Below are 144179 nucleotides of genomic sequence, written 5' to 3'. Positions count from 1 at the left end.
CACGACCACGTGGAGTCTTCACGTGCCTAGCAAATAAATATGTACTTCTTCTCCATATAATGTGAGCACTTTTTTGAAGTACCCTGTACTTGGGAGAGAAGCACAAGACAACAGAAACACAATGTTTAATGCCATTTGGCCGTTATTAACTATATATAAATGAATATAGAGAAAAGTAATAATATAGAAGTGTAAGTGTATATATATAAACGGCGAATTATCCTTATCCATTGTTTATTTTATATAAAATTTATAATACTTCCTGTTACACAGGAAACCGATCTCGTTTTATCATCGCGTTGACAACGAGACGGTATTTGCTTGATGCAGGGAGTCACACGCGCACATAACGTCCCTGCAAAAGCGTTGGCGTAGCTTCAGACGCTGCGCTTTATCACAAACATGCTGGCAACTATCCTTTCTAGACGTATGACAGCTACACTATTCAACAGGTAAAGCGTTTCACTATGAAGACAACTACGATCGCGCCTCAGCGAACCGAGTGGGTCTCAGAGAAACCTATTAATAATAGTAAGTGTACGAATATTACTGGTGTTAATTATTTTAAGTTAGTTTAATTAACTCTGCTCCATATAAGATTTAACGAAACTTAAAAATTCTATAAAATGGTTTAATTTTCTAAAATATTTTATAGAATAATTTAAAATATTTTCGATTTGAAGCTTATAAAACGTTTAGCACTGGTAAAACGTATTTCAAAAAGTAAATTGAACACACGTGTAAACGTAAAGTTATAATTTATTTACATAAACAGAGATTCACATATACATTTTTTTTTAATTAAATGTAGGAAAAGTTTATTAGTATTCATCAACATTTATGACATGGCATGTAATTAGAACATGAATAATTAATTAATTTATGTGAGTTTGTGCCATAAAATCAGTTTTAACTCAATTAAAAATTAATTAAGTTTATTTATTTAATAATAAATACATTTATTAACAACTTCTTAGTGATTTTATGATGATTTTTTAAAATTTCTCTTATAAAAAAAAAGAACATTTTATAGATAAATTATCTAAAAAATTTAATTAGTAATAGTAAAATTGTAATTTTTTTTTTTTTTTCTGTTTTCAATGGTTGCTATGGAAGTTTTTAGTGCAATATCCTATTCTGAAGAGTAAAGTAAACATGCAGGATGTCAGAGAAATGCATATTATAATATAATAAAAATTTTAATATATTTTTTTATTATTTTATTTATTCTATCTTCAAATATATTATTTTCACTTTCTGATTCATCCTTTCTCCTACTTTTTATCCTTCCCTGGTTCTCTTCCTTTCTTCAGTCTAGACAGTTGAGTAGGCTCCACTCCCTATTAATAATAATAATTATCCATATATTTGCAGATTATTATTAATAATAATTATGGGTTATGGATAAGGATCTCCTAGACTTTTTATATTTATAAAATCCTTAGTATTTTCAGTATACAAGAAAAAGTTCTTGCACTTCTCTTATATAGAGAAGTGCAAGAACTTTATATAATGTGCTTCTCTATCATAAATAATAAATCTTTTAACTCTATATACATACATTTTTGTATAATATAAAGAAATAAAAAATAAATAAATAAAAAGAAATTCTGAATTACTTAATATTTTATATGAAAATTGTAATAATTCATTATAAGAACCTTTTTGCTTATTAAATAAGCATATTCTCATATTTTCTTTGTATTTTTTTAAAATACTGATTTGTGAGAATTTTTAATTATATATTTTTATACAATGAACCATTACAGTAATTGACATCCTTTTCTCATGCATTGTTTGGGTGTTCATTATTTTAAACAATGATGAAGAAGTTATTTACATAATTTTATATACTGTTCTATGTATAACAAAGAATTTTTATATTGTTTTACCATATTATTTGAGCTTTGGAGTACTGATTTATATGATAAACAAGCTGATTCTTATATTGTCTCATAGTATTGAATTTTTATGCACTTTTCTCTATAGTAAACAAGCAAATTTTCCTACTTTTCTTTTTATAGCATTTGAATTCTATATATTTTATATAATAAACACAAAAAGTCTCAGATTTTTTATACACTGAATAAGAAGTTTATACATTTATAAACTTCTTAAGCTTTCATATGTATTGTAAACACTTCATGATGTAGAATCATTCATTACATATAAATGAAGTGTAAGAGCTTTAAGAAATAAATTCACAGTGTATATATATACTTTTCCTGTTATTAAAGTTATTATTTCTTCTATCAGAGAATGGAATGATAAGCACATAAATTTGTGCTGCTTACATTAAAGAAGTAAAAAAATATATTTAAAATTGAATTTCTTCATAACTATTGGAGAAAATACTAGAAAACATATTTATTTACAGAAGAAAAAATTCATTTTAAATTTTAAAATATTTTAATGTAATATTTTCATACATTTTTAAAAGAACTTTATAAACTTATAATCCTTTAATTGGTGTTGGGTCTAGCCTTAGATAATGTAGGTTTTTGTCTTTTTTAGCTCCCTCTTTCTTCCCTAGAGCACTAACAGCATCCTTTTTGCCATTTCCATTGTATGTTCAACTACACCCACAATGGGATGGCTGAACATAGGGATGGGCCCAACATATCCAGGACAAACTGCTCATGAAAAGTTCCTGGGGTTTTTCAACCATCCAAATTTGATCTCTGATCCCCAGAGCAGTAGACTAGTGTCTTAACCATATTGGCCATCCAGCTGTCACTTAGACTTTTGTGTAGGACATCATATTTTTAGAAGAATTAGAAGTGACATTGAGAGGGGAGAGCGGGAAATTTTTCCCCAAGCCTGGAGAAAAATTAGAGGTCCGAAGTATTATTATAAATGCAATGTTAACCACTATTTGTGGTTACCATTACATTTATGCTACTTGTATTATAAACATTTATATAGTTTAATAATGATTAATTTACAATAATTACAATTTTTTATATCTAAATTATTTTTATCATCTGACAGAAAAGTAAAAAAGCTTTTAAAAAAAGTGTCTTTTTTATATAAAAATTAATTGTAAATATTATAAAGGTACAGTATTAAAAAATATTAAAATTAAAAATATTCTTTTACAATAATAATACTCTTAATATTGAAGAAAACTTAATATACTTATATTACATTTCTTTTGCTAGAAATTTCTGTAAATCCTAATTATGTTATGCTTCTAAATAAAAACAAAAACAAAAATAAAGTATCAATTTAAATCGAATTAAATATTGATTGTTATACTTTTATGTAAAAGAAAGAATAAAAGAATGTATTTTTTTTATATTTGTGATGAACACAATAATTGAGTTGGACATGTGTTTAAGGCAGTCTGATTTATGTATTATTAAACGAAAAATTCCTGCATTGAATTTTTTTAAAGGATAATATTTTTTATTTAAAATTCCTTTTATGTAATTCCCTTCGGAAAAAAAATCTTTTCAGAAGTTCTAAAAGCAAAGTTGAAATTTTTTTAAGTAATAAATTATAAAATTCTTTAATATTTAATAATGAATTTTTAGTAATTTTTATTAACTAAATTATTACCAAATTTTTATTTTTCTGATTTTTACCATATGTTCTACTTTAATCTTGCTGTCTTTTTTAAAGATAAGATTTTATTTATTTAATTCTATATTTATAATAATTTTTGACAATTTCATTAAATTTTTGCTTATTAAAAACTGCAAAGTATAAATAATTATACATAAATTTCATTAAATTCAGTAATTTCAAATTAAAAAACACCTGAAGTAAGTATTTCTGTTAGAATAGAAACTATAAAATTCATTATTTACTTATCAGCTGCTGTAAATTAAATAAACCAAATATATTTAATCAAGTGTACAGCGGAATCAATATCAAGGCTACAGGAACAAAAATTCTTGTTAATTTAAAACTTTCACATGGTAGAAAGAAGCTTAAAAAGGTATAAAAATTGTTAATACAGATGCAGAATATTCTCTGTATCCGATAAGATACATATAACGTCATTGCCCTGGTTGATAGTTCATTGATTAAACTAGCCTATCTTCATCTTGAAGGACAACTTCTTAACATACTTTGGTAATAATGGGTATCATGACATATGGTGTAGAAATTTTTCAAGTTTAGATATAAAATATGTAATTAATGCTTATTAAATTTATTCATTATCTATGATGGTTGTATAGAAAGTGATTTTTCTATTTATAATTTATATAATGCTAATTAAAGTCTACATAATATTTATATTTCTGTTATCTGAACTTCATTAAGCATTGATGTAATTCCATATTATCATAACTGTTACTCCATAAAAAGGCATTAATCTTACAAAACAGCCCTAACTCTTAAGCTTTCAGAAATAAAGTTAAATAAAGGAAAACTGTAATTAAATATTTTTATGCTTTTTTTCTAGTTTATTTATGGATAACAATAGGATGTTCGGTTGGTGGGGCTCTCATCTTAGCTCTGTTAATATCATTCTGGTACTATCTGAGAAAAAGACCAAAGATAGAGAAGCCAGTTTCTCCTGTTCCAGAATTAAATTCCAGTTCAGAAATGTATCAGACTAAACTGTAAGTTGGTTTTATTATTTAAAATAAAAAACTTTAAATCAATTAAAATTTATTTAAATTTTTATAAGGAGTTGCTCTTTTCTTAAATACTAATTTGTTAGCTCCTTACGTAATTGATTGGATTACATGAGATAAAAATGTATTAAGAAGATTATGCCTGTCAGAGTGGAAAATTCATTATCAGGAAGAATGGGGAGGGAATGATGATTATAATGAACATATGCCAAAATCACTGACAATATTACAGCTAATCCTTTTATGAGATGTTTAACTCCAGTAGAATGAGAATTGTGTTGAATAATTTATGTAGTTATGTAATTTTCTGAGGCTTATATCTGATTTTACACTAAATTTTCTTCTTTAAAGTCCCAAAGCAATTATATAATTGAAGAATGAGTAAAATTATACAGATAAGACTGTAGAATTTTTATTCTTGATTTACTTGTTTACGCTTGAAAGCTACAATTTAGATTTATAACTTTTCAGTATAATACATGTATAATTTTAAAAATTTGTGTTGTGACTATCTAAATTTTTCTAAGTTAAATCTGATTGTAATCAGTGCACCATACGAAAACATGGCATATATATATATACTTCTGATCTTGTTGAAAATTAAAAGAATTATTCTGCATTAAGATTTTTTTTCATTTGTTATTTTCACTGTATTTTCTAATCATAGAGACTATACAATGAGCACAGTCTAAAATCAAATAGGGTGCAAGGCATCATTCAATTAGTATAGAATGCATCTAACATTGATTTCTATCACAGAAAAAGCATGTAAACAATGTATTATAGGGAACAAAAAAATTGGATTTCAACTTTATTTGTATCACTAAACCAAATTAGATTTCTGTATTTATAAATAAATAAAAGATAACATGTAATTTTTTCACTCCTGTTTTTTCCTTTTTAGTTGTACAAATTTCAAATGTGCATCTAAAAGTTATCAATTAAATTTCTTTTTAATTTAAATTAGTTATTTTTTACAAAATAATTTATTTTACATTGAAAAGAAAATAGTTTTCCTTTATATAAACCATCTTCTTAGATAAAATAATGATTATTTTTTATAAGGGAGGTTTTTTAATCATCTAAAAAAGTTATATTCTCTCTAAAAAATTACTACTAAAATAACTAATTATTAGATAGAATTTTAGCTTATTTTCTTTTTTTTAGATACAAACTTTTTTTATCCAAAAAATCATTATATTTCATCTAAAATCTGGTTTATATTTAATCTAAAAATTTATAAAACTATTTTTAGATGAAACTTAATACTTTTTTACTTAAAAAATAGTTTGTATATCTAAAAATAATTTATTTTAAAATGATTTTTTAAATTTAATCTATAAACAGAATTGTTTGCTTTCTTTACGTTATAAACCAAGTTTTAGGTAGAAGAGAAGTCACTTTTTAGAGATAAAATAAATTCTTTTATCCAAAAATTCTTTTTTCTTCATCTAAAATCTGGTTTACTGAAGGCAAACAATTTTATTTTTCTTTAGATTTTTAAGTGGTTTATTTAGATTTAATCTAAAAAAAAGCTATTCTTGCACTGAAAAAAATTCTATATTTTTTAAAAAAATAGTGTTTATAAATTTATATAATAGACTGCTCAAAGTTAAAATTATCTGTGGTGCTAGTTGCCATGAGTTTTTAATAAAAACTAAATTTTTATAATAATTATTGTAAACAGACAAATCCTTGTTTTTGAGGATAGAGATGACTTATTATTATTATTGTTGTTGTTGTTTAATACTGTAAATGGCAGTAACGAGTAAAATTTTTAAGTTTGACCCCCACTGGAGATATGACCCGTGTATTCGTCACTCCCTTGATCTTTAACCACCAAACTTTAATAGCACCAATGCCCCATGTAAAGAAACAACCCTGCCAAGTTTCAAAATTTTTGGTTCATCTAGTCCTGAGATATAATGCAAAATGCACTCTTGCACAGGCTCGCGCCACATAAAATAAACAAGCAATAGGATGCTCAACTTTCCCGGCAACATTTAAAATTTCGGTGGCGCCATCTGTTATCATATTTTATTTTTAAAAGCTTTTTATATTTTTAACTATTATAAAATAGCAAAAAGCTTAATTTTGAGGGAAGGGATGCGTTTTATAAAAGAAAATTGTAAATAAATTAAAAATTTCAGCTTAAATAATTGCTCGTTTTTTTAAAATTTAAATTCTAATTTTAAAGCTTAATTAAAATGCTTACGTAAATCTGAAGAATTTTTACACTTTAATTATCATTGAAACATTTTTAAAATTAATTTTTGTTAAAAGTCAATATTTAATATAATTTTTTTCATACAGAAAATTGGTTTCGGATTGCAGGGTAAACAGGTTTCCATTTTAGATAAATAAGATTTTAATATATAAATATATATATTTTTTATATGTGATGAAAGTAAATATTCTTTCCACCTTAAAAAAAAAACAAGTTAAGGTCACCTTGTGACAATAAACAGGGAAGAGACGTAGGCGTTGTTATTGTATCGCGTACAACGGTAGTTTGAACTGAGTATCTTCCATCCCCTAATCACATTTTATACGTGTGCGCCTGTGATAAATCCACTCTTTCCTGCTTAATGAATGAGATAATACTCTGATAAAACTAATTAAAATTATGCCATTGAGACTGATTAATTTGCTTTGAATTTTTCGCAGCTCCGTGCAAAACTCTCCACCCACGTTTAGCTCCTCCGGTTCGGAAGATGTTACTGATCCTCTCTTCTTGTATCGTCCACCTTCTAGTAGAAGATCAACACTAGTTCAGTCCGCATCGTTGGATTTACCTTCTCATCCTAGATTGACCTCTGAGTGTGTTCAACCCCGACCTGTACTCTCTAGATGGCACACGATAGGTTCACCTACCTATTTGGGTACCGTTCAACCGGATTTATACAGGTTAATTTTAATTTAATTTATTGTAGAAAATTAGCACGTTTCAAGATGTGTCGCGCTTCACTTCTTAACTTTTTAGTTTTGGCATCGTATCGATTATAATTTTGTTCTCGTCACTTCGAATTTATGACCAAAAGATAAATGTAATTATATACCTTTAATATACTGAGAACGATTGTGAAGTGGCTACTATGACGTGCACCATCGTCACTTGTTGCCTAGGGGATATATATTTTATCCACTTTTTCGGATAATACGAAGCTAATTAAACATACAAAAACAATTGAATAGCCCGAAAGTTAAATATCAAAGCAGATTAAGTTTTTAAATTTTCTTTCCCCCTAGAGTTTCTGATGAAGAAGATACAAATATTCCTCCCTGCATTCATGGAAGGATTTGGTTTACTCTACTCTATAAAGAAGATGAAGAGCAATTAGAAGTCAACATCATTCGAGCTAAATATTTAACAGGTTTGCTTGTATTTTAAATCAATATTTTTCTTATTTTAAAACTTGAAAAAGTAATTTAAAAGTTTTTTTTAAGAAATTAAAGTTTTAGGAGCTTTTAACTTAATGGCATGTTACGATATGCAGAAACACTTATATAATTTTTGGTTCAACATAGTCCTGAGATATAATGCAAAATGCACTCTTGCACAGGCTCGCGCCACATAAAATAAACAAGCAATAGGATGCTCAACTTTCCCGGCAACATTTAAAATTTCGGTGGCGCCATCTGTTATCATATTTTATTTTTAAAAGCTTTTTATATTTTTAACTATTATAAAATAGCAAAAAGCTTAATTTTGAGGGAAGGGATGCGTTTTATAAAAGAAAATTGTAAATAAATTAAAAATTTCAGCTTAAATAATTGCTCAGATATGCTTGGATAAATTTCTGAAATAACGAAGCAGAAATATATTTTAAATGTTTAAATCATCATTATATCTTTAGATACCATTTTAATTTTGTAAGCTACAGCTCATGCTATGAGGAACTTCGATCTAGAGGGTGAGCACGGCGATGTTGCACCCCTTCTGAGTTTTTCCCCCGGGTAAATCCGGGTACCTCGGGTAGTAAAAAATTTCGTAGGGCCTGTTTTTACCTTTCTGTATCTGCTGTCGCATACTAGTGAACTATAGTGAGGCTAATCTGTTAGAGTTTTAAAAGTGTGCTGTATAGTATGGTATAGTATTTCAAGTGCCACCACCGTTCCGAAAATTGGCAATCATCATAGCTAACGTCTCTTTCTGCTCTGAAACTGCAATGATACCATTGTCTTAAGTTGTTCAGCCACGATATTCACCTCTACTTCTACCTTTTATTTTTCCTTAAAATATCACTTGCAATAGATTGTACTTCTTTCCTCTTAGATTTGACCCAGGTACTGAAGTTTTCGTCTTTTCATGCTCAATGTTATTTCTTTATTTTTACCAGTTTGTCTTGTTACCTCCACATTGGTAATTTTATCCGTCCATATTTTCAATATTCTTCTATATATCTATAGTTCAAGAGTCAAGTTTCTTTGAGTTTGCCTTCTTTAATGTCCAGGCTTCTTTTTTTTTCCTATTCCATACTGGAGTATACTGAATACATGGCACCTCACTTAAGTTTAAATCTTTACTGCAAAATACTTTCTTCATTTTGATAAAATTAACTCTTTCTTTTTCTATCCTCACTCTTATTTCTTCTGAGCAATCGTTTGCATTGATCATAGTATCCAAGTAGACATATCTTTGTCCTTTCTCATCTTGTTTATCTTTCAAGTGGTTTTTAACTACAGTTTCATTATTGTTACTGCTGATATCCTTAGTGATTTTCATAAATTTTGTTTTCTTTACATTGAAAGTAAGACCACATTCCTCACTACACTCCACTATTCTGTCCAGCAAGACTAGCAAGATCATTAAGAGATTCTGCCAGCAGGACTGTGTCATCTGCATATCTTACGGTTTTGATGATGTATGGTATAGTATACTAGTAGCTGTTATATGTTGTAAATTAGGACCCACAAATGTATAATCCACTCCTGTTCTTAACTACTCTCGAGCATTCAGTTTGTACTCCGTCTTTACTTCTACACAACCTTCTTAACAATACTTATACCTTCTTTTCAGTTTAAACATAAAAAATACTTTATATTTTTTCGTTTTAACGCTCAACACGAGTTTATTTTTGTGTCCTCCTCTAATCCTCGGCATCCTCCTAATTAGAAACATTACGCCTCGAGCCAACGCCATGTTTTTGCCCATCCTTACCATAAACAGTCTTGAAGTACTGTTTTCTTAGAAGTAGAGAATTTTTATTTTTTAGTATTCTAAGGTCTAAACAACTACTAAAAATTCAAATTTTATTCAGAAACTGTTTACTTCACTTCTCAAAATATAACTTCCATTAAGTGTACTATACGTTTTTCTGTTGAAGATGAAAAATTCATGGAACTGAACATAAATTATTCACTAAAATATAAATATTTTTCGAATAATTTCCATTAATCGATATCATTATATAGTTTATTTATATATTTATAATTTTATATAAAAAAAGAAAACAAAAAATCCACGTGTTTACCACATTTTATTGATTTTGTTTCGTAACTTAAAGCAAATCCTTCAATAATTGAGGATTGTTTCGTGAAGATATTCTTTAAGGGGGAAAAAATTTCGTTAAATATTTAAATTTTTATTTTTAAAATTGTGTTTCTTAGAAAATCTAATTCCCTCGGAAAAAATTTTTTACGTTCGGAATTATCGAACATCTGGTTGTTTGTCCTTTAAAATATGGAATTAATTTTATTTAAACGTAAATTTTATGTATAATTTTGGGTGAAAATGAAGAAAATTATCATTCTGTATGCATGTTTAGGTATGTCTTTGTGTTCTACGCACCTGTGTATTGCATGTGTGTACTTACATTGTGTATGTGTATTATTATTTCGTGATGTTTTCGTGAGTGATGTCATTAATGTGTTCTGTTGTTTTCTTTATATAGTGAACAAGTAAAGTTGAATATCATTTTTAATATTCAACGAGAATATTAATTTATAATTTAGGCCAAATAAGTACTGATTCTCACAAGTCAGTACTGAACGATGCTAAAAATGGGCCGTTGTGGGCAATAGCGGATCCAGAAATTTTCTGAAACACGTGTCTTAATAATAGCGTCTTACATAATTTTTTTATTACTCGAGGTACCAGGATATATTCGAAGAAAACTCTCAGAATGAAGGTTGAAACTGCACCCTACGCACACTCCCTCGATCCGCCCATAATTGTAGATACTGAAAGCAGTAAAAAAAGAAAGGGGGAAAATAAACCATTCTGAATACTAAAAGCTCTCGGAAATAACTGTAAATAACCTGATTTATTGCCAATTCCAGAGGCACTATACAGAGTAGCGCTAAACTGAAGTACAGTACTTAAATGATGAGAATTGTATATAGGCCTAGTTAGGAGGCGTGCACGTACTCTACGTTTGAATTAGTGTCTGAAAGTCATGTGTTTAATGACAAGGTAATTCGCAATGCAAAATCGTAATTCGTTGTTACCGAAGGGTGTGTTGGCACTCTACGAGAATGGTGCTATATCGAGATTTAAATAAAGTATTGATAATTTATATTTAAGTTTTAGATTATTTTATTTGCCGATTTTTTCGTATATAATACGCAAATGTAAATCTTCACATTATAATTGATAGGTAGGGGGTTAAATAATACTCCACGTGATCCTTTCGTAAAACTTTACCTATTACCAGACGAAGAAAATTTCCAGCAGTCCAAAGTGAGGAAACGAACTTTAGCGCCGAAATTTCACGAAATCTTTACATTTCAGGTAAGAAAATTTCATTTCATGTAATATTATTGTAAAAATTAATTGTAAAACATACCTATTATACGAGCATAGATGACCTTTTTCCACGTAGATTCTACTGTTGGCATTGATTCATGTTCTTCATTAATCTTATGTTCCTCTTTCCTCCTGACTTACAGGAGAAAAACAATACCTCTATTGTTGTGTTTGTTAGATACTACTTGAAGGAAATAATTGCTTTAGCGTTACACTGCTGAAGAAATTCATCATATCAGCTATCAAATTCCCAAAATTTGAAGCGGACGAGTTGCGGGGATGACCATAGAATGATTTCTATAGTGGCATGAGATCCTTTCCATCACCATTATTCTGTAATTTTATATTGAGATATTCGAGTTGATTGATTGGTGTCAAGTCCACGATACTCTTTGGCCAAATACTGCTTACAATTCCATGCGTGTCGAATCGGAGAATCGTTCTTCATCCCTTACTCTGTTACTAGACTCGTACGTCAAGTCTACTTGTCGTGGACGAAATTGAGAAGCATCCTTTTGTAATAAAATTCCATATTGAATATGAATGCTCATATTGTACCTTCAGTAAACTATAGAAACGGTTGACTATAATGACATACATGCTTATCATATATATATATACGTATACCCTGGAAGGACTTGGCTGGTGCATATACTCTGGCAGGCCCTGGCATACGCAAGTGCATTGTATGTTCATATGCATTGTATCTTACTAGGACTTAAATTGTGTGGTGTCCTACTAGGGCCTATTAGACTTAAGAAAACCTAATCGGCCATTTTATTTTTTGTGCCTTACTTTTCTTCCTGTTTTTTAACTTATGCACAAGGAGTGGTCAATTTAAAAAGGCCAATAGCAGAACCATTGTTACGAATACAATCAAACGACTGTATAACGAGCTGAGGGGAACGTAAAAAAAAATTGCCGCCGTTTAAACATGGCCGTTATTGGAGGTTCGACTGTAATAAAATATATTACATATTAAATTTTACTGAAATTTCCTAGAATATTCGCTGAATTTATGATTACATGTAGGTGAAAAAAGATGAATTAACCAAAAGAACATTGAGAATTTCCGTGTACGATGTGGATAAACGTAGAGTACGTCACTGCCTCGGTCACGTGATTGTAACTTTATCACGTGTCGACTTGACAACTAACGACGTCTTGTGGAGAGATTTAGAATCTGCATCGCAAGTAAGTTGCAAATTATTTTCAAATTTTGTTTAAATAATTTTTAAGTATTTATTGTATTTTAAATGTTTTTCAGCCTTCTTCTTTAGGTGAAATACAAGTTTCGTTGTCTTGTAACCCATTTAATAGCAGAATAAAAATAACAGTTTGCCGATTGAAAAATATACGAGGAATTGATACTAGCGAAGCAGGTAAATTTTTAGTACTAAAAGAAATTTATTTTAATTATTTAAGTTAATTTTAAAACATATTATAAACATATTATGCGTTTTCTAATTTTAATTTCAATTTTTTCTTTCAAATTTAAAACTCAAAATTACAAGAATTTCTAACAGATGGCGCTGCACGCGAACTACTATATTTTTATATCTAATCTATAAACTATTTGATTTTTTTTTCTTATTAATTTATTTCCTTTGTGTGTCTTAAAATTATTTAAATAAATAAATATATATATATATATATATATATATATCTGCATTTTTCAAATAATTATTAATTATTCTCTTAATAATATGAAGCTGATATCTGTGATAGCAACATTTATCCAATTGTTAGTCTGTAAATCTATGCTTCAAAACTAAACAGAATGCGCCATAAAAATATGCTGTAGGAGCACATAATTGTTAAAAACATGAAAATAAATACTAAAGAATACATTAAGTAGAAATAATTCTTGTTAGACATTTCTGCAACCATTCCATCGGTAATTATGGAGTGGCCACAAATTGCTCTTTCCATTCTCATGCCTGAATTTTTCTTCATATTATTCTGGAATTCATTCATTTTGACAATTTAAAACCATTTAAACACTCCCTAATGAGTGTTTATAGAAGATTAAACTGTTGTCAGGCAGAATTGAGTAATTTCCTCTTTAGTAATGCCTCAAAGCAAATTATCACATTGACTTTGATCATATTGTATTTGCTGAATTTGTCAAGATAATCTTTAATTCAGCGAAATAGAATGTCTCATGCAACAGGATCTAGCACATAGATAATAATTTCATGATTTTGGGAACGTCCACAAACCACATAACCCCTTATTTTATAAATTTTGCCCCTTTTTTCGTCCTGGTGACTCTTTGTAGCCAGGCAAGTCACTCCTACTAAAAAAGTCGGACCCCCCAAATATTCATATATATTTTTAAATTTGAACACCAGGTGGAAGAATAGCGAAAGTTTGCTTACATCTCCCGCTGAACAAACAAAAACGGACGTATAAACATACTAAAAAGACCTCCCTAGGATCAGTTACAAATAACAATTGTAAGAGTTCAAAGTTCGGTGATGTCTGCTACCTCCGGGAACCCTTTGTAGTGGTAGGCATTGACCTACCCCCTACCCTTTCAGTTATGTGGTTTGCGAACGCTCTCCTTGTAAAAATGAGCATAAATCTATTATATAATTAAACTAAAATGTACTTTTTTTTATCATAAAATTGTTCTAAATACTTGTTTATGTATATTTTTTAATTCAGGAATCTACGCTAAAGTTCAACTTCATCACGGGAGGAAAATACTAAAAAGTAAGAAAACGGCACTAAAACACCTGAACTTACCTGGAGGAGAAGTGATTTTTGATGAAACATTCACATTCGCAATCACAGCAAAGTACTTCGATTCATGTCATTTAACTATAACAGTTGTTATAGCCGGTCCAACACCTCTAGTGAAAGATGACCCTCAAGGAAAAGTCGTTCTAGGGCCGTTCCTATACGCTCGAGGAGAACAGTTATTACAATGGCAGGAAATGATTGCAAATCCTCGAAATCCTGTAACAAAGTGGCATAATTTAGAGCCAATCACGTAAGAAAAAACAAATTAAATAGAAGTATTTAGTATTAAAAAAAAAATCGTATAACGATGTCAATCTGTTTGTCTGTACTGTACGTTGTCGTATTCAAGGATGCGATTTACAAAAATTAAATTTTACATAAAAAAAAATAATAATAAATAAAATAAGGAATTTCTAAAATAACTTAAAATATTGGTAACGTGATTCGATACGACGTCACGTGTTTTTCTTTGTAAGTTTCCGGTAACGTGATCTGTCCGTTTCAAAAACCACATGCTACATAAACATTTATGTAAATTACACTAGACACGTGCTGTTATAGCGGAAAGTAGCACGTGACATTCATGCATATTTCGTTGAAATGGATTATATATAAGTTACACAGTGTCATTGTTACGAAATAGACAACTTTATCATGACTCCACGTGTTGTTATTATTATTATTATTGTTGTTGTTTTTTCCACTAAAATGATTATTTAAAATATGTTTATTACCCAATTTTTTAAAATTATTTTAATTTGATAAATAAATACCCTTTAAGAGCTTGAAAATCACTTTATAAAAAGATAAAAAATGTCAAAAAAGTGGAGTTTTTTAAAATATATTTTAACATTTTGAGTAATTAAATACTAAAATATATTTTAAATGTATTGATAGAGCACGTTGAAACGCGCTTATCTAGTTGTATTAATGTCACTTTGCCAGGCAACGCGACCAGATTTCTGTTAGTTACGTGATTCCAGCCGTATTTCGATCACGTGGCCAGCTTTTGCAACGTCAAAAGGGACAAAAAAAATGAACAATTTTTTGTTTGCTTCATTTCAAAATGATAAAACTGATATTAATTTGGATTTGTCATACGATTTATTTATTTAAACAGACCGAAATGTTTTTGATGGTTGTAAATTTGTAAAGTATGTTGCATGAAATGTAAATTAAAAATATTTAAATGCACTTTTTTTAGCTCTCTCCTTATTTTAAATAGCAAATTCGGTTAAAATATTTTTTCTGGCGTATTTAAACATAAATCAAATTATTTTAAACCGGTTTAAATAATTTCTACAATTATAATATATATAAAATACGTTTTTCTTGTGGCGCCATCTATCTGGAAATTTAGAAAATAAATAAATTCTATAATGTATTTATCGATAAAAAAATTATTTATGTAACATTTCCGATAGTAAACGAAGGTCAAACGTGGTAAATTTTTGTCCTAAATACGTATTAATATTATTAAAAGTAATTTATTTTAGAATAAAACATTGAATTTAAGCAAACAGAAAGTTATTTTTTTTTTAATCTGTTATATGTAAACGATGACGTTTTATTCACATGATCGGAGAAGTGTACGCCCCTCGAAACCGTTGTATTTCGCGATTGTTTTAAGTAAAATGTTATCAAATGAGAGGTACGTAATAAATTTAGAAGGAAGAACGGTTATTTTACCAAAATTACTAGGAAAACCCGACGTGTTTACGAAGACACCGTTTCATTTAGAGAAACCAAGGTATAACGCTTGATCCAGGCACCATCGTTTGACCTTTCAACCTAGTAATTTTTTGTTTGTTTTTCCTTTATGAAGATGGATCCCGGACGATGAATCACAGAATTGTCATTTATGTCGCCTAAAATTTAGTCAGTTTAAACGGAAACATCACTGTCGAAATTGTGGACGTGTATTTTGTAATAAATGCTGTTACGAAAAGGTAAGTTGGGGGGATGTTATCTGTGTGATGTCACTCCACTTCACCCCCTCCTTGCGCTTTAATTTTCACTTGCGATTATATGTAACATATGTTGACGTATCCTTCAAAAATTCTTTACAAAAATCAGGATTTTAAAGGGTATTTTGCGAATGAGTTCATAACTATACTACAATTCAGATTATAAATATATCTATTTTTAATGGGGACTCGTAATTATCTTCTAAATTTAAGAGTTGCTGATTATTAAGCTATATTTAGGGGTGGGGCTCGTAATTATATGCCATCTTCCTAAATATAACTTCAGATAATGATGAACCCCTCCTCTATATCCATATTTAGAGGGTGGATTCGTACTATAACTACGTTTAGGGGAGGAGTTTCATCGTCTCTTGGCTATTAATAGTGTTTAAGTGTATATAGAGACTCATAAATTACACTTAGAATTATATTTAAGAAAACTCCACGGAGATGTATGTATATATATATACATACATATATAATTACCTCTAGCTCTAACCTAGTTTTATATTGAATTATATTATTTTTAGGTGTCTCTACCCCAATTTGGGACAGAAGAAATGCAAAAAGTGTGTACAGCATGTCGGCCTATTTCAGAATTAATTGCCAAATCACGCGAACAGCAAGCAGTAAGTTAATAATCTTTTAAATAGTAGTGTATTATTGGATGAATATATCTGAGAGTAGTTATTAAAAATTTATTTATATGAAGAAATGCAAACAAGAAGCTGCAATAGGTTTGGATTCGATGACCAAAAACATCAATAATCTCGTACAAGTGAGTACATTATTTGCGTAGTAAATTACGTTTTAGTATATGGAACGTCATCTTCACAGGTGATAGAATCAGGAGGTGTACAAACGTTAATTTTTCTAGCGGCTCACGACGACGACGTCATCAAGGTATGAAAAATTTGTGTTAATTAATTATAGAAAATACAAGAAATTATTAATTAATCTATCTCAGGAAGCTGTAGCTCAATCACTTAACACGTTAACCCAACAAATGGCTCTGATTCCTCTGTTGAAGATATCGGGTGCAATAAAAGCCTTAAAACAGTAAGAGTTACACACGTACACATAAAAAAATTAATACAAAAATATTAATAATTAATTATTTATTAAGTTTCCTAGCCACATCTCAAGAGAAAGTTAAAATAGTAAACAATTCTCTCAGTGCCTTAGCTTTATTTTGTAAATGTTTTGAAGATAAAGTAACAGGTGTGTTTATTTTATTATATGCACTATCTACAGATACATACTAGGCTGATGATAAATGATGATTACTTTTAGTGCTACAAGAGGGCACCACACAACCGTTGCTAGAATTATTAGAGAATCCTGACACTACGTCTTTATTAGCAGCTAGGATAATATGTTGCCTTGCAGAAAATCCAGATCTTCACCCCATGCTTCTACAGGTATAAATACTTAAAATTTATATATAAAGTAAGCAGCAATACTTTATCATCACTTGTTTTAAATAATAGAATCCGTCTGCATTATACAAGATTTTAAATTCTCTTAAAACCGATGATTTGCAAGTAAGTTATCGTCGTTAGCTTAAGACAAATATATATATATATATATATATATATATATATATATATGATTTATTTATTTAGAAAAAAGAAATTTTAATGAAGATTTTAGCTTATTTATCAACTGGACAAGAGAATTTTCGACTCCGGTTAATTCAAGTAAATTTTTGTTTTAAAACTCACTGTTTGTCAGTTAAAATATCAAATATATGACGTAACAATTAAAATCTAATTTGAATTTTGAAAATTGTGGCGTAACAGTTAAATCTACAAACTGTATTGTCACGTCATAGATATTGCAACAAATTTGAAACAAAAAAAGCATTGTTACGTATGACTTAACAATTAGAGTTATAGATTTAAGTGTTACGTCACAAGGATGTAACAATCTACAAGTTTATTACGCCACGCATGTTACTCTTCAATTTCAGTTTTACGTGTTTTCTTTTTCTTCTTTTCAGGAGGATCAAGTCAATGGTTATCCAATACTCAACGCCTTAAGAGGAGATACAAAAAATACGTCACTTCTCCAAAGTACAGTCTGTTTAATTGGCAATTTAGCAACCATTCTCGGTGATCAGGTATGCTAAAAATCATTTATTTATTTATTTTATGAAAAAACTTAAATTATTTTATTATCTTTGGCAGAATGCTTTACAATCGTATCTAACAGAAGTTGCTAATTTATTAGAAAATTACAGCGAAGGACCTAAAGAACTGGTGTTACAAATAGCAAGAACACTTGCAAACTTTTCTGAATTTCCACCCAGTTCGCTTCTATTAGTGAGTGTTTTCTTACTCCCATTTTTAAATATTTTATCCATGTTTTTTAAAATGTATTATATATACCAGAACAGTCTATAAATCCTGAAAAAGTTGTTCCTTTGATACGTCACTTTTATCAATGATTAACTGACGTAACATAAGGAACAACTCTATTACCTCACACATTTTCTAGAATTTTGCTTTTAAGCCCACGTGTTAATGGTTATTAATACACATTGAAGATTCTAGAAACGAAATTAGACTCTAGAATAATGATTTTTATAAAGTTAAATACATGATTAGAGCTTACTTTGAACAGATAATGTAAATATACTTTTTGTATGAGTGCACGAATTAAAATATGCAGTTTAGTCCATTGTATAACGGGCTAAACTGAATGTAAACAAAGTAGAAATCCCCCATTTAACAGCTTAACGTTTTATTATAGGTACAACGTATACAACCGGTGATTAACATTCTACTACGATCGGAAGTAGAGTCAATTCGAATGCACGCCTGCAGGATAATTGTATCTCTATGGAACACCGAACCTTCCCTGACGTTGAACGAGTTAATGAGGTAAATCGTTTATTTAACATTTAATTTGAAGGAGGAGAGAGTTTGTAACACTTTAAAAAACATCCCTTACAGAAACGGAGTGGATACTTTTCTAGAAGAAATGTTCGCTGTCGATGGAGTTATTAGTGTTTTGATTAATGTTTTTCTCAGGAAAACATCCAGATTATCGTTTCCTCCGTGATGAAAGATCGTTGTTTGTCGAATACGATGCCTCATTAATTCTAGAGAAAATACGTAACTTCGCAGATAATTTTTAAAAAAGACTTTAATGAGGATTGAGAGGAAAAAAATATGCTGCCAACTCGATAATTTCTGTGTTTATAAACACAGAAATTGTCGGTGATAATTATATGAATTTTTAACGCACAGATTAATGTAGATGTTGATGTTTAAGAAAGAAAAATAATTAAAAAAATCATATTTTGAAAGTGTAATTAAGTTGTGTATAGTGATATTTCGATTTAGTGCCACTGTTTATCCCTTTCCATGCGGGCGATCTACAGCAAATAATTGAGTGGAATTCGTCATGCGGCGCATTTTTTGCAGTTTTTGGATGATTTTTAAATCGCGATATTTCGCTTTAAAATCGTGTTATGTTTAATCTGTTTTTTGCGTTTGATTAAGAACATATTACAGTTTACGATTGTATAATTTTTAGTTTTATACATATTTAAAATAATATGAAGTTTACGAACAAATTTGAAGGTTACGAACAAAAAAAAAAAAAATTAATTTACAGAGAATCGCTGAACTTTGTACATCTGTTAGGCCACGAACACACATGCGTAAAATTGTGTGGCAGAAAACTGAATCAGAAATCAGCTTTCGGTTCAGTTTCTGTTTTACGCTTTTATGCCAGAACACACATACGTAAAAATTCTGACCGAATAGGAAACACCACTGCCACCAACAGTGCTAATTTTATTAATTTTTTCTTGTCATATATCTATTCCTTTGTACCTTCCATTTTTTTCCGCTTCCTCTCCTATAATATAGAAAATTTAAATTAATACACTTGTATTCCGAATTCAAATAAAGAACGTGCGTGTAATCTAAATACTAAGCCTATAAATCAATTTTACTAGACCTACCTGTTGTTTGAAATTTTGCACCTATAGCCATCCATAAACGTTGTTTAAATATAGTGGCTTTATACATGACACTGATGTGGTCGAATGGGTTCAATAAACTCCTCTATTTCATTTATTTTTTGTTTTTTCGAGACCGTCACAATTGTAGGGTTAACCCTCATTGCCGCCATTGTTAGAATAAAAAGCACGTGTCTACTTTGACGTCACAGAAAAGACTTCTCTTTATTGGAGGAATTTTGGCGTAAAAATTTTACGCCGTAAAAAGTAGAGACACGCTCTACTCTATTTTCAGTTCTGTTTCAGCCAAAATTTCAGAAAAATTTTTACGCTTTCTGTTTTACGCTAGATTTTACGCCGAATTTTACGCATGTGTGTTCCTGGCCTTAGATAGAAACATCTGTCCTCTATTAAACAAAACAAACCGCAGCTTTCTACCTAGAGCGGGGGAGAAGTTATTGCCATTATTCACACTATGTCTCTAATTACTTAGCTGGGAGAGTAGTCGATTGTTATCGTGAAGATAGTTTTAAAAACATATTTACTCGCCTAAATATTGTCGAATTAGCTAATTTAATGTCTAAGTGCATTAAATTAGTTAATTAGAATTAAAAATCGATTTAAAAAGCGAATTTACAGTGATTGTTTACATTTTACTTCGAAGGTTGGAGGCGGGGCTTTTCGCGGCAATTTTTTCGTTTCATAAGTCTGTGATTAGTTAAAGTAACGTGAACAAAGACAGAAGAGACTCAATAAAACTGTAGAGGAGTTTCCCTTTGATTGTTTTCAGCCAATTGTGTAGTTAACTGCGAAGATTTACTGTAGAATAGTAGGGGATGTATTTACCAAAATATTTATGGCCCAGGGGTGGTAACAAAACGTTTATTGGCTTAAACAAAGTCAATCGACCTACAGAATAGCGAATCAAAGCTAAGATCGCTGGAAAATCGAATATAACGCAAAATAATCGAATTTTTTGATTAATTACGCCGAAAGGCGTATGCCGCATCACGAATTAACGGCAAGTCACGTGACATACGCCTAAAGGCGTATAACCGCATGGAAAGGGTTATACTGAGCGTAGCGCTAAACTGAAATGCCCCCAAACAATATAGGCTAGTAATGAAGTGTACAGTACATGCAGACACCAGTGTAAGCATCACTTAAAAGTGATGCTTGCATTATAAAATACTCAAGATTTGTGAAGAAAATTCGTTCACAAGTATTTATTTAGAAAAGCGCTATATAGAGGTTTCCTATGCTTTATTGTTTTTTAAAAGTTGAAGGATTTTTATTCCTATTTTGTGTGTGTTTGATGTAGTAGAAACAACTGCCGAAGCTTCAAATGAAACAGTATAATGAAGTATCATGAATTTGCTGGAAATTTTCTGCTTTTCTGCAACATTACTAAAGGTTCTCCATAGAAAATTACTCCATAAAACTCCAGCTACTCCTTCAAAACTTCATCTTTTTCTGCTAGAAACTGGATAGAGTTGTCATTTACACATGATTTATTTGCATAAATCTGAATACTTCAATTTTACAATTAATGATCCCCAACTAAAAAGGAAAGATTTTAACTTAAAATATCATTAATGTGGAGAAGAGATAACTTTTAAATCTTAGATTTTTCTAGCTGATTAACGAGGTGATGTTGTTAATGAGTTTAGACGCAATCTCTTCAGCATCAACGGAGGATGAGGAGAGAAAAGAGGGGGGAGGTTTAAGAAATTGTTTTCTCGATATTTTTAGAAACTGAAACCATATTTTATAAACTTCGAAGAAGTTCAACTTGTTTTCAGTTGGAGAAAGAATAAGAAAAAGTACATAGATAAAAGAGAAAATAGCTTTGGAGATGTAGTCTATAGCAAGACAAACTGTAGAATGTATTGGGAAGAATCAATAGAAGATTCTGATGCGTGGATGTGCATCAATTGTATTTGCGATCACGTTAAAAGAATAAGAAAAGCTCTCCGGATAATGTATGGTCATCCACAGGTAATGGCTTTTGTTATTTTTATCTTCTTGTTGATCGAGAAAGCGCTATACACACTATTTTGCACAACTTTACCTTTTACTTCCTCATTCTTCTTGTTCTGTATATTGATGGATTTTACTTTTCTCCTCCATAATGCATTCAAATCTCTTTAAAAACTTCCATAACACAATTTTAAACGCTTTGCTCAACTTGCAAATGCGTATATCCATCAGTCTGATTCGTCATCTGACAGATTTCGGTACATTGATTACAATTTAACCGCTTCTTCTCGAAAAGTGCTTATATTTTCTTAAAGCTGGCTTAAAATCCCTCACGGTTTCTTAGAAAAATTATTAAATTCCATTTACAAATGCAAAAAAAAATTTTTCGTATATCGAGACTTATCGATGATTTATGAATTATGTAATCATCAATATCAATTTCCTATTTGATAACGAGGTATGTATGATGATAACAATTAATTAATAATGGTTAATTCACAAATAATTACGTGAAAGAAGAGAATGTTGCAGATGATTTGAAACCATTTCTATCTTAAAGAGAATTTTGGATTCTATCCAGACCTTCTCTAAACGGATTAAAGAGTCTGGACAGTTTGGCAACATTAGTCAGAGCTAGAAGAAGACAAAGTATTCCCTCAAGACATGCAAGACCATTAGCAGTCATCTTGTTACAAGATTAAATTATCTGACGGCTGTTTGACACCAAAGTAAACTTTATAGCTCCCCAGATACGCTTCGTTTAAGACCTCTATCTAGCACCAGAACATAAATATTGTAACAGGATTTCCTAAGGTTGCTATGACCTTTCGAAAATAAATATGGAATTCTTTTTCTTCGAGGTAATTTATTTTGGGGTTATGGCACGTTTTTTAATGTCCCCCATGTCGTCGTTTCTAATTGTTATTATTGCTCTCGGGTGATGCTCTGCTCTACAGCAATTATCTAAGGTGGAATGATTGAAGCTTTAATTGGTAATAAGGATTCATCAAGTTGTTTGGATCCACTCCAATTTCTTTTTTCTTCTTAACTTTTTAAGAAAGAAGACTTTCCTATAAGTGAAAAGTGAAATTTTCTTAGAAACATGTTGAAAAATCCTCTCCATCTAGAATTTAGGATGGAGAAATCTTTTCAATTCGTCTAGATTTAAAGATGAAGTACTTCAGCATCTTCGAGTAATTCGACTATAAAATTCTAATCTAGCTGCTGAAAGGTAACTTGCCGCTATTTAAATCTTTAAAATTGAACGGATACTCGTCTAAAGAGAAATTTTTTACCTTGTTTACAAAAAACTCTCTCCCAAATAATATATTCTTGAGAATTTTAATAAACTTGAATTTACAAATTAATAAATTAATATGGTTATCTAAATTTTAAATTAATTAAAAACCAAATATAGTAATTTATAATCCATCGACCGCATTGTAGGAGTCTTTGTAACCCGCCGATTGTGAGAAATTATCAACAGAGCTTTCTTGATGTTTCTTTAACTCGTCTCCAAAGGCTAAAAGTCCTAATTGGGCATGTGATGCTTCACTTAATGCTCTAGATCTTAAGCAGGCTCTGTATTGTTCTACGGATAATTTAGGATCACATTCTTTGTCGTGCCAGATGTGAAAGATTCCTGGATCTGTAGACCTAACCACTGTAAGATGGCTACGAACATACTTACGATATAGCATCACGTCTTCTCCTCCCCAGCCGACAATTTCTTCATCAAATCCTTTAATGTTGACGAAATCGCTGCGGTATTGGCAAGTCATTCCGTAGCCGAAATCTCTCCAGAATCCAGTGTCTCTTGAGATCACCAATTGTTCTGTTTCTGAAGGTATCACTTTACCTTGCAAACTATACACGTTCGAAGGATTATATAAGCTGAAGACAATGGGATAATACACTTTCCTACCCGGTGAGGCGTTCATTCGGCACCTTTCTAAGAACTTCGCTGAAAATATGATGTCAACGTCGCACATGAATAGTAGAACATCACCTTTCGTCCAGTGTTGTGCGCCTAATTGAAGGCCTTTCCCGCGAGAAAACGTTTCGTTCAAGGTCAGTAATTTAACATTACGAAAGCGAGTCTCTCTCGACACTTTAGTCAGGATGATGCGAACATCTTGAAGTCCTTTCTGGCCAAAATATACAACAGTCAAAAATACTTTTTTGTCGTGTTTGATGCACACCTTTACGAACTTTTCCATGAAGCTACGAAATGTTTCAATTCTTCCTGAAAGAGGAAGGATTATATTGATGAGTTCTCTCGACGTCTTTACCACTTCGTTAGAAATGGTTTGAACGGTAGAAAAGGGTCTCATCAGCACCACTCTATGATAAGCTTTCGTAAAGTTCTTCTCTTTGAAATAAAGATGATACTGCGTGCCTGTCGTTGGCTCGTTTCTGTACATACCCTCAACAAAATCATCCACTGTATAACGTTGCTTTCCTTTCCTACCTCTGTTAATCACTTCTAAAGCTCTGACAAATACTTCTAGAAGATCCTTCCTCTTGTAACCTATGGGTTTTTCGACAACTCTCTTTCCTAATCCCAAAGAAACTGGATAGACTCTACTGAAAGTAAAATGACTGAAAGGTATCACTTCATACTCATTATTCAGTTGAACACCATGGCGAATTTCTGCTGCATTTATTTGCTTCTTTATATAATCCGTGCACTCGTCGTGATCTTCAATAAATTTACTTTCTAAAGGTATCGGTTTCACGCCTTCTTGAAGCTTCCTCTTCAATTCGTTTATCTGCTCTTGCAATTTTTCGGTATCTCTTCTGTATTCTTCGTCTTTCCTGCGAAGTAATTCGACATAAGATGGCGTATTCTGTTCATCAAGTTCTGTTAGCACCGAAGTCTGTGAGGTTCCTAATTCTTCCAACTTGAATCCGCATCTCCCAATAAAAATCAAAGAAACTAGAGAAAGGGCAAAGAAAAGAAGAAGGATTCTGGTCACCAGTCTCATCATCTACATTACTGCTGTGAGTGCAGACATCCATCTGGAATACAAAAAAAAAAAACATTTTAAATATTTTAAAACAATAATTACAAGAATTTCTTATAATCAACATGTTTGTACGACAATCCCAATAAAACGGTTCAGAAATTCGACACTGTGGGGGATTAGCATTGTGGATTCTGGTACAAGAGCCTTGGTATCGAGTTAGTTATAAAGACAAGTTGAGTTGTGCTAGTGGGAGGAATTCGGGGAGGTTTTCTTGACTTCTGCGAAAGCAAAGAGTTTCTGGAGACAATAGCAACTTTACATATTTCTTCTAAAGATGTTCTATTGTCTAGAAATTCTCGCTAGCGTAGGTTTTGATTTGATCGCATATGCAATGAAACACATGGGCGATCGGTCAAAAGTGTGCATGCCAAGGAATTTCTATGGATAATTTGCCCCTATTCAACCTATGCTACCTCCGACAAGTGATGTTATCCACGTATGATTTTTACAGAAATTCATGAAATAATAATAAAACTTCAGCAACGAGTTGCGCAACTTTCCCGGCAACGTTTAAAACTGCGTGTGCCATCTGTCATAAAAAGTTTAATAAAATATATTTTTATTTTTTTATAAAATGGCAAAAAGCTTACTTTTGAAGGTAGGAATGGATTTTATAAAAAAAAATTGTAAATGTTAACGAATAAAATCGCCATTAAGTCAACCCTATTCGAGATATGACATACGATCTCTTGGACCTTTAACCACCAAAATTTAATAGCATTAATTCCCCTAATAGACAAACTTCCCTGACAGAACTTCAAAAATTTTCGACCTAAAGCACAGGAGTTTTTAAACTTTAAAGAGGGTGAACAAAATCGTGCTTCTCCTACGCACACTAACATAGAAAAATAACCCGAATTTTGCATTCTCGACGTTTCAAGGTCCCGAGTCCAAAATTCTTGGAGGGTCATATTTTTATCAATTTTCTTTCCCATTTCCCATTGTTATATATAAATAGAGTCCATAATAAATACACCCACATGTTAAAGTATACCAAACAGGTACGCCTGTTCAGGCATATCTGTACGTGTGTACCAGGCTTAAAGCACCACACACCTCTTGTGGAACCATTATAGAAAAAAGAGAAAAGCTTTATAGTAACTTAACTCTAGAAGTTCTGAATATATAAAGTAAGAAAATGCGAGTGTAAAACAAATTACCATAAAAATCCGAAAGTGCAAATTTAAAATGTATGAGAGGAGTGAAATGACCAAAAGGCAAACTTTCTGAATCAATTATCATCGTTAATTATTTTTTAAAAAAAACTTAAAATATCCCGCTCGATAATCATTTACAGCACCCTTTTGACTGTATTAAAAGATAAAAACTTTCTTCGAATCACATTTACATCCTCTTCTCTAATGCTACAATATAATTTATATGTTAGCGACCATATCGCATCTTCTCCTTTAAGTTTGGCCCAAGAGGCCCTTTAGCCATAAAACAAAACCGAAATTATCTTTCTTAAAGTATAAAATGTACCATAAAAATCTCTTCTGCTAGACTATAAAATTTGTGGAACTAATTTAGCGACCCGCCATTTTTTTTCTTTTTCAGTATCTCTAAGCTCATGTATGTGTTGGATCTTAATGAAATTAACTATCCTTTTTTTAATTATACAAATTTTAAATCATAATTAACTAAAATTTATTATAATTTGCATCAAATCGCTTAATTTCTTCTTTGTTTTGTAGTTCAAACCGTTAAATTCCACGTCGAACCGTTAAATTTGAATTTGAAAATTTAAATTTAATTTAAAATTTGACCACCAAAGGAGTCCCTTATATTTTGTAACGATTAAAAATAAATATTTCATAGTCCAAATGTAGCACGAAATTCATATTTAGCGTGAAAATTTAAATCGAATTCGAGCTGTTATTAATAAAAATTCGTTATAATTAATTAATTTTAAAGCCCAAATCTAGCAAGAATTTTTAAATTTAAATAGAATTCACGAAATATTTACAATACTTGATATTATAAAGATTCTCGTATATAATAATCTTTTAAATTTCATTCAATTTTATAAAATTTAATAATCTTACAGAGAAGATGAGTTTTGAGGGACTTAACCTTCGACCAGGATAAGTAATTAATGGTTAATGGCTTAAGCAATTATCTAGTATTCACCTATTATCTGTTTTAGAAGATAATAGATAGCGAAAGTTTGCACTTGCTTGATGTTGTTCTCCTTCTAGGCTTTCGGAGGTGATGAGAAAGTTGCGCTATTGTGAGAAGCAATGATTAATGGTACGGGAGATGGCCAAATGGATTGTCGACAGTATGATGAACTTTGACTCTTCCCTCCTTACATCTCTTACAGGCGCTGTATTTTAGGAATGCTTGGAATTCCGCTCACCTTAACAGCATTCATTTTATAGGGATATGAGAGCCGTTATGCCCGATAAAACGGGCTCAAACTTAGTGATAACTTAATTATGATTAATTCAGCTGTACGTGAATTGCTTAAGCATTCATTTTTACGCATCCGTACGGGCATTAATGTATTATTTCCTTTTAGTTCTGCATTTCCTGTTGTGCGATCGCCAATGAAGTCACATGATCTTGCGCTCTCCGTTACAATTCTTTCGCATTTCAATCATGCGGAATCCCCCTTCGCGGCTGGAAATTTTCGAATTTTAGACACGTGATGTAACTTTAAATCTGCCTTTTTCTTCTCCCGCTTCCTATTTCGGTAAGAATTTCGCACGAACTAATTTAAAATTTCCCCTAACTCGGCATTTTCTACTACAGTCACGTGACGCCTTTTGCCGGCCCCCCTCACTTCCATCTCTCGACTTCCCTGAATTTTAGGCTTTTATTTTATTATTATTTTAAATCACTAGAGCTATTATCTAAACCAGAAAGATTTAAGTTAAGTATGCAAACTCGTTAACCGCATAATTTAATTATTCAGAAGCGTTTTGCAATTTTTAATCATGCAACCTTCCTCGTAATCACGATAAGGTCACTCTTAACATCATTACGCAAATGGAAGTCACGTGAACTGCTGTTTCAACTGCTTTAAACTCCCATTTGCCTTACTTCCCATACACAAAACAACAATAGAGAAATTTATCATCATGACGGAGCTACCCTCACTCCATATACACATTAAAAAAACACGTAATAACAATTCTTGCCATTATATATATATTTCTTCAATTTTTTATAGGGGGGACAAAAAATCGATCTAAAATTCGTCACGAAAAATCCAACTTCCACTCCCCGTTAAACGTGTTCAACAATGTTCCTATATTTTTACATAATAAACTATTCAAGAAACGTTGGAAAAAGAGAGATAAAACACGAACATTCCTGATAAAAATCTTAAGAAAAATGATTTAATAAAGGGGTGAAAGTAGGAAAAGTGAATTTGTAATTTGAATGAGGTACTTCCCACGAATAATTGAGTATGTAACACATCCTCATTACGTATAAAACAGGGTTATGGACAAATTCCAACCTTCGCTTTCAAAGATAAAAAATACATAAAAAAAAATAATGGTTCTAATACAGAATGACATCCTGAAACAAAAATCGCTCTCTTCCTTTCGATAATTGAGATTAGAGTCAATAAGTTTCGACTTCTACCCCCACCTTTCACCCCCATTCAGTTCTATTGGTTTTATAATAATACTCGTTGTCCTTGGTTAGTTTCCTAGGAAATCATTTTAAGTAAACACAATGCAAACATGTTTTACCTGCGCTGACTAAATAAATATTGTTTTATATTTTATATTTTAACCGATCCTCTCGTCCTTTCTTGTTTACATTTCTTTAACCTTCTTGAGAATTCTCTGAATTTCCAGATCAATGATGTTCTCTATTATTCAACTTCCCAAAAGGTAGGTCGCGATCGACCAAACGTCTTGTACTATACTCGATAGTTGTAAAAGGTTGGAAAGTTTGGTTTAATCGTTTTATACTGTAGTGTGTACTTGCATAAAATGATAGACTTAAGGTTTTACTCATTTATTTCTGTTTTTTTTTAATAATATGTAGAACGAATATATGATGTAGGAAACAGGAGAGGTTCACATACCTTATAGCGCTTATACAACCTGTACTCCTCTTATCAGACAGACAACTTACTTTAATATGCATGTCCCGGGTGTATACATGAAAAATACTGCTTATGATAAACAACTTGAAAAATTTGTGAAGCTGATACAGTACATTGTACGTTATTCCTCCTATTTCAGACAAAAGAAACTAAGTTAGTTACCTTGCTGTCTTCCCAAATTTCATTTCCTCTAACTTAAAGCTGATTTAACAACCTATCCGTAACAATTAACGTAACAATTGTTAGCAATTCACTCCCTTTTTCCATTATCAGAATCGTCTACAGCACAGTAGGGTCACACAGCATCCATTTAAGCTTATAGGAACCCTAAATTACTCGATGTAATAAGCGTATCTTCAACACAGGTTAGACCATTTCTAAAATTTATTAAACCTTATAGAAATCCCATTAATATGGTAGTGTTCAATACAATCTTACAGAATATCATTCGTTCAACCCTATACAAGATAGCCTTAAGGCTCCTTGTATAGGGTTGAACGAATGAAACTACAAGGTGCTCTTCAATGCTGTGCAGAACCCTTGTAGATACACTATTGTTACGCAGATAACGTTATAATACTACAAAAATTGAGCCGAAACTGAAGAAGTGAGGTAGCATCACCAATTAATTTACACGTAACAAATTAATTGAAAATACCCTCCCGAAAAGTCGTAACACATTGTTAATTATACATCAATTAAACGATCGATACTGAATGCTACTACACTTACCCAACCACTGTCGTCATAGTTACCTTTAAACAGATTTAAACGTAGATCAATAGGAGATTTCGTAAAACGACTTCTTGCGTAACAACAAGCAAATGTGCAACTGTTGGTCGATTGTGAGCGTGTAACGTGAACTACTTCGAGCAGAACAGACTCCCCTTTGTTACTATACTTTCTTATCTTCCCTGTATATATTCCTCCAACGATTTTATTACTCTAGTAGCATTCAATTTGATAGAAATTCTCCCTTCTACTCGAGTAATGGCAGTCAATAAAGTGATAAGATGTTGGCATCCCCATGATAATTGGTAACTTAAGAACGTGCGCCAGTTAAATACGAAGGTAAATTACGCCCTACGTACAAAGTACAGTACAATCGAGGAATTGCTGTATTATTAGAGAAAGAAAACGTTGATTCGCCATTAAAATTTTAATTAAAGTTGAAAAAACCATTATATATTTTTAATTAATCCTTCAACGAAGAAATGCGAGAGTAACCTTTAAAATGGACCCCAGAATCTAGAACTGTTACTACAGAAGTATGAGAAGTGGAGCTTCTTCTCTGATAAATATGCTACACAGGTATTAAAATTATGCAATGATACCGATAATAAAATCATTTTAAAACTAATTTTCTTTATTTGCAAGTTACTATTGATACTGCTATAGTATTATAGAGCCATTATGAAATCGTCAGTAATTATACCTAACAATACTACGAAATATTATGCTATTATAGCATTAAAAGTAAGCTATGATTGCTAATAGCTTCCTTATAAACAGTGTAATGTATATAAGGATACTACTATAAGGTTAAAATTAACTTGATCTTGACAATGCTACTATAGTATTAATTATACAATGATGTTGCTATAACATTAATAATTTTCTTGTAAGTTGATAATGATACATCACCTTAATAAAGAAATTAATATTGTTGTTATAGCAGTAAAATGTTACTACAATAATAAGTAGTAACGACTACTACTGTAGATTACTGCTGCTACAGTAGTCGATAGACTAACGATGCTTCTATAGTAATGAAAGTAACTTGTATACAGACCACTCTAGTAGTAAGAGCTGTGAATAATATAAAACTATTACACTGATAGGAGCTAGATACAACACTACTACAGTAAGACCCAAATTTACTTTGTAATAAAATCACTCTGTTATTGTTGTAGTAGTATTATAAAACTCATTAAAAACTATATGCTGGAATTAATGATACTACTACAGCAGTATTAAAAGTATTAAACAGCAGTATTAAAAGTCTTGTTAACTACAATAATAAAACAAAAATTAGTATAATAGGCCTAATACTACAGTCGAACCTTCCACGATGACCACCTCTAAACGACGGCCATTTTCTTCAGGGACATTTCTTTTTGAAATGCATATAAAAAAAATGGCCGCTGTTTGAAGGTTATGTTCCAGTCAGTGGCCGTTATTCAGAGGTTCGACTGTACTGTATCAGCACAGCGATTATAATAATAATGATAATGAATGTACATTATTATTGTTATTATAAACCCTTTGAGAGCAGTACATTGTTGGTAAACTATTAACAACAATCCACAGTTTGCAATAATTGTCTAATGTTAATTTTGCTCTCATGAATTAAATAATTAAAATTGATCATTTAATGTAAAATTTGCATTCAAGTAATATTAAAGTAACAAAAATCTTCATTTTGTTTCAATCAAATCATCCCCCCCTCTCCATTTTAACCTGATTTTTATGGAAGGTCATTTACATTATAGTTTTTAATGCAACGTACAGACATACAAACGAGACAGCTGAGAATTTACTAAGCAATAAGTTTCTTACCCAAAAAATTTATGGCTTTTTCAGAGGATTTTTTTGGAAGGAGATGATAAAGTTAGTTATCTAAATTGAATTTTTTTAATATTTACATCCATTTTATTATTTTTTTTCATCAAAAAAATTATATAAAAACGTATGATACTTTAACTTTTTATTAATATAGTAGCATCGATATCCTAACTTCAACGTGGGATGAGAAAAAGGAAAGAAGAGGGGAAGGAAGAAGGACCAAAAAAAAAAAAAAAAAAAATCAGAAAAGTGATCCGACTTCACTCAGAAATAAATGGTTCCTTTTTAAGAAGCGAGAACTGATTTCCGGTCACGTGTTTGACCTTGACGCCTTCTCCTCCTCCGTCTCACACCCCTCTACTATTTTTTATGCGTAACCTAAGAGTTACGCAATAGTAAATTTGATTAAAAACCAATATCAGTACAAAAAACCTTCTTTATCGACCACTAGATCTTGTTTAGAAACTCTAATAGAAGAATATACAGCAATCCAGTTAATGCTACTGTAGTAACATGATTAATTTTTAATTAAATTCTCATCCGGATGTGCGAGAAATTAGAAAAAAAAATGGGATAAACATTGAAAGAAAACAGTAGAAGGACACTCAAAACAACAAAAAAGGTGTTGCTTGTGTGGACCTTAAATAAAAAGAAAAAATACTTTTTAAATAAATAAATAATATATTCAGAATTATATTAATGGATAATTTATTAAAAATATTCTATTAACGTTCTTAAAAATAAATAAAAAATTTCCTTACATTTTCCTCAATAATAAATTTATACTAAAGAAAATATGCTACTAAACACAATAAAAATATTCTAGAAACAAACTATTTTTAATATTAAATATTAAAAAAATAATTACCACTATTAAAAAAAACTATAAAATTCTAGAAACATTTTTCTTGTTTTATTTCAATAAAATAAAAAAATAAAAAAACAAAAGAAGTTTTAAAAATCAATTTTGAAAAAGATTTTTATTCCAGAAAACATCTTGTCACTTTCAAGAAATAATTTTCTAGACAGTTCCACAATTTTTTTCCTCGTGTTTCCTGCAAGTTTCAAGAAAAATTGTCGGTTTCAAAATTTTTCATCGATTTCACCACTTTTTTTTTCGCTTGTTTGTTGAAATTGAAATTTTTTCCCCGTTTAATTAATACATTTCAACAATGAATTTTGATCAGTTCTAGAATAATCACGTGAACTTAGAAATTAATTATTTTCTAGAGTAAACTTATTTTCTAGAATAAAAATAAATTTTTTTTAATTATTTTTTTTTTAAGAATTTAAAATTTAATTTACAATAAATCATAAATCAATTTTTTAAAAAATAAATCTGGATGATCCAGATTTATTTTTTTAAATGTTTTCTTAAAATTAAAAATTGCTTAAGAGAATAAAAGAAATTATTTTTATTATAGAATTTTTTTTAATTTTTAGGCGTTATTTTTATATCTTTTTAAATGTTTAAAAATAAATAAAAATCAGACTATTTAAGGGAGAAATACTTTAAAAAAAAACATTTTAAAAATTTAATTATTTGATAATTTTATTCTATAATTTTGTTTAAAGACAATGCAGAAAAAAAATAGAGCAAAATGTTGACTTGATCACTTTATTTTTAAAATCATATTAAAACGAGAAAAAATTATTATTATTTCTAAATGCTTTAAATTAATTTTTTAAATAGTTTCTTAAATAAAATCTTGCTCTTTAGGTGGAGAAAAAGTGAAATTTAATTTTATTTTTATAGTTTTCTCTTCTCTAAAATGGAATTTCTTTAATAAGAAGTTGATTTCTTACAATTTGGAGCAATTTTCCATCGAGATCATGTCAGGAACAAAATCATTACGGTTGACATCTTTATAGACGTTGCCTGCAGAACAAATGGCTGTGGGTCAAGTTGAAAGAATTACAAGGCGAGAAGTCATCGCCTAGTGTAAGGTCCAATTTAGCACATGGCACATGATATGTGCAACCTCTTTTTTAAGGAAAAAAAAGTAACAAGTTAAACGAATTTTCTTCTTATAATAATCTACACATGATAAAGTTCTGCGTGCATTCTAGGGGGGTTTCCCCCCCTTTCTTCGTAATGGTTAATTATTAAGGAGGTTCATCACTTTGTGAAGGGTCCTTCGAGAGTTTTTGGTAATGATAATAATTAAGATCTCTTCTGTCTTAATTATTAAGTTAAGGTTTTTTTTTTTTTTGTTTGCTTCGTAGGATCTTTGTAGATTTTTGTTTTGTGAGTTTGATAGGTTTTTTTAAGAACTGATAGTACGATTTCGTGATGAGTGTGTTGATTTTTTAAATTTTATTAAGATTTTTTAACGTTTTATTCTCGTTTATTGGGTGGAGATATACTCTTATATACTTTGGAAGCCTTGCATAGTGGATTTGAAGATGATTTTGAGAGATTTCTTGAAGAGATTTAAGAAGAGTTTTAAAGATCTTTCGAACAGATTTCCTGGAAGATTTTTTCAGTGTTTTCGGAAATTTTGAGGAAGATTTGGAGAAGGTTCTGAAGACTTTTCCTACTTTTAAGAAATCTTGAAGATTTTAGAGATTTGAGTACGGTTTTCCTACTAAGGATTTTTAAGAATGAATTTATAGAAAATTTATAAAGGAATTTAAGGGTCCAAACAGAATTGCAAGAACCTTAAATGAGATTAAGAATATTTTATAGCTATTTAAGTATAGTTTCCTGAACAAAAACAACAGAAATCACATCTCTACTAAACTTACGATCCAAATGTGAAGTTCCACATCAGTTTATAAATAGAACTCAGGGGGTTTTATCATAAATCTCAAGTACCCGTTTTCATTTCGAGAATTGTTGGAAACATTTTAAAAAGATTGGGTTGATAGTTTCTTGGGTTGCACTCACCTCATTTATATTATGACCATTTCAGTTGTCAATTCCATATTATTGGAAGGAAACACTCACATGGAGACATGCTCGTTGATGGTTTGCAGGAGGAGGAGAACATAACATTCAACGAACACTGACCTCTTTACAAAACCACATTCGATAGCCAGAGGCAGTACTTGGACGAGACAATGACCAGATGAAAAACAAACCCAACCGAGTAATTGCTTTCTGTTTTGATTGTTTCTGAAAGAATTCTTGTTTTTTTCCTTTATATTTCTGAATTTCTCTAGGGTTAATTTTGAAAAAAAAATTATATCATCCCTTCTTTCGATTATTATTATTTTAGATAGATTCAAAAATTCCCTGCTCCACCCAAAGTCGAAGTGTAGTACGTGAAGTGTGTGAAATTTAGTCTTGTTTTGGGCGGAGTATACGATTCAAACTTCGACCCTCGTAACAAAATATTAATAATTCATTAAATGGACGATAATTATCTTCGATGTTTTTATCAACTATTTGGGTGGAACCGTTTGGTTTCTACTTGATACGAAGAGTTTATTGCATGATATATAATGCTCTCAAATTGAACTGTAATGTTTTTTTTGAACGTGTAAAGTTTTTAAAATCAATTTTCAAAAGTTTAGTTTTCATTTAATTTAAACAATACTCCCACTTTTTACACGTTTTTAAACAAAATTCTCTTTTAATTTCTAGTTTTTTTAGCTTCTAAAGTTGTCGTTTCTTCTACAATTTCAGACAATTTTAGGTATTTTTCTCCTGTTACAAATTGTAACTTCCTTTCTACATTTTTACTGTTTTACGTTTCCGTCCTTTTTATTTTTGTATTTTTATAGATTTAACTTGCTTCCATTATCAAATATTTTCAAAATCTTCCCACTCTCCATCTAAAAAAAAATACATTAACTTTCCATCTCTTCCTTATAATTCTCGCATCTATTACACACTCATTCTTACAATGCATATTCTTTGTTAAATTCTCACAAAATATCTAACAAATTTTCATTTAAAATCATTTATAAAAATTGATATCTTTATATATTTTTAAATTATAAATGCTTCAAAGTACAGAAACTTTGTTTTTATTGGCACTAAAAATACTTTTACTGCATAGCATACACGTTAAGAATCGCACACGCCAGATTCTGTTTTGCATTTAGATAACTTCCTCCCCCTCTCTTTATATAATTCGCATTCTGTTCAGCGTGAAGTAATAGAGAGAATTCGTGAGAAGGTATCAGTTCTTTCGTGACAGATTCCTCTCCTCCTATCATTCTCACTTTCCTATTGGGGAGGGATGCGGATGCCGAATCTATTTTTCTGCACGGAATTAATGGAAAATGCGCTACTTTTCAGTTAAAATTTTAACTCGAAATCAAAGAAGATATTCTTAAAAAACTATTTTTTAAACTAAACTTTAAATAATACTTAGAAGAAATTATTATACAAAGGCACTATTATAAAAGTATACTTGCCGCTGCATAATAGTCTTCTATCTAAACTGACTTTTAAGAGGAGTGTTGAAGCAGATTTACTTATCTGGAATTGTTATTCAAGAAAAAAAAATTTCTTAAATAAAACAGTTGCTAACAATTTTTTTTTCTTTTTTTTCTAGATTATTTCCTTGCTTTCTGCTGAATTCTTCTCCCTTCTGATCTTTAAATTGGCTTTGTAACTAAATCCTTCAAATTTTCTTCTTTGTTTTCTTAGAAATTAACTAAAAGAGAAGTGATTTTAAGTGAAATTATTTCATAATTTTTTTAAAAATTTAAATTTTTTTTGGTTGTTTATGCATTTTTATAACTCGAAAAAACGCAAATTGCAGTGGGGACATTCTAAAGTAGAGAAGAAAACACTATTTTGAGGTTATTTTATTGTCTTTTTGCTCAATTTTTTATTGTTTTGTTTTAATTTTTTACAATTTTTAAACTAAATTTACATATTTTTTAACCTCAAATTGTCACGTGGCTTTTAGTTTCCTCATATTTAATTGCATATTTTTATGAATGTTTTGATTTTCTGGCATATATATAATATATATATATATATACTATTTAAGCATAAACTATATATATATATATATATAGTTTAATGCTTAAAATAGTAAATTTGTATTATAGCATTACATAATTTTACCTCCAAAATCGAGTCTTCCTCATGTTAAAAAGATCACGTTAAACTCTTTTCAGATAAAATTCTAAATCCCGCTAAGCAATTTCGAGTTTAAATTTTATTTTTAATTTAAAAAATATATCAGAATTTTCATGATAAAAACTTCAACTATCGATAAAATATTATCCACTTTCCTCATCCTAATCTCTAACATATAATCATTTAAACGATCTATGGATAGATTTCTAAATCATTAAGATAACACTAATGATACTTGTATAAGTGTACTAATCACTGATTAATGGTAAAATTTAGTAAATATTCTTTAATTTTTTTACGAATTTTCAATCTAAACGTCAACTTAATTACAGTAGATTCGAGCTGAAATCATCAACTTCAAGCTAGATTCCAGCTGTCAAAAGGTATATTATCTATTTTGTAACGTTTGGGAATAAAGCTTAACACTTCTAATTGAAGTTTCTGCAATATAAACAGTAAAGTTTCTGCTTGTAGATCGGTTCCTGAAGCGATCAGCTACTGAATGACACGTTAATGAAGTCTATGGTTGCTTTCTAATTAGCGTAACGTTACGTACAAACTGCTGCTCTTGATACAGCATCGTATGTTTTCCGGATATGATCCCTGTTGATGCTGCTAGCTTCGTTTATCTGTATTGTTTTATGAGAAAACTGGCATTGGAACGAGTTTGAACTTCATTAAGTCTAATTAAATTGCTGATTCAGCGTGTTTACTTTTAATGTGCCAAATTAGGCAGTGCATAGTGAAAGGAACTAATTGTATACGAGTATATCACGAAACGAGGTGAAGGTAACACGAAATGAGCAAAATTAAGCTAAATTTCAAATAAATTCATGTATCAAAAGCTGATTTAGGTGCTTTAAAAAAGGTGGAAAATGATTATTTTTTCCAACTATTATCATTGAGAGCATCAGGTGAACACAAAGAGCAATTTATGTAATTTAAAGAGAAATGAGCTTGTTTTGTAGGATTTTAAGAAAATTTTGGGGTTTAAACAATGCGAATTTAATAATTTTAATGACTTTTAAAATGATATTTATCTAGAAAATTAAACTGTATCATGTTATTTTATATAGGTTTTGAGTATAGTCTATCTTGGCAATGAAGGATCTGTCTGTCTTTTAGAAAAGATGGGCAAACCGCAGTTCCTGGAAATGACCGAAATTCGAGACGAATGACTGATGTTCTATTAGCTTAGGAGGTGGGCTAGTTTGTACCTGACCCAGCTGTCACTTCCTCTAAACCCAAGATAGAATTTTCTGAAAGGAACATTTGCCATTCTGTCTTACATCTTCTATCGTTAAAATATTTATTTTTATCCAGAAGATGCGGATTATAAACGAGAGAAAAGTATCTAGAACAAATTAGAAATGATAAAAAAAAACTACAAAGAAAAGAATCTAAGATTAAAGACTTCAATTTTTCTTTATTGAATTCGAGAAATCTCTCTTTTCTCTTCTAAGAATTCCAACTTTAATGGATTGGATTAGAACCAAAAAATACGATTGCAGATGGCAAATTGTTCGATATAGAGTACGAATTTCACGTCTATAAGGTTAAAAACTAATTTTAAAGCTTTAAAAGTAGCTTCATTATCCTTAAGAATTCTAAAACTATAATTGTAGTTGCAAAATTGTCTGGTTTTTCGGTTTTTAAGGCTAATTTTTCAGGCTTAAAAACAAGGCTGGCATAAAAAGCTGTTTTTAGACAGGCTTTATTTAGTTTTAGTCTTTTAAAACTGAAAATTGTTAATAATTAAGAATTTCACTTTAAAATTCAATTTTAACCTTATAAAAAGCTTAAAATAGCCTTAAAACTCCAAAAAATGCTATTGTAAATGTTAAATTCTAGTATTTCAATATAAGAAATTTCCATTTGCAGTTTCATTTTATTTTGGCTTTTTAAGGCTAATAAAGGCTTCTAAGACTATTTTTAAGGCGTTAAGGCTCTTATAAAACTGAAAACTGAATGTGATATTTGGCTTTGAAGGATGTTTTTAAGGTTTGATTTTAGCCTTAATCTTAGATATAGTATACCTTATAAATGAAATTCTTACTTAATATTCATTAAATATCATTCCTATGGGATTAAAACAAATCTTTAAGCCTTAAAACCTTTTAAATAAGGGGTTTAAACCTGAAAAAATATTTAAAAAACACTCATTGATTAGAATATTTCACTAAAATGTCCTGATAATTAGATAAGAATTGGGTTGATAATCAAAGTAGGAGTAGGAAATGTTAGATAAATGGCATTACTTTCGAGATACTTACGATAATGTCCAGAATACTGTTAGAAGATAATAAATGTTTCGATAAATTATGATCGATACTAAGTTGGATTAATAACCCAACACACCGTATGCACATTAAATATTTATAAACATTCTGATTATTATCATGTTTTTGTATTATTCATAAAAGCTTTATCTAATATATTACAAGGACGTAGAAGAAGGGGAAGGAAGATGAAGAAAAATTCTACTCATTTGCAGTTTATACTCCTCCACACCACTACAGAGAAATTACCTGCTGAGAGAACCTTGACCCTGAATCCGTTTAGCTGCTGTGTATGGTTCCTATTTTCGAAATTTCTAGTCCACCACAGGGGGGTGGCGGAAATGATTATGTACACCCCACGACTCTTGCTTTGCTTTCTACAAACTGAGATGTTAAAGGAGTGTAGAGTGGCAATTAAAGTTAAGAATAAAATGGTTCCTGCTGCACCTACTCGAGTAGTTTTAAATTTTTATCGTCATCATCATCTCCTCCCCAACTCTGATGATATTTATACAAGAACTGATTGAATAATTTTATAATCTGAGTTAAAAACATACATATAAACTCGAATAACTGTTAAAAACATCCAAATTTAATATAATTTTCATATTAAATTGCGAAAATATAAACTATTTTCTAAATTATAAAAAAAAAGTTTATTGACAAAAGAAAAACCACACTTCAGCAGCAATTTTCAATAATACTTTCATAAATACCTTTAAAATATTTAAATTTTAATAATAATGGTTAAATGTGCGCTTAATAAAGTCGATTTCAATCACGTGTTGCTGAAAAAGACAATTTTCTGTAACACTAAACTGTGTACTTTTCAATTATAGTTTTAACAAATATATTATTGAAATTTACAAATTTCATTGTCGTTAAAAATGTACATTAACTAATCCATTGTTGAAATGTTTACATATTTTAAAAGCAATTTACGAAATATGTAAATTTTAACAGTGAATTAATGTAATTTTTAAACGACAATAAAACAATAAACATTTTACTGTAGCCAAAAATGTAAATTTCAATAACTTTCATGAATTAATAAAATTTCGTACACAAATTTCAACAAATTTATGCTGATTATTATTAAAATTTGAGTTTTTACTGTCTTTTTTACTAACACGTGGTTGAAATTTACATGGTTTCAGACAGTATTATAGAAATATACTTTTAGTAATAGTAAAGTCTATTTTACTGTAGCTAAAAATTTACATTAATTAACCTACTGTTGAAATTTACATAACACATTTTAAAGAGAATTTATAAAATATGCAAATTTCAACAATGAATTAATGAACATCATTAATGAACATCTTTAGTGACAATAAAATATTTTTTTTATTAACATATTGAAATTTACAGACTTTCATTGGTTGTTTTAAACTATTGTTGAAAGTTCCTGTTACTTCCTCCCCTCCTGTTACTGAAGTAAGAGGGAAGAAAATGTATTTTTATTAACACGTGATTGAAATTCACGTGCTTTTTTAAATATATATTACTGAAATATACATATTTTTAACTGTTAAAAATGTACACATTTCAACAATACGTATAACAATAATAAGCATGTAAATTCCAACCACGTGTTAATAAAAAAACTTCTTGGACACTAAAATGTGTACTTTTCAACAATAGTTCAAAACAATTTGTGTGTAAATTTCAGTAAACCATTATTGAAAAGTACACAAGGAGGGGGAGGAATTTCTTTTTATTAACACGTGTTGAAATTCAATGTGTACTTTGAATTCATGTGTACTTTAATTCAAGTGTACTTTGAAATCACGTGCTTTTTAAAATGTATTATTGAAATGTACTGTACATATTTTTAAATGTCATTAAGATTCATTTCTAATTAACACGTGGTTGAAATTTACACAGTTTTTAAAGCAATTGACGTAAGTATTGTTGAAAAATACACGCAGAAAAATTGAAAATAATCAAAAACATCATTAAAAACGATTATTTACAATATTTACTACATTTTAGAGATAGTAAATGCGATTTTTTAATGTTAAAATATTACTTTAATTTGTTTATATAAATGTCTAGAATTAAAGATCTAAACAAATAATCTGGTTATATAAAGCTTAAAACTGACAAAAAAGACAATAATTTTTGTCAATTTTAAGCTAAAATTAAACCATCTTTAAAGAAAAATAAAAACCTAGAAAGGGGCATTTATCATTATAAAATAAGATTATTAATATATAAGCAATCTATAAGCGAGGAGGAGGAGGAGTTGCAATTCTGTAACTTTAATCTATTAATTTCTACTTTACTTAATATCATAGCTTTTAAAGGTTATTAGATTTAATATATTATATTTTCTAACTAAATCCCATCAGATACATTACTGTAATCGTACAAAGTACATGTAAATAACGTATTATGTTTACGTTATCCTTTAAGATCTTATCGATGTTTTTACGAGAAAAAAATCATTAAAAATATTATCAATAAAAGGAAAATTTGAATCCGATTCACAGCTGGGTGGTTCCTTAAATCAGTTTTGTATCGTTGACAGCTATACACTTTCACTTTTTCTTTAAAAGGTAGAAGAGAAAGAAGCTTTTAAAGAAGATAGCGTGACTATTCATTCGTTACACGAAATGACAGATTTATCTTTCGATCCACTTAAGTTGAATTTGTCAATCTTCTTCTTGAGCAACCCTTTTAAAGTGTTTTCTTTTTCTTCTATTTTATAAAAATTCTCACGATATAGCGTGACGGTAAGTGACGTGAAACATATTTTCTCTCTCTTTTTCCACGATATGCAAATATTTTGTAGGTGGATTTTTATAAAGATAAAAGTTTCCTTATGATAAATAGTATCTAGAGTAAGGGTGGGTGTATCGTATGGTAGTAAAATTTAAGAAAAATTGACTCGTATCTATCTCTGACGTCTTCATTTTGTACACTTTCTAATCTCCTTCCAGCTATTTTTCACGCATATTAACGCAGTATAGGAGTGCAATTTATTTTAAAATTCTTACACATAGTTAATTTAACTATTAATAAAACTAACTAGCATATGGTGCGGAAGTTTATAACCTTTCACCTCTGACCTAAGATAGCAGCCTTAACTAGAAAATTAAAATAAAAAAACAAAAAAATAGAAAGAAGAAGGTAGTAATTTGTAAACTGCACCGACAACAGCTGAGTAAACAAAATCAAATACACGTGAATAAACATCATCCCTCACGAATTACACAATATAAATTGTCTATTCGAATCCTCCTAAGTAATATAATTTACAACTCACGTATTATTTAGAAAACGTAGTAATTTTAATAAATAACTCTCCCCTCATCTAGCGTAAGCATCCCTCCCTCCTTCGACACCTTTACGGTGTTTTAAATGCTTTAAATATATTAATCACTCACCTATTATAAGTCTGTATAGGAGGGTAAGTTGATTTCGATTGCAGGTACCATATAACATACACACGAAGGTTGTAAAGTGTGACTTCCACCCACTAACATACAGCATAACCGAACACCAGCTTCCACGACGAGAAACTGGCGTAGGACGTCAGGACGGTCGCCTCTTCGCTTTACTTATCTCTCCAAACCCGGTTACACACGTACAACACCGAAAAATCGGTAAAGCAGTTACATAACTACCTCCTGGCGCAGTTTGACTATGTTGAAGCCAATGTCACACGTTCTCTACTCCTATACGAAATTTTACCACCCTTAAACGATCAGTTAAAGCGAATTTGGTGTAAATGGGAGTCAGTGAAGGATTTTTGACCATTTTTCTGGTCTGCTACACACCATCGATCGCTGACGGGTGGTGTATTAATGTCGACTTTTATATATATATATATAAAATTTTTTTCGGTTATGTTAGTGAATACACGATTCGGACACCTGTCCTTCCTACTCTACTTGATTTTCTGTTAAATTTGCCGTTGGCAAGAAGAATATTAAAGTTATTTTTACTTTTAAAAAACGTTTTATTAAATATTTATAAGCTTTATAAGCGTTAGAACTTTTCCAACCCCCCTTTTACTGAATTTTAAATGAGTGAGTAAAATTAACGTCCCCCGTCGTTTTATGAATTTATTTGTTAAATTTTTAGAGAGTTAAGGCTATAAATTTGTTTTTTTAAGGAATTTTAAGGTTTATTTTTAAGCTGTAGGGTTTATTTATTTATTTATTGCATTTTTCTTATCGAAAAATCCTGTTTTCGTCCATTAGACTGGTGATGTGTTTTTGTATCTTCGTTTACTGTGATTCTGTTTATCTTAACTGTATAAAATTATCTAATCCACGAGAAAATAAATGTAAAACTGCACTTCTTTAAAAATTTAAAAAATTTTGGGGGGATATGAACTCGGTTTTAGTACCATTTAATCTTTAGTTAAGCCGTATCAAACATTAACCAGGCAAATGGTTCCTGTTGGATATGGCTTAACTCGATAGAGGATTTTAGGGATTATTTTTTGTTTTTTTTAGGGATGTAATTCGCAGATAGAAACATAAAAATGTATTTTTTGCAAAGATTCAATGAATATTTTAAGATAAAAACTCAGATTTTAAGCAATTTAATCGCTGGTTTTTAAGGCGTATCCAACAAGAACAGTTTGCCTGGTTGATGGAGGATTTTAGGGATTTTTTAAGGATCTATTCTACAAATTCAACTAATTTGTTTTATAAAATAGATCCTTAAAATGCGTTTCTTACGAAAATTCAACAAATATTTTAAGGTAAAAACTTATTTTTTGAGCAATTTAATCGTTAGTTAAGGTGAGTCCGACAGTAAAATTTGCCTAATGACATACGATTTTAAGAATTTATCGTAATAATTTAAAATATATATATATATATATATACGTAAAAATGCATTTTTAGTAAAATTCAAAGATGTTTTCTCGAATAAAAACACAGTTTTAGCCAATTTAATCACTAGTGAACGTGTAACAGGGGTCATTTGCATTGTGATATAAGATTCTAACAATGACAAATTCCAGCAATTAAATTTTAAAAAAATTATTTAGATAAATTTTAATTTTTTTTAGATAAATACGAGAGAATAATAAACTTCTATGATGTAATTTTTAATTAAAATGTAACATGGTAACCGCCCTTAATCCAGAAAATGTATTCAATTCAATATATAAAGAAGGGCGAGTGCCTTTGGATGCTTGGGGGATGCTGACAATAAAAATTGCTATTTAAATATTTTATCACTAGAATAATTAAACTAAAGTGGGGATATGTGGTTTGTGAAGTGCAATGCCCTTTACCAACTATTGACTAGCCGCGTCTGAAGGCTCTTTTGTGTAATTTATAAGGCTCTACATCGTTTGTCAACACATTGTTTCGTGGTTTCATACATTTCCACCCTCGTTCTACACTCGAAGGGGAGTGTAAGTTGACTTAAAGTCGAGAAAATGTTAAGGAAACACTTCTGGCTCGTGTGTATGAAAACAATAATGTGGTATACAGGTACGAAGATTGATGACCTTTCAACTTTGACACGGAAATTTAACGTTTTTTTTTGGAGATTTTTTTAAAAGTTTGAAATGTGTTTTTTATGTAAAAAATTGTTAGTAAAATTTATTTCATGCGTTGAAATTGCAATTTTTTTTCTTTAAGATTTAATTATTTGTTCATCGATTGTTGATTAATAAAATGTAGACTTTTAATTCATTGTCAATGGTAGAATATTAGCTATAATTGTTGGAATTTATAATTTTATTGGCAATAATTTGTAATTTACAATCGTTGAAATTATGCTTTATTATTTTCGACTATGTAAGCATATGTTCCGTTCCATTCGTTAGCTACTGTAGAAAGGTTTATTCTACGGTTGTTACTATATAAAGGCTCAGGCTAACGGTTGTGACTATATAAAGGCTCATCACTGGCGTGCCGTCCGTGGTGGCTGTGGAATCGCCGCTTCCCTCGTATTTTCTAAAATATACATACGTATTGTGCGATTATTTTCGAATTTTAACGTACTTTGAATTGCTTAATATTAATATTTTATCATTATATTATTCCAAATTTTTATATATGTGAAAAACAATGATAAGATTGCTATTGTATATTCGAATATAAATTTATGTATGCATATTCCAATGGAAGCAGTATTGTCGAATACGGGACAGCTTCCACGGCGAAAATATTTAAATCGTGTAAAGCAGCCAGATTACAAGCATCCGCACATAGCACCAGTTTAGCTGGTGGATGCTACACATCAAAATGTCGTATAACGCTTCTAACGATTCGGTCCATTAGCCACTGGTAGGGAGTTATTTGACTAAGGGCATTGTTTTAAGATTTAAAAAGTAAAGATTTTGTTATTTTTATGTACGTTTCTTTACAAAGTGTGAGGTCCCGGAAATAGTCCATAATTAAAAAGGAAAGGTATATTTTATTAAATTAAACCATCCAGAAAACAAGTAATACAAGTGTCGAGACGACGACACCGGACTTTGACATCGTCGCTCATAAAGAATAGAGAGAAAACAATATTTAGAATAAAAGAAAATAAAAAGTGGGAATTGTTTAAAACTTAAAACGAAATAAGAAAAAGGAAACAATACGACTGCGGGTGTCATCGATGAATCGCGATCAGAGCCGAGAGGATGGTGTCCGATAAACCATCCCGGGCAGACTTTTCTCGCGATCTAACTTGGTCTCAAATTCTACCTCGAGACAGGTAAGAGACCAATCGGAAAGGAAATTGAGAACGAAAAAGTATTGAATATATAAGCCCAAGTGTCCAAGGATAAGGGTTCGAACTGTTTGTTAGTTCATTCGTTCCATTAGATTCCTCCTGTGCGATCTGCCTGTTTGATCTTCCCGTACGAATTAAGAGATCTTACTCACCAATGAGGAGTCCGACTTACTGCTATTCTTCGTATAAGTACAGACTCCAACCATTTAATCACCGCTGCCCCGGGGCGTGCTCTACCAACTACCTAGAAAAAAGGAACTTCAAGGATTCGAACTTCGATATTTTTGGACAGTCTCGTATATGTAAGCATATATCAACAAAATAAACGGTTTTTTGTAAACACTGAGGCTTGTTCTCTATGTAAAGGCTCAGTCTAACAATTGTGACTACATAAAAGGCTTTTCGTATTATTCGTTATTTGTAGAAAGGCACATGTAAATTTCATACATTTTTTCAAGAAATTTATAAAATTTCATCCAAAAATTTAAAAAAATGAAAAAATAACATAAAATTCGTCATAAACGTGCACAAACGTAACCATAAAATATAACTTTATAACTCCATAAAAAAATTTGAAAAAATTACCAAAAAATTCAATAAATTTCAGATGATTTTGGAGCGTAATTTTTGCAAATTGTTGCATATTTACATGCAACAATTTCATTGCAACAGTCTGGTAAACTTAAGAAATCATTCGATTCATTTAAGTTTACTTTATTGAGTTTATATATATATACTTTATCTATTAAAATAAGGGGTATAGACAGATAAAACTTGCTTTTTTTAAAAGCAAAATATGAGTTTCTACTGTATAAATTTCTCTAAAATGTCATCTACTTCCGTTCTCCTGCTCTGCGGGCGTCTAATGACGTCCCAGAGGATGCAAAGAAGATCCAGGATGTCACGTGACAAAATGCGTTTTTTTGGAAGTATGTATGCGTATTTATGGAAAAATCGCATTTAAAAATCCGTAAAAAATTATTCTTTAAGTTATTTGAAAGTCAAAATCTATTTTTTTTTTGTTTCTTTTTTTGAATTTTATGTAAATAAATATACATTTTTCTGCTGTTTGTTTTTTGTACAGGGAAATTTCAAAATCTAAAGTAAATAATCAATTTTATGTATTTTTAATGTGTTTTTTATTTTGTCTTTTTTAAGGTATTTTCCTCGTTGAATTTTCTGGCAATTTAATGTGATTTTTAAGTGAAAAATCACTTTCTATTCGTAAAATTCCACTTGGTTTTTTTAAATCGAATATTATGTAATTTATAAATTTTATGTAATTTTTTTCTTTGTTTTATGTGAAATTTCGGTAATATTTTGATAAAATATTCTGATATTTATGTGTTTTTGATGTGATTGTGATTTTTTACGCAAAAAAAAAAAATAAATAAATTATACAAAAACAGCTTCGAAACATTACCAAAACTCCTCCAAAGACTAAAATTACCGAAATAAATGCCTTGGATCCATTAAATTTATATTAAACATCCTCAAATTATGCGGCAAATATCCATCAAAATTCACTAAAAATCCTTAAATCATAAAAATAAATCCGTAAAATTCATAAAAATTTCATAAATATTGATTTGTTTTTTATTTTCAAGCAAAAACGACGTTAAATTCACAAAAAAATTCATTCTCATTTCATTGCATTTTCTATGGAAACTTTATCGTGAAATAAATTAAAGTTTATTTGCTTATATATATATAAAGTTAAAAAATATTAAGCTTAAACTTAAAAATTATTCATTTATTTTATAAAAAAGTATTTTTATTTGTTAAATCGATAACGACTTTTAATGCATAATTCCTCAGAATTTTGTATTATGTTTTAAACTTTGTTAAAGCTTAATTTATTATTTTAAGTGGAAAAATACGTAAAAATTACCATAAATTTTGCTTTAGAAGCGTAAAAAATATTCATGATTCTTCTTCAACGTAAAATTAGTTTTTAGGAAAGGTTTATGATGAAATTTATTAAATTTGTCATAATTTTAGAACTCTTTGAATTATATAAAATTGATTTAAAATGTTATAAATTTCTCAATAAAATTGAAATTTTTAAGAAATTTCAGGAAAAAAGTATAAAAATGCACAAAAATCACACCCTTAACGACACATGGCGATCTACTAATGCGAAACTTTATATAAATTTTTAAAAATATTGAATTAAGAAATCTGTCTTAAATAAACTTATTACAACAAACTAAAACTTACTTTTAATAATTATAAAATATTAAGCATTTGTTATTAATAATTTTATTAAAAAATCAATTTAAAATTAGGTCATGTGTGACTAGCTGGCTATTGACTTGAAACGTTAAAATAATTTTTTTTTAAATATTAAATTAAGGTTATTTATCTAAATAAATATTTTAGTATAATCTAAAACGTGTATATTTTTAAATAACAATTAAAAAGAAAGCTCAGTTTTAATAATAATTCTATAAAAAATTAGATAAAATTTGGTCGTGTGCATATAGCTTGCTACTGACTCCAAACTTGAAAATTACTTTAAAAATATTAAATAAATCGTTTTATATTAGAGAAAATTTTTAAAATAATCTAAACATTATGTATTTTTAAACAAAAATTAAGAATAATGAGTTTTTTTTATTAATTATTTTATAAAAAAATTGATTAAATGTAGGTCGAGTATGATAGGGAATGGTTGCTAGTATCAGGTTAAATCCTTAAAATTATATTTTGCGCTTAACATAACATATAATTATTATGCATACAGACTGATTATAAACTTATCCAACCGTAATCACTAACTATTAACCCAAATTAACTGTAGAACCCGTGCAAAATCAGCAATAATTTCGTTAACTCTACACGCATCGATAGAACTAAACTCGTTGCATGCAACCGACTAACTTTATACATTTCAAGAGCAAATATCTCTCATAAAATTAGTGTAAAATGATTGTATACGTTCTAAACTAAATATCTAATCGATAAATTAAGATATAAACCAATAAAAATTGTTTTTACAACTAAGTTTAGCCTGTAAATGTATGAGGAGTGAAACATGTTACTATGTAATACGATGCTGTAACCATGTTTTAGTTACGTTTTGACATATTAATGATACATTTCTAGAAAAAATAAAGAAGAAATAAACATTCTAGTGTCATTTCCTATCAATTAAAATATATAGAAGTAAGTTTTTTTGGAGTTTTATCATGTGTTGAAGATTAATTTACATCTCATTAAATGTGTAATTTTGAGAGGCTTTTTTTGCCTTAAAATCCTTAAAAATTCTACTGAAATTATTTTTATTTGTAAATTTTAAAGCTTAAAATTAAAATATATGTATATATAATTTTTTAATATTTTAAAACATTAATTAAGGTCCTTTTTAAATAAACATTTTGCATATGCTTTTCATATTATATTACTTCATAAACATGTAAATGTTTTTCTTTTCCTCTCTTGCTTGTACTCCAGTTTAATATTTTAAGTAATTTATGTGCCATTAAGTGTGTTTTAACGTAAATTAATATTTAAATTAATTAAATTTTAACGTTAATTATGTTAAGTTTATTTATTTTACTGTACTTAATTTGGTGAGGTTTGTTTTAACTTAATCTGCTTGTTTTTTAGTGAATTTCTATTTAACTTTTAATGAAATTTTGTTAAAAAGCCAAAATAATTGAAATTTATGTTATTGTTTATTAATTACTACAAAAATCTTACGATATTTTTCTCCATTTTAAAGTGTCAAGAAGACTTTTCGTGTGAATTCTACACTTTTGTAACCCCAAAATTACAATATTTTAGCTTTGTAGCCTTTCTAAATGCATTTCTTTCTGATATATAACGTGTAAAAGCCAGTTTTCTTTATTATTTTTTTTGTCTATAAGGATCTGAAAGCAATTTAATCTAATTTACAAGTCCTTAAACTTGCCTATCTTCCTTACCCATTTAGTGTTGAAGCTCCTTGTATTTTTTTCATGTTTTCGAATTAAAATACATATTTAAGCCTCATTTTCCTGTATTTTTAAGTATTCTAGACCATAAAATAGACTTAAACATTGTTTAATTCATCATAAACACATTAAAAATCGTATCAAAATTCAGAATTTTGAACGTCTGTAAGTGTATAGATCGTGTACTTTCAAGCTCTGTTCTTTTTATTACATTGACTCTATTCAAGAAGATAAAGTTATCGTGAGGAATATAGACCCTATTCTTTCCTAAATAATTGTTATACTGTAAGCAGAACACCTTTTTTTAAATTAGAAAGAAAGAGCATCCCTAGCTAGAAAATTCCCTCTCGTCGATGGATTTCCACAAAAGTTTAAAGGTCAAGAACATGTTTAAAGACTAATTAAACACCTTAAAATATCATTAATCAATTTAACTTATGCAAAATATCCATTTAAAACTCACTAATCCCTGTAGAATAACGTCGAGACGAGCTAAAAAGAGAGAGAAAGAGAAACGTAACAAAATTATCTTCTTAAGCAATAAATATAATAAATTATCAGTAAAATAATCAAGAGATAATTGCTTTTTGTAAAAAGTAATTTTCTTCAATTTAAACTTAATCATTTATTATTTGAAAAAAACAAAATAAAAAAATATATTCTATAATTTAATTCAAGTAAATGAATTATCTTTATTATTAAACTTAAAATGGTGAAGAGGATGAAGTGGAGAAGAAGAAGAAGAAGAAGAAAGGGGAGAAAATGTTCGAGTTCTCATCAAGAAATTCGTTCATTTATTTATATTTTTATACGTTTATACTATTTTTATACATTATATAATCATCCAAATCTCTTTATGAATGGAATAAAATCATATTTTTTAGTATTACTTTAATGACAGGCAGTAAAATTGTGTAGTTTGAGTGATTTTTCTCAAGATATTGTAATTTTTATGCCAATTAGTTGTGTTCTTGCAGAAATTATTGCAATTTTTCATTAAAATTAATACGATTTTTCGTAAGATACAGTGATTTTAATGACAATTTGATGTGATTTTTGCATAAATATCGCTCTCGTCTTAGATGTTTTACATATTTCCAATAATTTTATACCTTACAAGAGTATACATTCTTACGTGATTAGGATAAAGAATATTTATTATTTTTATAGTTTTATTAGAGTTTATTGAACGTGGAGGACGTGTTGACAATTGGGATCATGTGCATACCAGCTGGGGTTGTAACTCGTGTCCGGGTTTCTGCCCTTAGAGGTCAATACCATGCTGAGCTTTAACGTCTATATGATGTTCAACATCTGTATTTGCTCATTATTTCAGTTGAAATTTTAATTTTTTCCCCATTTCTCTACGTGTTTATCCTCTCCACAGTTAGATTTTCTGTTGTATCTTTCTCCTTCTCTTTCTTGAATTTTTTCACGAAATTAAGCCAAATTAATGCTAAAAATATATTATTTTAAATTAATATTCCGTCTTAACGACAATAAAAATTTAATAATAGTTATAAATCATGAATAAATTGTTGAAAAATGTGTTTTTAGAATGGTTACATTCGTAGAAAGTCCTCATAGAAGATCCTTCAAAAAACTAAGTTTTTTTAACGTGTTTAATTACTTTTTTTGATGGCTTTAATTAGATTTAAAGTTGTTAAAATATGTAATTAACTTCTAAAATTCTTTAAACTGTATGGCTTTTAGCAAATTAGTTGCTCCTCTCCAGCGGGCTTCTTAATTTAAAGCACTACAATTACCTTCTTGAAATAAAAAAGGGAAATAATCACTTACTTAAGATTTTTAAATGTAATTTTAAGAAGAAAAAATCACAGATCTTTTTATATAATTCTATTTATAAGAATTAACATGTAATTTATCCAATTCACTTCATTAAAACTCCTAGCTTGATACTTATTTTCTTTAAAATTTCTTCAAAACTATACAAAAAAAAATCCCTTTAATATATTACAAATCCCAAATTATTTATCAAAAATGCTAATATATTGTTAGAAATTTTTCTTAAATCACACACATTCACACAAATCACAAATGCATTAGGCTAATTATACATTCGCTCTCATCACAACCAACAACACACACTAATAACATACATTCACACAAATCCTACATACACTAATAATACGTACACAAAATAATCACACACATTCTCTCATTAATTTCTCTCACATATATCACACACTCACTTCGTTCTCATACATAACCCTTCACATACTTCCTTCTGAGCTTAGTGACAACATCTCCTTGTCCAGAAAAACTAGATTTAATGAACCGTATACACGTTTGAAACTACATTTCATACAGTTCCTGTTCATAATACCCTGCACATGAATCTATATTCTACACTATCCTCCAAGTTTTACACGAATTTTCCGTTTCGTCAGCTTCTCCCAATCCTTCATCATTTGACTTCATCTTTCATTCTTCCCTATGTACATCGATTTAGATCATTTTTCACGCTATCCAAATCCCGAAACCGGAAAGAATTTTAAATAGTTTAATTTCTGACACTGTCCACAGGCAGTAGATTACCCCTGTACCGCTCTCCCCCTGTGCACAGATGTAGTAAATTTCACAACAGATATTCCCAAGTGGGGGGAGAGAGTGAGAGAGAGATGCTGAATGTGTGTGGTGTTCGTCTGGACTAATCGATAACTACAAAGTGCATCTACTTCTCCCCTCGTATATGCGTCACATAATTTCTGATGATCCTGTACAGTCGAGATAGGTGTTAATGGCGTAGATAGGAGGCCAAGTTTAAGATACAAGATGCCACTCAAGTGGGATAAAATTGCACTGCGGGGGAGAGGGTTTGAACCGAGCTTTATCATGAAAATTAATGATAAAAGTAGTTTCTTCTGTGTGAAAAAAATGCAAAATATCCCTAGGTATATTTCTCTTATGGGTTATAATTCAGAGAGGGTGTTTATATCCCTTTGTTATATTGGTGTTTGGATTTCTGTAATAGATAAACTTTTTACAAGTTTCTATACTTAAAAAAGGGACCTTAAAATCCTTTAAACACTTAAATATCTTGATAAATTTTACGTATAAAGTCTTGAAAATGTATAGAAGATCCGTTAAAGTTATTTAAAAAATGAATTGGTAAAAATTTCATGTGAAAAGTTTTTTAAAATGCTTCTATAAAATCACATAAATGTATTAAAATCTTCCCTAGAAATCCTTAAATTTTTTGAAGTTCTTTCCTATAATCTTTAGGGATTATCTGAAAAAAATAATAAAATACCCCTAAAAATCAGGTTTCAACTTTAAAAAACTTCAGAATCCGTACAAAAATCTCTAAAATAGTTTAAAATTTTCGAAACGAAAATTTACATAACCCATGAACATTACAAAATTCCCTAAATTCCCCAAATCGATTAAAGTTATAAAAAAATTTTCATAAAATTCCCTAAGTTTCCTTAAAATAACTCCATAAAATCTCTAAAAGCATCCATTAAAGCCTTTTGAATTCATTATTAAGAATGAGAAAAATCTCCAAAATTTTCATCAGTAAGATTAGCAAAAAGGATCCAAAGGAACTTCATAAAATCCACTAAAATTCAGTGGAAAACCTCAAAAAAAAAATTCTGAAAAAATCCCTAAGAAAAAGAAGAATGTTTGGGAAATTCTTGATTGGGCGGAGTTCTTAAACTTAAATATTTATTAGGAGAATTGTTTTTCTGACAATAGCAGAAGCGACCAATCGATAAAATCCCCTGAATAATGACGTCTGTTGGTAACAATCATCTGTAAATACTCAAAAAATGCACTTCAATTCAATTATTATTTGCAAATTTTTTCCCTTTCGTTTCCAAATTCAATTTGATTTTTTTGATTTTTCACTCCAAAAATATCAAAAATTTATCTTTTCTCTTTAATTTCACATAAAAATTTGCCTTAAGTTTTTCGAATATATCCCTAAAATTCACTAAAATCCTATTTTAAAATCCCTAAATTATTCATGCAAAACTTTAAATCTCAAAAAATTCGTAAATTATTCAAGTAAACCTGTAAAATCTACCAAAAAATCCATAAATTATTTACGTGAACCTCTAAAAACCACCCAAAAATGCTTAAATTATTCATTTAAATTTCTAACTTTACTAGAAATCAGCCAAATCTTGCGAATAATCCTATAAATTTTACTGAAAATCCTTAAAATTGTTCGTATAAATCTAAAATTCGTCAAAATTTTTCATATAAACTACAAAATTTTACCGAAATTCACGAAAAAGCTTTTAAAATTGCCAAATAATTCTTTAATTATTTACTTAAATCTCTAAATCTTTCAAAATATCCCTACAAATTTTAAAAAAATCTCCAAACTTGTCCGCGTAAGCTTCTTAAAATTCGTCCAAAAACTCACAAATTAATTTTACAGACTTATAGGGATAATTAAAAATCCTTAAATTATTTAATTATAAGTGTAAAATTCATCAAAAATTTAGTGTAAAACCACTAAAATTTGCCAAAAACACCACTAAGAAACTGTTGCAAATCTCTTAAAATCCTTGGAAAATCTATTAAAACTTAATTATCAAGGATAATTTTTCATTTAATTCTTCATTTTCTTGATTGATTTTACTGTTTTTAGAATGAATAAACTTAATTTTTGATGCAAAAAAAAATCCATTTTTTTCTTCTCTTATTTGACTAATTAACATCTTTTTCTGGATTTTCTCTTGGACTTTTGCTCATCTTCCGCATCTCTAATTAAACTTTCTATCATTTTTTCTTGCTTTAACTCCTGTTAAAAGATGTTTTTCTCCTTATTTTCTTACGATTAAGCTTTTGTTTCGTCTCGAAATTTCGCATACAAATCTCCTAAAATTTAATGAAATAAATGTCTAACTTCCCTAAATTATACTAAGAAGAATTTAAAATCCACTAAAATCCCAAAATTTCATCGAAAATATCTCGAAGACTTAATAAAAATACACTAAAATTTCTCAATAAATCTTTAAATTTTAATGAAAATTTGCTTTAAAACCTTAAATTATAAAAATGTATATCTAAAAGCTGCTAAAAATCTATGTAAAAAATGTTAAATTGTATGAAAAACCTCCAAAATTCGTCAATTTTAAATTATACGAAACAAATCCTAAAATCCGTTAAAATTTTACTAAAAATTCTCCAAAAATGTCTGAATTATTAAAATCAACTCTTAAAATCTAAAAATCTACTAAAAATAAAATAAAACTAGTAAAATTTTCTTAAAAGTAAATTGTCAAAGATGATTTCCTATAAAATGACCTCATTTTTCTCTTCATTTACCTGATTAACATCCTCCTCTTCTTCCTCCTCTTTCTTTTTCTAAGTGAAAGTGAAAGGAGGAATTAGTTTCTTCTTAAGAGATGAGAAAAGGAGAAATTCCTACACTCGATTTTCTCATTTGTCTGATCGAGAACTTTTTTTTCCCCTTCTTAACTTTTGTTTCAACTTGTACAGATCAACTTCACTAATTAACTTCAACTCCCATCCCTTTTATTTTTCCATACATCGCAACTATTATTCATCTTCTTATAAAAATAGAAAATTTTAGATATAAATCCTGTAAATCATTTAAAAATCCAGTAAGAAATACTGAACATTTTGATAAATCCTTACAACAGTCTTATAAATTTTGAAAATCTTAAAAAAATTACGTGAAAATCCTGAAATTTTTATAAAGAATTCACTATGTAATCCTTATAAAACTTCAAAAATTCGGCTGTGAATCTTTAAACATTCTGCAAATCCTAAAATATCCTGTACATACTTAAAAATTCTGGAAAATGTTCGTCACATCCTTAAAGTGTTAAAAATTCTCTAAGATGTTGTGGAACGGAATAAAAAGTACTCTAAGATGCTGTGGAGCAAGGATAAAAAGAATTCTGTAAGATGATGTTGGGCAGATCCTTAAAAATCCTGTTCATTTAGGTCTTTTCACATTTTAAAGCTTTCTTCTAATTCCTACAGACTTACAGATTTAATAGGATCTTTTCCTACCTCTTTTTCTCTGGCATCCTCTAATATCTACTCAGTTTTTTTTTTTCTCTCACTTCTCCGATAACTCCTTTTGAACTTTATTTTTTACCATTAAATACTTCATTTATCTAATTTTTCCTAAATATTCTTACAAATGGCTTCTTCGCTCCTCAACTAATATCCTAATCTTTATCTCTACCGTTGTCTTGTACATTTTCCTATTCCTATACGTTTTATTTTTTTCCTTTTCTTCCTTATAATCCATTTTTCTTACTTTTTAACAAATCTTCTTAATTAATTTCTCTCCTATAACTCTTTAATCTTTTTCATCCTTTCACTTCAAGTAAATTCCACTTCTCTTCTTAACTTCTTAACTAACTTTTCCTATTTTTTCTTAAACTTTATAGCTGATTTCTCGTTCCTTTACATTCTTCTGATGATTTTACACAGTTTTACTTTCTCCTGTAGGCGATAGTTATTATTATTTTTCCTTCGCTACTCATAAAGAATCAAAATTAACAAGAAGGTTTATGATCATGACCGTTATTTTTATGAGATTAATTCCTTGAGAAGTTTTATAGGTTTTATTCCTTCACGATTTTCCCCTATTTTCAATGTTATTTGCTGTTTTTTTCTCGTTAAAACTGTTACTTTTTCCCTAAATGTTCGCCAATACCTATAAAACATTACATAGATCCGAAAACGCAATAATAGAAAATAAATTTGTTCTCTCTCCAGAGGTAAACTGCTTTCAGCAGCTAACTCTTGGAGCAGAATAAAAATATTCGAAAATGTAATGAAGCAAGGGAAAAGGATGCTCTAAGCTGTTCAGAACAATCCCTAAGCTGCTGAGAGCAAGTGTAAAGGAATCCCTAAACTTCGGAACAAGACCAAAAATATTCTAATATACTGTAAAACAAGAATAAGTAATGCTTTGAAATGCTTTATTACAAGGATAAAGATATTCCAAGATGCCACAGAGTAGAATAAAATCTGCTTTAGATGCTGTGGATCAATAATAAAAATGATATGCCGTGAAGCAATAATTAAAAACTGATCTATGATAATGTGGAAGAAGGATAAATAATCTCTCAAATGATGTGAAGCAAGAATAAGAAATTCTCTAAGATGCTCGTGGAACAAGGATAAAACTTGCGTAAGAAGCCGCTGAGAAGGATAAAAATATTCAAAGATGTTGTAGAGCATTTGAAGTAAAATATTTTGGCGAATTTCCATTTTATTCTGGAGAAATTGGACTAGTTACAGGATGATGATACGACATAAAGTGATGTATAAGCACACAAGTACACAATGGGTAGAATAAGTTTAATCCTGTGGCGGTAATTGCATTGTTATCCACATTGCTAATTGCTACAGGCAAACAACTTGATCAATAAATCTGTTCGATTTAATTTCCTGCGATAACCTAGAACTTTCCTTAATGCTTTCTTTCTCATCTTTCATCTTTCATTTATTTTCTAAGCATCTTAAACTATTTATTTTCTCCTGGAATTTAAAATTTTTTACGTTATTTTCCTCTTCTTTCCTTAATTTTATTGAGTTTTTCCATTGTTTATTAATTAAATCTGTAATTATTTTAATATTTAGCGCTTCTTTCCCTACTTTACAATCGTTTAAAATGTTATTTTTTCCTCCCTAAACCGTATTTCATTATTAAAACTCCTATTATTCCAACGTAAATTTTAGCTTTAAATTAAATGCCAAAATTTCCCGAAAATATTATTTTCCCTTAAAAAATCCCTAAAATTTACATTTTTAGGATTCTTAAAATATAGTTATACCCTAAATAAATCCTTCAAATATTCGCTTATTTCGAGAATAATGTTTAAACGTTGTTTTCCTTTAAAAAAAAATCCCTAAATTTTATTCCTATACTCTTATAATTCCCTAAATTTTGGGGATATAAACGATATAATTCAAAGGCTTTTAAGGATTTTCTGGTATAAATTTATGAATTATGTTCCTTAATTTTAAGAATTTTTAAATGTAGACAAGTTTTATCTTTTAAATTTAAGGAATATTTCCCTGTAGATTTAATGATTTTTCCCTATAAATTTATACATTTCTGTTCCCTATATTTAACGATTAACAATTTCAGGATTTCCTCTTGAAGCTTTCTGATAAAATTAGGGATTTTTATATGTAAAAATCCTTCACTTTTCGTAAAAATAAAGGATTTTGATTCACAAAAATGCGGATTTAAGCATAAAAATAAGAATGTTTCATAAAATTAAGGGTTTCATCTAGTGAAGCAGGAAAGTTTTACAATTAAAAGTCACTCCTGTCCGTATAAATAAGGATTTTATTCCACAGATTAATGATTTTTGTCTCATAGATAATTGAAACTCTCGAAAATATATTTCTTACTGAATAATCCCTAAATATTATTAAAGAAAAAAATCCCTAAATTTTGATTGTATAAAATCATTTCCTCAATTAAACAATGACGTGTGCAGAATGTAAAAATTAAAATTAAAGTGAAGATCTTCCCTAAAATTAGGGATAACTAGGGAAAAATTAGGTGAAAGTTAAGATTTTTACCCATACAACGTCCAATTTATCCCTAATTGTGTTTGATTTTAGGGAAATTTTTTTAAATTTCTATTTTTTCCTGATCAAGGGTTAAAAGAAAAGTTTGGAAAATAATTTTAGAGAAAATTAGCGACAATTAAAGAGAAGCGGGAAAAAATTTAGGGAAAATGGTTTACAATTTTCACATAGGAAAACATTTTTTTTCTCCAAAAAGGAATTAAAATAAAATTTGGGAGCAAAATTCAGGAAAAAAATAAGTTTTTTTCCCGAAAAGTTTTTATTACCTGATACAAGATTTTCTCGAAAGGTAAGTAAGAAAAATCCCTTTTAATACCCTTCTACAAGCTGTCTTAGTCATCAGACTTGCTTGTTTATTCCCTAAGTTTCTTAGTTTAAATATTTTGGGAATATTTTACACACTTCTCCTTTTCTTCTTGTAAAGATAAATTCCCAAATTAAAGGAACAATATTTAATTACTTATTTTCTAAAAAATTATATTGTTTAATAATAATAATAATTGTTTTTTAAACAAGTAATGTGCTTCTCTAAGCCTGGAGACTGTTTCTATATAGAAATATGACTTGTTCGACGAGGTAAGTTAAGGGTTCTAAACGAGTTAAGTGTTTCTCTAAGGCAATTAAAGCATCATTGTACACAGATTTAAGTGCTTCTGGCAATTCGAGTGTTCCTCTAAGCAATTTGAGTGTTCTTAAAAGAAATTCGAGTGGTCTTATAAGCGATTTGAGTGTTTCAATTAATTCAGGAATCCATTTAAACAATTTAATTAAGAAAATCAACCACTCCTCCAAGCAATTCTATTTATCCTGTAAATAACCTAATTATTCCTACGAGAAAATCAAATATTCCTTTAAAGTCAAAGTGTTCCTCTTATGGTCAATTTTTCCTATAAAATTAACTTATTGAAGTTCCTCCAAGAAATTCAAGTTTTCGTCTAAAGTCACTTAAATCAACTGTTCCTTTAGACCAAATAACGTGTTTATTATAGAACAGAATGTGCACTTGACAAATCAAATAAGCAAAATAAAAGTGTTCTTAGCAAATTAAGTGCTCTTCTTGTTTTTTTTTTATTAAAATATTCCCTGAAATTTTAGAAATTTCAATCTTTTCCATTGCCGAAGATCTAGCAGAGATTAAGAAACCTTCTCAAAAAAATTCAAGAAATTCTCTCACATAATTCTCTGAGATCTTAAGAAAGAATCTTCTTTTTTTAAGAGAATTTCCCGAAATTTTTACGAAATTATCTGATTTTTTCTTCGAAAATTCCCTTTAAAAACTAAGAATCTTCCTTTTTATTCATAAAAGATAAATTTACATCTTCTTAGAAGAGGATGAGTAAGACATAATTGATCTTCTTAATCTTTTATAATTTGCATCCTCGAGATAAAAGTTATCAAGAAATTAAAAAGAAATATCCACTTATCCTGAAAATTTATTTATTTTATTAAAAACTAATTTAAATAAAGTTTCTTAAATAATTTTATACTAAGAATTTTCTTAAAATTCTTTAATTAAAAGCACAATTTTCCACTTTACGTGCTATTTTCTAAGCTTTTTTTTCAAATTTGAAGTGAGATTTCTTTCTCTTTAAATGCTCTTTAAAATTTTTTTATCTTCTTAAACATCTTTAATTTAAATCAAATTAACATTTTAAAAGTTTTTTTAAGGTTTAAACATTCTAAATTAAAGAACTTTCTATTAATACAAGCATATATCAACAGCTTTCAATCGATGATAATGTATGAGAAAAAGCTTAATTTTCTTTATTTAAGAATATGTATTTGATTAAAATTTAAGTATATATTATTTTATATATAATTTTTACATTTTTAAGAAAAATTTATTTAAAAATTATTTTTATTTTTTCGTTATAAACTTCACTAAATCCATCAGAATCTTTTGCTGTTTCAAGTTGGATGCTTTAAGATATAAACTAAATTTTTCTTGTTTAAAAATAAATTTTTATAAAAATTAAGTTTATATTCTTTTATAAAACACGTTTAAACATTTTAAAGAAAAATATGTTAAAATAAATTATATATTTTTTAAATTAAAAACTGCGTTAAATCCATCAACATCTTTGGAGATTCCAATTAACAAAGGATGCTGAAAGGATAAAAATTTTCCTTGTTTAAAATTAAATTTATATAAAAATTTCATTAAAAATTAATTCTATATTATCTTTTATATGAGTTTTTCAGGTAGAAAAATATAAAAAAATCTCATTTTTCTTTATTAAAAACTAAGTAAAATCCATCAATTCCAAGTAACAAAAAGATGCTGGAAAGGTTAACAGAATTTTATCAAGAAGGAAAAAAAATATATATTTCTCTCTATATAATTCATTCAAACATTCAAAAACGCAAGAGATAAGATGCAAAATAAAATTCATTATCCACTTTACACAGCAGTAGAGAGGGAGAAAAGAAAAAAAAAGAGAGGATGAAAGTAAATTGAAACTGCTTATCACCTCCAGAGAATAAAATGAAGGTTAAAAGGAAAATATCAGAAAAAAGGGACGTTTGGTGTTGCTGAATGTATCCCAAATGACCTTTTTTACCCATTGAACAATCACATATTTCAAGCAAACAGATGGGAAAAATGAAAATGATGAAATTTGTGCATAAAGTCTACTTTTCCACCTTACTGAAACCATTCTACATTCTACTTTCAACTGTGTTTTATGTTGAAAATATCATCGTTTTTCTTCTTTTTATATAATTTTATGATTCGTAAACAGGATAAGAATTGTTATAAATTGTGTAAAATTATTAAATTTTTTATAATTCTTAAAGATAATTAAGATTTTATCATGCCGATTATGCTATTTTATAGTTATTTTTTCACCAATTTCTCGAAAATATTTGGGAAAAACCCAATTCTTTCGCGAGTTTTGTAAATTATCTTTGAAATTTCTTGAATTATTTTGAATTTTTATAAATAAAATTATCTTTTTTATGGCTTTAAACAGTAAAATATTCACTTTATTTTGTTCTTTTATGGTTCTTCTAGATGCTCTTCTAGTATCAATGACCTCTCTCATATTTGAAAAAGCGTATCTTGTGAGCTTAAAAATTGATTTTTAAATAATATTTAATGTCTAAAATATGTGTTAATGTTAATTTTATGTCATTATCACAAGGAATTTACAGTTCTAGCATTATTGGAATCTATGTATCCAATATTAAGACACGTGCCAGCCTCTAGCACTATATTGATCTCTTGGTATCATCTACATGCTGATTATGATGCTAGATTCTTATCTTAACATTGGCTAATGTTGAGAAGAGCATCAGAATTAAAAACTAATACCAATTTTTAGCACTAAAATTGTGAAAATCAGTTGTTATAGCCATAACATTAGAAAATAATGGAAATATTTTGGATTATTTAAGCATTTTCCTTATTTTAACCAATATAAAATTGATAAGTTTTATGTATTTATTAATTGGAATTACTTTAATATATTTCATAATAGGATAATAAATTTTAAAAAAATTATATTTTACTTAATATTTTTAAGGTTTTCATGTATAAATCTTCAAATTTCTTAAGAATTTTTTTTTTTACTTTTAATTATTATCGATAATTTCAAGCTTAAAATCACTATACGAGCATCATATATTTAACGCTTTCAACTTAAATATATTCTCCAAAAAACGATGATTTAATGATAAATTCTTATTAAAATCTAAATAAAATAATTAAAAAAGGGTTTTTATAACAGGAAAAACGTAAATTTTATAAGAATTTTGAAGAAATTCAATTGATTTTTTAATAATCTTGCGGTTTCTAAACCAAGAAAAAACTGCAGTAGATAACAGTAAATCTTTAAGTAATCTTTGAAGAAGTGTCGAAGTCAGAAATTCTTCTGAGAATTTAAAGAAAAAAATGATAAAAGATTGTTTCTTTCTAGAATAGATAAGAAGATTAGAAAAGAATAATAAAAAAAATCCAGATAAAGTTTTAATCTCATTGGTTTAGATGTTAAGCTCACTCGACATCAGGAATTCAATTTCTCAACTTTATCCGATTATAAAACGATGAAAGTAAAACACTTTAAAATTGTTTATTTCTTTTTTAAAAAGATTTTATAATTTATTTTTTAATAATTAATTATTTTATAATATTTTCCAGAGATTTAATTGTAAATAAGTATCAATTTATCCACCGCATCACTACCAAAAAAATATTCATTTTTTCGTTAAAGAAAACTGTTTTATGTCTTAAATCAGGATACTTTTAGTTTAAAAATGTTATAATCTGTCAAATTTTTTCATAAAATTGTATTTTCTTCAGATTTTAAAAGTAGTTTTAAAGATATTTTGTCAAGTCCAAATGACGTGTGAATTTTAGAAAATAAAAATTATTTTGTGTTTTTTTCCAAAAAACATGAAAACTTTGCAGTTTTTATGGAAGAAAACATAATCTTTTTAAAGTTAAGTTTTGGCCTTTTTTCATTTTTCGATGAAAAATTAGCTTGGAATATTACTGAATCTGAATACCCTATCATTGAATATACATGTAAGAAGTAAGATACAATATATAAATCTGTAGAAAACTCTAAACATTTATACATAAATTTTGCTTTAAAATATAAAATTAAAAGGTAAAATATCATAAAAATTAAAAAAAACAATAAGATTTATTCTGAGTAATTGTAAAATATAGAAAAGACTTTATACTTTCTGTGCTATATTGATAGTTTAGAATGAATTTTCTCTATTAAAAATCAATTTAATTAACTAAAACATAATATTTTCTATCATGATTCTTATCTAGAAAACATTTTCCATCTGTTTTCCTCTCGAATAAATCGAATAAATTCAGAATAAATTGGATTATCCATCTGTCATTAGTGAAGAAAGTACAGAAAGTGCTTAAGACAGAATTCAATCAGTTAAATCCAACCATCGATATTTGGCATTGTGCCCTTAATAACTTGGGTTTACGTTAATAAACAGATGGGCCATGTGGGCTCAGAATAATAAACATAATCTAAGTTAGTGTTGCTGATATTGTTATCGAGAAATCTGCTTCCAAATGATCACAACTTCAACAATACTTTTCTCTTGTGATGCTAAGAAAAATAAAGAGTTTAAAAAGGATATACGCGTTTAAATAGTTAAAAATTTATTATTTTTATTCTTAAAAACTATTAAAGTATCAGAGATGAAGTGTAAAGTTAAATTTAAATGGAAATTTTATTACAACTCGTGGATAAAATCGAGAAAATGCTTCAAAGATTTCGATACTTTTCTTGAATTTTGAGCAATTAGACCGTAATTTCTGTCAAAATTTGTTTTAATATTATAATATAATTAATTAGTTAAATGCTGATGATGATGATGATGTGATGCTTTGACGCTGATGTTCATCTTAATGTTGTATAACATTGAAAAGAACATCAGCATCAACACTAGTACGACTTCTTCCACAGAAAATCTACATAATTTGGAATAAATTGATAAGATTTTGGTAAATTAAGGCGAAACTATTGTAAAAAATATATTTTTAAGGTTTTCCTTACAAATTTCGTGTTATTTTCTCCAAAATTTTAATTATAATAAACAATTTCAAGCTTAAAAAAAACAAAGATTTATTTAGAAAATTCCACTTTTTAAAGATGACCATCGAATTGTAAACGTATTTAAATAAAATATATTTAAGAAATTAATGATGGAGATCTTATATTTTATTATAAATTAGCGGAAGTTGCGAATTATTTGATAAATTTTCATAAATTTTCATTAAGTGATTAAATTTCAATTATTTAAATGGATTCCTTATAGAAAATTGGAAGGAAGAACATTTAAAAATGATAAATAATTTCTCTGATATAAATTTTCATAATATCAATCATTATTAGTTGGATCAGAAGTATCTCTCAGATGACTGAATAATCATTCACGCTTGGTTGAGGCAGTCCAGCTGTCACAAACAACCAATTTCTAAGCTCTAACCATGAGTTAATATCATGAACATTGATTTGCCTATTTTCATTAAATTCTTCTTATCATATCCTTCTAAATCTCTATTAAATTAAAGAATATAACTCTTTTTTATATAAAAATTAACTTTTTAGCTTTGTAAAATTATTATTTATACGAAAATATTAACTTTTTCAAGTACCTCGAAGACGTTCGGCTTCCCTGTGTAGCTGAAGTCAATGCAAAGAAAACCGATTTACAGGGGATGATTTAAAATATTCTATTTTAATTTCCTTTACCTTTTAATTTTTTAAAGAAATCATATAACAATTTTAACATTTTAAGTAATTTTTAACGTAATTTGAACATATTTTAGTAGAAAATAAATAAATATTAATATTATTTTAATAAAAATTATTGTTTTTAAGTAAACGATTAAATTTCTTTATTTAAAAAAATTTAAAGAATTTCTAGACATTTTAAAAGAATTTTAGCGACTAAAAACGTATAAAATATAATTAATTTATTCTAAAGATTAACTAAAATAATTTAATTAATTTATTTACAATCTATCCATTTTTTTTAAATTTTTTAAAATAAATAAATAAATTTTTCTAATTTTAATTTAAATTTGTCTACCACGTTTACACGTGTTAATTATGTTAATAATTATAATTAAAGCTACGAAAATGGCTCATTTTTGTTTATTTTTTGAATCTTTTTCCATGTTTTTCTTCTTTACACCTTCAGAAAATATAATTTTTTTGTTTAGACAACTGAAGATATGGCGTTGAAATGCTTAAAAGATGCTCTAAAACACGTCTTTTTCTTCTCTTGCTGACATTAAAATTATTTTACCTTTTCTTTTTGTTTAAATTATACAATATTATCATTGTTTTACTTGAGTTTAACCATTATAAATCTATGAATTACCTTATAAATATTAAGAAAATATTAAATATAAAGTATTTCATAACTTGATGAATAATAATAAATCAAGATTTAAATCAATATATTATTTTCCTTAAAAAATTTAAGAATTTATAAGAAATATTTAATAATTTAAGTAAAAATTTTTTTAAATTTTAATTTAAACTTGTAGAAATATTATTATTAAATAATAATTTATCCGCATCTTCTGTTTTTTTCGTCTAGACAAGCAGAATTATTATTATTATCTTTTTTTAATAAAAATATGACAAAGAAAAGACTCCATATTTTTCTTCTACCTTCAGATAACAAATTGAATTTTTGAATAAAATATTTTAAAAATTGATTCAATATTTATCAAAATTCCTTTCTTCTTATCCTTCATCGAATAAATATACATACTTTTATACATAAAATACATAAACTGCGCTATTAGAAATGTTATAAGAATAGGCTATTTTATATAAATGTTCACTATCATTGATGAGGATGGAGCTACGTAGAGACGAGATGAGGTCAAACTGAGGTCAACAACTTGATAGAATGGGCTTTTTTTTCCTTACGCAGGATGTAAATCTTAATCCTGATTTCAACATGTGGATGTTGCTGGTACTTAAGTGACCTTCTAGGAATCAGCAGTGCATCTATAGAAGGAAGAAAATACCATATATTCTCATTACAATCCACTTTCACATTCTCAGTTTAGTTGTATGCTATCAAAACCGAGAATGCGAAGAGTACTAAAACACATACCTTTGCTCGAAAGTTATTTTTCTTTTTTCTAGTATTAAATGATGCGAGAAAACATTTTATATTTTTTATAAAATGACAAAATCACTGTTTAAATTATTTAAAAAACACATTCTACCTTTTCTTATTTATTTTTACTCATTGTTTAAATATTTTATTATTTATGGACGATATCTTCACTTTTATTGCTACATTTAAAGAATGTTACATAAATTTTTATATACACTTAAAAATTTATCCTGATTAAAATCCCCGAATTTGATAGAGAAATTTACTAATAGTAATTTAATTATAATTTTATTTTTACAAAATATTTTAAAATGGGATAAAAAAAATAAATAAATAAATAAATACAGGGTGATAATTCACTTAAAAAATAGCAGATATCAGGCAGAGTTTTATCCTAATTCCTGAGATCTCTTAAGGTTCTATAGGATGATTTATGTTAGGATATATTCTCCTTTCAAACAGTTCCTCTGGGATTTTAAAATTGTTTAAAAGATATATCACAATTTTATTCTATACGTGAAGAAGATTGTATTGATATCTTTTATCTTCTTATATTTATAATTTTTCACTTTTATTTCTCAGTTTTGTATCAAATTTTTTTGAACTATTTCACTGTATAAAGTATGATAATTCTGTTTTATTTATGCTCTCACTCTTCACTTGTAAAAAAATTTCATCTTATAGATTCTAGAGAAACTCTTCTCTCTTGAAACGAAGTTATTTCTCTCATATTTTTGAATATTTTCATAGTTTTCTATGTGTATTTTAAGGTTAAATATATCAAATTCTTTCTTTAAAAAGATTAATTTATTAAAACTCATATATTTAATACCCTAGAAATTAAAATTAATTAACTCTCTCACTCTTGACCAAAAAAAAGAGAACGAAGAAGAGAATTAAAAATTAATTACAGAGAATTTAAAATTAGAGAATTTAGAAATTAATTCTCTCTAAATTCTCAAATTTTCTAAAGTTTTCTTTTCCTTTTTATTTTATTTTTAAACGAATTAACTAATTGAAATATTCAATGAATTAATTAAAATTTATAATTTTAATCGATTTTAAATTAATTTTTTTAGAAATAAAAAGAATGGAAAAGAGAATTATGAATTAATTAGAGAAAATTAGAGAGAATTAACTTTTAATTTTCTTCTAAATTCTCTTAATTTGGAGAATCAATTTATAAACTTGGAGAATTTAGAAAATTAATTTATAAATTTTTTCTCAATTTTTTAATAGAGTATTTATATTTTCTAATTCTCTAATTTTCTGATGATTTTTAATATTGCTAATTAATTTAAACTCGTTAGAAACGGAATAAAGAGAGTTAGAAAATTAATTTATAAACTTTTTCTCAATTATTTATATTTAATTATCTAAGTTTCTATTTAATTTAACTCTCCAATTCTTTAAATTTCTAACTAATTCTTTAATATTTTATTAAATTCAACTCTAAATTCTCTAATTTTCTATAGATTTTTAATACTGTATTATTAATTAATTTAAAGTCGCTAGAAATAGAAGAGAAAGAGAATTAGAAAATTAGAGAATTTAGAGAGAATTCATTTATAATTTACTTTCATTAAATTTTAAATCTCTTTTTTCTTAATCGTCCAGTTTCTGAATAAATGAATTAATTAGAATTTTTAAATAATTAATTTATAAATTATAATTAAAGAAATTAAAGAAACAATTTTTGGGAAAGTTAATTCTTTAGAATTGATTTTTTAAAGAAAAATCACTCTAAAAATTGAGTTTTTAATTTAAAAAAATAACAATTTGAGAAAAAAATTTAATTCTTTAAAGAAAATTACTGGAAAATTTAAGGAAAAATTTTAAAAATCTCTAAAATATTTTAAGCCATTTAATTTCTATATTTTATGAATTTCCCCTTTAAAAAATTCGTTTAAAATTCTTCGAAATGGATGTTTTAAAAGATATATTTTTAAATTATTTATTTTTAAAATTGGATTTAAGATTCGAGATTCAAAATATTAATTTTTCATAGCTCGAGTGCAATTTCCTCTTTACAATTCATAAGTTTCTGAGGAGAAATTCTCAATAATTGAATTATAAATAGTTTTTATGGCCCTTAAATCTTTAAATCGATGTTTTAAAAAATAATAAAAATTGAGATAAACGTTGAAAAATAAATTTTATTATCAATTTCTTAACAGTTATTCACCTTCACCTCGAGTTATTTTACAATTTTTGTTGAATTTATATGATTTTTCTTGAGTTTTCTTTTTTATCCTCAACCTTACTTAGAAGGAAGACGACACGAACAAGCTGATGGAAATCTGTACAAATCTATGAAGAGACCTCTGTAAGGATCACAAGGATCCAAAGACAACATCCTATGATAAACATACTTCTGTGTACATTTAGATCCGTAGCATGGAGCCAGGAGTCTACATGTAGTATCGGGGAAGCTGTTGACAAGGGAGGTGTTTAAAATATATTTATTTGCATTTTTATGACGTCATTTACTCGATTTTTACTTACAGACAAATTTCCACACGTGCTGTTTGGGTGTAGTAGTATCCATCGTTGACAATCACTCTCCATTTTCCTTTAACGTTCATCGCTCTCTTGGGCATCGCGTACTGAACTTCTGAAGGGCAAATGTATCCTGTGATATGAAATTTTATCATGAAATTTACTCCCTCACTTTATTATCCTATTTTTCTTTTTTTGTAAAGAGTTTTTATTGAGAAAAAAATGAAATTATTTTAAGGTAGAATCGCATTAAGGATGCGGAGGATGAAGAAGATGATTGATTTCTGATTCTGGTAAGTTTTCTATATATTAATTTTGGACTTATAGATGCTGATTTTTCTTTTTTTTTAGACATTTTATTTTTTTTTAAATTAGCAAGGATTATTTCATGGTAAATTATCGTAAATTAAGGAGACGGAGGATGAAGATGATAATGTTGGATAATTGATGCTGTTACGGTTTGAAGCACTAATACTCGTTAATATTAGTTATAGAGATGCTCATTTGCCCTATTTTAAAGCGTTTTATTAGGTAAAATTAGGGCAAAATTCTGTTAAGATAGGCTATTGTTAATCGGAATAGTATTAAGGATGCGAAGAATGAGAAAGATACTCGATGGCTGATGCTGGTAAGGTTTATATAAATCGATTTTAGTCCTAAACATGCTGATTTTTCTTATTTTTTAAGCGTTATTATTGAGTAAATTAGCTGTAATTTCAGTTATACATATGAAAACAAGTTAAGATTGGAGCTGCGACATGTAAAGGGTTACTAACCTTCAGGTACGAACCAGTGAGTGCTATCCGACGTGTTAGCTCCAGTATAATGACTATAATCGAAAGAATTCTCTTGTTTCTGCGTGATACCATTCACCAGATCGTCTGCAGATTGTTTTGGTACATCAGCGTATTGTCTGCGAAATTTCTTGAGATCTGATGATATTGCTGCCTTAATTTCATCCCTAAAAAAATCGAGTTTTATCAAATAAAACATGAAAAATGACTGTTAAAAACTTACCTAACTTACTTAGGATATTCCGCATCCTCGACACAATATGCTAAAGAACTATTTAAAGCGCAGGTTGGTCGCTGATAAGGATCACACTTGTAGTAATCTCCATAATTAGAATAGTGCTGAGGATGCGGAGGATAAGATGGTTGATACTGATCTGCTGAGGCCAATAAGCTTATATAAGCAAAAATCAAGCTCTGTAAGTAAAATTTAATAATTATAAATTAATTTTTTTTCATTTCTAACAGACACGAAAGCGGTAAATTGTTAATAAAAAGCGCTGCTACGAGTTATCATTTCGGTATGAATTTTAAGTGATTTTACTTAATTTTTCCATCAAAATTGAATTTTTTAAAAAATTTTTTGGAATTTGAGTAAATAATTTGTTTGAAGTAATAAAATTAACACAATTTTTTAAATTTAAAACAATAGTGTTACATTATTTATACAACATGTTAGTGGAATTTAATTTAAGCACGAATTTTATTGAATTTTTAATACTTTATATAAAATTTATGAGATAATTAGCTGCGAAATTTGAAAATTAATTTAAAATCCATATAAGTAACATTAACAAGTGATATTTTGAGGTTAGAAACTCGCATATACTCACTTGTATAAACCTTCTTGCACGTTCCATTTTGTAAAGTTTATACCCATTTTACGCTTGGAATATGTGTTTATATACGTTCTTAATAACGGAAAAAGACTTTCTCTACAAGACCACTCTACCGGGGGGTTAAAATTCCAGAATTCATGACCTAATTCCTCACTTTCTAACTTTCCCTATAGCAGGTATATATAATGCGCACGCTGGTGTTATAGCTATACTCTTCTATAAGTTTTAAACATGCTAAAGCTGGTAAGTGGTTTAAACCTTATATTAAATACCGTTAAAACATGTAAAAATATAATTAATTTTACAGGTAATCCTTTCCATTTGCCTATACTTTAACTACGCTTCTCATCCATACAATAATTATAATCGAGGAGGAAGATATAGATACAAAGATGCGGAGCAAAGACCTTATCCACCTCAAGGATACGGATACAGGCAACCTCCTTATTATCCAAAAGAGCCAGCTTGTGCTAAAAACACAACAGCAACTTATTGCTTAGAAGATAACGAATATCCTGGGTAAGAAGGGATGAGGAATTTCACTCGAAGGATCACTCGAAACTTACTCGAAACTTTATAATTGCAGGTATGAAATTCAAAATGCGATTTATAAATATTATCAAGAATTTCAACCACTTTATGCGGAAGTTACTCAGAATACTGGAAATTCAGTCGATAACTTGAAAAGTTTAGAAGAAGAGACGTATCTTTGCCCTTCTACAACATTATACGCTCGACCTCTGAGAGCTAAAGATGTGGATGGTAAATGGAAAATCATTGTTAACGTTGAGAAATATTATCAAACTACAAGGATTGAGAGTTGTATGTGAGTATCTGAGGTTTTCGTCTTTCCCATCTTGGCTTTTCTTAAGTGGCCATACAAGAGCTTCATTATCTGTGTTTTTTTTTTTTTTTTTTTTTTTTGTAGGAAAGCCAATGACCCTTGTCCACTTGTACCAACTTGTTATAGTTCTTCTTGTGTGCAAAAATCGATTTATCATCGTTTCGTCATATATGATCCTTACGATTATTATGGAAACCCCTTTAGGATCGATATCTTCCGCTTAGATGCATCCTGCTCTTGTTATGTTGGCGCTCACACTTGGTAAAAATTAATATTTTCTAACATCTTTGGAGTTTATTAACTGGTATTTTTGAATGTATTTTTCATAATAAAGCAAATTCAAATGATTTTTTCGTGTTTTTATTGTTAAAATTCGGTTTTTTTTCTAGTGTAAAGTTACGCTTCTTGTTAGCATTTTCTGTGTTTAAGGGCGAGAATTTATAATGTTTTAATGCTCGATAACTATAAAAAGAGGTTATTTTTTAGTATAAGAGTAATTGTCCACACGTTACAGGTTAACAAACTTTAAAAAGCGTACACAAATGATGTAGTATATAATAATCCAATTTTCTAAGAAGTGCATCACTTTAGCTTTAAAAAAAATCAAGAAATTTCCTGTCTATTTATTACTCATTTTTCATAAAATGCTAGTTTAATAACAAAACAGAAGCTGGTGTAGGCCATTAAAGGTATTAATCTACCTTATAATTTGGTGTAAGTGAGATACAGTAGGGAATTGAAGAAGAGAGAGACGGAGAGAGGGGGGTAAGAAAAGATTCTTGAAAATTCCAGAAATTAACTTTAATTAATTTCTGTATGGATAATTATTTCCTTTTAGTCCAACGAATTAAAGAGTAAGTTAAGGATTTTCGCTTCGAGGGGTGCCAATTATAAACTCGTATCCGGGTTCAATTACTAGTGAAAGACAAACAACTTGGTGGATTTGTACAACGTCATTAGTCTTTAGCTTCCTTTTTTATATATATATCGTTAACTGCGATTTGATATCACGTCTTCCTTTACTCACCAATTACAAAAGAATATCCCACTATAATCTACTAATGACCTATTAGGAAGACACTAAAAATATCTCTTCACGTTCGTCTAGCATCACGTAGGAAGCACGTATATATCTTATTATTCTACTCCTGTTGTTCTTTAATGGAGTGATAATATAAATTTTATGATTTTTTATAAATACTTTGCTACTTTCGTATCCATAAATCTCAATTTTTTCACCATTTACACGATTAAAAAGATGCTGGATAAGCACTCATCTCCCGCAACATCACTTTTAAATCTCTGCTATAAAGTATATTTTAATTTAAATTTTACTTACTAAAATGCGATACATGATATTTATTATAATTATAAATATAAAACTTTGTTGAGTTTTAAGCTTCTATGAGAGAATATAACGTTTTGGTGATGCTAAATTTCAATCTTTTCTCCAACTATAATTGCGAGTATCACGTTTTAGTGATGCTGGAATAATATCGTGGATATTGAATACATTAAAAATTGCTATATTTTATAGTTAAGTATGAATTAAAACCTCCAATTTTACGTCTAGTGGGTTGTTGAATTAATATGAAGTGGATACTTTAACATGTGTGAAGAGATACCTTACTGATTATGAGATGCTTGTGCTTCAAATTAAACCATCAAAAAAGGGATATAAATAAATATTTTGTAAATGATACTCGGGAAGTAGTCGTAGATATAGTTTCGCTTCGTGAATTAAATATTTAAATAGCATTAGTTACATTATCTGGCGCAATCTACGTCACGGTCGAAACATTATCAGGTTAATCACGTATCGCGTATGACATTAATTTCGTGACTCTCATTTTATATTTTTATTTTACTAGTGAATTTATCAAGATTTACTTAAAATCTTACCGAAATATTTTTTTAATTTGCATGTATTTCGTTTTAATTACTTGCATCCTTATTGCGAGCATATTTTTAATGAAAATATATGAATATTCTACATTTAAGATGCCATTTTAGTATGAAGTTAATTGGAATTCTATGCATATCTATGCAAAATATTACAAATATAAAAATTTTATTAAATATGCTCCAGTTTAATTTTAAGAAAACTTTCTTAAAATTAAACTGGAGCATATTTAATTAAATTTGGTGATGCTAAATTTCAATCTTTTCTCCAACTATAATTGCGATTATCACGTTTTAGTGATGCTGGAATAATATCGTGGATATTGAATACATTAAAAATTGCTATATTTTATAATTAAGTATGAATTAAAACCTCCAATTTTACGTCTAGTGGGTTGTTGAATTAATATGAAGTGGATACTTTAACATGTGTGAAGAGATACCTTACTGATTATGAGATAATGTTATCCTAACATTTATACAAAAATTTTCTTTCTCCTTACAAGATTTATACGAATCTATATTATATTAATTCAAAAATAAATGCTTTAGCTCAACGAGTATAAAGAATATAAAAATATATATGTATAGTGAAGACATCCTGAATAAAATTTGCATTTCATTTGGGGTTTTTTGAATTAAACACTCCGTACTTTTATAATCTCTCTCTCCATTTCTCTTCCTTCTGCTCCTCCTCTTGCTACTCCTCCATCTGCTCCACATACTCCCGCTACTTCAATTGTTATCTCTACTTCTACTTTTTGTACTTTCTATACTCTTTTCGTTCGTTTCGCTGCCCTTTTCGTTTAGCTGCTCTTTCTGTATTCTTTGCTCCTTTTGCTCTCTCTGTGAGACGAAAGAGCAGAGAGAAGGAGCTAAGAATAATAGAAATAAATAAATAACAAACTGCATTTCTAATCCAGAAATAATGAGAATCTCTCCATGTTTTCTCCTTGTATCTCGTTTGTAACATTTTTCACACTTTATATCATCAGAAAACTTTAAAATTCCATGTCCATCTTTTAAAACCCGTCTTCTTACCTCGTAAAATTTAGTTTAAATTTTGAGTTATCTTCTTCATCCCTCTTTCTCCTACTGTATATCTACATATATGTAAAATATAGAGGAGAAATAAAGAAGAGAATACTTCTTCTTCATGCTCTCTATATACTTAAAGTAGGAAGAAGGATTATCCTCTTATTCATCCTGTGTCTTCCTAATGTATATTTATATATATGTAAAGTAGAAAAAGGGAGAGATGAAAAAGAGGATAATCCTTCTTCCTACTTTATATATATAGAAAGTATGAAAAGGACTATCCTCTTCTTTATCATTTCTCTTTCTACTGTATATCTGTAAGTAGAGAAGGAAGAAAAGGGATGCAGAAAGAGATAATTGAAGTTTTAAACTATATTCCACTTACAAGTTATTTTACAGGCTAAAAAAATAAAGAATAGAAAGTGAAAACTCAGAGATTTTTATAAAAAAAAAGAAAGACAATGTTAAGAAAATTAAGATTAAACATCGCAAGAGAAAAAAAGAGAAGAAAAGCAATAAGAAAACTTCATTTTTATAAGAAGAAGACAGCGTTTACAACACAAACACGAATGACTTTTTATAAAAACACAGTGAAGGATGTGTATCATTAATGATCAACCATCCGACACAATTCTTTATAAGGTGAAAGGAGAGAGAGAGAAGATAAATTTTCCTCTTTCAGCAAGAAATAAATTGTGGAAACCATTGTAAAATTCATATTCCATAAAAGGGACGGAACAAATATTTATGATATATTTGGGTAATTTGTCTCGCATTTATACGTTGTGCCATCTAAGAATGCCATCCATCAAGATGATTACAAAAAGAATTGTCTGCAACAGATATTGGTTTCTTTCATAGAGAAACATTATCCAGATGATGACTATATGTATATTGGCCAGACAAAGTATTACCTATCTATTCATAAGTCACTCGAAGAGGGGGAAAATTATATATTATAAGGTGTGGAAGCTGTGCATCTCTACAGCATCTTAGATTCGTTAGGAATGCAGAAAATGATTTACCTCTCGTTGCTCCCTAATTCTTGATAGATAAATGATAAATTTTTAATATATTCTCGTGTTTTTGCCTCTCATTTCATTAATTTTTCACGTTTCTTTCTGTTAAAATTGCGGGTATGAGTTATAAACTAGCGTGTGGTTCTCGAGTTGTATAAATGTACTTAGATCTCTCGTGACCTACACACTGCATATGCTCATTTTCATCAATATTACACGTTTTGGACCACTCTATTTGTCTAAAATTACTATTTATAACGCATTTTACACAACGTAAAGCGGTCTAAATTGATTGATAAAACTTCTTATCTTGTGTGAAGAATGTAGCTCGTGTTAACGATCTTATCTTGATGGATATGGTTTATTATAAGGTTGAATATACGATTAGAATTAATTAGCATAATGTTAACATTATAATGAGCTTAATTTATGTCGTTTTTGTAAAGATTTTCGTTGTTATAATTGATTAAATTCTTTGTACATAATTCTGGAGAATGTTGAAAATGCTAGTGATAATTTTCATCAATCTTCTTTATCTAAACTGCACTAAATTCATCATCTAATGCATATCATAGCTTGTATAATTAGTACTTGCATAGATGATAAGAAGATTATAACTAAAGAAACATAAAAGTTATAAAATACAGGCAATTGAGTAGGCCAAAATAGACTATTCACGCCATTTTTTATAATTAATTTGATATTTTAGGCATTGATAATGAAGAAATTCTTAAGTTTTGACTCCTCCAGTTTGATGTAAAGTATGCAACAACTCATACTCAAGTTACGTATGATATTACTTTAATTATAATATGTTACATAATTAAGTGGGCCAAAATAAGATATTCGCTTGAATTTTAAGAGTTTAGAAGGTGTTTTTAATATTTATAACAAGGAAATTCTTAAATTTTCTCTCCCGCAGTTCTATATGAAGTATGCAACTAACTCACTCATCAAGTAGATTTAGTTGAACTCCACTTAATTAATTAAAGATACACGAATTAATATAATAAAATTAAATTTAAAAAAATGTATCCGTTTTGCATTTTAATTATCGATTTTGATTAATTTCACGTAATATATAACTAATTCTAAAGAGGAGCAAGGAGCATACATATCAAAATAAATTTTCTAACTTTCTCCAATTAATTTCGACTTAATTTTAAATATGTAAAGATTAGTAATTAAATAATAAAAAAATCTAATTAGAGTACAAGGAAATCTCTCTCTTATGACTAATTTATCACAATTTTTGTTTACTTTTAACAAGTGTTACACTTATTTTTCTATGATTTAAAGAGGGAAAGAATAAGAAAAATTCCATCTTAACAATTGCCATCTTTTAATTAATCCTTGTTTAAATCGATTTTTCTTTAAATATTTTTCTATATTTTTTATAGAAAAAAAGTTTAGTAATTAGTTAACAAGTTCATTAAGTTTAGTAATTTCTAATTTATCATTTTTTCGTATTTTCTATCGGATGTACTGTACTTTCTTTCTTCTAAAGATGAGTTACTTTAAGCGTTACGCATTTTTTTTATTTCGTTACCGTTACATAAAAAACGTAACAATCGACAATTTAATTATAAAATAAATGTGATAGATCTATGTAATCTATCATATTTCTAGTAGAACTAAAGGAGTAAACGCCCTTTTACCCCATAGATTCGGAGTAATCTATCAAGTTTCCACTACTAATGGGGCATTTTACCCAATTTTTAACGCATAATTAACGTTCTCGGGTGTGTTCTCTCTTTGATAATTTGTTAAACTTTCTACAGATTAAGTATTTTATTTTAAAAAATTGAAGTTTGTTGACTTTTTCGAAATAAAACTTGAATTTACACTCCTTCATCGAAACTGTGGACATGTAAAGAATTTAGAGAATTCTTCTCAGTTTATTGCTATTTTTATAGTTTAATATATAAATTATTTATGTTTTATATCATATTTGATATAATTTTATGCTTACAAACTTAAAAAATTCGAGTTAAAATATTCATTTACCATTCATCTCATAGGTACCACCAAAGATTAGAATGCATTGCAAACATACTTATTATCGTTCTATAAATTTTATTTACTGATTACTACTTGTAAAAATAGACATTTTATAAGAAATTTCATAAAGAATTAATATTTATATAACCGTATATTTAAAATGTTAATATAACTTTCCTCCTTACCGAGTAGCGGCAGCTGGAACATGCTGCAGAGTAACTTCTTTGCTTCGTACTTTTTTTAAAAATTTATTGATCTCATGGAGAAAGACTTTTAAAAAAAATAAAAGAAAAAATAGTGAAAGAGAGGAAATGTGTCGTAAATTCCCACAAATTTATTCTTCAAAGTAGAAACTTGGAGCCTGAGTTTAATATGGAAGCAAAAAATATATATATCAAAAGTTGAATTTCAAGATGTAAGAATCAAAATACAAATTTTTTAAAAAATATTTTTATAAAAATAATAAAGTAAAATTGAATATTTATGTAAGAAAATTTAAAATATAATTATTTTTAATTAAAAATTAAATTTTTAAAGCTTTATTACCTTAAAACCTGCATACTTTGCGCGACTGAGCAATGGTGTTTTTTGCAGTTTTCCTTTAATTTAAACCAAATAATATATATTTATAACAAGAAAAAATGATGATAAAAGTTTTTAATTCTATAAATTTATTAAAATAATTCATATTAATTTGTTTATAAATAAATAAATGTATATTACTCTACGAGTAATGATTCTTTTCTGTAATTATGTTTTAAAGTAATTTAAAGTTTTTATTATAATTAAAAGTAATATGTAAAGTACAAAAAATGGAATTATTAACGTAAATAAGCTTAAATTTATGCATAAATTAAATTATATTTTATAAAATAGGGATTTTTTAAGCTTAGAAAGAGAGAACTGATGTGATGATAGCATTCACGAATACAAGTGATTATCTTTAATTTATTTAAAAATAAAATGTCAAAATAATAAAATTTGTGCTTTAAAATGCTTAAAAAGCTTTAAAATTTCTAAATTTATCATCCATATAACCTATTTTAATTCAGTAATTCTGTAATTCAGGTTAAAAGTCACACCTAAAAAAAAACTTCGAGTTTCTCAATAAAATTCTCATTTAATTATATAAAAATTTTAATAATTTTGTTAGTAAAATAATATTTATAAATCATGGCTTCATTCTGATTAATTAAGATTATAAAAGATTAAAAATAATCCAACTTAAATCCACGATTAACTTTAATCTATAATTAAACCATGGAAGCTGACACGAAAGCAACAAGATGATTAGAGCTAAATTGGATGATCAATTATTAACTGTTGGATAATTAAGATAATTTATTAGTTAAAGAATATTTTATAGATGAGTAGAAAAGCTACTGATTAAAGTAAAGAGTGTAATCATTAAAAGTTCTCTAAGTATTAAGCTGATTATCACAGATAGAACTTTAAGAGTATGTGGTATTAATATGCAATTTTTTGGCTAATTTATGCTTAAATTTATTTTAAAAAACAATTAGAAAATAAAAAGAACAAAGTATGGAAGCAATCAATATTGTTTCTATTCATTAATTCGAAAGGATTTTTTCATTAACTTCAGTTTTATGCATGAGATTTGACTTCTAAATAATTCGGAGAAGTACTTCTCTTTCTCTTCTTTATCTCTTTTCTTTTTATTTTATGACTAGGAAATTTAGATTGTTCTTTCTATTTTTGTTTTATTTTTAATGTAGGAAATTTATTTACACATTACATTAAGCTGGAAGATGATAAAATGTGTAAGATGCTTGAATGATTAATTAAGTTTAACGTTTGCTGACTGTTTTTTTACGATGAGGCACTGAATACTTAATGAGATGATACGTTTAGAAGCATTTTAAGAAGAAAGTAGAGCTCAAAATGCGTTGAGATCTGATGAAATGGAGGTATTTTGAAGAGTTTAATTGCAGGAAGATGTAAAGAGCCTGATAAGATGGGGGGTATTGAGAGACCTGAAGAATGTAGAATATTTTGGGAAATTTGATTAAAAAATATGCTAAAAGATGTGTGAAACGATGATGAGCTAAAAGATGATAAGATAAATAAATATATACTGAAAGAATAATGAAAATGAAAGATTAAACTGTGTTTTAAGGAATTAACAAAAAATTACGAGTGTCGTATTCTATGAGATATAGGTATGTTATGTGTTTATAATCGCATCTAGAATACTATTAAAACTTAGCTTACAGTTTAAAGCGCTGAAGATGATTATAGTATTTCTATCATTATCAAGTATAGAAACATGAAGAGTTTTGCACAATGTCTTCATCTTTCATCCTACCGCATCCCTACGCATCGGCAATTTTCCTGTATCCTTTAAAAACGTTTTTTCTTGTATCCTTAGCTCGTTCGAATTATCAATTGTAATTATGCACATTTATCATCTCTTTGATCTTCATAGTTTGTTCTGTGGATATCTGATGATGATCACAATAATTCAAAGGGATGAAACAAAGGATCAATATTTATTTTTCCGTAATGACTTCTTTGACTAACAAAAACAATTTTTTAAATTTATTTCCGAACTATTTATACGAAATTACCTGTTTATAATTCTTTGTAAATTCTATAATCATCTTTAAAGCTTACTAAACCCTCGCTTGGGTTTTTTATTAGAAAATTGAGCAAAATTGAAAGTTTAACCTTAACTTCATCATCATCATCATTACATCATGATCGAGATTTAATCCCAAAATTAAATCAATTTCTATACTAAACGAAAACATATTGCTACATTAAAAATATAAAGTAAATAAGTAATTTTGTGTTTTAAAATTAAAATAATAAATATTTTTATTAAACAAATTCAACGAAAAAATGAAAATAAATTCATTTAACCGCACGAAATTTACTTTTCATCACTGAATATTTGATGATTGCATTAAACTGAATCGAATCCAATTCTTTTTTATCTTCCCGTTTAATTTATTAATTAAAATTTTCCATTTTATTCTTTTAAAATATTGTAGATGAACTGGACTCATCGATTTTCTCTTCATATTTTAAGTAAACAAATCAAACTCTTAATGTTTACAGAGTTGTAAGGATGTAAAATTTGAATATTTGCTTAATGTTCCATTAAATAATCACATTTTATGTTTTTCGTGCGTAAATTTAAAAGATAGTTTCTTATTATTATTATCAATAATTTAGAAAATTTTTGATAAAGATAAAGGAGTTGCGAATGTAAAAATCTTGTTCTTCATCAGGGGTGAGTTCTCTGGATGCAGAAAACTCATCCTCATCCAGAAGTTCTAACTTCTTAAGTTTCCTTTTTCAAGAATTCCAACTGATAGAACTCATTTTCTCTTATAAGAATCTCTTCTTTATTAAGTTCAATTTGGCATGGATCTAATTTTCATCAAAATTCAATTTTAAGTGTAAAATATCTGCTTTTTGTCGAAAATTCCAATTTTAAGAATCCCATTCTTCAAACATGCTAAATTTCCATTAACAGAATCTGCTCTAATCGTATTCTTCCTCAAGAATTCTATTTAATTTTATAAGGCTCTGTTTTTCATTAGAATTCGATTCTTTTTTTAAAGTAATCTATTCTTCAGCCGCAATTCCAACTTCTTAAGAATCTATTCTTCATCAGGAAATCCAGTCTGACAAAGATTTTTTCATCATCAAGATTCAATTTTATATGAATATTATTATAATATTATAACTCATAAAAAACATGGTCTTCAAGAAGATTTAATCAATTTTCTTTATAATAAACTACTCTAATCATGTTTTCCCTCAAGAATTTAAACTATATTTATTCTTCATCAGCCGTTCAAATTTCTTTTGTAATAACCTGTTCTTCAGCAGGAGTTTCAAGACTATATGCTTCATCAGGAAATCCAGCTTGACAAAGACGTGCACTTCATCAGGAATTCTAACTTTGTTCCAATTTATTCTTTATCGGAATTCTATTTTCCGATATATTCTTGTTACTTTAAGTTCGGTTTTTAGTGGTTCCATTTATACTGAATAGTTTAGAGTGGTTTCGAATAATAATAAAAAACTTGTATTGATCAAGATCATAAAGTATAGCTTATATTGATATGACTATAACGGATAGTATACACGAGAGTAACTATGATGAATAATTCATAACAGTAATGCCATTATAAGAAAATTTAGCACCAAAACCATTTATGTTGCGCCATGTTAATGATAAGATAATGCTTTTAAAACATAACATAACTTATACCTTTTACTTTCCTTTCGAATTTATGATTATTTTACAAGTAACATTCTTATAATAAATTAGTAGAATGGCTTGATGGCTCTTTGACGTATGCTTTACATAAACCTGATGGATGATAACATTAATGTAAGAGATCCAAGAAGACAATAGACTTGAAGAAGATGGAGAAATCAGATTAAAAATGACTTGAGCTAAATAGGAAAAACCCGGAAAGAATGGAAGGTTTTGATTAACACCATGAAATGTTAAATAAGATAATGCTGATGATAACTTTTCAAATTTAATTTTCTTAAATTCTCTTTAGGCTTTTCCAAGATGAAGATTGGATTGGATTGGATTGGATTGGAGCACAATTTGACACGTGAAGAAAATTGGGTTTTCCTCACCTGTCTAACATCTAAATAGGGGCCAGTTTCCTATAGAAAGTCCTGCAGGGTGGTACTCTCTCTTTGGCATATAGCCCACGTGCAGCGTAGCCATATCCCTTCTATCCTACAACTCTACAAGAAAACCCAGAAAATACCACCTGGCCAGCACGTTGGTGAGGAGCGAACCTTCAGCTGCCCACGTTAGATAAAAGTTCTGAACACTACCAGTGTTCAGGGCTTTTATCCAATGAAGATTACAGGAGAGAAGTTCCTTCAAACTAATGTTCTTCATCATACCAATTGTGTATCTTAGTACTTCATACTTTTGTATAATACCTTACATAATTTTCTTCTCGGAAATATAAAGAAAAACATTACAAAATCTAACATTATTAATTTGAAACATCCCGCTTCAAAATCATTAAACTCAGAATTAAGAAAACGATATTTCCTGCCTCAATCTTATTGTGTAGGTAGAAAAATGGAGTCTCAACAAGTGTCTAAAATGTTGAGATTTGAGATGTAAATTTATACATATAAACAACATCAGAAATGATGATTAGAAATAATCCTGAAAATCTTTTGTAGACGATTCCGATTATCCTCTCACAGATAATTTTGAAGATACTTTTGTAGAGGATTCTGAATATACCTTTGCAGATGAACCCGAAGATCCTTTTGCAGATGATCCTGAATGCCCCTTCGCAAATAATTCGGAAGATTCCTTTGAAGATAGTCAACGAAACACTCAAAGCGTTTTTCATTTTACTCCTATCCTTCTTAGAAATAGAATGAATATTGTTGAAGCAAAGTAACAGTAAGAAGAGTACTTTTCTTAAAATTAAAGTAGAAAGCATATCACTGAAGCATCAAATTGTTTTATGAGTATTTGAAAAGGGATCTCCAGACGGTTAAAATTACGCTTTGGAGCGGTCAAAAGTTAGCCGAGATATAATAAGGGTCAGCCATCCACATTAACTGACATTTTGGGTCATTATAGATTTAAAACGAGAATTAAAAATTAATCAGAGAAATTTTATTTTTAGTTCCTGATAGAAATGAATGCGAAGATCGTGAGCATGTTTAAAATATTAAGACTGTTTAAAGCATTTAATTAATATCAATGTAATGAAAGTTTATGACGTCTACATGCTAAGTTCTTAACGTAACTACCACAAAATTCATTAATAAGATATAAACGAGTGTAACATCCTGTTAATAAAATTATGGATTTAAAACGCATTTACTTAATAGGAATTTATTATTTAATGACGTTTAAAAATGTAAATCGTATAAAAATATTCATTAAAAACTTTTCTAAATGCCCTTTTTTATTGGTTTAAACACGTAATTACGCATACACGTGGCTACCCCGATATAAAGTACAATATTGTTAAACTCCCGATATAGCGAACGATTTAGCTTACTCGTTAGTCCTTTGAGAATTCACTATATCAAGAACCCACTGTATTAATTAAAATTCATTTAAATTTAAAGTTATAACGAGCGATTATTTATTGTGAATAATTAATCGGGGCCTCCTGCCCTAAACTTTCCATATCTGGTCTCGACTTTCATCCATCTAACTTCGTTCTCGAGATTAAGGAAGGACAGACAGACAGACATACAGACGACAGTGGGAATTTATCAGTCTACAATTTTTTTTTCAAATTGCAGCTTAATCAATGAAATGAATTTTCTTTAATGCAACAATTTTACAATGTTAAACTACAGTAGAACCTCGATATAGTGAATTTTTAAAGGACCGAGTAAATCCTTCACTATATAAATAAAGCAATAGCTTAAAAAGGAAGATTGTTAGTAAAGATATCTAACGATATGATTTAAACTTAATGGAGGATCAAATGCTGATTAAAATTTATTAGGTATTAAATAATACTTTATGGAGATTAAACTTTCTTGAAAACTTCAAAAATTTAAGAGAGAATTATGTTTAAATTTATTACTTTTCTTAAGATATAGCATCAATTCTTTTACATTGTCTCTAAAAGGTGATCGTTCCGCAAGATGATGTTCCCTATAAAATAACACATTTTCAGTTTTAATGACACTATTTCCCTCCTTTCCCCCTATAAAAAAAGAGGGAAAGAGAATACTCTCCTTTTCCCTTTTCCTCTTCTTATAAAATGAGGATGAAGAGAGCAATAGAGAATGTATTGTTTGTAAATTGATATCTGGTTTCGTAGCTATTAAAATAAAATATCCTTTCATAAATGCTTGTTTCCTGTTATTGAATCTATTTTCTTATAGAGGAAAGCATTTTATTTTTCTTTAATTTCGTCTCATAAATATACTTAGAATTCTTTATTTTATTTTCGTAATATAAAGTCCAGAAAAGATTTTTGATTATTTTCTCTTCAATTATCGATTAAAGAAGTAAAATCATCAATTTTTAAGAGAAATTGATGTGTGTGTGTGTTTTTTTTAGTAAATGTAATCATAGAGAATTCCGATTTATTTTTCTGAGTTATCAATTAAAAATCACGTGGAAAAATATGTCATTTTCAGGAGTAATTGATATACTTAAATAAGGAATATTGTTGAAATTTGATTATTTTTTCATCTGTTTAATAGAAATTAAATGATTCTTTTATGTCGATTTCTTAAATTGATTCATTTTTATTGTAAATTGATTATTTATTGACACTAAAAATAAATCAATTTTCGAAATCGACATATTTTTTTATCAGCTGAGGAAAATTGATCAGTTAATCAGCTGATAGTTGAAATCGATTTCTAAAAATGTATCAATTTTTTAATTATTTAAATGAAGTAATCAATTAAATGTATTTTATTTATCTTTTTATTATTAATTGAGAGAAAGAAATAATAAAATTTTTAATAATGTTCTTCAAGAATGTGATAAAACTATAATAGATCAATTAAAGTTTTGCAAATATTACTGGGAATATAACGCCTTTTCAGGCTTATTAAGGCTCGCAGAAATTTTCTATCAACCAATACTGAAAGCTTTTACAAGTATTTATGTCCACATACTTTGCTTTTATAGATACATAAATGCCTATAAACTCCTTGAAAATGAGTTATATAACAATTCTAGTTTCTACAATAATATATTTCCATTAAGAATATAAAACTTTAAGGCATGTTACACGCTTATCAAAATTTTTAAACGTCTTTTTGATAAATTTATGTACTCTAGACCTCGATATAAGCATGAATCTATCAATATAGACGTAAGTTTATGTTGAATTTTATGAATTTTAGGATGTACAGAGACACAGAAAGGCCTATATAATTAACAAAAAATTGCTATTACATTTCATAATAAAAAAAAACTTATTTTAAGAATTAATTAAATATTTAAAACGGTATTTTTGATCGGAAAACAACATTAATTCTATAAATTGAAACCAAATAAAATATGCAATTTTCGTGAGTAATTCGATATTTTTAACGTTTATTTTGTATTAATTCAATTATTTCTCTCGACTGGTAATTGAAAATTTCCAAGAAATTGATACACATTAAACAATATTATTCAAATTTCCATTGTTTACTTCAATTTTGAAAGTTGATACTGAATATAAATATTATTTTTAATATTTTTAAATGTATTTGACTAATAAATTCTTTCAGCCTTTATTCATGATTATATAATCATGAATAAACACTGAAAGAATTTATATAATAGAATGTTCGTCCGTCTGTCCGTCCGTTCGTTTGTCCTTATTACTTTTCGCCCGGTGTAATTCAACAGTGTCCAGTCTAAATTGCTGTCTTATTATTGGGCTGCAATTTAGAACTATAAATTCCCACTGTCGTCCTACCGTCCGGCTGTCTGTCCTTTCTTAATCTGGAGAATGGAGTTATTTAAATATATTATTACTTACAAAGTTTGTAAAAATTGCTTAATTTCTTGAAAAATACACGGTTATTTGACTTCTGGACCATTCTGTACGTAAAATTAGGAGCTGAGAGAAATGAGATCCCTCTCACAAACGTCAGGTCTTCCTCATCTCCATTAAGATGTAAGAATAAAATTAATAAAACAAATAAAAACACTAATATTTCATCATTTTAGTATCATTTTCTTTTCATAAAAGACTTAATTTTCGGTTACCCTCTACGTACAAGACCCTATTAAATAGCATAATGGTATCTCTGGTCTTACAAGGAATCATGTTACATATAAACTCGAAGGAATTTAATGTAACTTGTAAAAAAAAAGAATAATAATTTTGATTATAATTAATAAAAATTAATATATTTGAAGTATTCTGATAGAAAAAATTAATTTATTTTTAACCAAAGATAATTAAAGTACTGTAGAAATAATTATATTTTTTAATAATTATTTCGTTGAAATTAAACAAAAAAAGTTAATTTTCTAGAGAAATCTATACATTTTTAAAATAAATATTGAAAAATTAATTATTTTTTCTTAATTATTAATTAAAAAATTAAATTAAAAAAACAACAACTTTAAACGTTTTCGTTACATTTAATTAATGAAAACGATCTAATATATAATATTAAAATAAAATAATTAAATTCATTTATTTAAAATTTTAATTATAATTATAACTAATAAATTATATTTTAATTAATAAAACATACAATGAATTTGTAATTTATAAAAGAGACAGAGAAATTTAATTATTTCCATAAAGTAAAGTCAAATAAAATATGCCGTTTGCAGTAATAATTATTATTATTTCATTGAAATTTAATTATATTTCTTATCTATTAAATTAATAAATAATATTACAATATACAGAATTTATTTAAATATTAAAAACATATCTGTATGTAGTACTGTACGTATAGAAAGGATGGAGCTGTGTTGTTTCCTTAAAGAAAGTAATATGAGAAAGTCTTTTAATGAAGTTGGTAGGATGTTTTGATGAGTTGTGACATCATTCTGATGAATATTTATAGAGAGAAGTTTGCTAACACGTCGTTGTGTAAATGAGTCTTTCAGTAAGATAGTGCATGATCGCTCCAGTTGCACGTCATTTACCAATTAAATAACCACCTCCTCTTGATGAATATAGAACACGTTTTCACTATGTATAGAAAGAAATCTTTACTTAGACTATGAGGAAAAATATATATATAAATAGATATTAAAATTACATTTATTAAATTAAAAATGATGCTAATTATTTCTTATAAACAACACTCACACCTACGTCGACCCTTTTCAAGCACGAAATTTGAATTAATTTCAATTTATTAATATTTTATATACAGTTTTAAGTAGAAATTATTATTACCAGGAAAATTATTAATCTGAAAAGAAAGTAATTACGATCAAACCTGTGAACAACGGCCACTGATTAGAAGGTAAAAATGGCCTTTGTTTGGAGGTTTCTTTGTGTGCATTTTTGTTCAAAGAAAAGAAAAACAACGTGCCTGTTTAGAGGTGTCCGTCGTTAGGAGGCGGACATTATTGGAAGTTCGAAGCATGAATTTTAATAAATATTTCGGTATTTTATTATGATTTAAGCTTTAAAAATTATTTATTTCTTTATATCTTTATATCAATGTATAGCTTTATTGTAACTTCCTGTAAATCTACACTTTTAAGCATAAAATTTAAATTAGTTTCTGTTAATTAAAATTTTTGTTCTTCTCGAATAAAAAATAATTATTTAATAAAATAATTTCAGATTATTTTAAATATTTTATTAAGTTTTAGACTTTAAAACTAGTTTTACTTCCTATAAACTTCTACTTCCAAGCACAAAAACTGAATTAATGTTTATTTAATTAAAAATATCTACTTACTTTAAATAGAAATTAATTATTTATGAAAATTAATTTAAATTATTTGAATATTTATGCCTATATTTTGTTAAGTTTTAAGCTCTAAAACTTGCTTTAATTCTTTATAAACAGCATACACTTCATAATTACTTCCTACAAACCCACAGTTTCATGCATAAAACCTGAATTAATTTTAATTAATTAAAAATTTCTACTTATTTTTAAATATAAAACACTCATTTCTACTCATTTAACTACATTTTTATAACATTTACACTGACAATTTTCTCTTATTTAAGCTTAAAATTAACTTTACTTCTCATAAATCCACATTTTAAAGCATAAAATCCTCTTTAATTTTTATTAATTCAAGATTTTATTTTATTTTTTTTTAAGTATTCGTAAATTATTTACACAAATTAAGCTGTAATTTTATAATATCTATAACCTTACTTTCTTATATTAAACATTTAAAAATTATAATTTACAGCGTATCCATAAACGTAGTGTAGCTTCAAATTGCCATATCCATTTTCCTATATGAGCTTATATAAATTAATGCATTAGGGATGTATAACAGATAAATTGAATAATTTTACATTTATTTACAATAGTTTAGCATGTTTACTGACATAATTTCAATAATATTATAATATAAAATGGTTGGAGATGTTTCTAAACTGGCTTTACTCAATTTAGATTTATGAGATCGTAATGAATATCAATTAAACGCTGTAATGACCCCTAAGTAAACTCCTTGCACTTAGATTAAAGTGTAATTAAGGATTAAAATAATATAAATGACAATAATTTACAATATTTAAGGTAAGATTTTCTAATTTATTCTAAATTAAGATTAATTTGTTCTCTAGAAAATATATTTTTTCCCCTAAATTCTTGATGTAATTTTCTTAAAAACGGTCTGAATTTTAAATATATTTTTAAGTTTTTAAATAAAAAGAATACTCTCAAAATCTCTGAATAACGGTGTAAAAATTTAATGTTTTTTCTTTAATTTTAGCTTATTTCTGTTATCATTTTAATGTTTAAACTTAAATTTTTAATAAATACATTTAATTTTTAACCCCTTTCCTCTCTTCCAGTGTGGACGTCATTTATGGACGGTCTTTAATAAATAATAGCTTTATAGATCAAGGTCCAAACCTAATCTTGGATTGGTCAAGTTATGGTTAACAATGGCCAACTATGTTTTCCAAAGGAGAGAGTTAATGGCATGGAGTCTTAATTTAAACTAGATCTGGTTTCTGTAATTGGCTTAAAGATGGATTTAATATATAAGTTAATCAACATCTTAGAAGCTCATAATCTTAATTATCATTTGAAGGAGGGATAGGCTTCTCTTTTTAAATATCAAATAAATACTTTCATATCGCTAATTAAATGTTTCTGATGTTAATTAACTCAAGGCACCAGTATATTTTAGTTTATATAACCACAAAGGCACCACAACTACATTAGAGGAAGCTAACCCTCAATGGGATCGAGTAGCATTGATTAAAGATGAAGAATTGAATGCTGCTCATGGTAAATTAACGATGGAAAGACCAAAATCGAACCCGGATTCTCTTCAATGTTAGCTTCAAAGTTCGTATTTTTCGCTTTATAATTTTTATTTGGCTTTTCTTTAAAAATGGGTTTAAATTGATTTAAAAAATAAAGTATTTTTAGAAGCGAAAACTCTGTTGAAAAAACATTTATATTTAAAAAAATTAAAATCCTATAATAATTGTATTTTATAAAAGAATTTTAGCGACATCTATTAGTGAAAAATGTAAGTAGTTTAATGTTTTTAAATAATTCTCTTTATAAATAAATGCCAGTACAATTAAGTAAATAATGTACAACTAAACATTATAAAAGAGTATTAAAAAAAACACTTATAAAATTTTAAAAATAATTAAAAACAAATAATTATAATTAAAGTATTAATGTTTTTATTAACTTTATAAATAAAATATTCAATTTGTACTAATTAAATATGTATATTATCACGTATCTAAACAAATCTCCGAATATGATTGGTTTATAATTTTTGAATTTCGCCAACCAATCATGTTTTGATAATTTTTGACGTAATTGTAATTTATTTCCAGTTAGAAAAAACGGGGAATCACACAATAATCCACAATTATCTTTCATTGAATAATAATAATCGAAAATTAAAATTAATTTTATTATTTGAAAATGAACTTTTTAAAAAATAAAATAATAAAAGTTTATTTTTTGTTTGATAAGTTTTTTATAATAATATTTAAAAAATAATCGAGACTAGTCGTTAAATATTAATATCTATCAAATTTTATAAAATTTTAAACAAAAATAATTGCTATAAATGGCGGTAAAATTCAAATTAATAACCGTTAGTTGGACGCCGCCATTTTGTAAATTTACAAAATTTTTAATAATAGGTTTTGATGCTCTATTTTTATTTAATTTATAATTTAAATAATGAATTTAATATTAATAATAACAAAATATTTTAATTTATATATAATATAAATAATCTTAATGATAAACCAGTTATATTTTCATTTTTCTATAATATTTTGTTTAAAACTTTTATTTATTAATACTCAGCATGATAAGTGTATAATTAAGTTATGTGAAATGCTATAAAATTTTATTTAATTTAGTAATCACGTGATCATGATCCAATTACCATGGTTACCATTTTCAAATTTGAATGGAAGCTGCTTGAAATTGACAATTTAGTAGTATTTTGTGATTTATTTCAAATGTTTAGCTTATTTAATGAAATGTGAATGCAAATATGCGGTTACGTTGAGGATTTTACAGTTTAATTCAGCAGAAATTTATTTCTTAAGTGAGTTTATATATATTTTTTAAATATATTAAATAATATTTTTAAATTAAAATACCAAGTTTTTTCCTTTATAAGCACAATATCTTTATTATTATACAATCTATAACTTTAAAATAGTTAAAAGAACCTTTAAAATAATGTTTTTAAATAAATTAAAACAAGAATAATGTGATCTGAAGCTTGAAACATTATGAAAATTCAGTATTGGTGTGAAATTGTCAAATGTCTTAGTGGGGAACTCAAGAAATTTGAGTTCCATATCCAGCATTTTTTTCAAAATCAATGACTCAAACGGTCTACATAACTAGCAATCTTTTAGCCCGATGATGATCATTTAACACGTGCAAAAATATTTGCTTTTCATATATGTATCATTTAATCTATGTTAAATGTTTACTTTATTCGAATCTAGTCCTTTTGTACTTCTTTCTAACACTAGGGTAGCACTTTGCTTTTTACTAATGATTCCTGAGGATGACCCGTTAGTTTAACCGGGTTGAAATTGTTGACATTCTTCTAAAATCCAACTGGTAAATATATGGTAATTAGTCCAGTAAGTTATCCCAATGGCTAGAATATCATCATTATCAATTGAATTTTGTTACAGCATTTTGACAATTGAATCTCTATATGCTATAAAAACAGTTAAAGGAGTTGATGAATACACTTAATTCCTTGAACCATTTTTAGCATGTACAGAGATTTTCGTTTATTTGTGGTATCATTAACGTTAAATTAGAACCTGATGCAATTTGATTAGATAAAATCTTGAAAATTCCTGAAAATTTGATATTTTTTTCTCCACATTAGGATCAGACAAGTTAGATTTGATTAATATTTATAATCAGTAAGAAAAATTCAATTCTTTTGATTTATCATCTTTGACCTTTTATATGAAATCTTCACTTATTCTAAGTTAAAATTTGAAAAGTTTTATCTTTTCCGGGAACTGTACATTATGATATAAATTTTTACATTTAAAAGATGATCTAAAATTATAAAGTGAGAAACTTTTGTTGTGCATCAGATTTTATATAAATTCAAAGAAAAGGAATTTAAAATTTGTAAAGGAAGTATCAATACTATGAATATCTAATTAATATATTTATTGTTTATGATCTTAGGCTTTTTGTTTTGTACATTACATATGACATGTTGTGGCAATAAATGAAATTTATCACTATATTTAAATAATAAAAACTGTACTGGCATAGTTAGTTGAAGCTAATTGAACAGTAGGCTAAACTTTATACTTATACAAGAACAAAATACTGTATTTGAGAATGTGGAACAGATTTCTATTTGAAACAGCTTTCCACACATCCATTTAAGCACTATTTTCTTTGAGCCAATTACTCATGTAAATATAGGGATTACTATTTTGGCTAAGTTTGTTTGTTAAGTTATGACAATGCAACACTTGGGCGATCTGCCTAGGGGGGGATGCCTTCCGGGAGGTCTTTTTAAGGGAAACTGGCCCCTATTTAGGCATTAAAAACATAGAGAAAATCCTGAAAACTCCACATGGCCAGCCCATTCGAGTGAGGCGCAAATCCACGACCAAACTCCCAGTGTTTAGGGTACGAGGACTACTTGGCCACTGGTTGGGTTCCTGTATTGGCTAATATTGCTATATAATTTTAAAATGTGTCTTATTAGAATGCTTTTTTCTAATTAGAAAGATAATCTTTATGATGTGTTGAATGAAAAACAGAACAGTTATATTAAAAATGATATCTTAATAATGATCTACATTTAAAAGTTTGATTATAGAAAGTATAGAAATTATGTCAGCTTTATGTTGGTATCTAGATATCAATTAATATTTATTATTATTGTGTGAGTTATTGAATAATTTACATAGAAAAATAAGTTTCTGTCAATATTAGCAAAAATTAGTCCATCTAGGCTTGTAGTTTTGAGTGTTGTGGTATTCAAAATGATTATGCTGAACTCACTGTGCTCTAGTACCATCTGTGCCAAAACAGTTGTATCAAAGCATTCTAGACCCATTTTTTCCTAATGTTAAGGAAACATTAGTTAATGGCAAATTGAAAATATGGAAATTGCTTTGAAGCAAAAAGTTCGCAATGAAAAAAATAGTATTAAACATAGATAATACATTATGTTTCTGCAGAGATTTTTATTATAACCACTAAATATAGACAAAAAAGAATAATTTATTTTGAAAAGAAATGTAGTTTGACAAGGGAAATTCAAAAGATATGATTTATATCTTCAATATTACACTTATATGATTTTATTGCCATATTTATGCTAGCTACTATGTAGCTTTTAAAAATTGTTATCAATTATTTGTAAACTGAAAATTATTATTTAAATGTTATAATAATAATGATAAGGGCTATCTGTTTGGAAAGACTGGAGGGTTTATGATTGCCATTCAAGATGAAGTCATAAACACTAAAAACTTCAGAAAATACATCCTGAAGGATACATCACTGACAAATGAGTCTTGCAGAAAATGCCTCATTCTGCCAGAAACAATACAACATATAACTTCTGGTAGGAAGCTCTCAGCATAGACTATTTACATAGGCATAATCAAATAGCAAATATATCACACCAAGAACTTGTGCACAAACACAGATTATTAAACATCCAGGTACCATACTACAAATATACTCCACAGATAGTATTATAAAATGACACACACAAAATATACTAGGACAGAGTCATATTTACAGATAAAATAATTCATCGCAATAGACCTGACATCACTCTCAATGACAAATGCAATAAGATCACTAATATAATAAACATCTCTGTTCTAAACACCCATAACATAAAAAATGCTCACTCTGAAAAAACAAGTACACTCCACTCACTCAAAATTTGGAGGATGGATAAAGTATCTATTGTACCTGCTGTCCTCTCTTCTACAGGTTATACCACATACACTACACAAAAGTCTAGAAACATTAAACCTTAATAAAAACATATACATGGCATTACAGAAGCAATATTGAACACACACACTGCATTGTTAGGAAGTTTCTAGATATTAACACACATACCAATAACAGAGAAACTTAATATAACACTTGTTTGGGTAGCTATGCTTTGACTTTAGTTCAGCCTAGCTCTTGGAACCAGTATCAATTGAGCACATTCTCAACATAATAATAATAATAATAATAATACCGAATTTTTGCGGCATGACTGGCATGCTGCGTATAAATGGGGGAGCCCAGCATGCTGGTTAAACTGTGACTAAAATATAAAATTTATCAGATCTAACAAAACTAGTTAACTAAATGTTAAAGAAAACATTCCTCAGAGTACAATAAAATAATAACATTGTAATTTGACTGACTTAAAATAAGGAAGAGAGTTTTCGTATACAAGACAATAAAATAGTTAATGACTTATTGGTGGCAACAACAGCAGTAGTAGTATGTCAGTGTGGGTTTTCAAAAAAACACTTTCAGAATTCCAAGTGCTTTTTTATGTCGTTAGAAAGAAGACAAAATGAAATTAAACATATAATTGTAATTTTTGATGTAATGCTGACAGTTTTACAGTTTCAGAATAAAAACTCTTGTTTTCTAATTGGCTATCTATAACCTCACCTAAGCCAGCATGCCAGCATTCCCCAGGATAAGCCAGCATGCTGATTTTTACTATACAGAAATATCTGATTTCATGGTCTTCTCTGGATAGACCGGCATGCTGGTCATTCCACAAAAATATGGTAATAATGGAATTCAATACTTAAAATTTAAATTAAAAAAATAAAAACTGGCATAACTTTAAAATAGACCAAGAATATTGACAAAATTGTTAAATGTTGCCAACTTAAATTTAATTTTTAACTCTATGGACTCTAAGAGAGCCTTTTTAGCAAGGCCAACGTGGATTCAGCCAGATCCACAATGGGGTATCTGGGTGAAGAGGGACAGGGCCTAACATATCCAGATTACTCCCCAAAAAATTTCTATGGTTTTCTGACCCATCCAGATTCAATCTGGATCCCTCAGAGTGATAGGCTGCCATTCTAACCACTCTTCCATTCAACCCATTGATTCAAACTTTTATTAAGTGGAATCTGTTATTTGCTCATTGGTTATCATGTATTAATGTCCCAATATGGTATTTGAAGACTTCTCAGTCTTATAGAAAGATGTCGATATTTGAAGATCAATGTTGCAGCTGGATTGTTAATTCAGTTGTTTACAAAGCATCTAACTGTTTGATTAAACACTGCCATTTTGTAATAAAGTTAACTAACATTTAGCTGGCTAATATTGCTATATAATTTTAAAATGTGTCTTATTAGAATGCTTTTTTCTAATTAGAAAGATAATCTTTATGATGTGTTGAATGAAAAACAGAACAGTTATATTAAAAATGATATCTTAATAATGATCTACATTTAAAAGTTTGATTATAGAAAGTATAGAAATTATGTCAGCTTTATGTTGGTATCTAGATATCAATTAATATTTATTATTATTGTGTGAGTTATTGAATAATTTACATAGAAAAATAAGTTTCTGTCAATATTAACAAAAATTAGTCCATCTAGGCTTGTAGTTTTGAGCACATTCTCAAATGTGCTCAAAACTACAAGCTTACTTTTAAACAACAAAGAATTTAATGAATTATGCATTATGCGAAGAGCAACAAAGAATTTAATGAATTATGCAACAAATGATCTTGCCAACATAAACTATAAAAATTAAGTAGTTTTGAGCACATTTTGTCCCTAATCTTTATTTACTAAGATTAGGGACAAAAATATTAGGAAGTAAAAAAACATATATTGCATAATCAAAATTATTTATTTAAAATTTCCTTGGTCATTTATAATCTTTAAAAACATGTATTGCTACTAAGTATTCTTAATTTTTAGGTACTTTATTATAATTAAGAATTACTTTTGTAAAATGATGACATAAATAAAGATAGGTAGTTTGACATACCAAACAATGCATTAAATTATAAAAATGAGAAAACACCTTAAAAACATTAAATTTCTCCAATAGTTAGAAAATAATAGTAAACATATCAAATAGATGTATTATATATTAATGCAAGATAAACTAGACTGACATTTAGATCTGCGAAGAACTTTCTTTTTAAAATATGTGCATCGATTAGTGTGGCACTGATTTTTTACAGGTTTGCATGAGCATTTTTCAAATCCTTGACCACCAAATAATGATTGGTTAGTCATAGCTTCTGGCAGAGATATTGATCTTTCTGGTATTTTGTCATTATAATCCTTCGATGACTTTTGTAATTTGTAACAACAGAACCAATTTTTAATTATTCTGGTGTAGTCCCTACCATGTAAACTCCATTTCTGAAATCAATAATTTTTCCCATAATGTTTTGGTACATTAAGAAAAATACTTTTTCCAGTATATAATAGTTAGCTAATATTCAGTTTTTTAGCAGTATCATCAACCATCTTCTCTGCAGCTTGTTTAACTCCTTTGTGCTTCTCTTTCAATTTGTATTGTACACTCAAACCTGTTTTTGTGTGATGTTTTTTATTTGTATGATTTGTTTTGTGTGATTTTTTTTGTGCGGTATATGAATTTCAATCAAATTAGTATACCGCACAAAAAAATTTCACAAAACAAATCGCACAAAAGACTGCACAAAAATAAGTTTGAGTGTATATTATGCTTGCTTTTGCATATGAAACAGATATCAGATCAATAACCCTTATTGCTTTTAGACAATTTGCAAATAGCATGAACAGATATAAAGCAGGAGCTACACTGATGAGATTTATCACCTGATCTAATCTGTCCAGTGGAGAGATTAGATCAGGTGATAAATTTTCATTACTTTCTGTGGTTATTATGTTATGAAAGCTATTTTCACTAATCAAATTATCAGATGTTTGTTTTAAAATATCGTACTGAATGTTTCTATGTATTTTACAACTTTTTGATCATTGTTGGCAAAGAATTTAATGAATTATGCAACAAATGATCTTGCCAACATAAACTATAAAAATTAAATTTTTATGTAGTAATCTTAACAGCTACTAAAACAAATTATCAAAACACAATTATTTAATTTGAAAGTTTGAATAAGATTTGGAAGTCAATATGACAATCTGGCTGTTTATCTAATGCTCATTGTAAAGCAGCTAATTGTGTGGCCAGCCATATTATAAAATATGAAATGTTGGTGGGATTTGGTTTAGTCTCTTTGTAAAGTGGCTGAATGTTAGCTTTATTACAAAATGGTGCCGTTTAATCAAATGCCTAGACGCTTTGTAAAGCGGCTAATTTAACAATCTGGCTGCAACATATATATATATAAATCTATGTTATGAATAATCATAAAATTGTTTATTATGTTCAAAAGTAAGTAGATTCCAGTTCAGTAAAAAATTACAATGTTTTTTACTGGAAAACTAAGGAAGTAGTTCAAATGTAAAGCCAGTTCATACAGCTTTTCTTGGAATGAAAATGTTACAGTAAATTGAAGCACTTTTGAACTACTTTTCATCCAACTTAAGCAATATGCTTATTGTCAGGAGTTGATAGTCAAGAATCAACTCCTGATTATAAAAGTATATAGCTAAAAATGCTTAAGTTTACTGAAAAGTATTTGCTCTGAGAAATGCCATTCAAATTAAATTAGCTGAGATTTTATAATTGTAAATTATCATTCAAAAATAACTTTGTAGTAAAATGATTTTATGTACTCTCATCTGCTTTAGAACCTACTTTGATTTTTGGCCATCTAGGAGTAGTATTATATGGTTAAAACCATATTTTTAGGAATATAATTTCAATAGTTCAATTAACTGTGTTCTGTAAAACCAATATTTAGCTATAAAAGCAAGTTCTATCAGAACAGACTGCCTATTCTCTCAATTTTTAAGGCTTGGGTACAACTTCATTAAAAAAAAACTGTCTTAATAATTGTAAACTTACTAAAATATAAATTTATCTGTGGATACTACTATATTTAAAATGTATCAATATATTTTCATGCTGAGAAAGTGACTGTTTTAATCCAGTTTATTAAATTTGGTGATTATTTTTTCTAAAATTCAATAATTTTATATTTAATTATATTTATAGATTAAAAAGAGAGAGACTTTTACTTAAACATATCAGCCAAGATGACTTCAACTACTAGAAACAGGAATAAGAAAGCATTAAATTTATCTGAAATTTCTGAAAATAACCAGAGTAATCTGTTTGCTCATGATGCAAATACATATGGAAATCACATTATGAGATCTGCAAAAACTTACAATTCAACTAACGTCAAAAATTTAGAATCAAACAATTGTAATAAATTTCAGTCTAGGAAGAAATATATGACAAGACAACAATCTAGATTGAATAATCTAGAAAATGAGGAAATCATTTCTAATGACAAGAAGACAGCAGCTTATGGTAAACACAAAAATTACCATTCAAAAAATAATGAGAGTATTACGAAAGGAGAAACTAAATTTGAAAAGGAGGAGGATTGGAAGAACACAATTAATCAAGATGATTCTTTTCTTTCTGCCAAAGACAAGAATCTTTTGAGCAATTCCAAAAGCTGGAAAGTTCCAAACTGTGATTTTCCTAGTGAAGTTAATAAAAAAGTGATAGGAGCTGGAATTTTTGATTGCAGCATTCAACTTTTTATGGAAGAAAAAAGCTATTGTTTTGGGAATGATAAAAGTAAAGACTATTCAGATGAAAGTGGTATTTGGTTAGAAAAAATGAGTTCGTTTGAGGTGAGTGGTGGTAAATTTTATATATACTAATAGCTCTTACCATCTGTGTGTACTAGGAGGAGTTTCTTTATGCTTATTATGTATATCAACAGTAGGGGTATTCATGATGAAATGTTTTTCTTGCTTTTAGAAGAGCTGTTCTACAAAGGTATGAAATGTGAATGGACACAGAATGATTTTCAATCCCAATTTATTCTTTGGATCACTGTATTGGTTAGCATCATTTTTTTACAGGCATTCTTCAACCATTTTATAAATCACAAAATAACTGATCCCTGTGTTGGCAAAATTCAGTAATTTGTAAACTGTGCTCTGAGGAAGCTTTCGGCTTTTCGCATACAGTCTGTACTAACAAAAACAAAATTGGGAAAATCAATACAGTTGAACCTCACTTAACAAGCATAATTCGTTCCAGAGTCTTACTCGTAATGCGAAACACTCGTTAAGTGAAACAATTTTTCCCATAGAAATTAATGTAAAATACTATAATGCGTTCCACACCAAAAAAATGCTCAAATGTTTTACGTATAACGTTTATTCAAAAAAAATTGTACAATATACACTGTTAAGGAGCATGAATCTTCGTCATCTTTTCTTCTAGCGCGGAATGAACCATCTTGGAATGAGAATTCGATTTGCAGAAACAAAAAAAAATCACAGCTAAAAGCCAACATTTGGCATATCGTTTGGAGTGTTTGATAAACACTCCAAACGATATGCCAAATTCTTGGGTTATGTAAATGCTATAATTAAATATTAGAAATTAATTAATTTGACTAGAGGTAAGCTGTTATGTTTCCATCTTGTATTAAATTTAATTATAAATAGTTAATTTTTAATTCAGACATTTCTAAAATTTAATTTGGAATCGGTCATTAAATTTAACGACTCAAGAATTTGGCATATCGTTTGACATGTTTATTATATAACGGGCTAGGTTGTTGATGTTTATAAGTAATATGTGTGAACACAAGTTTGGAAAAATGTGTGATCACAAGTGACATTTAGATGCTAGCAGAACAAGTGCTAAACACAGACTGATGGAGCATGCTGAATGCACACAATTCAGGACTTTCCCTCTCTTTGTCACTCGTTATGCAAAACGTCACTTGTTAAGCGAGGCAAATTTTTACAATTTGTTTTGCTCATTATGCGAAATACTCGCACAGCGAGGTGCTCGTTAAGCAAGGTTCCACTGTACTTTGATGATTTATAAGAAAGCTGGTATAGTCAGAAAAGCTACAAATCATGAATACCTCTAATAGTGACTGCATGGTGACAGACAAGGCCTGATATATTATGTTGAAACCATTCACAAAAATTTCTATTCAAGAAGAAAGATATTGCAAAGCAGTCTTGAAGAACTGAGTTTTTATTCTTGTTTTGAGTGTTTATTTACAGGAATTATTTTAACTATCTATATGAATTAAGTAGATAAGAAGAATTAATTTGCTTACTATAATCTTTGTAATATTTTTTTAAGGCATGTCAAACTAGAATATGATAGAAAACAATTTTATACTTTTAAATTAATCTAAATAAAGGCAGTTTGATGATATAGATGAGCTAAATGAGATAAAGGATGCATTGCCCATTAAAGTGACTTTAATAACTTAGTCAGATAAACAAGTCAATGACATAGGTAGTTTCATTTGAAGCAAACTAAGTCAATGGTTTGCTTATTTAGTTATGTTAAAGCTGCTTTACTAGACAATGTGCCCAAAAATGACTTTAAAATTTGGTGTTTTTGTTTTATTATAACAAATTTTCAATGTTCAGTATCTTGTTTTATTGCTCTGATATATTCAAAAAATTTCTCTTTTTAGTATTCTGTCTTTTGTATTTGTGCTGAATGTGACTAATCACTACATTTAGTATCATTTGTTTCAGGAGCGATCTTGAATGATGTGAGTTTGGATTTTATATAGAACCAAATTGTATTTTTTTTTTCTGGATTTCTCAGTTTTTGTTATGTATAATTAAGTTTTATATTTTTTATTTGTTAAAAAATCTATTAGTTAAGCAAATAATTCTAATAAATTGTGTTCTTATTTTTAAATTCAGAATTCTTATTTTAATTTGTATAATTTTATAGGAGTGTGATTCTCTGGAGATGAAAGATTCCTGCCAGCAATTGAGAGAGAAACTCTATTCTCTTATTGAAAGATTAAAGATCCATTGTCATCGTAATGAAAAATATTCAATGTAAGAATTTGAATTATTTCTATATTCTGAAAAGAAATTGAATTTTAGCATTTACATTATGTTTTTGCCTTTTTTAGTGTAATATACTCTCAAACTTTAAATGCATAAATGATAATTGATTTAATAATAACAAACCATAAACTTGTTTAAGAGTATTTTTATAATTCATTAACTTCTATCTGAAAACTGTACGTGAAATAAATAATAGAATTTAAAAAAACCTCAACTTTTGATACATGTTTTATTAGCATTAAGCAAAGACTTCTTAATTTCAGAAACCCCACAGCCGTGTGACATGATAACTAAAAAATTACACAACCAAAATTCATGAAATTTTAGAATAACTTATTTGTATATATAAGATGAACTATATACTTTTTGGTAGAAATCAGTCAAGTGGTTAAATAAAATATAATACAGAAAAGAATTGTTTCAGAAGTTTCAGGTTCATTACGTAATATTTTTTATGAATATTTTATAATCATGTCAAAAATTCACAACAGACGCTGTGAAGCAAAGGGGAACAAACGTGAACCATTTGAAGGCATGTTTGTGTACTTCTTTGCAGATATTTGACAGTTGTCTCCCGTGAAAGATATACTTCTCTTTGTAAACTCTAAAGACAACTTTTCTTTCTCAGGACAAACTTAGTACATTACAAAAACATTTCAATTAACTACATCTATGAGTCAAGATACAAGCCAAGAACTGTTCAGAAATATATTAGTATTGTAATCAGAAAACTGAAGCAGCAAGAATGGGAGGCATTAATGACAAGAAGGGGGCAATTTTATCTCCATTAGATATAGAAAATTTTAAAGATTCCAAAAGATGATTTCCTTTGAATGAAATGGTTACTTTTTATAACAAATCATTCCTTGTGCAAAGTAACAGACCAGTTGCCAAAACTTCAGCAGAACATAATAGCATTTTTGCAAAAAAAGGCATCAGATGAACAAGATCAAGACTTGCAATCAGTATTATATCTATCTATTGGTTGTCACTTACTGCTGAGAAAAAATCTATGGGTCAGTGCTGACATAGTAAATGAATCTGTTGAAACAGTTGTCAACATTTTATACAGAGAAGGAAGGAGATTCCCTTTGTTACCCCTGTAAATCCGATAAGTATATTGGACAAACCATAAGAAATGGAACATTTCCTATTCTTGCTATGCAAACGAAATGGAAGGATAACATTGTGGATTGCATGAGAACACAATTTCCAATATTGGATGCATATTCATTGACCATACACAAAGATCAAGAATTAACACTGGAAAAAGCAGTAATTGACATAGGAGGAAAAAAAATGTTGCTGAACTATCATATGTAGCTCTAAGCAGTGTGTGAAAACTAGAAGATATAATGAAAGATCCATCTTTTAATATTAATAGAGTAAATAAAATTGAAACTATGAAACAAGTATTAGAAAGAGAACATTTGTATAATGTATAATCAATAAATAAACACTTTTTTTAAATTCATGTATTTAGATTCAAAATTTTATACTTTAAAACATATGTTCAGATTTAAATGCCTTGCATTCATCAAATAATAATGCATTATCTCAAAGTGGGCTCCTTCTACACCTACACACTTTTGCCAGCACCTAGCATTTCAGCAAACTCCCAGCACTTGTGAAACCAGTTCTATGCCTTTAATAGCTTTTGTTGCCATAGCTTCTACTCTGTTGCATATTGGAATCTGCATCCCTTGAACTTCATTTTATTTTAGGAAATAGATGAAAGTCTGCAGAACAAAATCAAGAAAGTAAAGTGATCGGGAAAGTTTAGTCAGATATTCACAGATCAGCAGCAGCTAGAGTTCTTAAAGAAATTATAAAAATTGCTTCTGGTACTGTTTTAATAAATATATTGATGCTGGTAACAAAATGAAATACAAACTAAATAGAACTGCTTTGACAAATGCTGTATATCACTTCTGTTCAGTTTATTTTTGACTCTACCAAATATATGCTGTATATAAAGTATATATTTTATATACAATATTTGTAATTTGGCAAACATAAGTTCTGAAATGTTTGCAATTTATTTTTTTCACATCACCACAAAACTATGATCTTGAAATTCATTATGTGATTCTTCTGTGTGTGTGAAAAATATGAATTTTAAAGTCCAATTTTTGTGTTTGTCTTCTAATTATAAACATTTTCTGACATATATTAAGGATTTTACAGTTTAATTTTAGCAACTTACACTTTTGTGTAATGAAAAATGATTTAAATATTGTCCAAACTTGAAGATATTCTGATATGAATATTTCTAAGTTTGAAGCATTGTGCAGAAACTATCATTGAAATTCTTTCAATCTACAGAAATAATTTCATTATTTATTACTAAGAATCTTAGATGTAAAATACAAAAACACTTTAAAATCAATTGCAAGCTACACTTTCTTCTCCTAAACTTTTGAATAATGCAATTCTTTCAGTTAAGCATTATCAACATGACCAATTTCTTTCATAATGCATCTTTTTAATTAAGATTTTACAGTGTGTCTGAAAAGTTTCTGTACATTTTGTGGTGTTTATCACAAGATGTATCATACTAAAAATTTGATTGCTTAACACTGCATTTACCCTGAGTGATGATGGGATAGATGCATCTCCATTCTCACAATGAACTTCATCTCAGTAGGATATCTTGTGATCTTTGTGTTTTGTATCTGCCTGATGAAAGCATTGGTGTATGCCTTGTTCTTAACTATATAACAAAACTGATACAGTATTTTCAGAAATTTGGGCTTAAATTTTTAAGGTTACTCATTGTAAAACACAATTATAACACTTTCAAACATATTTAAACATTTTTCTCTTAATTATAAATGGTTGTATAAATGTTAAGTATATACAGACATAACATTACTTAGTTTAGGAAGCTGAAAACTTTTCAGTTTTACTCTTTATTTATTCAAAAAAGAATTATAATTAAAAATGTCTTAATATTATAGCTTTTGATTTCCTGAATAAAGAATTTTTGTAGTGCCAATCTTTGTAAACTTTTGTAATAATTATACATTTTACTTTAAGAATCAGTTTTGCTAAATATTATGTAAGATGTGTATTTATTGTGAGATATTTACATATTTAATGTCTATTTTCAGAATAATAGAAATAATATATTGTTGTACAGAAAAATTATTTAGTTCTGTTTCTGAAGAAATTGTCCCTGAAATTATATCTATAATAAGAGAAATGGATATAGATTCTGTAAGTTGATTTATTTTTATTATTAGGAATAATTATATGTTAACATGATATTTATTTTCATATTATTAAATAAAGCAGAAGACGTTTTTAAATCTTTTTATTAGCAAATTGTCATGACTTGATATTTTATATGCTATACTGTAACATACAAATTTTTAAGTTGTTTGTTGTATTTGACTCAGAACTACAGACTGGAACACAAAAAAGTAGACCCCAGTATGTAACGTAGCAGAAACATAGTTTACTACAATAATAAACACAGAAGCAGACTGCTAGTATCACTGTCACAGAAGTTGAAAGTGATCACCTGGCACAACATTGCAATATTGATAATGGCAATTGAGAGGTTGATGTTCCTCAATTTTTATATTTTGCATGGATTTGCACAATATGGGACATCAATATTCCTGACACCTCTCAACTGATGTAGTTTGCTCACTCTACACAATATGCTAGCACCAGAGAGTCAAACTGGACTGAGACTATTTTTACATGCAATCACCCTGCATTTCTCATACATCATTATTAGTAGCAATTAAAGTGGAGTTACTGCAGTAGATACTTCATTTTGAAATTTTTTACTATTCAGATTCCATCAATGAATACATGACCAATAAATTGCTTGCTCCAAATTCCACAATGCAAAGTTAGGGTAAAATGCACTTGGTGTTGCATGCATCAAGAAGCATGCTCTGCCCATTGATGAACATTGTGATGGTTACTCATAGTATTCTGGGAAAACATTGCCTTATTAGTCTATAAAATGTACTGAAGGAATGGTTTGTCCCACTGTAAATTTAACATCACGTTTCACATTCAAATTGCTGTGCAGCATCCTATGTACTATGTACCTAGTGCTGATTGCAGATAGCAACAGAATGGGTCCATATCATGACAACATATCTAGTGTATTTGTATCTGTTGCAATTCACACAGATCTTCTACTTCCTCGATGCTTGAATGTGGATTATTATTTTAGCACTACTATGCACCACATGTATAAACTCATGCAATACTGGAAAGATCTCTTTTGCCCTTGGACAGATGTTTAAGTGGACATCTTGTATACATATGCATTGTACTGTACATTAATAATTTCACATTCTAGTTTATTCAGTTTAATGTCCAGTAAGTTTCCTTTCACTATGAAGTAATATTACTCGCAGTTTCATCCTCAAATTGAATCTCTTAATGATGATTTAATAAGTTAAAAAGAAATAATGAACTTGCTTTCAATTTATTGTTAATAAATTAATCACATTGCATTTAACAAACTGCCTTATTCATTTAATTATTGCATTGAAATTATAGAATTTGATACTCTAGAGCAGTGTTTCTCAAACTTTTTGGACCGCGACCCCCCTTCTGCACTTAAAAATTTCAAAGGACCCCCGAAGAATGAGTATGTGTCGAAAAACATCCCGGAGGGAGGGGGTTAGGCTCGTATTTAAATATTTATATTCTTTTTATTATTTATATGTGCAATTTATTTAAGTAAAAATTATTTTATATAGTTTTTATTTCTATTATTTCTAAACATGAATCCATAGTAAATTTATAAAATATTTGAAAAAATTGATCTAGAATCAATATTTCAGCGACCCCCCCCAAATATTTTTCACGACCCCCACTTTGAGAATCACTGCTCTAGAGCAAGAATGGCAAACTTTTGAATCTGTGTGCCAAAGTAAATATGCTTGGACATGTGTGTCATGGATTTGCCATCCCTGTGTTAGAGCTTAGCTTTTATTTGATGTTTGGGATAGAAAGTGTAAATATGCAGGGTGTCCCATAAGTCTGAAATTAAAGAGTTACATTCATTTTGTTTATTCTTTTTCAGGTAATGTGTGGTACTGAGTAAGGAGGAAAAAAATTTCAAGTTATTTTCGTTGGAACTCATGGTCAGTGTGAAGTTGCCAAAGAGTTTAACATGTTGTATCCAGATTGCTGTGTATGATTGGTGAGAAGTCTGGATGCATCCTGTTAAACTTTTTGACAAGTTTACACTGACTGTGGATCTCCATTAAAATAACCCAAATTCATTTCTTCATATTCAGAGACATGAATACCAGTAAAAGAGTAAGCAAAGATCAACATTTTCTTACTGTTCCTGACTTGTCGGATGCCTTGTATATTTGAATGTGCCATATACATCTCTCTCAGCATTTAGTTTTTCATGAATACATCTTTAGCTTCTAGTATTGCTTCTATCTCTTCTGACTCCACTTGTAGGTTTTTGTGTAAGCTTACTTGGTGCTTCTGTTTGCCATTACTACAATATCATATTTAGAATTGTGTAAATGTTGGAAAGAGTAGTTTCAAATGAAACAATACATATGTATTTAGAAATACTCTTCTGAATGTTCCATCTCATTTATTTCATCTAATAATAATTCTGAATATCTTTAGAAGTTTTCTTTAAAAATAGAAATATATCATTGTTAAATATTGATCCATGTCTACAATCTTTCTGTATTTGTTTAATTATTTATAACAGTTTACCCAAATTTTTCTGGAAATAATTTCATATTTGGAATACATTTATTATTTTATAAAACAAAATTTATTTATAAGATTATTTAGGTTCAGAGAAAACAAAATTAAGCTGCAGGAGTTGGTTCAAATACAGTAGAGCGTCGATAAGTGGAACCAATTGAGGACTGGGGTCCTTCCAGTTAATGATTTGTTCCAGTTTCCTACTTTGTACGAAAAAATACATTAACCTGTCCGATGTTCAAATTTTTCTCTGTTGCGTATCGCTTCCTGTTGAATTTTTCTCCGTTGCGTGTCGCTTCGTGTTGAATTTTTGTCGATTTTAAGCCTAACGAAAATTTTTATAATAATCATCGAGGCTATCGTATCGTTAAAAATTATTTCTTCATTTTGTACAAACAAAATAAATATATTAAAGAATATAAAAAACATGAAAATTATACTTTAGAAGTAAATTTAGTATCAAAAACATTCGATTCAGCACGACACAGTCCGACTGAAAATTGTTCCACTTTCCGGCCATTCCACTTACCGATGTTCCACTTATCGACGCTCTACTGTATGTGTTACCTGGATTAGGTTTTTTCTTTTTAGACATTTCTAAATTATTAATTAGAAGTAATTAAATTTGAATTATTAAAATTTATATGGAATTGCAAGATCATCTATCTTTGAGCTAAATTTTATAATTTAATTTATCTTATAGTGATATAGTAATTCAAATAAATCTATTAATATTTGGCTGTATTCTTAGTTTTATTTTATATTTTCAAGTAAATTTAGTCAATTATTAATTTAAACTTGGTATATCAAGTATAATATTTCTTTAATTCTAAAGAGCACCATAAAAAAGCTTAAAATTTTATTTTGAAATCAAGATTTTCTTTTATAGAAGGAAACTTTGTAAATAATTTTATTAAAGTTTGTTAGAAAAATTAGAAATAAAAATGCCATAAAATAGAAATGCTTTCTTACCATCTCTCTATACATATGATAACCATTCTTTTAGTGCTGCATTATATTATCATTTTGAAGGCATTTTTAACATTAATGAAAGAATTTGAATTAAACACAGTTAAACTAATGTGACTGCTGAACTGTACAGACAAAAATCTCTCTTATTGGTGCAAAATGAACAACACTGTGACTGCTTGATTGCTGTTTTGGTCTCCAAATGTAAGACACACACCTTTTGAGCAAAGTAAAAGTGGGGTAAATAATGTATCTTAGAGTTGAGAAAATATGGCGTAATTTTTCATTTCATCTGTTTGCAAATAAATTTAAAGTTTTAAACTTTGTAACATAATAATACATAAAAATGCTATTTACTATTAATGTTAATGTAAAATACAATCTTTAATTTCTGATTTATTTATGGCTGAGCTAGTAAAGACGTTAGTCTTTAGCATTGGGATTCAGATTTGAATCTGGTTCAGATATTTTCATGGATGGTTTGACCCAGATATACTCACTCCCATCATCACCTGGCTGGGTCTATTGTGGATCTGGCTGAAAGTTTGATGGGCTTGAAAGAGTTTTTTTTTTATCATATTTATATTATGAGAGTAAGGAATATATACATTTCATGAGAAATTTGTTGTTATTTGATAAAATATAAATTATATAATGGGTAACCAGCTAGACATACTTCAAGAACTATGCTTAAGTACTTTGTTCTGCAAAATTTTACAAAATTTTGCAGAACATAGCTTTTTCTAATAAAAGGTTGTCTCTGCAAAGAAAGACTCTTTTGTTCCTGGACATGTCAGACTTGAAGATGACCTAATTTTTTTCAATTTTTAAAATTTTTTATACTTAAGTAGTCTATATCAGCATGAGCCAAAGGAAAAAATAATAGGATTATATATACTATATATGTACTAAAATAAAATGTGAGACAATAAGCTGTACAGGGTTAAGTATAACTTGTCTGCTTAGACTTTCTTTTTAACTAGGACTTGTTATTTTGAAAAGAGGGAAACCACATAACCAGTGAGGTAACAAATTGTATGAAAAACCCTTTATTGCAACCAGGGCTGCGGAATCGGTAAAAAACTCGACTCCAACTCCTGATAATTTTAGTAGGCCAACTTCGACTTCTGACTCTGCAAAATTAAATACCAAGTCATTTTATGGGGGGCAGAGACGCTCATAGTGGGTTACCCTACTCTAAACTCTAAAAGTAGCCTCAAACATTTACCCAAATACTTTTATAGTTAGTATTTTTAATATTTAACTTACATTAATATTTATTTGAATAAAAAATTAATTTTTAACAAATATTTAATAAGAGGAAAAAGGGAGAGCAATAAAATTCTATATCTTTATTCTACAGCTTTTGCACTTCAATTTCACCTTTCCAGAAAAGTTAGTCCAACTAAAAAGTGTGCAATCTAGCTACTTCAGCCCCTTGTTCGGAAAAGAAAAATATATACTCTGATCAATTAGTCTGGCTCATTCAGAAAAATAGAATACTTATTTAGAGCGGGGAAAATAAATGAATGAATCAATAATATTCAAATTCAATTGGGTCAAAATAATTTAACTACTAAACACAAATACTACAAAGAAAACTGTTGACGTACGTTTAATATATTAAATTGTTGCATTTTGTATTTAAAATAAATGAATTATAACAAAATACAAAAATATTTTTAAAAATTATTAAATATAAAATAAATTTACTTTTATTTAAATGAAAAAAAAACTAAATTAAATTTAAAATGCCGGAGTTGGAGTCAACACATTTTTCCTGACTCTGAGTCCTCTGGCTAGAAATTCCTTTCGACTCTGACTCTACAGCTCTGATTGGAACAATAACCTGTGTTAACATATGTATCTTATGTTTTGAATATTTGGCTGAATTACTTTGTCGTCTCTCTTAATCCAAGTTTGTAATCCTGTTTTAATTTTTTATCCTGTACCTCTTATAATTTATTGCAGATTTTAATATCATATTATTGATTTTAGACACATCACGCCATTGAATCACATCTCTTGTACTCTTTGGTAACAATGCAGTAGGTAAATAAATCCTGTCTCTCTTGGCATGTTTTTATATACCATGTATCCACTTTTAGTTTCCATAATTCTTTCTCTGCTTCTTGCATGTCTTTACTCTTCTCAAAACATAACTTCTTTGACTTTAATTTGTATACATTAAGATATGTGCTTCCAGTCCTTTATTTTATATGTTGAGTATAATTTGTCTGCTTGGAAAGTCTAAGTTGACAAGTTATACTCAACATATGAAGTAAAGGCTTGGAAGCATGTATCTTAAGCTATATAGAATGTTTCAGAAATGTTTGATCAAATTTCATAGACTTATAGGGGAGGAAAACTTGAATAAAAATATTGAGTCATGTTTTGATCTGAAGCTTAATTAGCAAGTTATTAACAAAGAAATTGTGACTAGTAAATGAATTTCATTACTGATACATATCACATACAGACTTAAAATACAGAAATGATGTTGCTACACTTTGTTGCTTTAATAACTTGCTGATTAAGCTTTACATTAAAAAAGGCCCTCAACATTTTTATTTAGTTTTCCCACTATAAACCTGTGAAATTTGACCAAATCTTTCAAAAATACCCTATATATTTTTAAGTGCAGAGTCTTCAAAAAGAATGTTACCATTTTAAATTACTTTTTTTTTGGAAGACCTGTATATTGAGGGTGTATTTGCAAATATTACTCAACTTCAAAATTAATTAGTATCTTTAAGAACCCTTATGTGAATTGTTTTGGCCTTTCAATGTCAGCTCCTTGTTGTTTGTCAACAAGTCTACATCACAGTTTTTCAGGTGTTACATTTGACCATTCATCTTTAGTACTTTCCAAAGTCCACTTAGAATTGTAGCATGTCAATGGAAAAGTCATTGTTTAAGAAATCCTAAACAGAAGTGTAAATGGCTGATATCTAGTGATTTAGTAGGAATATCCAGTTTATTTTATATAATTTATACTTGTAGGTGTTTTAAGATGTTCAAAATACACATCAGTTTTCTTTGCAGTGTGAGAAGAGTCTTTGTCATGATGGAACACAACTTTGTCCGTAGAGCTTCTTTCTAAATATGGCCTCAGTTGCTAATATAATAGTTAGCATTCACCTTAACTTTATTTGGGACTTTTATAAGAGGAAGGGTTCCTCTAATAAAAGTCAATCCATCAATGATCTTGAACCTTTTGGTCAGCTTTCATAGCACATCATCAACCAAGTTTGGGACTGTTTTGACCAGGAAAAGGGTAACAGGATTTCCAAACTCTATTGCAGAAATATGCTTCATCTAACGTCACTATAAATTCCAATCTACCTGCTGCCAGGTGTCACTCAGTTTGCAAGCATTTGTTTTGCGACTTTTTGTTCTGTGGAAAGGCGATGTACTTTATTTAGTTTTCTGTACTTTTATTGCTTTTAAATACTTATGAATTATGTTTTGTACAGTCCTCTGACAAGTTCAAATTTAATTGGCAACGTTTCTGATCTTTGGAGGGTTTGGGTAGATGATAGTTTGTGGATCTTTTCAATATTAGCTTTGCGTCATGCGGACCTAGGTTTCAAAGAATGTTTTAAGTGATCCTTATTTTCCACATTCCATTGTTATTCATACAAGAAGTAATGATATTGCTTACAATCTTCTGACTTATATCAATGGAACTAGATTTTAGTGCTTTCACAATCTCTCTGGAAGTCAACCATGTTCAGAAAGCACTTATGTACGGAATCAATATCCCAAATTTTGTGCGGCGCCATTTTTCCAAATTTTTTTACTCAAACAATTTTACGACATTGAAAAGAACTATGGGTAACCACAAAAAAGTTTTGTGAATTTTGGTGTTGCCAATTAAAAGATATAACTCAGTAAAGTTGAGTAATGTTTGAGTATATACCCCCATATTTCAAATATTCAAAGTCATCCATGCCACTGATGTCTGAGAGTTTTGTTTCAGCCACTATTATATAAAAAACTAAATTTACTGATTTCAATAGTTGTAACATTTAATGGTAATATTTAACTTTTCAGTTTATTAAATTTATATTTGATTAATGTTTTAATATATAAAGTTATTTTTATTTTTCAGAATTTATCATTATATGTTGCGAGTCTTCTGTACATTATAGCAAAAGAAACTGTGATTCCTAATAATACTAGCTTTTTGAATATAATAATAGAATTAATACAAGGAGAGAAATTATCTTCATTTGAGAAACTGAAGAGTTTTAATAAAGATGCAGATGGCATGGTCAGAATTCAACATCTATTTGTAGAAGAAAATTATAATGTCTTTAATCATTATTTGGTTGGTTTAATAGTTGTTTTTATATGATTTAGTGTAATTTTATTTGTATCTTTTCCTGTTATTAATTATTTTATATTTCAGGCTTGTGACTTTGCATTAGAAAGTCTCTTAAAATTTGTTTCCAAAGCTCAAGACGATTGGTATAAGAAGAAATTTCGGCATCTTGGTGGTTTGGATATTGTCATCGATATAGGTAAGTGAAATGGAATTAGAAAAGATAATTGGAACCAGATGGAAATTGTTTACTAGTCTGGTAGACTAGGATTCAATTTCAGGTTGATTCTCATAAAGAAAGGATACCGTTTGGAAACAAAGATGACAAATGCAAACCTGGTCTATCTGAATGTTAAAAAGATATGTTGACAAAAATTCAGGTGCCATCACTGAATGGGCAAAAAGTTATTAAAGTGTAAAAATAATGTAATGCAAACATGAAAGTTTTACTGATGTACAAAAAGTGTTTGGATGAGTAAACAATGGTCAAGGCAGAAACACTTTTTATAACGCTTTGTAAATGCAAAAGTAAAATATTCATTTTCTTCACATTTTTCAGAAAGACCATGTTGGAAGCAATAAGTTAAGATTGCTTTGAATGGTATAGGCCTTTCTGATTAATATCTACATTTGAAAAAAGAACTGTAATTATCTCAGTTTTCAGCAGGCTGAACATGATAAACATGGAAAGATATACTGAGAGACAGTATGTAGAGTTAAAATATAAATTAATAAATTTTGAAGAAAGTAATTTTATAAATTTTTTTAGTCTTTTCAAATAGTGTGTTTACCTGTTATAAGTATTAATTTAATATTACTTTTCACTTAAAATATTTCCTGTAGGCAAGTTTGTAAGAGATTCTATGATATTTCATCAATGTAATTGTATGATAGATCAAGATTTTTGTATCAATAAACTGTAATATGCTTTCATTTATTGAACATTTTACAAAGTATAAAATGAAAACCTCTAAATTATGTAGTAAAAATTTCCTTTTTTTAATAATTTATGGTCCAGAACATTATATAGGGTGTTAAAAAATCATTTAGCATTTATATGGTGGATAGTACTGTACATACCATACTGAGCAAAAAACTTTAGTAACTATATGTCAAAAACTTAATTATTTTTGAGATGTTAACAATTTTGTATATTAGTATCACAACTGACTTCTAGGTTCTGTAGTAGTTCCAGTCAGTATAAATTAATGCTATTTTTTATTAACAAAACATGAAATCTTTAGAACTTCTACTTCGTAATAAAGAAACATTTTTTGTATTCCATTTATTCAAAAAAAAAAGGCAAAAAGGATGCACTGTATCACCAGATTTCATACAAGATCTCAATTGTCCCATCTAAGAATTTGTACTGTGTACTCTCACTAGTCTGAACTCCATTTCATCCAAACCAGTTTTGTTTGCTTTGCCACTAATTATTTCATCCAAAAATGAAAAGAAAAAAGACTTTTTTTAAAAACATAACAGATTTCTTAAATATGTATCAAATATAGTATAAAGATTTTCAAAATATATATATATATATATTTGTCAGCTAACATTCAGCTAATTAACTTTTTGCTGATCCAAACAATCCTGTATATAGATTGAATTAGCAAGAGAGTATCTCTAAAACATAATGTCATTAGAAATATATCACTTTAATAAATTGCATTTTAATAGCTTGCTCTATTAAAAATTACTTTTTGTCATTTGAGAGAGGTTTTTTTTTAATCTTTATGAATAATTCTATAAAATACATTGTAACAAGTCTATACAGAGATAAATAAAAAAAATTTGTTTCATTAAGGGAAGATCAAAGAAAAACCAATGATGGTGACATTGTAATGGAAGTAGCTATTAAGCATACATAGTCAACTAGCAAAACTATGTGCAGTTTTTGAACACATTCGATGTTTCTATTGGTGGTTTTGCTAATTTGTAATTTCCTTAAAACCTACCAGTGTTTTTTCATTCCCCTCCCTTGTTTTTCCAGGGACAAATGGCTTTGCTTTGGATGAATTTTTTTTTTCAGTTCATTTTTATGAAATTATTAGCAGAGCTAGCAGGCATTGTCTGATTGAAAAGTAATAAGAACAACAAATATCAAAAGAACACAGATTCCTTTATTGTGTTATTAGGGGAAGTAATTACTGGATATTTAGAGACTCCAGATGTATTGCCTATACTAATTATATTTATTTTGCTCAAATATTTATCTAGACTAAACATGTGATAAAGTATCTAATAAGTATTTTTAAATTATATTTTTCATATTATTGTTGTTTAAATTTAAGTTTATTTTAAAGACAGAAATTCTATTCATACAGAATAGTGATATTTTTTAAATTAAATGCTACGATTTGTTTATAAAATACTCTTATTTTAAATCCTAGTTAACTCTCAGTGCAAAAATTTATGGAATGAAGATGTTTCATCAAGTATTCAGATATATAATACAAATAAATTAGGAAAATGCTTAAATATTCTGCAGAATGTGAGTAAATATTTTAAGCTGTTTTTTATATTATCTCTAATAGGTAAATTCACAAATTTCATCAAATATATCACATTATAATGGTTTGACAAATCTTTAAATAAAATTTTTATCTTTTGACACGATAAAAATTTTATTATATTAAATATGCAAAAGATATAACAGTTAAAATTGTTTAAAATCAGTTTTAAAACTAAAGAACAATTTTATAAGAACAGTGTTTATTGATTCAATAAATTATAAATGAAAGGAAAATATTACTAAAGCAAAAATAAATAAGTAAATAAATACTTTCTTATATTCCAATAAACAATTTTAAAAAATGTTTAAACATTAATCAAATAAAAATTGCTTGTACAGGTTGCATCGGAAGTAGTAGGACGATGTTTGAAATACTATGATATTAAAAGTGTTGGTTTTATAAAGAAAGCAAAGTTTTGTTTATGTGAATTAGATGTCAAATAATCGGTCTTCAATTTTTCTTCTTGCGATCAAATGCACCATCGATATTAATGTATACTTGGAGCTATGTTTGAAGCACCATATGTCAATGTCAAGTATTGCTCTACTACTACTGATACACACTGTAGTATTGTAAATTAAACAAACTTTGCTATTTACGAGAATTTAGTTTACTTTGATGTACAAAATTGACTCATTCATTAGATATTTTCAGCATATAAAGGGTGTCCGAGAAAGATCTTTATCATTCTAAACATTAATAACAAAAATACTAACAGGTGAAATGAAATGCAGTTTGCTGCAAAAGAATGAAGAAATCTAAGAGTTTTTTTACAGTACCTTCAATGTAGATGTACGCGAGATCTGTTAGTAGCACGAACAACCTTGAGTCTGTACTCAATTTCCCTCCAAGTGTTTTTTAACATTTGCGGTGTAACAGTGAGGATTGTTAATTGTATTCTGTCAACATTTCCTGTCTCTTTAAACTTCTCCATCTGTGCATAAATTGAAGGCACACTTGGTGGGTCTTTATGGTACACATCTGGCGAAAATTTCTTTGCATGGTTATCGGCGATTTTGTTTTGGCTAACCACAATACACACTGCACTTTCTCTTGTGCAGTTGCCATTTTCTTTACTTATCACAACTGGTAATTGATACCAGAAAAAACTCTTAGATTTCTCCATTCTTTTGCAGCAAACTGCATTTTATTTCACCTGTTAGTATTTTTGTTATTAATGTTTAGAATGATAAAGATCTTTCTCGGACACCCTGTACTTAAGATGAAAGTATGCATAGTAATTAGTAGCTATTCTGGTATTGAGATGAAAGACAGGGAGGCGACTATTAATTTTTTTATAAGAATTATTATTTATAAAATAAAAATAGTGTTGCAAGTCTGTTTTCTCATAATGGGGTTTTGTTGTAATAATTATTTAAAACAGTATATTTTTGAACTTTTTTTAACTTTGCCACTAATAAATCATAATAAAATTTAATTAAATTCTATCATATTTAGTGACATATAATAATGATAAAATTTCTGTATAAAAAGTATTTTAGTTTTATCAATGTATAAAATTTATGTTGACCTAAATAAGTTACAGTATACTTTAACCAACAATATCCATTAAAAATTAATAAGAATTGATAAACAGCATTAACTTTTGAAATTAAAATGAAAAAATTAACATAAATGTTTTTAAAATTGTTAGGTTAATTAATTAGCAATAAGTCATCTTAACATTAGAAAAAAAACCATTCTTTTAATATATTGATAACATTAATGATGATAAAATATAAGCCAATTTTAATTATTTTGTGGTGTTCTATACCAGGGATGGCAAACGTTTTTGAGTCCGCATGCCATATTGTAAGCATACTTAGCTTTAAAGATGTTAATGTGTGCCAAAGCCTTAGACTTCGAATAATGATATTTAAAGAAATTAAACGAATACGCTTTAATTCAAATAAATGTAAAATATCTGATTGAAAAAAGGATGATCAGGTGATAAACAGAAAGGATGATTGAAAAGGACAAAAATCATATGATACATTATGTGCCAGATGATTTCTCTTATGTGCCACAGACTTGCCACCCCTGTTCTATAACCAAAGGTGTAACCAATATTTTAAATCTCTGAAATATTGTCTGTAATTTAGATTTAAAATTGATGAATTATAATAAAATTATTCTGACAAATGTCGTAACTAAAATATAATATTGATAGTTCTTCACTTGGCAACTTGCTTTTCGGTACGTGGCACTTTGATACCATACATTTTGTATGCCAAATTTTCATTTAGCCAACAAGTGAACATTTTTTTATCTCAAGTAGTAGTGTTTTTTGTTAGTTTTGAATATTTTTTACAATGAATATTTAATAATTTCTTACTTTTAAAAACTATAAAATCTTTCTCTCTCTCTTTTTCTCCTAGAAACAAAACTCCCTTTATAATGTGCATCTCAATAGAGTTGCATGTTTACATGCGTATTATTAACTTTCAATTATTTAGACTTTTGTACAATTTTCATGAATGCATTATATCCAAAGTTTAAGGCTATATGTTATATTAAAACATAAAAGATTTTTATCTAATGCCATTACTCTATATTGAGGATTCCCAAACTTTTTGACTTTGTGACTTTTTATCCACTCTTCATTTTGTTAATATAGATAATAATAATAATGAATAAGAATCTGGTGAGTCAGTATTAACATACTATTTTAATAGAAAAGATTTACTTAGCAGACAAATTTACATCATTTTGAACTGTCATTTATATAACCCATTGGACTAATAATTGTTAATGAATTATTTTTAATCAGCACCTAATAGACACCTTACTAGTTTTTGACCTCTGAAAAGGCTTATTAACTATTTAGAGGACCCTGCTTTATTTGAAGATCTTTATGTATTTGAAATTAGGATATTTTTATCAAATAAATTAAATTGTGTAATTAGAAAAAGAAAATGCCAGTTGTTTTTATTAAAGAAATAAATATTGTTGTTTATCTACAGGTGATATTCCCAGTCTGTAGCTTTTCTCACTCTATCAGCTTTCTGTAAAATCTTGAAAACTTTTTTTTTCTAACCTTACTTTCATTAGCACAAGTTCAATGGCAAAAACCATTAACAATGAAAAGCTTCCTTAAAGCAGCATTTGTAGATTGTTGAAATTGCTGAAAGGAGGACCAGAATAATTTTGTGATTTTAAAAAATGGCAGAAAAAATTTCCCAAAATTGACAATTCCAAGCTACAAAGTGTACAAAGGTGAAATAGGGTTTGCAAATCATGTTGTTAGAATGCATGTTTATGCTTTGTAGCTTTTTTAAAATGCTGCTTTTCAAAAAACAAAAAAGCTTCCTATAGTGAATACTCCTTATATATTATTCAAAATGACATCTGATTTGATAAAAAAATATTTCTATTAAAAGCAGATTATCCCAAAATTTTACTTTTCTGGCTGTTATATATAACAGGAAAAGTATGACAATCAATATAAACCACACTCGTACCCAGCAGAATTCAATAAATAAAAAACTTAAACCAACACCTTAATGTTCGCTGAGAGAATTTATTAATTTAACAAACGTTTTCGATCTAATCGATAGATCATCTTCAGGTTAAAAAGAATATTTCTTAAATGGAACACCAATTTCAAAATTTAAAAATAACCAGTAACATTAATAAAAAATAATAATTGTAAAAGATACAACAAATGTAAGATAAAACAACGTTTTACTCGTACCCATATATAATATTATCTATCCTAACCAGAAATAATTTACCATTAAAATATACTAGAGCTCACGTGCCTCTTATAAGTTTTCCAAGCCGAAGGAAGACCCTCTGCGTCCCTTGCGTTAATACATTTATCTTTTAGCTTGCTTCTGTAAATTTCTATCTTTTCAGCCGTTCTTGCCAAAGTTGGGGAATGTACCTGTTTTATGATTTTCGCCTCATTCCAACGTACCAAGGATCCCTTCGCCTGCCCCATCTGGGCTAGTACTGTTGTATTGGAACCTTTTCTAATATCATATTTATGTTCCTTGATCCTTATTCCTAGGTTTCTAGTAGTAACCCTACATAATCTTTATTAATACCTAATAGCTGGTTCTCGTAGGGAATCTTATACACACCCGCCTTATCTTCTTTTTTAACTAACCCTTTATCGTTTCTAAGTATTTTATACAATTTCGGAGCTCTTTTAAGATATGTAGGGTTACTACTAGAAACCTAGGAATAAGGATCAAGGAACATAAATATGATATTAGAAAAGGTTCCAATACAACAGTACTAGCCCAGATGGGGCAGGCGAAGGGATCCTTGGTACGTTGGAATGAGGCGAAAATCATAAAACAGGTACATTCCCCAACTTTGGCAAGAACGGCTGAAAAGATAGAAATTTACAGAAGCAAGCTAAAAGATAAATGTATTAACGCAAGGGACGCAGAGGGTCTTCCTTCGGCTTGGAAAACTTATAAGAGGCACGTGAGCTCTAGTATATTTTAATGGTAAATTATTTCTGGTTAGGATAGATAATATTATATATGGGTACGAGTAAAACGTTGTTTTATCTTACATTTGTTGTATCTTTTACAATTATTATTTTTTATTAATGTTACTGGTTATTTTTAAATTTTGAAATTGGTGTTCCATTTAAGAAATATTCTTTTTAACCTGAAGATGATCTATCGATTAGATCGAAAACGTTTGTTAAATTAATAAATTCTCTCAGCGAACATTAAGGTGTTGGTTTAAGTTTTTTATGTATGACAATCAGTCAAAAAGTGACCTCCCCAGATTTTTACATTTTTGGTGAGAGCTGAATCCTGTATTAAAATGGTATTTTATATTAAGTATAGTGTTTTAACTATATGTATCAGTTTTCTATAGTATAGTAGCTATTATTTCTTCATAGTAAAATATCACTGTTACTTTATTGGTACTTTATGGCCAGCTACATAATCATTTCTTTAACTCCTTATACTCCACAAATGTACCCTTAGCTTTTGGATACCTGTTTAAGGTTAAATTGCAAGTTATATTTATAATCTGTATTTATATCACACTACAGTGGTGCTTCATATAATGTACTTAATCCATTCCAGGTGCACGTCCATTAAGTGAAACATCCATTATACGAAATGCATTTTCCCATAGAAATACATGTTAAAACATCTAATTCGTTCCGCAGCATAAAATAACCGTACTGTATCATTAAAAAAGTGAACGTGGGGTGTGTTCTTTTATTCCTCCGCGTAACTCTGCACGAGCAGACATCTGTTTAAAAATTCCTGCAGAATGCGTTCCTAAATTCCGGTGGGAGTGCGTGCCGTTGAACGGCAAAAACGGCCACTTGTTGCAGTAGTTTATGGTGGAAAGCAACACGGTGTCCTCCATGGCTCAGATAGTTTTGTTTCTGTGTCCATTAGGTGGTTTTGTGAATGAAAATTTAGAAATTGTGAAAGTGCGAGTTAGTGCATGCAGTGATGTAAGTGTCTTTTTCAAATTTTTTTCGAATGGTAGCCGGCATTCTAATTTTTTCGTGGCTATTTTGAATGCTCTTTCAACAAATAATCCATTTTATGGTTAAATTTTACAATCGGGACCCTTCTTTTGACTTTAAAAGCTCATATTTTAGAATTATAGATTCCTCCATCACAATACTATTGATAGTGTGGGCGCTGCCATTTTTTTTCTTGCACCGTCATTCCTAAATGCCTTACAAACACAGCGCACTCCCATAGTAGCAGAGACACAGAGCGATCGCTATTAAAGAATGCACCCATGGAGCAGTCACCAATTATGCCAGAAAGTTTGTTGTTTGCAGCCAGTTCGTTGCTCGAGTCACATAATAGCCAAACAGAAAGTCCGTTATTCGCAGCGTCTGTTATTCGAGGCGTACGTTATACGAGGCACCACTGTATATAATAGTCAACAAACTTACAAACATAGTGCATGTGTGTAAGTAGGGTCTACCAAGCTTATAAAAAGTTGTTGTTGTATGAGTGCACTGGAGTTACTCTAAGAGTCTAGAAGAGCTGTTTGTGGCATGCTAGGGGCAGTTGGCACAAGACCAACTTTTCTGAATACATAGCGAAGTCTCTCAGTATATATTCTTTCTACTTGAATAAAGATGATAGAATAATAATACTCATTGATTTTGAGTGCTTCTTTATGCTTAGTAAAATATTCAGATAAATAAATTGTTTAACTTTTTCACTCATCACAAAAAGATTTAGCTACTCTATCAGAAGCATTGTATTTTGTTTGAGTTTTTTTTTCTATAAATATACTTTGTAAGAATACTTGTATGGTACTTTAATCATCATTTTTTCCACCAGAATATATCAATTTTTATATCCCAGACTATATTGTGTGTTGTGTAACATGAACATTATATATTGTGCCGACTGAGAATGGAGAATATCTTTAATCAGTTCGGTCAAGTTGAGTGATGATCTAGCTGACGTAATTGGTGATAAATCTACTCAGTATGAAGAAATCACTTGGTTCAAATGCAGAAAGAAAAACATTTAAGATCATTTTTTTCTTCCTGACATTTTTAAATGGATTAATTTGTACATTCTGATTTTTACATTCTATTTAAGATGACAGTATTATTTATCTATATATTTGAATTTGAAAGAAATTAAGATAAAATGCAGAAGTTAAAGTAAATTCTACAAACAAATGACAAAGTAAGATTTCCTGTTTTACTTATTTCTGCTAAAATAAGCCTTGTGACAAACTGCAGTTGTCAGTTGATGTCTCTTCACTGAATAGCAAGAGTATGCACTACGATATGGGTCTCGCATGTTTAAATTATGCAAATTTAGAAATAGTGATTGCACTAAATATATGACACTAATTGTCATTATCATACTTGTTTTCTGAGCAAAAGACACCAAGTCTATGAAACTGCCATATTTTGTGGCAGTCTATGGTTTAGGTATAATTATGGTGTAAATTCAGAAATGGCTGGGTTAATGTAGTGAAAGAACAAAGTAGGCAATCATCCATCTCTGTCAATCATATTGTTGACATCAATTGGACTTTCACTTCTTCCCCAACTGAGAAAGCACTTTCAAAATTTATGCTTCCAGTCTGATGAAGATATCCAAGAAGTCAAACATTGACTTGACTTGCTCTCTCTAAATGTATATTAATAATTTTTTTGTAATTGACTTTTTTTGATGTCATATACAACATACAGTCATTTATCATTTAAGATTTATTGTTCTCACAAGTAATAAAATAAACAAATGTAATTTTTATAGAGATAAATGTTCAATCATTAAAAGGTTTTGAAGATTAATTATTGCATTTATTTCATTAAAAATGGCTGAATTTACTTTAAAAAATAAAAAAGTTGAATTCATACATTATGATGATGATATGTAAGTAATTGTAATTATTGCAAGTTGTGGAATGAGAAACTTAAACATTACATCTTACAAATTTAGACTATGTGATAAAAGTGGTGCCACTGATTCCACTGCACTACCAATTATCCAATAAATTATTCTAAGAAAAAGATGACTGCTAGTTTTAAATAGTGGTGTCACAATACCACACTTGTGTGCTCCTCTTCCTTCCCCCGTCTTACCTCTTGTGTGTCCTGTTCTCAACCATGATAATTTGATAAGTGAATTGGTGAATATAACAGTTGCAGATTTCAGTATATGGGCGTTACTAGAGGTAACGCCCATATACTATGAAGCCTCAATATAATGAAATTTCCAGTTTCCAGCCCCATTTAATGTAAAATATTAAAATTTCAATATCAATCAAGATCAATGTCAGGAAGTCATCTGATTGCCAAATGATTGCAATTCATCGCATACTCCACATTATAAGTGTGTGTGCACATACTCCACATTATAAGTTTTGCATCATTGGAATAATTTAGTGGTTGATTACACTATGTAAGCTGTGTTTCAGTGCTGTGTACTGCAATAAATGAGGTATGAAGAAAAGAATAAATTGTACTAGAAGAAAATGACATTCAATAGATTAAAAATAAAGATGTCTCAATCAATAGATTTTGGAAATATGGACAAAGAGGATGTATGAAATTTAATAAATGCAAAAGATAATGTTTTTACAGTGGAAGGTTTAGAAAAACTTGTTAACAATGAAGCAAAAGAAAACAAAGAAGACAAAATTTAAAAAGTCCTTACCAAAAAAATCAAGTTGATGGCTGAAGTGGTTAAGGTGTCAGCCTATCACTCTGAGAGATCCAGGATTGAATCTAGGCAAGCAACTCTCCAGGAATGTTTTGGGAGGCAAAGGATGGAGCTCAAATATGTTGAGCCCCATTCTGCTTTCCAGCCATTCCCATTAGGACCTGGCCAAATTTGTGATGGGTACAATTAAAGTCTTTTTAGTGTCCCACAGAGCGAAAAGAGTCAAAAATATATTTAGACTTGTAAATTATTAATTATAAACTACTTTTCTTAGAGCAAAAACTTTTTATGACACTAAAATGCTTTTGCAATATGCACCCTTCATCAAAAAAAAAATTGGAGAAAATACCTTGATATTAATGGTTTCTCACTCCTAGACTAAGATTAGATAGATAAATCTAGTATAAACAGTAGATAAATTAGTAATCTGGTATCTTCTCTTGATTTTTGATAAGGAGGTATAAGTTGAAAAACATTTGAGTTATTTTAAGTAGTTCAAACTCCAAGAAAAGAAGTTTTATGTAAAAAAATAAAATTCATTAATATTAATTTCTTCAGAATGTAGGCTAAGAAATGAATTGAATGTAAGTGCATAGGTTTTTGTACTTTATAAAGTAATATATATTTATTTTATAATATATTTTTACTTTATAATATATGTATTTTTACCTGTTAGAAATTAAATTTCATTTATATGATGTATTATTCCATGCATCATAATCTTTTAAACTTCACATATGCCGCATAAGATACTTTGCTTCAAAATTTTCATCCTGTTGCAAACAACATAAGCTTATTTGATGTCATATTTAATGCATAAGATTGATGATGTACAACTGTACAGTATCAATCTTATGCAAAATACTCTCTATATTACTTTATAAACTATAAAAACCTATGCACTGCAGTAAAATTAACTTTTTACTAAATATATAGATTATGAGGTTTGTTATAACAAATAGGAAGAACTTTTTAAAAAACAAGACCAAGTTTTTTAAAAAGTGTTTCTGGTCTTGTCAGAAGAAACATAAGGAAAATTTTGGAACAGAATAGCTAATAGATTGCTCTTAAATGATTCTTCTTATATGGGGGTAACTGCAGTCCTAGAAAAGTACAAATAATGTCCAATGGAGATTAAAGAAAGCAGTTTTATTTTCTTTGAATCAAGAATATGACAATTTTTTTAATGAAAAGATACATAGTTTGCTATAATTTTATGGTTACAAGAACACAAACCTTTTAGTGTAATTTTGTTTTTATTATTATGGAGTTTCTTTTTTCTTGAAAGGAAAAAGCAACTCTATAATACTTACTAACTTCAACATGAAACTTAAACCCCGCTCATGGATTTTAAGTTTTTGAGAGGAATTTCCTTCATTTTTATTTAAAATTCTGTTTTAAAATGTTTGATGTTGATTTTTTTTATGATTACTATAATATAAAACAAGAATAAATGTTTAAAGCATTTAAAAATAAATTATTTTTAATATATACATGAATTTTCTTTCAGGCAATTTTTAAAAATCCCGATAATCAGACACACATATTGAATTACAAAAATGCCGTTCTCTTACAAAATATAGTCAGGTAATTATTAATTTTAAAGGACTTAATTCAATAAAAAAAAAAAACATTTTCTTTCAATCTTAAAACGAAAATAACTAATATTTACGTTGCAGGATTTTGCAGTTTTGCCGCGGGAAACTCTCTCGACAGAATTTCAATAAAGTACCTGCAAAAGTATATCTATCCTGTCTCTCCGCCATACTGAAATTATTAGTTAATATCACTCACAAAAATGGTAATTTATTAAATATTTTTAAAAGAATAAACATCTAATAAATCGAAAATTAAATTTTAGAATTTGAAAAATTAAAAATATAAAAATCGGCTACATCTTAAGTACGGACGGACGTGAAAAATTGGAAGATATTTGTGATTCTCCGAAATGAATATTGGAAATTTATTTCTCTCTTTCGATATAAAAATAAGCAAATAAATTTGTAGATACTGTAACAATATATTAAATGATTTATTCTTTCAACTTTGTAGTTCATAAATGAAATAAAAAGAATCATTAAGATTGTCATATCCGTAATAATATTTTAGAAAAATTTTATTACATATTACACAATAGTCTAGCATGAGAAAGTCCCATCTGTCGCTCGCAATTGGTAGTATTAGGTTAAAGAAAGATACCAATAAATTCTTGAATATTTCTTCTTGTCTATAGTCGACATCTTCAATTTGTTAAATGACGTATCTATATTGTAGAAAAATAAAATGTTAAGTAAAATATCTTTATTATAGCATCTAGTGCATCTAAAAACAACTTTTTTCTACTTTCTGGCAATATTGCTCAATTTTGCGTAATTTTTTTTATTTGATAAACTCTCCTCTAACCACTCTTTTTCTTCAGTTCTTAGCAGCGTGGCTATTGGAGATTATGGCGAAGTGATGGATATCTTGCTATACTACATTATCTCTCTCCCGTTGCTCAGGAAGAATTCGACATTATGTTACTGGTATATAAAATATTTTATTGCTATTTATCCATTTAAAGTTTAGTCCATAGCCTGCTGAAAATTCTATTTATTTTAGCTTTTAGGATTTCTCACTAACTTAATTATATGCAGCAAAGAGAATTTATATAGATTTATCAATGCAGTCGTGATGATTCCAGTAAACAGTTTTCAAGATGAAATTAGTGCACTGGAAGCTTTAACTGAGGTATGTTAAAATGTATAATAATTAATTATAAGTGTTTAAAATCAAAGTTTAATTTCAGCTTTTTCAAGTGACGTATAAAGAATCTCAAAGAATAGAAGCAATTACCGAGAGGCTATTATACAAGTGCGCAATTCAGAGTCCGGGTCATGATAAGAGTTTAGATGATAATGCTTCCAGAGGTATGTCAAAATGAGGTATTAAATATTAATTTTTCTATCGAATTAATAAAAAATTACGGTCATTAATTACAGTTTTTCATTCTGCCGACCATCACATGGAACACACCATGATATGTGCTCATATTGCTCTGATTTTAGGACATGCCATTGAAGTCAATTCAGTAAGCATAACATAAAACAGTTATGTGGTATTATACGACACAGTTTCAATGCTTTTTTTTAAAATAATTTTAGCATAATATTTTGACAATAAAAAAGAAATTATCATCGGGAGACTTTGCGGAGATGACTAATGTTTTAAAGGAATTTCACGATTTTGTTCGTCTCACTGTAAGTTGATTTAATAAAAGTTAGTTTATTATTTAGGTATTAACACAGTAAACCCTTATTGCTCTCTAGAATCTCTTGGAGGATAATGATTTACAAAATATTCAAAGAATTGTGGATGTTTTATCTGCTTTATGAAAAATCTCTTTGAAAACAATATAAAGGTATATACAATTCTTTTCCCCTTATAATTATTATTAGCAAGTATAAAAAATTTAATAACCTTTTTATTTTACAGCTTTATTTATTTTGGATTTTTTGTACGCATGTCTCCTTTACTTTTTCAAATGAAATAAATATTATCAAGACATTTACATTTTGTGTTAAGTTAATGGCATTCATTCTCCTACAAAATAAACCGATCTTGTTGCCAGATAACGTGGAAATTACAAACATTTTCTGGTTTTTAAAGAGTTTTTTTCATTATCAAATCTAGTTTAATTTACAAGAAAAAACATAAATAAGATAAAGTATTTTTATTTGAGGGTGATCTTATCAGTTAAACAAAAATTATAGGATTAGGTTAATTATGATAATAGCAGATAATTTATTAAGAAATTAATATTTGTTATCTTTTGCCACACAAAAAAGTTGCGGCCACACTCAAAAAACAACTTAAAATATGCACATTGGCGTAATCTGATGTCGTATGTAATAATCTGAGCGAAGAACTTCCATTTTGGTTCATAATTAGTGCCAAAATCTCTCAGATTTCAGATGAGTTTAATATCATTTTAACAAATTACTTCTTACATCCTTCAAATCTCTTATTTGTGATGCTTCGTCACCTAAGAAGCAATGACCATCTCTTGTTTTCTTCAAGCATTGTCTGACATCATTTGTTTCCTCGGACGTTTTAGTAAATTTTACAAAATTGAATATGATGTTTGTTTCTGAGATAAAAGCCTGATAATAAGCAGATCATCAGTAAAGTGATTAATTTGTATCTAATGCATTGTTTTAACTCATTAGCTAATGGGTAACAGTTTGCTTGCCCAACCTAGTCTGCTGTTCATCAACTTACAGATTATTAATTTAATTTTTTTTTCGTTTTTCTCTTCTCCCCTTATTATCGTCAAATGCCAGAAATCTGGGGACACGACTGAACGAATTTTTAATGTAATTCTTTCGTCACCTGTTAAATGTTATCTCAAATTACGACAATCTCTGATTTTTGAGGAGAAGGCAGTTTACCGTATATGGATACAATAAGTCAATCTTATTGATTTTAAGCATAGTTCAATGACATTATTATCATAAAAATAGAAAACAAGCACACAAATTTTAGTTATTCAGAATTATTGGCCCAGAATTTAATAGTTTTAAAAAGATTTTTTAAGTCTGTATAACATAATTTGATTTTAAGCATAAAAACCAAGCATTCTACAAGCTTTTTTTCTTTGTTTAGAAGGACTTTAAAGGTTTAGGAGTATAAAACTGTTATATTTTTAAATTTGCACTATTATTCTTAGCAACTCTTTGGTTTTGAAAGCCTCTTATGGGTTTGAATTGCTTGTATTCTGTTAGAGGAGCCATAGATTAATCACAAAAGAGCTTCGCAGTTTCTCTGAAGCAGTTCCGGCAACCACTTTTGGATATTTTCCATCCGGAAGAAGAGAATAAAAATCACCGTTAGAAAACTAAATAAATAAAAATTCACTTGACCTAACCAAAAAGAAAAAAAGAGGGAGAAGGAAGCTCATCTCCATCAAATGTTTTGACAAGTGGTAAAATTTATATATACCAAAATAAGTCCAGAGGAGGTGCAAATACGTTAACACCCGAATTGGAAAGTGCAACCATCACATCATTATCCACCTTGAAATACCAGGTAAAGCTTCCCCCAACTGATACTTTTCTAAGTAAGGCATTGCTTCCTCTTCTCTTCCCCCCACTCTCTCTCCACCCTGCTACATCCTCCCCCCTCTTTTAGTCTCTCTCCAAGTAAAATGCAATCAATTTCGATTTCGTATGTCATAGCAACGTTGACAACAAATATCGAGACCATTTTGATATCCATAATCCAACCTCCTCAACTAGTAACGTTGAGAGTGAGACCATCTATCAGACTCTTGTCAGCCCCATCTATTTCTTAGTCAAACCCCAAAAAACCAGTTTATTTTCTACACCCCGTAGGGTATAGTGCATCTCTATTTATAAAAACCTTAGGAGTGTATACTCGTGATTTTTATTTTTATTTTTTTTCTCTCTCTCTTTTTCTTCTTCTTCTCTTCCTTTTCCTGTTTTCCTCTTCCACTTCTCACTTCCTCTCTCTTATATCCAGAGAGGCGCAAAAGGTTGGAAGGTAAGCATTTTCAGACACGTGCTCCTAAATCGAATTAAGGTGTAACGTGTGAATGAAGATATGTGGTTGTTGCTTATTGTCTCGTTGTACGTGCTTCTGTTTAGTTGCTGATGCTTTTTCACCTCTTCTCGGGGACTTTGGGAAGCTTTTTATCTATATATAACACTAAATATATATATAGAGGAAGGAGGAGTCTGATGATATTCGAAACTTCATCACTCATCTTTGATAACGATAATCTGCTTTATTATTAACAGCTGTTGAGTTGTGTTACTATTAATTAATACCCCTTACCCAATTAACGATATTCGCCTCACCAGATGGCGCTTCCTGATTGAGGTGGACGGTAGTTTTTTCGAGGGATTAATTTTTAAGTAGGTTTTCGTGAGTGAATTATTAATAGTTTTTTATTTTTATTTTCTTCTCCTATTCATTTGCTTGTTTAAAACGTGACTAGTTGCTTAGTTTTTGGAGGTTTTTATAGTTTTTTTCCCTAGTTTAATCCATCTTTAGTAGGGTGTACTAGGGGATTGTTGGGGGGAGAGTTTAGATACTGCGGACGACATTTGTGTAATGGCGTGTTTAAAATTCTAAAATGTTACGGATTTATTGCGTAAAATTTCGGTTTTTTTTTTAGGTAAATAGAAAGAAAACGTGGTTATTCGATGGAATTTAGTCGAGATTTTTTTTTAGTTATTTATCCCCCGTCAAACGGAGGATAAATAGCAAAAAATCCTACTGAAAGTTTTCTCGAATTTTATTTCGCTTTACCACTGTTTGCTTGGAGGATAAACAAGTGAGAAATTGCGAAAAAAACAGAGGATAATCTTACTAAAGTTTAATTAAATATAATTGGAATTTCTGGATCTTATTTTCTTAATTAGTAACTGAAGGATCCTATTAAATTCTTAGGATCCAAAAGAGTTTTGAATGAATAATTCTGATTTTTAAATTGTCCGAACTTAACTATTCCAAATGAACAAAGTTTAACACACTTTACACTGAAGAATTTTATCAGGATTTTAAGTTTAAAACCATTAAATCGGGAGTTTCAGCAATCCTCAATGAGCACGAAGACACTAGAGAATTTTGGCATGATTTACCCCACATTTAACGGAGGCTAAACTAAAAACTACCAAAATTCTACATCTTCAGGCGGTTTACTTTGATTTCTAGTGGGGAAAGAACTAAAACTTCTCCCAAACTTCCCACTATGGAAACAAATTGGGGGAGTCTGTGACGACGGGTTCGAGTTTCATTAACAAATCTATCATTTTCGGGGATCGAATATAACAGAAAATATATCACACTGTCGAGTTGAAAGCGTTAAGAATCGGAAGCTCGTGATCGAGGGGGGAGTAGGGGATGATTTTAGAGGAAGCATCCGAAAATCGGGTGATAAAACGGAAGCTTAAACGTCACCAAAGTGTCCCTATATTAAAATATTAAATTATCCGGGACGGCGGGTAGTAAAAATGGCGTTACATCTCCATCCACAATTTATGAAACGGTTAATAACGTACAGACTCTGCACCCGCTGGCGAAGGGGGTGCGAACGACTATTAATGACATCATGTGTCACAGATATTGTCGTGTCGGCGATCAGCTGTCACCCTTCATTATTGAAGCAGAACTACCTCCTTCTCCATTCGTCATTATTAGCTGGAATTTACCCAGGATAATTAGCACTTATTAACGCCCACGAATTAAATTTCGCTTTATTAACCGAATTCATTAAATTCGCGCCCCTCTTTTTAACGCTACAGTTCTGATTTCGAGGGGAAAAACGGCGTTATAAAGGGTAGGATATTTTTTGTGTGTTCTGTTAACTTTCTAGCAGGGATGAGCCGTTGTGGAAGTAAGAATCATGTACAGGGATGTGGGTTAAACGTCTCGTGTGCTTAATGCGGATGAGGTAGTTAAGTGTATCCGCTCGCTTTCTACACTTTGACAGCTCAGAGTGATGCATTGCCTGTTGGCAAGGTTAACAGTCGGTTAACCGTAGCTGGCTTGATCGTTCGTTACGTATGGCATAGAGTAATGTGAGTGGCATTTAATGTATGCCGACTATGTACAGGCTTTTGTATGGGGAAAATGAGTTTGTCTAATTTTTTTTATAGGTTATGTAACATGTTCCACCCAGGAAAAAGACACTAGACAAACACAACACTTGCTTATTTATATTTTATAATATTTGTTTTCTAATTTATATACAATCTTACAAATCCTCCTATCGTATAGCTAAGGTGGTGGTTGTAAAATAGGAGCACTAAATAACAGTTAATTTTTCAAATTGTGCATTGTTTGAAGTCATAAATTCCAGTGTTAAAACTATATACTTTATGTACTATTCACACATTAATAACTTGTACAAATCCACTTCTATCCTGATACTACTAAACCCATATATGCATACTACTATATCCTTGTTCAGGGAAGGTGTATGCTACAAATTTCTGAACACGTGTGTTTAGATTAATAGAAATTCCTCTTTTTACTCAAAGCTTCCCCTCTATCTACAAATTCCTAATCTGTAACGCATATTAAGCCCCTTATTTTATTACCAAACCCGTATATGCTTATATAGCTTAGCCTGTTAACAATAAGAGAGCCAACTCATCCCTTAACTACCTGGTTTCGGCGCGCAATTCTTCACTCGCGATGCACCCCTAGCAATTCGAATTCACTCTTTACACAAGGCAAACATTAAAGAGGCAGCCATTTACAAGGCACCAACAACCCAAATTAAAAATACCAAAAGGGGGTTGGAAACAAGCGAAACCAATTACCAGACCAAGATCCGAAGCTTATTTAACAGGGTACAAGACCTCCAACAGCTAGGACGATCCACATTAATCGCCATGTAAAAGGGAAAGCAACTGCCGACAGTCGGATTAAAACGCATATATATAGGGGGGTGTACAAGCGTTTGCAACAGACCTTTGGAAAATGTACGATGTGCAATCGTTGCAAGTGCTTGACACTTATAATCCCGAAGGAAATTGACGTCGGAGGACTGGGGACATTATTATTGTGGACGGACCGACGTACCCGAGCCATAACGTTATAGTTAATGACAATACTTTGACATTAAATGCCCATAAACTGCGGATTATTGGACAATAACCGACTCGTGCCTTCCAAGAATGATTGGACTGTAGTTCAGGTTATTGCTAGAAATGATATACGAGATTCGAAGACTAGCCAGTCGAAAGCGTCGGGGGGGGGGAGAAAGGGGTGTAGTAGGAAAGACACAACCTCCTTTCGTGCTAGCTCTCTTCTCTCCCTCCCCCTCCTCTCTGCTGCCTTCCCTATTTTATGTCCACTCTGGACTTTGGCTTCAAATACGTTACTGGAATTGCGGTTTGCTTGGTGCAGTTGCTCGATTCTTTACCAGGTTTTTGGGGCGGGTTTAAAAATTACACCGGCAACACTGCAAGAAAATTCGAAGCGCGCGAAACCTGGGTGGTATCGGGTGTTTTTTCTCTTCCCCCTCCTTCCCTCCTCCTCCTTGATGAACGTTTGGCTTCATATTCGTCGTCTGAGCTCTCTCTTTATGACTTTATAGTAGTGATGCTGATGCTGCTATAGTAACAATTTCTACTCGAAGACGTGTCTCCAGAATGTAGTGTATATATATTTATGTATAAAGGGGCCGCGAATGAAAGGAATTGGATTATATTTTCGATGAGTTCGACCGGAGTAGCTTCGTAATGTAACAATTGCTACCTTAAGAATAACGATTGTTATTATGACACGAGGAATATTTCACTTGATAACACGTATTGGCTTTAACTTGAAATGGTATTATTGATACTGCTGTAGTAACAATTGTTACGAGGGTAGTCCTTGCGAGATTGTTCTTTATATAAATTTATAATAGCGCGATTCTGCTGTAGTAACAACTCGCTGACAACATTTCTATTGTTAAATGGAGCGTAACACATTGAGATGGCGTGACTAGATACATTTTATCGATGCTACTCGAGTAACAAATTATCTATTTTCCTGATCGAATTTAACAGCCGCTGCGACTGATATTTATTAATGGGGTAGTAAGCTGCGAGTGGCACAGTTTTATAATGTAGTAGCATTAATGCTGCTGCAGTAGCATTTGTTGTTAGAATTTGTGCTGTAAACACAACAAAGTGTATCAAATTCGGTGTTAAATTCATTCTTTTTCGATTTTTTTTTTCCTATTATTGTTACAGTAGCATTAATGCTCAATTGTGCTGTAATCTTCCGGTCAATAATTACAGGAAATTTAATAATTAATATGCTACTTAGGTAGTAAACAAACGGATATTAATTGATGTGTAGATAGCGTGATTAGTCCCATTGTTATCGATACTACTAGAGTAATAAATGACACTAAGAGGTTACGCTGTTATAGTAAATTTCTCAAGCCATTTAGAATGTATTAGTGTGTATAATTTTATTAATAAGATAGTATAATTGTATGTGATTAAGTTTGACTGTCGCAACAACAGTAACTTAAACTCTTCTCTGATGATAAATGTAATGCTGTAAACAATTGCATAATTGTATACAATTTTATCGATAAAATTGCATACAATAATGCAATTGTTTAGTACAGAATACATAAATTTTTTTTTAACAGCAATTTCAATACAGATTCAAAGTACAATAGAGCGGCTATAGGAACAATTCCGGATTGAAATTGTTACAGGAATAAATAATTAGAATTATTACTGTTAAAATGATATATTATAACAGTAATTTTTAAGCAGGAACTACTACAGGAACAATTTTGTTTTCCTGCAAAATTGTTCCTATAGTAGCACTTTAGCTTTTTTTAAATAATTTGTTGGATTATTGCTATAGAAATTAGTGTTTTAACAACAATAAATCAGTTATTAATTTTAAAAATTATTGCTCTGCTAGAGTTGCTGCTACAGGAACAATTTAACAGAATTCTAACAATCATTTCCTTCACACCGCTGATTTTTTACCGCAATTGCAATGCGAATTCTAAAGAGGGAAGAAACTGTTCCTGTAGTAGCATTCCAGCAATTAATTTCCCTTCGATAATCGCATTAGATAAGTAAATAAAAAAGGGCAATAAATTTTTTAAAAAAGAGCTTGTTTAAATGCATAAATATACAATTTAGAAGCGAGCGTGGTGCAGGGGGGTTGTGCAACATTACTCACGAAAACACACCTTCCATATATTACAAACATTCCATATTTCGTTAATGGTATCAATTTACATATAGAAACCCTTCAAAAATTTACATAAACAGTAAATATTTTTTTTATATCTATATATATTTATATATAGATATAGAATATAATTCAACATGCAGAAAAGGCACGCAGGTGAGAGAGAGAGGAGTAAACAAAATTTACTCACCTGCTATGCAGGGAAGTATCGAATTATACTTACTAAAAAGTAAGGAAGAGGGGAGAAAAAATACTTAAAATAAAAAAATATCATCATCATCTATTCATTCTTTTGAATAAAATATTTCAAAGTTTCTTGACATCTTTAAAATATCGTTAGATAAATCGTAAGATTCAACAAATCACTGTTGAATGACGTAATTCGATTTCGTTACTTAACGATACTTCGATTTGTTTATAACTTATTTATTTGTTCTTTCGTCCTTCCCCCCTTCAATTCGTTCGGAAATTGTTAAGAAAATAATAAATTAGCTTTCTTTTTTCCTTTCCCCCTTTTTCAAAAGTGATTTATTAAATGATACAAGTCGTTGGCAGCAGCTGCAACTCATCCAGGATGCTTTATAAAACGACAGCATCCAATTTTGTTCTTATAAAGGTATTAAGAAGGGGGATTTGTTGCCATTGTAACAAGACTTTCCGATTTTCTTCACTTGTAGATTAAATATAAATGCTAGTTCTACTTTATTAATATGATTAATTCGATGTTTAATGGGTTTAAAATTGTTTAAGGAGGTGTATTTGTTGCTGTAGTAGTAGCACACAAGACTTGTACGTTTCTCAGTTAAAGCTGCCATTTATCAATTCAATCTGTGTTACTATAGTAGCACCTATAGACCTAATGTGTAAGCATTGGTTCTACTTCAGTTACAAGGATTTAGTTGCCATTACGTGTGTATAAACTGCTGGATTCAGTGTTTGTTATTAACGTGGCGTAGAAAATCAAACAATTGTACTGTAACAAATGTACAAAGGGGATGGAATCTATTACTCGAGTAGCATTACTGGGGAGAGCTTTTGATGTATGCAACTATCAGTGATGCAAACGGACTTGAGAGGATGAGAGTAAGCTTATTAACAAGTAAAATAAAATAGAAAGAATAAAGGAAGTATGCCACAACGGATAGAGTTACAAGAATTCCATCAGACGATATTAGCGAGGAAGAAGAGAAGTGGGGCATAATTCTAGAATGGCATACGGAGAACATATTAGACAGCTTTACACCTCTACATTAATAAATTACAAAAGAAGTTCACGATGTGACGTAACGACAGAGCGGCAAACATCTAACATCCGACCCAGGGACAGCAATATATTTACACTTGGTAATATTATGCAGAACAGTTGTGTCGGACAGCACGGATTTATGCCCTTGTTTGCCGCTCCGTCGACCCTAAATTTAACCAAATTCCCCTTTATATGTTTATTTATAGTCGGTCTAATGGCACCGTATATCAAGTAGAGAGACGGAAAGAAGCTTAATTTATGATCGAACCAGTTCTTAAAAGGAGGGCGGTCATCTACTAACTCAAGCACCATACTCATCCCCGGGCTATCTTCACTTTCTTCCCTTTCAGCATCTATGTAGGGAAGAAAAAGCTACTACAAAATACATAACTCGGTTAACCTTCCCTCGAGCGGCTACCGGGTTTAACCACTTGCTACAGACCATGACATACAGCCGCTCTTCGGGAGGCCGTTTGATTTACACACGACAGTTTCGCTTCTTTCTAGGCCCTCTATAGGTCTATTGGGCTGTCTGGCTATGATTCACGACTGGAGAATTAATTTCCGTTTCGCGGTTACATTCTTCTCCTTTTTCCCCCTATCCTCCTCCTCTTTTTCATTCCGTGCCGGGATTTTTCGGGATATTGACGTCATTAGAGTAACGTTTGTGCCTTTTGTATAAGGGGGTGTTGATAATGACTGCGTGGTGCACGGTAGCGCTGTTTTAATTGTTGCTGCGTGTTTTCCCTCGTGTATATCCTTACGTATCTTTGTTTACTGATGATATACGGATTATTGATTGATAGGATTACTTTAAATTGACTCGTAGAAATTAATTTGTATTCCCTGTTTTCTTTAATATTCTCCTCGTTTTTCTCCCTAAAACACATGCTACTCCATTCTTTACTGGTTTAAAACTAAGGATAGTTAAGTTTTTTTATCCCTAAATATCACGGATTTTCAATTTTGCCATGTCCTAAAACATCCAAAAAGCTATACTCACCTAAACCTAAATTTTCCTTTTGAAAATATTTCTAAATTTCACTTTCCTAACTCCAAATCATTTTTAAAAACTTAGAATTATACAAAAACTCTATAGCATCTTACCTAAAGATGAGTGGATCTTTCCCTAAAAATTAACGAGATATAAAACTTTTTTTTCCAACTGTTCATCACTTGACATCGTCTACTGATGAACGATGACCCAATTTTCGAACTCCTTCAGCATCCCATCCTTTATGAGACTTTCTAGATAGAGAGACGGGCGATGAAAATTTTTAGGAGAGGATAAAAAGTGGGGTAACTAACTGATGTCCCCACATCCATTGTTGCATCGAATGATGCATTGAGTAACGTTTCAGACTATGTAATTTTATACCGGCGGTTCCTTCTCCGAATTAGCCAATTTTATCCATTTACATGCGACTACATAATCCATTTCGTTTGATTTATGATGGAAGATAAATCTGGATCCCTCCTAACTTAACTCCTTAATTTCTGTACTGGGAACTGATTTTTTAATGTACTCAACCAGCTTAATCTGTTCTGGATCCTTTTATAGGAGTTACCCTGTATTTTCCAGGTTTATACCCTGTATAATCCTGGAAAATACAGGGTAAATAGTATAAAATTTCTTAATAAATTCGAAAAAATTCTCGTTCCAGAAACGAATATGAAAAACTAATATTGCACTTCATTTATTAATGGATTATGTCATTCGAGTTGAGAGTTAACTTGGGTTTGGAGATTATTTACACTTGTAGGGAAATATCCCTAATCATTAGGGGTTTTTTTCGCGACAGTGATTATTTTTTTTAAGCATGTGAGGAAACGAATTTTTCTGCGAGGAAATGCGTTTAAATGCTGAAATTATTTTAGGGAAATATCCCTAATATTTACGGTATTTCCCTAAATATTAAATTCTTAATTACGTATTATTATTCTCATTATGATAGTTATCCCCAAGTTTAAAAATATCCCTAAAGTTGGGGTTTCAAATTTTTATCCCTGAATGCGAAATATCCCTGGTAATTGGGGATATTTCCTACATTTAGAGAAAATTCCCTAACTTAATAATTCAAAAAGTTTCCGAATAAAACAGTGAAATTCGATATTAAATTGATAATATTTCAGTAAATTTTTTCTTTTGTGAGGAATGTAAGATTTTCCTTGTAGAAAACAAAAATTCCTTGATTATTATAATACGACGACTATAAACAGAAATAATCGTTCAAAAGGAGGGGAAACAAGCATCGAACTAATTTCATAATTTTAAACTCCATTAATAACTTATTTTATCGCGAGAAAGAGGATCGTGTCAGTGGGGAGAAAAAAAGCAAAGCATTGAGATTCAAGACATGTTGGCAGTAAAGTCCAAACTCCCTACCGACATCTTTACTGCCCACTCTTGGCCGCTGACATAAAACATCAAAGTGTGTTTCACGAAGCACAAGATGTTGAGCATGAGCCCTGCAAGAATACGTGCAGCAGTAGCCATTCGTCTCGTCACACTACTTGGGTATTTGTAGTTTATTGCACACCCATTACTAGGATTTACAAGCTAGCTATACCAGGAAAGAAAAATGGATTCTTGTGGCAATATTCGTTGCTTTTCCTCCTTTCTATTTTTTAGTGGTTTGTAAATCACCTTTATTTCTCCCCCTTTTACTTTCCTTCCCTCCCTCCCACTCTGCTTCTACTAAAGGTAGGAACACCTGCATTGAGCCAGTCTGCCTCTTCCAATTTTTTAACGTAAATATATTTTCCTCGTACTTTCCCCTTTTGTTTATCGTCTTATATATATATATATATATATTTATATATAAAATATAAAATTACGTAAAATATTCAATTGTTAATATTTAAATTTTTTTCTCTCTCCTCATCCTCCTCCTCCTCCTCCTCCGTTGTTATTTTTCATTTTCCGTCATCACTCGCTTGAAATTTTATCGCTTGTTAAAACGTGTTTAACGCATTATTCTAATAGTTCTGGGATGCATTGTGGCATGAATTGAATTTATTTACTTGGATAAATTTATCTTGCACGAATGGTAAGCATTAAAAACGCTTTCTCAACGAGTAGACCGCGAACTCCTAAGACAATCTAACTTTCTTGTATAAAGTAAGAGATTGGGAAGTATCGGTTTTAAATGGATAAATCTCTTCTGTATTCTGAAACGATTAATCTAGATACTCCTTAATTATCTCTTATCATTTCGGTGTTGATGAATCGATTTTTTTTCAAGAGGAAATTTTTCGAATTTTAGGGCCTCCCCCTAAAAAGACCGTTAAGTTGCGAATGAGAGCTTCAGTTTCTTCTTCCTTTTTTTCTTATTTTTCTTGCAGTTTTCAGTTCATTGAACTGAGTGGTAGATGTAACGAAGTAAATCACCACACATAACGGCAATAGTAGTCTTTACTTCATATTGCGGAAGTGTCTAATTGCAACTAATAAAAACCGAAAGAAACGATTCTTTTAATCATAATTCCGGAATTATGGTATTAAATTCTTATTTTTGAACATAAAAAATAAGACCACTTGAAAATAATATCCGAAAAATCCATTTTTAAGGATTTTTCGAATTTTTAATGTTAATTTTTTTTCCCCTTCCTCGTCCTCCTCCTCCTCTTCGTTTTCCTATGGCGCCAACTTACACTCTACTCCACTTTTGAACTTCGACGACCGCTTAATGAGGAAATATTGTCAATGAGTGTACTTTAAGAGAATTATAAATGTTCTTTTCCTCTTTTTTTTTAATTCCTTTCCTTAATTCGAGGGAAGTTTTTAGAACTTTTTCAACAGTTTCCAGCAGAAAACATTTACGGAGTCAATTTTGATTTGAAAAGTAGATTTGTCTCTTTATTACTCATTCCAAATTGAATTATTTACATCACTTAAACTGACTTCTTTTTCTCTTCCTCCTCTTTATCATCGTTCTCTCTCTCTGTCTCTCTCTAGTAGAAATTTTCATCTTATTTTTCCTTCTAATTAAAGCATTTTTAAAGATGAGAAAATGTTTATTAATGTAGTTATGTGATAAGGAAGAGGAGGAGGAGAATGGAGATTGATCAGAAAAATTTTATAGGATTGGAGAGACGAAAGTGAAAATGGAGATGATGCCAGAATGTAACTAACCGAGAGGTTGAGTGTATAAAAACATTTGAGAGAAAGCGAAAAGGATGTTGTAGATGTGAGGATGAAAAGTGTTAGAAGGAGGATAAAAATATGAGGAAACGAATACTGAGAGAAAGAAAAATGAAAATAGATGATGGATAGTGAGGAATGTGTAATAAAAATTGTTAGAAAATGAAGACAGGAAGAGGAAGATGAACATGAAGAAAGAAGTGATGACATCTGAGATAAGACGAATGAAAATATGAGGAACATAAAGGAGAAAAGGAAAATGAAAAGTAAGTAAAAGAAAGAGGAACAAAAACACGAAAGAGCAGAGAATAACGGGGAATAAAAGTGAGAAGTTACAATGTTGTATAATGAGGAGAAAGACGAAGAAATAGGCCGAATAGTGAGAAAATAAAATGAGAGGAGAGATGAATGCATAGAAACAAAAACGAAGAGTACTGAGGAATGAAAGATGAGGACTACAAGTAGAATGTCGAAAGGAATAAGTGTGGAATGAAAAGCAAATAGGGATATAGAAGATCTGAATGTAATTGAAGTGAGTATAGGACGGGAGAAAAGTTAGTAAATAAAGAAAGCTGAAAGGTGAGGAGCTATATCCGAAGTCTATTTGAGAAATAGAAGTTGGGAGAGAATCAAAGATGAAAAATGATGAAAATAGTCAAGAAATAAACGATGAAACGAGATGAGGAATAAAAAAGTAAAGAAAAGAAAGATGAGGAACGAGGTAAACTTGAAAAGATTATGCGCTTAAATATGAGAATATGTTTTAACTTTCTCTAACCGCAGAAGAGGCTTTTCCAACTTTATCCATTTTCGGGTAAACACTTATTTTTCCGGAAGAAAAAGAAGGGGAGGGGGAAAAATGTATTCGATGACACATTGACAAGATTAATGACAAAAGTACAACGGACCATTCAATCTGTTTCTATTCTCTCCTCCTTTACTTCAGGCCCTCTACTCCGTCTGGCACGTATCAAATTGAAGAATAATCCAATACTCCTATTCGTACAAAAGTCCGACAATTTTTCTCATTTTAACGTAAAAAACGCCTGTTCTTTTACAAACGTCATTCTTAGAATTAAACAGACCTCATAGAAATGCCGCACTTGCTTATTTATTATAGAACGTTGCGACGATAAAAGATTTATTGTACAAGTATGATGTTAACCGGGTTTTTCCAAAGCTTCTACTACTACTGTTTATTTTTCTCACTTTTCAAACTCGTCTACCAACAAAATATGAGGCGTACGAGTTCAACCGTGCAGAAATTTATACCATTGAACGTCTCAGGATTGACCCCGTCAGGTCATTTTTATAAAATTTTCGGTTTTTAATGAGTTTAAGACCTCTTATCAAAACTATTATCTTATTATGAAGTCTGGAATTAGCATATATGAAGTTACTCCTTCGTGAATATTAGACTTTACATTTTCGATATTCTTTAAGGCTGTTATGCTAGAAAAATAGCGGTACACGAGTTAAAAATAGGCTTTATAGGGCTTAACGTGTTTACACTCTTAAGTGTGGTTCTATATGAATTTAGCCTTACTAAATTGCCTCATTGAACTTTCTTTCACCCTTATATACCCGTTAAACACGCATATTTTGGCTTCTTTTAAGTATATTAAGCCGTATAGTGGATAGACTATATATAAAGGCTCTCTAACTTCTATATGCATACAACCTCTCATTGAACATCCTTGTATTGAAGAAGGTACTATTTATATAAGGCTCTTGAAACTGCCAAATATTATTCTGAAATTTCATAATCATTCGCAAGTGTGATTATAAAAGAAAACCCCCGTCAGATAGTCACTAATATGCGAATTTTAGCCTTATATATCCTCAAGAATTTGGTATATAAGGTGTAGATCTGGCCATTTATTATCTAGATTTGTAGTTTGTAAGATTTAACATCCGAATCAATTATGAATTTCGAGCTTACACCGTAAAGAAATCCTTCTACCAAACGTGTCCAGATTGATCTATGAGGCTGTTAGCAGCCTCATAGATCTTTTTTGGTTTTATATCCCAATTCTTGTTACATTTATAAGGTCTTAAATACATATTGAAAGTGCTTCCTTTCTACTAAAATATTATGATAAGAGGCTTTATATGAGGGTCCATTTTTAACTTCGTATGAGTATAATTGGTAACAGTTACTAATTAAATTAAAACTTTTTTCTTTTTTTTTTAAAGTTATAACAAGAATTAAATGGTTGTAAAGTAGCTTCGTACGATTGCACAAGTGTTTTATTTTATTGTTGAACAATTTTATGTCTCTCTACGATCATTCGAAATTGAAAAGCAGGAATTTTAATGAGATTTTCAAATGGAGACTTTTCTAGCAATATAATCTCATTTATTCCAACTCTTACCTTCAATTAAAAACGGACAAAATACTTAAATGGAATTCCTCTCCTCCTACAATCTATCACTATCTACACAAACTAATTAATTCAACAAGAAAAATTCTTTTTAAGAAGAAATCATTTAAGTAATTTTCTACCTTCAATCAATCCACCTCTCTTCCAAAAGCCTTCTAATCAACTCGCCACTTCTTCCTCTCTTTTACTACCCCTTAGTTGGTTTTACAAACGAGAGATGGCGTTGATTTTTTATACCATAGACGCCATCTCTTGGCATGTACTAAAATATTATATATATATATATAAATTTAAGAAAAGGTAGAAGTTCTGACGTCTTTCAAATTGATGGAGAGCACCCCTCTTCAATCACTGCATCCTGTTAAACCTTAGGCGGATTTTTTTCACTTTTTTTCCTATTTTTGAGGGCTTCAGCCCATTCTAACATAGTTTATGACTGATGGAGTGGATCATATTTTTCGATCGAGTCCAAGATTGGTTCGTACTTATTGAGAGGAGCTTGTAGTTTTTTCTTTTCTCATGCTTTGTTTCCTCCTGCTCCTCTCTTCTTTTTGGTAACCTTCATTTCTTAGACTTCGGTTGCTTATTTTTGAAAACTCCTTTTAACCGTACTGTACTCACTGTTTTGAAATATTAAAAGCTTTGCTACACTGTTGGACTACTCTCAACATCTGCTACATTCGCACCATCCTCGTAGCACGCAACACTCTACTTTGTCTTACGCGAACCGCCATTGCTATGGTGATAAGGCCTCCGAAAAAAAGTTAGATAAGAGCACGAAACGTTCCGGGTATCTTAGTTATTTACGTAAATATATCGCACTTTTGAGTAACTTTATGAAATCTGGATGACAAGCGCTTTGACAAGTGGATTTGAATCGTGTCTTCGATGCTGCAGCCTTGACATTCTGTGAATAAAAGCATGAAAATAGGCTACGTATTGAAGATCCTCATACTTGTAAATCTACAATAGAAGCATCTCTTTTGAATAAAAGAATATTTTACGCCCAACATATCTAACCATTTCAATAAAGTAACATTTCTTCGTTTCCTGGCTCCGTACATCCATCTAAGCATTGTAAAAAAAAATTAAATTATAAGGATAATTTGAAGGGAACGTTGATGAATATCCTTAACATAGTTAGCTGTGAATGTATTATTAAAATTATAGGCGTGAAAACTCTTAAAATGTTCGAGATAATTGGTTAAATTTGGCGTATTGTAGCGATGATCTATGTAAAACATTCGCAGAATTCTATCTTGAACATTTACTTACCAGGATAAACATTTTTCAAACCTAAATAAGGCCCTTGTATATAGAAAATGCTTCCATAAAAGAACCCTGTTAAAGGTCACTGCTAAGCTGGAAGTGCTCAGAGATCCTCCACATTGCAATATGAATGTAATCTTCAAAAATATAGTTGGAAAGTTAAGAAGAGATGCAAGATTTTATTTTTATGGCTTGGCAATTTTCTACATCTTTGAATTAATTTAAATTCATGTGAAATTTTTCTATCCTTACTCGAAGAAGTGTAAATCCCTATCGAAGGGATTGCGGTAAGCAGAATGCATTTCAATCGTATTAGGGGCCAAGAAAGAATCGCTTGGGATTCTTTCGACGATAAATTCCTTTTTATATATAGTATATAGACATTAATGTGACAGTACAAGCCCCGGAAACCTTTCACCCGCAATCTTGTCAGAAATCAGAGCCTTAAAATGAATTGTGCGTAACCCATAGGCCCTATCGTGTGTCACATCTGTCATATAGGGAGTCGTGAAAGGGGTGCTTGTCTTCCCCTCCATTACAGAGGGCTTATCGTTCACTTCTTGATGCTGGTATTACGTCCCTGCAGATTTATGTCAATGGCGGCCATTATCAGAAAAGAGGCATCCATTTATTATTCAAGGTGGTAGGATAATCCCAGATGGCAAAAACTATCGTCAAAGATTTACTACCCTAATTAGGAACCAAGCCGTTAATTATTCATGTGTGATTTTCTGCTGTAAATCCAACTTTTATTGCATCATCCACTCTTTTTGTCACGTCTGACACAATCTTCAAAATCTTGCATCTTCCCTTCTTCGTCACGACTTCCTGAGTTTTATAATTGATCTTATTTTCATTTAAATATATTTTAATCTGTAGAATGTTTATGGTGATTTATTAAGAGGTCTAAAACAATCTGTTTTAGAGCGAGAGAGGTGAAAAATAATTCTTCTTCAAATATTTAATAAAGTCGACTCTTTCATTTAGCAGCTGGATAATGTTGTTCTGGGGTATATAAGAACTCCTACTCTTACAGGGATTTAAAGTTATTAAAATATTTATAATGTTTTTACACTTTTTTATCCCTTCTCCTCACAAAATTGTGGAAAGAGTAGATTTAACTACTCGTTAAACACAGATAGAACGTGGAAGATGGTCGCGTTGGAGAATTTCTACAACTTTATATCGCTTAGAGAGTATAAAAATAATTTTAATAGCTTATAATTAATTATTTGAGGTAAGCAAGACGTAAGAGAAGGTCAAAAAGAGTGTAAAAATAATTTAAAGAATGTTTTAAGTATGAAAAATACACGTAAGAATTCAATAAGAGATGATACACAGCTTATATAATTTCGTGGAATCTATACTCAACCTTTTTTCTTTCACGTAACCATTAAGCCTTCTTACACTTGTAGGAATTCTAGCAATGGTACGCGTACCACAGGTTGAGAATTGCTGATCTAAATAAAATTTAAATTTTCATTATTAATAATTCATTTTTCGTAGAGTGTATCCTTTATTTAGCATCCTATTCCTGTAAATCTGTTCTTTTTATTTTTATGTTTGCCTTGTATGTGTCAGAAATTAATCTTTTCTATCCTCCCAGTCAATACTTATTGTCTACATCAAGTCCAATAAGTCGTCTCATCTTACTTTGTCAAATGTGTTTTCAAGATCGCAGAACATACATTTGTTTCTTTTCTAACGTCTATTTAGTTTTCGTATAAATTATTATTATTTTTCTTTCTATCTTCCTCACAATTCCAAGTTTTATATATTTTGTTTCTCTTCGTCTCAACAGAAAATTTTAAACTGTTTTTTTTTTTTTTGTTACGTTATTTATATAAATTGCCAGTTTTAACGAATTTAAATAGTTTTAATTGTTACGTCATCCCTCTGTTAAGTCACTTCGCCTATTCTTTTGTGTTGTTATTTACACAACTAAAGTAATTGTTACGTCGTCGCTTTGTCGATTTCTAACATTGTTAGAATTATTTCAACACTATTATTGTTACGTCGTCATCTAAATAAAAATTAGTAATGTTACGTCACACGAGCAATTATTACGTCATTTGTTGTCGTCTGTTAGAATCGATCAATTTCAGATTTTAATTATTACGTCATTGAAAATTATATTGTTACGTACTTGATATCCTTTTTTGTTGTTCGATGACGATACAGTTGTTTAAAAAATGATTGTTACGTCATCATCCCGCTGCATTGTTGTTTAATGCGTCGAAGATACGATTTGTCAATTGCCAACAATGTTAAAATTATTTAAATATTTTAATTGTTACGTCATCACCGTCTCAACGAAATCGTTGTTACGAAACAACTTTTTTTCGTATTATTTATTAACAATGCTTATAAGAATCGTTTGAATATATTAATTGTTATCGTCATAAAACCAACGTTTTCATTACGAAACACTTAAGTTAGTTTGACACGTTTATATAATTTGTCGATATCTGAACAATGTATGTATTGTTACGTCATTGATTTGCGATCTTTTAATAATTTACTTATTTTTCAAATTTATTTAAGAAACTTTTACGCATTTTTCCTTTGATTATTTCCACAATTTTTCTCTTTTTTTAATTAAAAAATATATTTTGGGTTTTAGATTTTAATATAGGCCTATTTATAAATAAAAGAGTTGTAAAGTTTATTTCTTTAGAAGAATTTCGTATAAATTAATATATCTAACGTGAAAAACGGGAGAAAAAATTAAAGATTTAGAGTAGAAGAGGCTGTAGAGGTTCACACTTTCCATATATTTCTTGATTTTTCCATCTGTTTTGACGTATTTTTCCGATAACATGTAGATTCGAGCGGTTAAAGAAC

At 29.2% G+C, this 144179-nt stretch overlaps 6 protein-coding genes across 8 annotated transcripts; 4 read left to right on the top strand and 2 right to left on the bottom strand.

Moving 5' to 3' along the window:
* The first annotated feature begins 303 nt into the window (after positions 1 to 303).
* On the top strand, positions 304 to 14750 carry LOC136977389 (synaptotagmin-15-like). The gene is made up of 8 exons (XM_067272849.1): positions 304 to 531; positions 4415 to 4574; positions 7257 to 7496; positions 7839 to 7963; positions 11189 to 11322; positions 12370 to 12531; positions 12605 to 12719; positions 14008 to 14750. Exons 1-8 carry the CDS (start codon positions 468 to 470, stop codon positions 14337 to 14339), a joined length of 1332 nt encoding a protein of 443 aa, XP_067128950.1. The 5' UTR covers positions 304 to 467; the 3' UTR covers positions 14340 to 14750.
* Positions 14751 to 15675: 925 nt separating this feature from the next.
* On the top strand, positions 15676 to 19371 carry LOC136977388 (uncharacterized). Its single transcript, XM_067272848.1, has 14 exons — positions 15676 to 15835; positions 15911 to 16034; positions 16583 to 16681; positions 16765 to 16830; positions 16890 to 16955; positions 17020 to 17111; positions 17179 to 17273; positions 17346 to 17473; positions 17543 to 17596; positions 17678 to 17752; positions 18055 to 18174; positions 18242 to 18376; positions 18807 to 18937; positions 19010 to 19371. Exons 1-14 carry the CDS (start codon positions 15720 to 15722, stop codon positions 19116 to 19118), a joined length of 1410 nt encoding a protein of 469 aa, XP_067128949.1. The 5' UTR covers positions 15676 to 15719; the 3' UTR covers positions 19119 to 19371.
* A 3961-nt stretch (positions 19372 to 23332) lies between these two features.
* Positions 23333 to 42730, bottom strand: LOC136977387 (chondroitin sulfate N-acetylgalactosaminyltransferase 2-like). Of its 2 annotated transcripts, none has more exons than XM_067272846.1 (2): positions 42381 to 42730; positions 23333 to 25026 (listed from the first exon to the last, which is right to left on the bottom strand). In XM_067272846.1, exon 2 carries the CDS (start codon positions 24993 to 24995, stop codon positions 23427 to 23429), a length of 1569 nt encoding a protein of 522 aa, XP_067128947.1. In that variant the 5' UTR covers positions 24996 to 25026; positions 42381 to 42730; the 3' UTR covers positions 23333 to 23426. The 2 variants fall into 2 exon arrangements, with proteins under 2 accessions (XP_067128947.1, XP_067128948.1); XM_067272847.1 differs by lacking the exon at positions 42381 to 42730 and adding an exon at positions 26517 to 26702.
* Positions 42731 to 68073: 25343 nt separating this feature from the next.
* LOC136977378 (neurotrophin 1-like) lies at positions 68074 to 79060 on the bottom strand. The gene is made up of 6 exons (XM_067272835.1): positions 78979 to 79060; positions 76932 to 76954; positions 69339 to 69520; positions 69089 to 69273; positions 68319 to 68445; positions 68074 to 68245 (listed from the first exon to the last, which is right to left on the bottom strand). Exons 1-6 carry the CDS (start codon positions 79058 to 79060, stop codon positions 68074 to 68076), a joined length of 771 nt encoding a protein of 256 aa, XP_067128936.1.
* On the top strand, positions 70174 to 71051 carry LOC136977397 (neurotrophin 1-like). Its single transcript, XM_067272865.1, has 4 exons — positions 70174 to 70185; positions 70250 to 70461; positions 70529 to 70768; positions 70871 to 71051. The coding sequence occupies exons 1-4, from the start codon at positions 70174 to 70176 to the stop codon at positions 71049 to 71051; spliced, it is 645 nt and encodes a 214-aa protein (XP_067128966.1).
* A 10745-nt stretch (positions 79061 to 89805) lies between the features above and the next one.
* LOC136977386 (wings apart-like protein homolog) lies at positions 89806 to 124297 on the top strand. Of its 2 annotated transcripts, XM_067272845.1 has the most exons (11): positions 89806 to 89956; positions 97033 to 97685; positions 99781 to 99890; positions 103016 to 103121; positions 110701 to 110919; positions 111001 to 111112; positions 113307 to 113407; positions 123078 to 123154; positions 123247 to 123368; positions 123987 to 124092; positions 124169 to 124297. In XM_067272845.1, the coding sequence occupies exons 2-11, from the start codon at positions 97074 to 97076 to the stop codon at positions 124173 to 124175; spliced, it is 1572 nt and encodes a 523-aa protein (XP_067128946.1). In that variant the 5' UTR covers positions 89806 to 89956; positions 97033 to 97073; the 3' UTR covers positions 124176 to 124297. The 2 variants fall into 2 exon arrangements, with proteins under 2 accessions (XP_067128946.1, XP_067128944.1); XM_067272843.1 differs by lacking the exon at positions 89806 to 89956 and having other exon boundaries at positions 97025 to 97685.
* The last annotated feature ends 19882 nt before the right edge of the window (positions 124298 to 144179 follow it).

This window comes from Centruroides vittatus, unplaced genomic scaffold (assembly GCF_030686945.1).
Source record: "Centruroides vittatus isolate TY-2023 unplaced genomic scaffold, ASM3068694v2 contig_458, whole genome shotgun sequence".
Taxonomy (NCBI): Eukaryota; Metazoa; Arthropoda; class Arachnida; order Scorpiones; family Buthidae; genus Centruroides; species Centruroides vittatus.
Note: the sequence above shows the minus strand (reverse complement) of the source record. Positions and strands in the feature narration are given on the sequence as shown.

Excerpts from the sequence above, each read along its gene's own strand:
- LOC136977386 (XM_067272845.1), top strand. The coding sequence starts at position 97,074 with ATGACTTCAACTACTAGAAACAGGAATAAGAAAGCATTAAATTTATCT. Across the intron at positions 110,920-111,000 it reads ATGTCTTTAATCATTATTTG|GCTTGTGACTTTGCATTAGA; the intron begins GTTGGTTTAATA and ends TTTATATTTCAG. Across the intron at positions 123,155-123,246 it reads CTCTTACAAAATATAGTCAG|GATTTTGCAGTTTTGCCGCG; the intron begins GTAATTATTAAT and ends TTTACGTTGCAG.
- LOC136977389 (XM_067272849.1), top strand. The coding sequence starts at position 468 with ATGAAGACAACTACGATCGCGCCTCAGCGAACCGAGTGGGTCTCAGAG. Across the intron at positions 11,323-12,369 it reads ACGAAATCTTTACATTTCAG|GTGAAAAAAGATGAATTAAC; the intron begins GTAAGAAAATTT and ends GATTACATGTAG. Across the intron at positions 12,720-14,007 it reads AATTGATACTAGCGAAGCAG|GAATCTACGCTAAAGTTCAA; the intron begins GTAAATTTTTAG and ends TTTTTAATTCAG.
- LOC136977388 (XM_067272848.1), top strand. The coding sequence starts at position 15,720 with ATGTTATCAAATGAGAGGTACGTAATAAATTTAGAAGGAAGAACGGTT. Across the intron at positions 15,836-15,910 it reads TTTCATTTAGAGAAACCAAG|ATGGATCCCGGACGATGAAT; the intron begins GTATAACGCTTG and ends TCCTTTATGAAG. Across the intron at positions 16,831-16,889 it reads ACATCAATAATCTCGTACAA|GTGATAGAATCAGGAGGTGT; the intron begins GTGAGTACATTA and ends TCATCTTCACAG.
- LOC136977378 (XM_067272835.1), bottom strand. The coding sequence starts at position 79,060 with ATGAAGACATTGTGCAAAACTCTTCATGTTTCTATACTTGATAATGAT. Across the intron at positions 69,521-76,931 it reads GTTCCAGCTGCCGCTACTCG|AGCTTGATTTTTGCTTATAT; the intron begins GTAAGGAGGAAA and ends TTTTACTTACAG. Across the intron at positions 68,446-69,088 it reads TCACTGGTTCGTACCTGAAG|GATACATTTGCCCTTCAGAA; the intron begins GTTAGTAACCCT and ends TTCATATCACAG.
- LOC136977397 (XM_067272865.1), top strand. Across the intron at positions 70,462-70,528 it reads GAAGATAACGAATATCCTGG|GTATGAAATTCAAAATGCGA; the intron begins GTAAGAAGGGAT and ends TTATAATTGCAG. Across the intron at positions 70,769-70,870 it reads ACAAGGATTGAGAGTTGTAT|GAAAGCCAATGACCCTTGTC; the intron begins GTGAGTATCTGA and ends TTTTTTTTGTAG.
- LOC136977387 (XM_067272846.1), bottom strand. The coding sequence starts at position 24,995 with ATGATGAGACTGGTGACCAGAATCCTTCTTCTTTTCTTTGCCCTTTCT.